Consider the following 125,520-nt stretch of genomic DNA (forward strand, 5'->3'; position numbering starts at 1 on the left):
TATGGGCAACTCACAAGGCAGCTCGGCCCTCCACAAACAGGCTCTCAGTATGGCCATCCCTTGGCAAGAGGCCTGGGGCTTTGCTGCATGATGAGAGTGTAAGGATTATGTCCTTATTACGTCACCAGCCTAAAAAGCGGGGGTGCCCTCCCATGGGCCTCTCTCTTCTCCGTATTTCCTCTGTACTTCCCCTCTGCTCGGTCTCTCGTCTGTCTGTCTGTCTCTCTTTCCCTTTCTCTTAATAAAGCTCTAAAAAGGTAACCATGGCTCGTGATTCTTTCGCCATCGCAGCATCCAGCGCTCTCTTCCGGTGCCCGACCGCCATGAGCGCTGCCACTTAACCCCTTCAGAGAGGCCCTGTGACTGTCGTCCGTTCACTCAGGGATTCCTGGATAGGAAGCTGGAGACCGACCGACGTACAAAGTAAAGCTGAGACGCTGCCTCCATGGTGGGTCCCGGACCAAGTCCCCTGTGACTAGACATGCTCTTTCCTTGTTAACTGAAGGACAAGGGGAGAGGACCCTCCCAGGCTGAGACACACGGGAGGTGGGTATGTGAGCTATGAAATACAAGTGGAAGGCAGAGGACACTTTTCAGGAATCCATTCTCCCTCCACTGTGTGGATGTCGGGACGGAAGGCAGATCGTCAAGTGTGGGGTAAGCCCTCTGGCGAGTCAGACCTTGAACTTCTGATCCTCCTGCCTCTGCCTCCCAGAGCTGGGATCACAGACATATGCTACTATAAGTTAGCTTGTAATTAGCTCTTTGATCTTCTGAAGGAAAACTTCATAGGCAGGGAGCCAGGGCTGCCCTGGAAAAAGCATGGGTTTGGGAGACAGAGGTAGATCATGGGACCTCCATGCTTGCCTCCCGCCCAGGTCTGCTGTGAAATGGGATGACCTTTGTAGGCCTCATCTTCCCTGGCTGTGACACAAAACTGTGGACCAAGGCCTGCTGTCAGGTCCTTTCCAGCACTAACACCACCAGGCCTGAGCAGCTCTTCACTCCCCAAGGCACAGCCTGGCTGCTTCTCTGAGCTCACACCCATCTTCTACTGTAAAGGTAAACTACCCTCCCACCCTTCCTGGTCCTGATTCTAGCCAGCCTGCAGCTGTCTAAGTGGGGTGTCTCTTCCCTCTTCTCCTGGCTGCCTGTCCCTTCAACCTTTAGTCTTCTCTTCCTCAAGGATCTAGCTACTAGTTATTTTTCCAGAAGTTTCTCTGTCCTGATCATTGGCTCTGCTGCTGATGTAGCCAAAGCCCCTCCCTCAGCTGACCTCCCCAGGTCCCTGGGTGTGGTCCTCTGGACACACCCCCCAGGCTCATCTCATTTCTATCACCTTCCTGCACATCCTTATCCCTGCTTCTGTGAGTGGTACTCCATCTTTCCTGGCCAGTGCCCTGGATCCAGAGGCTCCTAGCTCTGACTCAGGCCAGGAGGATCAGCTTAATTTAGGAGCGTCTTCCTGGCTTTCTCCTCTTTGCTCTACCACACCGCAGTTGCTCCTGATTTGGGTGTTGTACCTGAAAAGTCATCCCCAGACCCCAAATTGTCTAAATTTCCTTCTGTGTTAACTTCTACATATCTTCTATTTTCTTTTTTTTTTTTCTTGTTTTGAGACAGGGTCTCACTATGTAGCCCTGGCTGGCCTAGAACTCCCTATGTAGACAGGACTGCCCATCTCTGCCTCTCAAGTGCTGGGATCAAAGGAGTGTGCAACTACACCTGATTATTATTATTATTATTTTCTTTCCGGAGCTGAGGATTGAACCCAGGGCCTTGCACTTGCTAGGCAAGCACTCTACCACTGAGCTAAATCCCCAACCCTTGATTATTATTATTTTTAAAGAATTATTTATTTATTGTGTATACAGTGTTCTTTCTGCATATATGCCTGAATGCCAGAAGAGGGCACCAGATCTCATTACAGATGGTTGTGAGCCACCATGTGGTTGCTGGGAATTGAACTCAGGACCTCTGGAAGAGCCATTTCTCTAGAGAGACAGCTCAGTGGTTGAGAGCACTTACTGCTCTTGCAGAGAACCTGGATGCAGTTCCCAGCACCTCCATGGCAGCTCATAACCACCCTTAACTTCACTTCCAGGGGACCCAACTCTCTCTTCTGAGCAGTCGCCAGGTACATAAGTGGTATACATATATAATTTAGGTCTTTGTTTTTTTTAAAAGATCTTACGGTGGTGTAGTCCTGGCTGGTTTGGAAGTCTTTATGTAGACCAGGCTAGCTTCAGACTCACAAAAATTTGTCTGCCTTTGTCTCCCGAGTACTGGGATTAAAGGATATGTCCTACTATGCTCATCTTTGTTTTGAATTTTTTTTTTTCTTTTTGGTTTTTTGAGACAGGGTTTCTCTGTGTAGTTTTTGGTGCCTGTCCTGGATCTCGCTTTGTAGACCAGGTTGGCCTGGAACTCACAGAGATCCGCCTGGCTCTGCCTCCTGAGTGCTGGGATTAAAGGCGTGTGCCACCACTGTGAGATAGGGTTTTTTTGTGTAGTCCTGGCTTTCCTAGAACTCACTTTGTAGACTAAGCTGGCCTCAAACTCAGAGATCTGCCTGCCTCTGCTGGGACTAAAGACGTGCACCACCATGTCCAGCTTTTGTGTTGAATTTTTGAAACAGGGTCTCACTGTAGCCAGCTCATGCTGGCCTCCAGTTCACTATGTAGCTAAGGATGGCTTTGAACTCCTGGTCCTCCTGCGTCCACCTTCCCAGTGCTGGGATTACAAACATGTAATGCCCTGCTTTCTGCAATTCATTTTGAGTTTATTTTTGGAGGGTTTTGATTAATGCGGCTCATTTTATAATTGAAATTTTTAAAAAAATCATTACTATATTGGGTGGGAACGGGAGAAGATGGGCAGTTGCCCAGTGAGGGAGGGTCTCAAATGGAGAGACACGGAGACCAAAGGGACTTGCGGGGGATCTGAGGTGGCAAGAATCCTAAAAGACTCTAGGTCTGGAGGCCCAGCTGAGTATAGAAGTTGGAAACAAGGGGGTAGGGCAGAGAACATGGTTCTGGGCCCAGAGGAGAGGCCAGACTCAGCATAGAGAAGAGAGCCACAGACCCGGCTCTTCCCGTGACCACCAGCTGTTGGCAATCGCAGTTCAGACTGCGGTTGTGTGGCCAGGGGCTGGGAGGGTGGTGAGACACATTGTTAAAGAAGGTGAGGCCAGCAGACAGGACAAATATCCCTGTGCAAACAGATCTCTTTCCTGAATGTGGATTCCCGATAGTCCTTGGGGAGATACAGTAATTGGCCCATCAGCCAGAAGGAAGTGAATGTGGATTGGGGGATATCCACAATGGGCTGATTAGGTGTCAGGTGGGAGGGAGACGGCCCTTTGTCATGTAGAAGGAGCTAGGCCTGCTGCTCTCGAGGAAGGGGTGGGTGGACGTCTGGTGTGGGGTCAGACTGGACGAGGGAAGGTTGGTTATTCTGAAGCCGAATTTGCCACCCTGCAGGAGAGAGCAGGAGAATGGGGTGTGAGAGGGCACTGACCAGTGCTGACTGAGGGCCCAGCTCTGGGCCTGGGCTTGAGGTGGGTGTGTGGGGTGTGTGAGAGCTTTGACCCCGATAATAGGTCAGGTGCCAGATGAGTGTCAGGGCACAATATGGGGCCAGAGTTCACTGGGGCACCTCCAGGGGTAGAGGTCAGCTGGACAAGGCTCAGATCCAAAGGGGTTTCTGAGGCCAGGCAAACTAAGGTCCAGGAAGCACTCCTAGGCCGGAGCCCAGCAACCGAGGCTCCCTTCCTGGGCAGGGTCAGACACTTGGTCCCTGTTGGACAAAGACACCAAGGCCACCCCAAGCGCCTTGGAAAGTCCCAGCCCTAGCCCCACACCACGGAACTCTTAACCCTAGCCCAGAGCCTTGTGGGGTCTTCAGACCCACCCTGGGTGGGTTCACTGCTCTCCCAGAGCAGCTCAGCTTATTTGGGTCTCATTGGGCCAAGAAGGGAGGTGACTAGGTAGGAATCGGGGGCATGTTTCAAGCCATGTGGCCCCTTCCTCTTTCTGACAGGTTTGAATCCTGGATTTAGTCTTAGATGTTGTATGTGTGACCTGGGAGGAGCCTTGGGACCTCTCTCTGTCAGGTGAGGCAAAGGGGGTCAGGGTTCTGCAGAAAGGAACCAGAAGGAAGCTCAGAGATACCATTAAGGCCCCTGTCTCGCAGAGAAGGAAACTGAGGCACAGGCTGCTGACGAACACATCTGCGGTCCCTTAGGTAGAACTGACCCTCAGTGAAATGTCATTGGGGTGAGGAGAGGGTAAAGGAGATTGGAGGTAAGGACACTGCGGCGGTGGTCACCTCATCAACCCAGGCACCCGGATTCCTGTGCCTCAAAAGGCTCACAGTCATCAAGAAATATTTGTGTAATTGATTGAAGGGAAGGGGAGCGGGAAGAGACGTTTGTGAAGACCAGGGCGTCCAGGTTTTCCTGCAGAGAAAGAAGCCACCTTAAGTGATCTTTTCCTCCCTTAATACCTTTTAGTTGTGTGGGGGTAGGTTAGGAAGGTAAATAAGATGGTGATGATGATGATGATGATGATGATGATAATAAAGACAGTGTACAGGGGACGGAACCAGCACCTTGGACATTCTAGGCAAGTGCTCTTCACCACAGAGCTACATCTCAACCCCTGTAATTTCCTTACCCTTCCTTCCCCCCCAAGTCCTCTGTGAAAACAGGTGGAGTTTGGACATCTGAGACAAAAATCCCCCCTCCAAGTCCCCCCCCCCCCCCAGAGGTCTCTTGGCTAGCTGCAGCAGGCGGGTAAGGCTCTTAGCTCTGATCTCTTGGCTTCCTTCTTTGCATTGGTTCTGTGTTTCTTATTTAATAAGACGGTTGGTTACATCTATCTACATTGTGGACCCTAGAGAAGATGGAATCTGTAGCTTGCAGTGTTGAAGGAGGAAGGGGTCTGCCCTTCCATGTGTCATTTCGACTCCTGCACAGACTTTGGTGGCTGTGATACAGCTGCAAGCAGAGATGCAGTGTAGCATGCTCCCGCACACCTCTGCGCCCCTCCCCCCCTTGAGGGTTTCCTCTGATGGGAAGTGGTTTGCCTGCAGGTGCAGCTGAGGTGTGACTGAAACCCCATAGAGAGCAAACAAATCATAGTGAAACCAGGCTGTGTGCTTGATTCCTGGCTTTAGCTCCCCCTGTGTGTTTGGTAAATATGTAAAATAAAATGACTTCTCAACGACCTGTGCAGGGTTTCATGTAGTTCAGGCTGGCTTTGAACTTGCTTTGTAGTGGATCCAGAGTGCTGGGATTACCATACCCAGTTTATGCCATCTGGGGGACTGAGCCCAGGGTTTCCCTGAAGCACTCCACCAACTGTGCCATAGCTCAAGCCCCATGTCGATGGTTTCCCAACAGCATCCTTGTTGCCCGAGGGCGATGATGGCATTGAGCTGTATTTATTTCATTTTGCTCCAGTCTCTTCCAAGTTCCGAAATTTCATCTTTTTGCCTATGTAATATGGTGGGGTTAAGGGGGTGGGCAATGTCTTTTTTCCATCTAGGTTTTTTTGTTTGTTTGTTTTTGTTTTGTTGTTTTGTTTTGTTTTGGGGGAGACGACAAGATTTCTCTGTGTAGCGCTGGCTGTCCTGGAACTCTCTGGGATTATAGGCATGTGCCACCAGCGCCTGGCTCATTTAGATTTCTTTTTAAAGAACTGAAATAATATGTTTGGGTTACGTTTGCGTGTGTTTAACAGAACTTCCCCAGTGAGGTCTATCACAATGAAAAGCCAAGAGAAGGGCCAGGCACGGTGGTGCATGTTTGTGGTGCCAGCACTTGGAAGGTTGGCCCAAGAGGACTGCATTGAGTTCAAGGCTACTTTAGCTACATAGCAAGTACCAGACCAGCCTTAGAAGAAGGAAGAAAGTAACGGAGAAAAAAAAAAAAAAAGAAAGGAAAAAAGAAAACCCTCTGAAAGTATATCTTTAAAACAGAAAATGTCAGGCATGGCAGTGCATTCCTGTAATCTCAGTGCTTGAGAAACTGAACCAGAAAATTAGTTTAGGTTGGAGGCCAGCCTGGGCTACACGGTGAGACACAGTGAGTTCCAGGCCTATGTGAACTACAGAGTCAGACCCTGTCTCCAACATAACAAAACAAAACAAATAAACCAAAACCCCCAAACCAAGCAAACAAAAATTAAAAAACAAAACATCAACCAATCAAAGGGGGCGGGGATGAAACAGCAAAAACCATGGTGTGACCACACAGGGAACTGGGGAAACCCAAGCTATGAAGAAGCTCCTGGTGCCCCAGCCTGGGTGTCCTTCTATGGTGCAGCCTCCTGCCTCCTGCTGCTCCTCAGCCGGTGTGGCCCTAATGGAAGGCATGGGGCCCTGGAACCCGTGTGGCGGCTGCTCACTGCACCAGTGTGTCCTTTGTCCACGAGTGTTTTCACGTGGTCTGATGTGGATCTCCATATCTCTGTATGCTTGGGACGTGGACCCTGGCACTGGAGGTCTCAGCACACTCATGGGGCTGGGCACTGTGGGAAGCTCCCCAATGCTTGTAGGCACGAATCCAGGGGTTTGAGAGGCCCGGAGTATCCCTCTGCTCTGCTACGGCAGGGCTTCTTAAACGTTTCCTACCTGTGACCCTTGGGCCTAAGACATTTTTATGTGACCCCAGGTATATAGGGATATAAAATAGGTATATAGGGATAAAAAAAAATCAAACATTTGCTGATAGTAATCATAAAGATAGATGATGATTTTTTTTTTTTTTTTTTTTTTTGAAACAGGGTTTCTCTGTGTAGCTTTGGTGCCTGTCCTGGAACTTGCTCTGTAGACCAGGCTGGCCTTGAACTCACAGAGATCTGCCTGGCTCTGCCTTCTGAGTGCTGGAATTAAAGGCATGTGCCACCACGGGCTGACTTAAGGTGCTTATTTTAATACAATTCGTTGGTACACACATGTAATGTGTGTTAGATGAGTGAACTGTCATATGCTGATTATGCTTGTTGCAAGCAGGCTCCGGAGAGGAGGGCTCTCCAGTCCCAGACTCCTGTCCCTTGTCTGGGGACAGGCTGCTCCCCGACTTTGTAATGACGTGAAGGAAGAAGCAAAGTGGAGAGAAAATAAAACTGCCGCACCCTCGAGAACAAACTGCGCCTGGGCATTTGATACTGCAGGACAGAGAGCATCTTCAGTCTCCAGAGTAGATGGATATTTTGATTTTATAATCGTCAGCACTGAGCATGCAATGTCACACAAATATGTAGTACAAAATGGCAAAAGTTATTTTAGGGCCATTTCAGAAACTGTTGGGAATGTCTGGCTGGAGAAACGACTCTGGTTAAGATGCCTCGTGCTGTTCCCGAGGAGATGAATTCAGGTCCTGTTACACACATTTCGGGTTCATAACAGACTTGAACCAGACCTGAGGTCTTTCCAGCGGGTGTTGGAACCACGTGACGTGACAGACAGCATGGGTAGTGTACCCGCTCCTTGTTCAGAACCACGCAAGACAGATTCAAGACCTTAGATTCATTATGCACTTGGTTTTAAATTAATTTTTGTTCGTAGGACACCCAGAAACTTTTTTTTTTTGGTATATGAGATATGTTTATTTTTATTTATTTTTATTTTTTTGTTTTTTTCGAGACAGAGTTTTTCTGTGTAGTTTTGGTGCCTGTCCTGGATCTCGCTCTGTAGATCAAGCTGGTCTGGAACTCACAGAGATCCGCCTGGCTCTGCCTCCCAAGTGCTGGGATTAAAGGCATGTGTCACCACTGCCCCAGATATGTTTATTAAACGTGATCTTTAAAGACTTTGTAAGAGTTGGTTAGAAAAGCGAAGTGGAAGGGGACTCCTGGCTTTGTTCTTTACAACCGTACCGATGGATCCACAGGGTGCTTCGGGGGGTGGTACACAGCAAGGGCCTTTTAAAGGCAAAAACCACATCCTGGTGTCTCCCTCTGCAGCTGCAGACATGAAGGAGAAGAGGAGGCGAGGAACTTAACAGACCCTGCTACTGGAGGAGGGTCCGAAACACGGGCAATTCTGTCTTTTAGTGATCAGTCATTAGTTGGGTAGAGCGGGACTTGGAGTGAGGAGGACGCAAACTCCTTTACAGTACCAACGTGAGCCCAGGAGCCCGAGCCAGGTGAGGGTCAGTGGCGACAGAGAGGATGAACTTAAAATACACGTAGGTAATAAAACTTGAGTTGATTGGATACAGAAGTGGAGGTGAAACATCTTTGGTGTGGATAACTGGATGTTGGTGGTGTCACCGACTTTAATCTGCAGTTGCTAGCCCCTCTCTTCCATGCATCTCTTCAGACGCATTTCTAGTTGTCTTCCTGAATATTCATTATGTATTCAGTTGTGGTAAAATGTAGAGTCTACTGTTCCCTTTCTCAGCTGGTCCACAGGTCTTCAGACAACAAAACTCTGTTAACTTTCCGTTCCCACTGTCAGTATGGAATCCTCAACCACCATAAGATCTCCTCGCCGACTTGTTTCTGATTTCCCTTTTCTCAAAGTCAAGATCTAGATGTTAATTCTGATCTTTTTTAAAGAAACACCAATAGTTCTATAAATTATCTGCAGAATCCACCCCCAAACATCCAAGTAGAGAAAGACGGCTCTATTATCTACAGTTTCAGTCTATCTGTTCATCCTCACATGCTGTGCTTTTGTCTGCCATCACCACTTTTTTTTAACTGTTGCCAAAATTTCCCCAGTCCTGTGCCCCACATTAAATCATTCAATCTTATGTGGGGTTGCAAACTACAGTTTAAGAAGTTGGTGCACCCAGGTGGTGGTGGTGGTGGTGGTGGTGGTGGCGGTGGCGCACACCTTTAATCCCAGCACTCGGGAGGCAGAGGCAGGTGGATCTCTGTGAGTTCGAGGCCATCCTGATTTGCAAAGCAAGTTCCAGGACAGCCAGAGGTACACAGAGAAACCCTGTCTTGAAACATGCTCCGCCCCCCCCACTCCCGCAAATAAAAGAAGCCGTGTTTTCTAGGGCCATGTGCTCAGTTATCAGCAGCCCTGGACAGGGCTGGGTATCCTTAGGCAGGAAGTATATGGTGATAAGGACAAGGCTTTGGACTTGGAGAGCAGTGTGTAGGGAAGAGCAGGGCAGGGCAGGGATAGAATGCAGCCTTCTTGGGGCCCTGGAGGATCTTGATTATGAATGGCATTGGTGACTTTATAATTTCCACCCTAGGAGCTCTAAAAGCCTGAATTTATTGCCTAAAAAAGTTGTGCTCAATGATTGCAAATCCCCAAAGTGAGTAAATGTAGAAAAAGAAACCTTAAAAGCATAAATATCGGAAAAAGGAGAAAATGATGGTTATTAGTAATTGACTCCCTGACCTCCTGCAGGGGAATGTGTCTCTAAGGGTGTAGCCTCACTCTGCCTGGTTTTGAGTGATGGGTATTGAACTCCACGCTGTTTGTGTCCGGGTTCTGGTCCCTGTTCTGCTCTTGCAGCGGCCGACGCTACACAGCTCTGGTTTGTCTTCCCTGTCACAGAATAGTCCATGCAAAGACTTTACTGCATTTATTTTTCCTTTACCCTGCTGCCAGGTATTTTTGGTAGGTTGCTTCAGTTTATTCAGTTTGTTGGGGTTTTGGTGTTTGAACGGAACCCAGGCTCTCTTGCATGCCTGGAAAGCCCTGAGTCACAGCCAACCTGCTTAGACTCACGTACAACACCAGTCTAATAATCACCACGAGTAATGTGATTATATCAGTCTGAGTGCAACTGCTGGACCTTAGAACAATGTAGTTTCTTCAACTGCAGAATGAACTGCCCAGGTATTCTCTGCACTTTCTACTTTTACTACGGTATGAGAGTTCTCATAGGTCCAGGTATTCAGGAAATTGGCACAATTCAGTATCCATTCTTGATTTTTTTTCCCCACAAATTCTTATTGAGCTGAGACTGTATCTCAGTGATAGAGCATATTCTTAGCATACCCAAGGTCTTGGGTTCAGTCCCCCAAACCCAAACTAATAAATAACAAAACACCACACACACACACACACACACACACACACACACACACACACACACACACATCACTTTAAAAATTACTATGGATATTTCCTTAACATGAGAATGCATTTATCTCAACTATAAAGTTGATACTTGGTGGAGGAAATAGCAAAGGAGTCCTCTCAAAATCAGGAGCAGGACAGCGATATCCACTATCATTACTTAGCATCAATCTGGAGATAAGAGCTAATGAACCAAACAATAGAAAGAAAGGCCCTCAGCTGCGGAGTTCTTGCCAGCATGCAGGAGGCATGTCATTGGCAAGGGGCTGGGAAGGAGCTTAGCTGGTAGAGCACTTGCCTAGCATGCCTGAGGCCCCGAGTTCCATCCCCCAGCACCTCATAAAGCATGCATGTTTGGAGGGCAGAGGCAGGAAGGTGAGAAGTTCAAAGTCATCCTTGGCTACACAGTGAGTTTGAACCCAGCCTGTAAAACATGACACTGGAGACAGAGACAGAGACAGAGACAGAGAGAGACAGAAGCAGAGAGAGACAGAGGGAATATCGTTATATTATATTACATTTGTATCTAACAAAAAGCAATGAATTTAGAAATGTGAGTCACCTAAGTGTTGTTAAAAATGATAAGAGAATCCAGTAAGGGTTCGAACTCAGAAGGTAAAATAACCAACTTGCAGGGATACAGGCAACAGTAAGCAGGCCTGTGGAATAAAAGACCCTTTTTCCATAGCAGCAAGAATTATAAAGGACTGGGGTTTGATCTGACAGGTTACACATAGACACGTGCATATAATTAAAAATAAAACAATCTTAAAAAAAAAATCCACATTGTAGTATGTTGTTATAGTAGGACTTCCTGTCTGATCACGCTTGCTACATCAGAAAACAGAGACATGTCTAGCATGCAGGAGGCCCTGGATTCCATTCTCAGCACCGAAACAAACAAATAACCAAATAAGCTATGACTGTGTCTCAATTGCCACCCGACTCACAGCCACGATAAATAAGGTCTGATTGCAAAGAGGCCGAGGCTAAGTGTCAGGGTAAACAAGTCGACCTCCAGGACCTGTCGACCTAAGGCTGACTGCCTCCTGGGAGGGGATTCTGGGTGAGAGAGACTGTCTTCCGGACTGTTTAAAATATAAAACTGGGAACATGTCAACATGGAGAGGTGAAAATTTCTTATGGTCCCACCCCTAGACGTTGAACTACCCATAATTTATGACTTCGGGGAGAGGGAGAGTCAGCCTCTCCCACGGGTGGGTCCCTTATCGGTTGTCCACTGCAGAGTGGTCAGCCTTGAGAGCATGTACACACAACAAAAACAGGGTCAGCGGGCTGTATTTACATATGTTTGTGTGTGTGTGTGTGTGCGCGTGTGCGCGTGTATAACAAATAATCAAACCTGAAAGTGGTGGGAAGGGCGTAGGAGGGGCTTGAGGGAGGGAGGGCTTGAGGGAGGGAGGGGCCTGAGGAAAGGAGGGAGGAAAAGGGGAAAAAAGAAAAACGAAGGACAAACGTTGATGGTGGTGTGGTTGAAAGGGAACCCTTAACCCCTGCTGCTGGGCATGTAAACCAGTCCAATAACTGTGAAACTCAGTACGGACGGAGGCTTCTATACAAAAATAACAGGAAAATTTCCACAGGACTCCGTTAAAGCCTTCCTGGGTATTTGCCCAAAGAACCCCAACAGGCTGACACGTCACAGAGACACTTGCACTGATGTGCTTGTTGTAGCTCTAGTCACAACAGCGAGTTAGGGGACCAACCCCCATGTCTCAACACCGAGGAACGGAAAAGGAAAAGGTCGAGTGGATCGACGGCAGAGTTTTCCACAGGTGTGAAGAATGAAGTCGGGATGTTTTCAGGAAAATGGACGCAACTGGAGATAACCATACTAAAGGAATTAAATGAATCTCAGAAACACAGATATTGCATCTTATCTCTCATTTTGGCTCCTAGAGTGTACGTGGGTACAAAAAATTATCTATCTATCTATCTATCTATCGTGAAAGTAGAACCATCTAGGGTTCTAAGGAGGACCAATAGAAGAGAGAGGGAAAGGGGAGGGTACAAAGGGTACAAGGAGGAATGTGCTCAATATGAAGTATATACATGTGCAAAAGCTTTTAAAAATTAAAATATGGATCAGTGAGATGCCTCACAACCAGGGCCAACGTGGTGAGAGGAGGGAATCAACTCTTGAAAGTCGTTCTCTGATAGTTACATGCATACCATACTCTGTGCCTCCACCCCCAAGTAAATAAATAAAAACAACACAAACTGAAAAAACATATAGATTAGAAACACAGCTTGGGAAAAAATATAAAATTTAGAATGGAATATGGTGGCCCACACCTGTACTCTTAACCTGCTGTGGAGGCTGAGGCAGGAGATCACTTTAAATTCAGCAGTTGCAAGCGAGGCAATGGAACATAGTAAAACCCATCTCTTCAAATAAAATTGGGGCTGGACTGTAGCTCAGTCCAGAGCACATGCTTAGCATCCCTGAGGCCTCGGGGTCCAATCCCAGCACTGTGCAGAAACAAAACAAAAACCAACTCACCCAACAAAGCAGAACATACCCTCACCCATATCCCACCAAACTCCTAACTGAAAACCCTGTTAAACACCCCCCAAAGCAGAACATAACCTCACCCATATCCCACCAAACCCCTAACTGAAAACCCAGTTAAACCGCCCCCCCCAATATGTAAGGATGACTTTTAAAAACTAAAAATTGTATACTTTTGAAACACAGTGTGCAGATAATGATAGTAGAATCTTCAAGATGCGGAGAGCATTTGCAGGATATTTGTAAAAGGAGCAGGCAGGAGACAGGAAGAGCCTGCCTCTTCCTACATTCCCTTCCACAGGTTTGAATGTTGCTGAATTCTAATTATTTTCAAAAGAAAAATGTCAACTTACATTTTAGGAAGTTCACCACTCAAGAAACTTAACAGTGCAAGAGACGGTTGACATTTCTTGAGTACCTACTGTGTACCAAGAGACTAACTAGGAATTCTGTGGGCATCCTAATTAACTGGACTAATTTCTGGTGTAAGAAGTACCTTTCCCCCATTTCCCCAGAGGAGACTCACATCCTTGGAAGAGGGTCTAAGGTCTGCAGAGCCAGCTGGTGACTATGGCAGCATGTGAACTTCGGCAGGGCGGAGAAGGGACCGGTGGCCTGAAATGTTTGGTATCCCCTCTTTGACCTAGGAAGTTGAGGTGCTCTGGGAGAACTGGGAGGCCACCCAGGGCAGGTCTGGATGCCCCTCTGCACTGCCTCCCAGGGACCACACAGCCCCAGGCAGGGGTTAAGGAGCTCCATGATGTGCGGCCAGGCCACCTGTGGCACCTGGGCTGGCCTTGGTGTACTTGCCAAGCAAACACAAAATGTCTGTCCCTGCCCAGTGAGGGGACCCCAGACACCTGGAGCTCTCCTAGAAAGACTGTCCTGGACTCTCCTGAAAAGACTATCCTGGACTTTCGATTCCCTGACCTTAGAGGTCCTTGGGTCTGATGTTACTCCAGATGGTCTCTACTCTGAAGTCCTAAGATGATGTCCTGTTCCCATTGTGGTGTGATGTCCCAGCCCTCACCTGGCAGCCCAACCTCTGGAGTCAAATCATAAGAGCCAGAGAGTGGGGAGGGGACTGGGGGACACCAGGCTTCTCTCTGACCTCAGCCCTCATTCCCAGCGTGACTGGGCCACTGCCCTCCCCTGGGCCCTTAACACTGGCCTACAGTCAGGAAAGGCATTGTGTAGAGAGCAACCAGGCTTCATTCCAGGGGTCCCCTCTCCTGGAATGGGCCAAAGACCTGGTCTGGGGGCTGCTTTCCAATCTCCAGCCTGACCTGGGTCAGACCCAGGCAGGAGTGGTAGGGAAGACAGCTGCTCTTCTGCATGACAAAGGGTGGCCCTGCTGGAGAGCCGTGGAACACCACACCAAGTCTTGCAATCCACGATGGCTTTTCTCTTTAGCCCCCGACTGAGGTTGCCAGAATCCGCAAATAAAAGCTCTAGATACTGGTGTAATGCAAACCATAGGTAAACAGTGAATAATATATTAGTGTAATCATGTCCTGAATTCAGTCTCGGGTTTTACTTAGCAGTTCTACTCCTGGTGGGCGGCTCAATTTTATTTCTCTAGTACAAGTCTTTAACCAGCTCGCAAATCCACATCCAGGTGTCCGGCCGGTGTCTTGGAGGAGGCTTAGTAGACCGAGGAATATAGCCACACACACCTCGCGCCCCTACTCCAACCACACACATGGCATTGAGTCCTTCTAACTTTCTTCAAGTGCCTGGGGCAGACTTGGCAGAAGATAACTAGAGATATGGAAAGCACTGACTATTGTGGGCACTAATCTTTTTTTTTCTTTTTGGTTTCTCATGACAGGGTTTCTCTGTGTAGCCCCGGCTGTCCTGGAACTCGCTCTGTAGACCAGGCTGGCCTTGAACTCAGAGATCCACCTGTCTCTGTGTCCGGAGTGCTGGGATTAACGAACGGTGTGGGCCAGCACCACTCAGCAGTGGGCACTGATCTTTATGTTGCTCCTTCTCTGGGCCGCTATTCTCTTGGCTCAAAAATTGGGGGAGGGTGGACTTTCAACTTTAATTCCCATAGAGCAAGGGAAGGGGAGGATGGGGCTCCTTACTGGCCAGCCCCAGGCTTTGTGGCCAAGGAATCCTCCCCAAAGTGGGACATCCTGGCTCTTATCAGCCCCAGAAGTCTTTGGAACACCTGGCCAGGGGTACTGCGAGGCAAGTCGGTTGGAGAGCCCAGGTGTTGATTGGCATGTGGATCTTTCCAGAGTTTGGGAGCGGCAATGAACAAGATTATAGGTGCACATTCCAGACACTGGGAGCAGGCACCCAGCAGAGAATGGGCCCTCCGCATCTTCTCTGAGATCAGTCCCCCAGTCTGTGCTGGGCTTGTATTTAGGGCTTCACGAGTGCAGGGCGAGTGCTCTTACCACTGAGCTATTACTGCGTCCACCTTGAATATCTTAACTGGCCAGGCACCCTTCAGTCAATGTTGAGGCATATTGACAGACAGTGGTGGCCAGATGTTCTCAGTCCAGACAGGCCTTTGTGTCCTTTCTAGACAGCCCCTCCTCAGGGTTCAGGGGCTTGTTTCATGCTGAGCTCCCAGGAGGTCCCAGGGGTGTGACCTCCCTCCTTCTTGTTCCCCACCCCCCACCCAGGGCCAGCTATAAAGCCGGTCTGCCCCAGCCCTCAGTAGACTCAAGACCCTTTCGGGACACCTCAGGGACACACACATCCACAGCTCCTCCTCCTGGGCAGCACCATGCGGTCCCTGTGGCTCAGCTGGGCACTCTGGGCACTGTCCCTGCTCGGCCCCGGGGCAGCTCTGACTGGCGAGCAGGTCCTGGGCAGCTTACTGCGGCAGCTGCAGCTGACTGAGCCACCGGTCTTGGACAAGGCTGATGTGGAGGGGCTGGCCATCCCCTCCCACGTGAGGGCCCAGTACGTGGCTCAGCTGCAACGCAGCCACGCCAGCCGCTCCCGAGGGAAGAGGTTCAGCCAGAACTTTCGAGGTAAGCCTTCCCACGTCCCTCACCTCTAGGAAAGGCAGGCTCACCATGCTCTCCCACTTGTGATGTCAGTGGGCTCTTGCTTTGTGGGGGCTCAGAGTGGAAGTCATAGTCTGAGGGGGTTGCTAGAGGGTGTGCAGATCTGGGAGGGTGGCTGGGTCTGGGACCCGGCTGCACACTGAAGGACCCTTGGGGGAATAGGAAAAGGGGGAGCTGAACTTGCCGGGAAATTCAGGAGCAGAGAGAGGAGGGTGGAGGAAAACAGAGCCCCAGGAGAGGTCAAGGCCACATAGAACTTCTTGGAGTCACCACCTGGAATAGCGGCAGACTATGTCTTGCCATGGACAGAGAACAGTGACTGGGTCGAGGCAGTCCTGGGTAACAGAAAGTTTGGAAGAGTGAGAGAACAGACATCCGGCTGTCACGATAGCAAGGGCCAGCATGGTAGCATCGCCTCTTTCGGTCCTAGGGCACAGCCACACCCCCAAATTCACTCTTCTATGGTACCGAGGCCTGGAGACATAAGGATGCTGGTTCTGGGCAGGCAATAGAGATGACTGCTGAGGACAGGTGTAGCCGGCAGCTCAGGTGACGACCTTGCTGTCCTAGAGCCTCGGGTGTTAGGGAACAAACACATTGACTGATGCCATTTAGGAAGGTGACAAGTCCTTAACCTTTGCACTAGGGTTCAGTGGTCCTGATAAAGGTGTTCATAGGAGCCGGGCGGTGGTGGCGCACGCCTTTAATCCCAGCACTCGGGAGGCAGAGCCAGGCGGATCTCTGTGAGTTCGAGGCCAGCCTGGGCTACAGAGTGAGATCCAGGAAAGGCGCAAAGCTACGCAGAGAAACCCTGTCTCGAAAAACCAAAAAAAAAAAAAAAAAAAAAAAAAAAAAAAAAAAAAAAAAAAAAGGTGTTCATAGGCTCCCGTTCCTCTTTCATGGATGTGCCATTGAGCAGAAATCCTCACGAGAGAGTCTGCCCCTTAAGAAAGGCACAGTTCCACTAGTGACCTTGGATTTCCAGTCTCCAGCCTCTGCAGCCTGACTCTGTACTCCGCACCCATCTTCTCCGCAACCTTCCCCAAAGAACCCTGCGTTGCTGAGCCCTTGAACCCCGCCAGCCAGCTCCTTCCTTGCACAGGGTTCCAAAGCCACCACCAGGGGTGGAAGTGGATAATAAAAAAGACACAACCCTACCGATTGTTTCAACATTCAGGGCCTCATCGCAAAATTTACAAACCCTAGAAAGGGAGAGGCACCTCTTTTTTCCACGGTGTTCATGGGCTTCCGGCTCCCAGTTCTCCTGTGGATTAGAAAGGAATCTTGGCCTTGGGTCTTGCCGCTCTGGAGGTTATCTGGTGCCAATAGAGGCCCGACTGACTCTGTCCACGTTCACAGAGGTGGCAGGCAGGTTCCTGGTGTCCGAGACCTCCACACACTTGCTAGTGTTCGGCATGGAGCAGCGGCTGCCGCCCAATAGCGAGCTGGTGCAGGCCGTGCTGCGGCTGTTCCAGGAACCGGTCCCCAGAACTGCTCTCCGGAGGCAAAAGAGGCTGTCCCCCCACAGTGCCCGGGCTCGGGTCACCATTGAGTGGCTACGCTTCCGCGAGGACGGCTCCAACCGCACCGCCCTCATCGACTCTAGGTATGTTGGTTATAGCTAGCTCTCTCTCTCTCTCTCTCTCTCTCTCTCTCTCTCTCTCTCTCTCTGGGGGCGGGGTGGGGGGAGGGATTGGGGAGCTCGGATCGGCCTTGCTGGGGGAGGGGAGCAGCAGAGGACGGGATGATGGGGACAGGACGGGACCGGAGACTCCTCCTCCTGACTCGCCGCTGTGTCTCAGGCTCGTGTCCGTCTACGAGAGCGGCTGGAAGGCCTTCGACGTGACCGAGGCCGTGAACTTCTGGCAGCAGCTGAGCCGGCCGAGGCAGCCGCTGCTGCTGCAGGTGTCGGTGCAGAGGGAGCACCTGGGCCCGGGGACCTGGAGCGCACACAAGTTGGTCCGGTTTGCTGCGCAAGGGGCGCCGGGCAGCGAGGGACAGGGCGAGCCACAGCTGGAGCTGCACACGCTGGACCTCAAGGACTACGGGTAGGCGCTGGGGGCTAAACTGATAAGCGAAATCCAGAGACAAACGGGAAGTCTGACTTAACTGTGAAATGACCGAGTCAGAGTGTGTGAATGTTCAGAAAAGTCCCTCTGCCTGTTAGGAAGCCCCCAGTAAATGTTATTTATTTTAGTTCTAATCACCCCACATATATTTCCAGTTCAGTTGTTTCCTTTGCTGTGGTGCTAGGGTTGGAACCCAGGGAGGGCTTCACAATATACCTGTGCTCCCCCAGTGAGCCATACACTCAGCCCAATTCTTGAATACTGTGAGAGTTTGTTTGTTTGTTTGAGACAGGGTTTCTCTGTGTAGCCCTGGCTGTCCTGGAACTAGCGCTATAGACCAGGCTGGCCTTGAACTCGCAGAGATACGCCTGCCTCTGTCTCCCAAGTGCTGGGATCAAGGACCTGTGTCACTACCGCCCAGCCCAGTGGGGAGCTGGATCTTAACTCTCCCTCCCAGATGCCCTGATTTTAGGCTTCTCAGCTGACCTTTGCTGTCTCATCCCCACAGAGCTCAAGGCAATTGTGACCCGGAGGCACCTGTGACTGAAGGCACCCGATGCTGTCGCCAAGAGATGTACCTTGACCTGCAGGGGATGAAGTGGGCGGAGAACTGGATCCTCGAACCCCCAGGGTTCCTGACTTACGAGTGTGTGGGCAGTTGCCTGCAGCTCCCAGAGTCCCTGACCATCAAGTGGCCATTTCTGGGGCCACGGCAGTGCATTGCCTCAGAGATGACTTCCCTGCCCATGATTGTCAGCATCAAGGAGGGAGGCAGGACCAGGCCTCAGGTGGTCAGCCTGCCCAACATGAGGGTACAGAAGTGTAGCTGTGCCTCTGATGGGGCGCCCATACCCAGGACGCTGGAGCCTTAGGCACAGGAAGTGGCGTCCCCAAGGATGTGACTTCTATGTATATCTGAAGTGTTCTATTGTACCGGGAGAGATGGGGATTCTGAATCCCTGAGGGGGCTAATGCCTGTCTGTGCTCTTCAATGAGCTCTGCATTTGCTTCCTCTGGACCGGCCTCATCCCCTAGATTTTACCTTTAAGGAATGTGACTCACTGGCCACTAGGGGGCCCTACCTAGTCATCTCTGTTCTTCATATTGTTCACTGCACTATATGTTAAAGCACTTACATGTATAGTTACTGTAAGCTAAGGACAGAATTCCTAATTGTCACTGGATCTGGGCTGAGCCCCGGTCTTAACTTGGGACCTAAGAAACAAGTGTATCAAACACGCTCAGCCTAGGTAATATGGACTTTGCTAGATGTGAATAAAGTATGTTTTGTTCTGTAACTTTTGTTGTTGTTTTGTTTTTTGAGACAGGGGCAGAGGCAGGTGAATCTCTGAGTTCGAGGACAGCTTGTTTTACAGAGCCGGTTCTAGGACAGCCAAGGCTACACAGAGAAACTCTGTCTCAAAAAAAAAAAAAAATCAATGTCATTCATAATTCTAGAAGAACAGGGCTCATTCCTGTCAGACTGATACAGGGAGCATTACAGCATTGTCTGGAACATGGCAGGATACCACGTGTACAGAGACTTTGAAGAAATAAGCGATGCAGGGTCTCAGCCCAGGAAGGGACCTTTTAGTCTCCCCGTGAGTCTGCACAGCTGTTAGCTGAAAATTCCACAGTCTGTCTCCTAACACTTCTCACCTTGACTCAGTAAACAGGAGCGATCCCCAGCTTCCATAGTTGTGGTTTGAGGAACCAATGCTTTAATAATTACTTTACACACTGATTGGCACATCTGAGCTAGTCCAGCTCACACCCTGGGTTTGTTTATTTTGAGAGGGTCTCAATTTGGAGTTGCCTGTTTGTTTTTTTATTTTAGCGTTATTATTTCTTTGAGACAAAGTGTCATGCAGCTTAGGATGGTCTCCAACTCCATAGGCAGTCAAAGATGACCTTAAATATTTTAAAAATTAAATTGTGTGTGTGTGTGTGTGTGTGTGTGTGTGTGTGTGTGTGTGTGAGAGAGAGAGAGAGAGAGAGAGAGAGAGAGAGAGAGAGAGAGAGAGCCAGCATGTGCTGTGGAAGTCAGAGGGCATCTTTTGGGAGGTGGTTCCTTCAACAGTGGGTTCTGGGGGTTCAGACTCCGCTAGTCAGGATTTCATGGCAGAGACTTTGACCCCCAGAGCCATCCTCTTGGCCTAGACCTTGAACAGTGTTGTGGTTACAGGCTCGCACCACCATGGCTGGTTATATGGTGCTAGGCATCCAAAGCAGGCTTCATGCACACTACCCCAGCACTCTGCTAGCTTGAGCTACACCTCTCGCCTCCAGTTTCCTGCTTTCTTTATGTCAGCTCACACTCTGATCCATCGCATCACAGCCTTCTCTGGACGTTAAGACAGCTGTCACCTACTGAAGAGCAGCCGTAGGAAAGCCTTGCCTTCCGTTATCAAGCGCCCTAACCTGTTCTCTTCTTTGGTAGTGGTGCCACCGTCCATCCTCATAGGACTAGGGCTAGACCCCAGGACACAGGCCAGACAGGTGTTGGCATCATCAACAAAGGCAGGAACCGAGGGCTAAAGATGTGTGGAGCGGGAGCAGGGAGAAGGACAGACAGAATCCATCTGAGGAGCCAGGGGAATGAGCAGCGATCTAGAGAAGCCAGGTGGCAGCAGAGCAGGGGCATGGCCAGGCAGAGCTGGGGGAAGACCGGACACAACAGAGTTCTGGGAAATAACTGTTAGCTCGGCGCTGAAGGGAGAGACGATGGAAGTCTGAGGGAGGAAAGACGCCCTGTTTCAGATAGCCACTGGCTAGAATCGGGGATAGGGAGGTGGCGAGGATATTTTTATCTTTACAGTAGAAGATGAAAGCTCAGACATGGAAGTGAGGTCAGAGAAGAGGCAAAGCTGTGCCCTGGGGAACGAGGAGCTGCTCAGGCATGAAGCTGGCTGGTGCTGGCAAGGACTCCACAGCCAGCTTTGGTCCCACACTTTTCCTTGTGGAAACTGAGGCCTGCAAGGGGGTAGTTTGCAGCAGTGGTCCTGCCACAGGTCCATTCCCCTAGCACATCCATGGACGGTCCTGCCCCGGGTGAGGGGGCAAAGCAGGTAGGTGCAGAGCCTGCTGGTTCGCTGGAAACCTCCAAGTCCCAGCCAGAACACACCGGATGCTCAGCGTGTTTGGCTCCAGTTGGCAACGTTGGTGGCCTGGGCCGGAGCAATAAGGTGTGGTCCCAGGAAATGCTAGAAATGCTGTATTTTATTTAGGGCAGGACAGAGCTCTGGAACTTTCAAGGTCCCGGCTCCTTACCGCGGCGGGCCTCTCCGTGGCTACAGATGGCTGGGGGCAGGGTAGGTCTACAGTGCCCCGATGCTCTCCCGCACTGCGCCCCGGCTGGGCCAGCTTATGAAGTTCCTGGGGACATTCAACCCCACACAGAGCCGATCTCGAACGTTTGCAGATACTCTCCCGCGCCGCGACCATCCTAGGCTTGGCCCAGTGTCCTCTCCGTGGGGGATGTGCTGGGGCACAAAGGAAAGCAGTCTGGAGACGTCCTCTCCCGGCCTTGTGGGCGTTAGCCGGTCTGATCCCGCCCGCAGACCTCGGCGAGGACGGTCACGCGTAGACCAGGGCTAGGGAGCCACAGACGGGCTCACTGCCTGGCGCACGGTCTTGGCGGTCCAGCTGGCGCCGGCGCGGGCGAAAGAGTCCAAATTAGGTAAGGCGTGGACGCAGCTCTGCGCATGTGCAAGAGGCGCCGGAGTTTCACTTTGTAACTTTTAAGTGGTGGGAACGCTGCCCCGCCCCGCCAGGTACCGCCAGACCACTCCCCTCGGCGCGCGCCGCCGCCGCCGCCGCCGCCGCCGCCGCCGCCGCCGCCGCCGCAGGTAAAGTGGGAAGGGGACCCCAGCAGGGGGAGGTCGCGACCCGCCGCTCCCAGGACGCGCCGGCCGGGGTCCACACCCGGCAGTACGCCTCGGGTCGCCTTCTCTGGCGGCTGGCGGGGTGACAGTAGCCGGGCAGGTGGCTAGAGGGTGCCAATCAAACCCCGCGCCGCTGGGACTTCCTGACAGCCTTCCCTGGCTGCGTGGCCAGTACAAGTCCCTCCCTGTTCCTCCGCTGGCTTGGAGTTTGGCTGCCGGGTCCGATCTCCCCGCCTAACTCGGAGGGCAGCCTCGAAGCCCTCTCTAATTCCTTACGAGTCTAGACCCGGCTAGAGTACGGGCTTCGTACGGTCCTGGTGACCACTCCTGCCCTGGTAGCATCCGGGGGAGGAAACTTGGGGACTTGGGGGAGGGCGAGGGAGGGAGGCGCGGGGAAGAGCCCGGAGAGCTGTGACCGTAAAGAAACCACATCCGACAACTTATCCAGGGACCTGATAAGCCTGGCTACCTGAGACCTCGGGTGGGGTGGAGTTGCTGTCTTTCAACCCTAGGCAGGGACCAACAGCTTGTAGGGACTTTTGCAAAGGACCTGGGGACATAGTTTCTGTCCTGAAGCTCTACTCTGGTTGGGTCCCAGGGCCTGCCCTGTTGAGGGGTTTTTTGGGGGCTAGAAATGAGATGGTGTGATGCTGAGCATTTGCGTGTATGTATGTTCATTGAGTATGGGATGGTGACTACTGCTAAGCGTGGGCACCTAGGTAGGGCTTCTGAGTCCACAGTGACTAATTGCTTTTTTTTTTTTTTTTTTTAAGACACCCCCCTGCCCGCGCGCCCTCTTTCGTAGTGATGAGGTTGGACACAGGCCTTGTTGCACATTCTAGGCATGCACTTTGCTCTGAGCCGCACATTCCTAGCTCTTAGGGTCTAGTTTGGTTACTTCCACACCCCTAGAGGCGTCTCAGCTTGGACTGGCTGCCCCTCAATGGGTGCGCTCCCACCTGCCCTCTCAGAGCATGTTCCTTTGGGAAGGCAAGAAAGGGCTGGCTTATTGAGAGCCTCGGGAATGTTCCAGGAGCAGCCTCTGACTTTTCCCTCAGCTGGGGGTGGGGCGGGGTGGGGTCGGGGGTGGGAACTGGTTGCCCCTGGCTGGAAGAGCTGAAAGTCTGACACTATGGGCCTCAAAGGCATTTGATTTCCCCGATTGTAGCCCTTGGGGGACACTGAGGTACAGCAGCTGCCCTTGGAGTCTGCATGAGGCAGAACGGCTGGCCACTGGGAGGCTGGGTCTGAGCTCTGGCTCAGGTTATCCTCCCTGCTGGCTGAGCTAGCTCTCTTAGTTCTTTTTGTTTGTTTTATTTTTGAGTCAGAGTCTTGCTATGTAACCCTCGATGGCCTCAAACTCGCAGAGACCCACCTGCCTCTGCCTCCTGCACATTGGGATTAAATGGGTGTACCACCACACCCGCCCTCCCTTACCAAACTTGGTAAATTCTCTTGGCATGAGAAAAGTGACTTGGGAGTGTGACTGGGCTGTCACGGAAGGGGAGCCACAGGTACCCTCCTGGGGTCGAGGCCTCTCTGTTTCTCCAGGCCCCTGAAAGAGTGACTTTGGTGAGTCACCCTTCCCACCCCCACCACAGCGCCTCCCTCCCTCCCTCTCGGGACAATGTCCTTCTGTGAACATTTACGAGGATGTTTTTCCTTTTCTCTTTCCAAGCCTTCTTTGTTTGCTCTGTCTAGCTTCCCTTTCCCTGATTCTAGCCTTAGGGGGCCTTGGGGTGCTGCAGAAGCCCTCTGGGTCTGTATGAGGGTTTGGCTTGGGATGGATGCCACCTCTAGTCCACAGTGCCAGAAGTGGTAGAGAGGCCACCTGACTTTAGCAGGGCCTTGAGCCACCGGACAAGAGGCAGGAAGCTGGAGCCGCAGGTGCTGCTGGGTGAGGAGAGGGGGACGGGGCAGCAGAGAGGACCACTGGGAGCCAGAGGAGATCTTGCTCTGGGAGTTTAGGTGAAGAGCCAGGTAGGAGGAAACCCACTGGGCAAACCCAGAAAATGGGCACGTGGGATGAGAGACATTTAGGCAGGTCTGTGAGCAGGAGCAGGGTGCAGAAGGGTTTCTCTTCGGAATTCCTAAACTGGAAGAGGGTGGCTCCCTTGTGACTGATGTGGCACTGGGGTCATCTGTGTGGCCATGGGACAGTTTGTGAAGGTTGGTGTGGCAGGGACAAGTCAAAGTGGACAGCCTAGCCGGAAATTCGAAGTAGGCCAGAGGCCTGACTCACTGAAAATGGGAAACGAGGGGTGCTGATCCAACTGAGGACCTCCCCACTGCCCTTCCTCCCTCGGCAAGTGTGGCGACCGGAAGCCTTGCATCACCAGGCAGGGATGTTTTGAAGTACTGAGGTCCTGGAGATTTTTTTTTCCTTCGAAGCAGTCTTCCGTGGAGATTTCCATTAGTGCCAGGGGTGCCTGACGCCTCGGGAGGTGTCAGCCCTGAGCCTGGGGCCATGTCTGCTGGTCTCAGCTTTCTGTTGTAGCCCAGGCTGGCCTTAAAATCCCGACCCTCCTATTTCCTCCTGCGTGCTGGGCAGCAGGCCTTCTGAGACGGGTCCTTGCTCCTCTGGCTGAGGTTTAGAGGAGACAAAGCAGCTTCAAGGTGGAGATGGCATCCATGACTGTTCACAGCCACCACCCCAGGGCCATCCCACCATACCCACTCCTTCCTCCAGCCACTGCCAGTTCCTTCAGGAGGAGAAAGTGATCCACTCGCTTAGGCCTGGCTCCCACTTCCTATCTGGCATCCCCTCACTTCCTATCTGGCACATTGTACTGCGAGAATGTGTGTGTGTGTGTGTGTGTGTGTGTGTGTGTGTGTGTGTGTGTGTGTTCCCCAGCAGAGCGGTCCCAGGAGCCAGAATTGGGATTGGGCCCCTGCTCCCATGTCCTTCCCTCACTTCCTAGCACGCATATTGCATTGCACTGTCTGTGTGTTTGTTTGTGTGTGTGTGTGTGTGTGTGTGTGTGTGTGTGTGTGTCCCAGCACAGCAGTGTCAGAAGTCAGAATTGGGACCCTTCCCCCACCATGACCCAGAACACTTTTCAGCACTTTAGGTAGTTCAGACATCGGCTTCAGAGCTCTCCACCCCCTTTCTTGTCCCTAATACTTCGGTTTCTCTAGCAGATAGAAGAACCCGACTTTGAGAAAGTCCTCTGGGAATTGCAATTTCAGCAGATTTGGGGAGGTGGGAGCCCAAGGAGGAGGTGCTTTCTTATGACTCCCCACTCATAAATGATGTGAGGAGCGGGCCAGAACCTGGGCCCCGAAGCCCTCAGTCCTCAGTGCCAGGGGACAGACTCGAGAGATTTCCATTGGATGTGCCAGGGGTTCCAGGAGCCTCCAAGGCAGCACCCAGCCTGCAGCTGGGTCTGTCTGAAACACTGAACCTTCTGTTAGAGGGGAGGTGTCGACGGGAGAGGGCGGAGCTAGGGGCCTGCTTTGCCCCAGCCTCGCCCAGGAGAGGGCCTAGGCCTCTCCCCTCTGGCTGTCCCTCCTGCTTTTGCCTCTCTCAGGGAAGCACCCTGTGATGGCACTTAAAGAGCGAAGAAGAGTCAGGGTTCGAGGCTCAGTCCTGCTGCACCCAGCTTCTTGGTTTGGGAGATAGGTGGCTGTTAAGTTTCTGAGACTTGATTCCAGGTACAACCAGTCTTGGAGATCCCAGCTCTGACATTTTTTTTTTTTTTTTTTTTTTTTTTTGGTTTTTTGAGACAGGGTTTCTCTGTGTAGCTTTGCACCTTTCCTGGAACTCACTTGGTAGCCCAGGCTGGCCTCGAACTCACAGAGATCCCCCTGGCTCTGCCTCCCGAGTGCTGGGACATTCTTGAGGACAGCTGGAGAAGGCTCTTGTCCTTGGCTCAGACGACCAACAGTGTTCCTGGCTGTTCCCATCCCAGTTTGCTGGTGTCCGAGGTTTTCTCTTCCTAGCCTTTCTGGTCCTCTCTCCTGCTTGTTTCTGGTTGCCTTGAGGACTCTTGCAGGAGCTTTTTTCCCAGCAGTTCTTGAGGCTAGAGGAACTTCAGCACAGTGACAGCAGACCACCCCCTCTGACCACCCCATCCCTTTACCTCATTTACCCCCCTCGGGGCATCTGCTCACCGTGTCCCCAGGTGGGTCCTCTCGTCTGACCGTCTGGGCCATTCCCGTGAACGGAGCTGGTGTCTGTGAGCTCCACCAGGCCCTCTTCCGTGTGGTGTTCAGCTTTCCTGACGGTGCTGACTGGGAAAACTGGAAGCTCCCACCCTCATCTTCTGCTTTGTTCCCTAGGGAGAGAAGGCATGATGACCAGCTCCCCATTCCTGGATCCCTGGCCGTCCAAGGCGGTGTCCATCCGTGGGAACCTGGGCCTTGGGGACCACCCCAACGACTCCTACTGCTATAGCTCAGCCAAAAACAGCACTGTGCTTCAGGGGGTCACCTTCGGAGGCATCCCCACAGTCCTGCTCATAGATGTCGTCTGCTTTCTGGTAAGGTCCTCTCTCAGTCTAACCCCTGTTCTCTAGGACCATCTAGGGAGTGCGCGTGAGGTAGATGCATACACCCGTGCACGCTCTGGGGCCCTGGACATGTGTAGATAGACCCTGAGTTCTGGAAGCACTGTAATAATTCCTTCCTCGGAGGACTTGGGGCTCCTGTGGCAGCGTGATCATGATCCCGAGTGCAGAGACACTAGCCAGTCCGGTCTCTTCCTCCTGGCCCTCAGCGTGGGTGGCATGAGAGGTGTGAGGGTATGGACCAGGGTTGGAGCAGGCACAACTTCTCATGTGTGAGTGGGTACTTCCTGTCACCCTGGGGTGCCTGGGGCTTTCAAGAACCAGAAATAGATTCCTGGAGCTGACCTCAGGGGATGCGTGTCTCTTTCTTTAATGTGGGCCTCTGTTCACAAAGATTCCTCCAATTTGAAAGAGATGTTATTATCTTTGCAGTGACTCAACAGTAGTTGAGGTGTGTGTGTATGTGTGTGTGGGGTGTCTGTGTGTGTTTTGCTTTAGGGGGTGGAACCCAGGGCCTTGTGCATACTCCACAGGTACTTTCCTACTGAGCCCCATCCCAGCCTGATTAGTTTAGATTTATTGGCATTAACATGCACTGTCTTTACACTAACACCCCCAGAGCAGCGGCTCCCTTGACCCTAGCTTCTAAGAGCAGAGAGCATGGGGTATATGGGAGGGTGGAGTTCGTATCTTAGGTCTGTCCGGGACGGGTGGCTAAGCTGAGCTAGGAAAGGAAGGGAAGGGAGTCAGAGGACCCCAGTCCCTGCCAAGCGGGAGCAGAGGGTCCCACATCCACTTCTGACCCTAAACGTGACCACAGGAAGGCGTTTCTTCCTAATTTTGGTTCCTAGGACTAAGGTCTACATTGTTGCTCTTAAAATTTGCTACACTGTTGTTCATCGGGGCTGATAGGGGAAACTGCTGGTTACCACCTCGGCTTTCCCGAAAAAGGGCTCTCGACTACCAATGAGTGTTCTCAGCATCATCCGATTGGCAGAACAATTCTCCAAGCTTGTGGGACTTGGCCAAAAGGGAGGAGCAGGCTAGGTGTGGCAGTGTACTGAGAGGGGGTGGGTGGGGTCCTATGCCTTCAGGATAGGGAGAGCTAGGCTAAGGTGAGGCGCCTGGAGAGAACTAGGTAGAGCCCAGATGGGTTGGGTAGCTGTAGTGGGTAGCCATTCCAGCTTCGATCTGGAAGTTCCAACCCCCATTGAGGCCTTAATAATTTCACCAATAGGTAGCTGCTTGGGACGAAAGTCACTTTCATTTAGACTGTTCTGGGAGGAGTGATTTTTTTTTTCCTCTAAATTCCATGAGGGACAGGGTCTCATTATGTTGCTGAAGTGATCTCTGAGCACCTGGCCTCAAGCAATCCTCCTGCCTCAGCTACTCAAATAGATGGGATGACGGCTTATACAGCCACAATGGATTTTTGTTTTGTTTTGTTTGTTTGCTTGTTTGTTTTGTTTTTTTGTTTTTTCAAGACAGGGTTTCTCTGTGTAGCCCTGGCTGTCCTAGAACTCATTTTATAGACCAGACTGGCTTCAAACTCAGAGAGAGATCCACCTGCTTCTGCCTGGGATTAAAGGCGTGCACTACCACCCCCTGGCTATGAGTGTAGATTTTGATTGCAGGAATTTATGGGGTCAAGTGGGGGCCATGTGTAAGAAGACCTAGGTGTGGGAAGATATCCACACTGTGTGCACAGAGGCAAGGCAGTAGTGACAGACAGAGTGACCGAATGCTGAGGGACTTGTGTTTGTCCTCCAGTGTGACTCATCTGCCTGTCAAAACACATCACCCACTTCCGGACTTACCTTAAGAAAATCTTACAGAAACTCAGGGCTTATGGATTTCCCTTAAGGAAACAACATTCACCTTTAAAACCCCAGTTTCTAGTAGGGACTCTGCTCAGTGATAGAGCACTGATCTAGTATGTCTAAGGTGCAGGTTCCATCTCAGCACTAGATAAACACATAAATAAATCCAGTTTTGACCAGAGTGGGCAAGCCTGTGCTATTCCAGATGTTACTTTTCCACCTCTCTCTGAATCTCAAAGGAGCCTGTGTGGGTTGCGGGGAGAGGGGGCCAGGGTGGAACCAAATGGTCTGGGGAGGCAGGGAGCATCTCAGACATCTGGAGCTAATAGGCAGAGAGGGGCTGCTGGTGTCACATAGGCCTGTTGATCTGACCCAGCTCTTTGTGCTTGGGACAGCCTAGAGCGCCAAGGCATGACAGGGTTCACTGGATGCGCTTGCTGTGTGGGGCCTGCAAGCCTGCTTTTAGAAGAAACAAATGTGGCTGGGCGGTGGTGGCGCACGCCTTTAATCCCAGCACTCGGGAGGCAGAGGCAGGTGGATCTCTGTGAGTTCGAGACCAGCTTGTTCTACAGAGCAAGTTCCAGGACAGGTTCCAAAGCTACACAGAGAAACCCTGTCTTGAAAAACAACAACAAAACAAAGAAAGAAAGAAAGAAAGAAAGAAAGAAAGAAAGAAAGAAAGAAAGAAAGAAAGAAAGAAAGAAAGAAAGAGAGAAGGAGAAGAAGAAACAAATGCAAAGAATCTGACTCAAAATAAATTAAAATATAATTAAGAAAAATCAAGCCAGGTGCATTACCCTTAGTCCCAGCCACCACTGGCTGGGGCTGGAGGATCAGTTGAACTCAGGAGTTAGAGGCGAGCCTGGGCAATCCAGTGAGGGCGGTTTGGGTATGAAGTAGAGGGGAGAGCGTTTTTTTTCCAGTCTGGTGAGGTCAGACCTCACCTTCTGACTCGGGGTCTGCTGTGGCTGATGTGCTTGAGTAGGAAGACTTCGCTCAAGCCTGTGGCCATGTGACAGCCTTGGTGACATGGCCCAGGGGACGGAGGTTGTCCGGTGAGTGGAGGCAGGTGTCAGGCTGCTAAGCTGTGTGTTATTTCTGGGCTGGAGGGGTTCCTCTAGGCTGCCGAGTCCAGCTGTCCTCAGAACCTGGCCGGCCAGTGTTCTTGACTTGGTTTCTTTTCTCCTTTTAGATTTTAGTCCTGGTGTTTTCCATCATAAGGAGAAGATTCTGGGATTATGGCCGCATAGCTCTGGTATCAGAAGCAGGCAGGTAAAGAAAGCATTTCATTGAAAATGTGAGCGTATCACGCATCCCTCTGAGTGTGAGTTATGTGTGCATTGTGCATGTATGTGTGTATGTAGATGCATGTTTGCTTACATGTGTGTACATTGATATGTGTATATGTATGTATGTGTATTTTTGGGATGGGCTGGAGCCGGAAGCTGTATCTTTCCTTCTGCTGGCTACTGAAGACCCCCTTGAGGTCTTCCTGCTTAGAACTGTACTGAAGAAAACCTATGCTGGAGATCCACTCTCTCCTGGGGCTCTGGTTTCAGGCTGTGGAGGACCATCGTTGCCTTTCGGATTACTGCACCAGGGGAGGATGATGACATTTTCTTTCTCGCCTTGGACACGGCTCTCTGAGAGCATCGTATTGGAAGGGAGTTACTTTGCTCTGGGGTTGGCTTAGGGATCAAGAAGGGAGGCGGGTGTGGGGAAGCGGCCCTCCTTCTTTCTTGGTTAGGGCTCAAGTTGGACAAGCCTCTCAAACAAAGCACAGGCTCTCTGGCCAGACCTCAGGCTTTTCTGGTTCTACTCTGGGTGGGGACAGTTCTGTGCATCTTACTAAAGGTGAAGATGAATCCTAGAACTAGACTTTCCTGTTTGGTCTGGTTGCTGTGAACCTCGGGAACTTGTGTCGGATGAGGCAACATGTAGTGGATGGGAGGCATCAGATGCCCACTCCCAGGTCTATCTCGGTGGTCCATGGTCATTGCTTCAGCTCCTGAAATGTTGCAGTGGTAGCATGGGGAAGGAGAGTACATTTAGAGAGATGCTTCCTTCTCCCCCAGAAGAGGCCTTCAACAGCTCACTCAGCTTGGGCCTGAGCATGAGGTCCTACCTCAGCACACAGGAGAGGCTGTGGGAAGCATGGTTTACTTTATAACTGTGGAGGACATGTCCTTTCACACGAGTGCTATTCTCTTCCCTCTGTGTCACAGAACTGGGGAGGGCACCTCATTCTCAGACAAGGGGTCTTGGAGGACACTTTGAGACAAATATGTTTGGGTCTGAAATGCTGCGAGGGGGTGAGGTGAGCCAGCTCCTCTGTGGGCTCAGATAGCACATGACAATGTACTAATGTGATCTATTCTACACCTTGGCCAAGGCGCTGAGCTCCAGGTTCAGTGAGAGACTCTCAGATCATAAGATGAAGAGAGACTGAGGGGGATGCCAGGTGTTGACCCCTGGTCACCACAAGTGTGTGCATGTATAGTTGCACCTTAGTGAGTGTGTGCATATGTGTGCACACACAAACACACACACACACACACACACACACACACACACACACACACACACAGATGCCGCCACTGTATTTAACATGCCAGTCCATCCACTCTGAGTTGCACACTTGAGCATTTCTCATCGTTGACTTTAGAATTGGGATGCCTCTTTTATTGTTGTTATTATTATTATTATTATTATTATTATTATTATTATTTGGAGAAGATGTCTCCCATGCTCTGGCCTCACAGGTTGGTCTTCTTTGAACCTAGGATCTTCCGGCCTTAGCCGTCAAGTGAGTGCTGGGATAATTACAGGTGTGCACCATCATGCCCAACATGAGATTATCAGTTATAGCTTAACTGGTACCATTGTTTCTTTCTTAATGGTTCATTAAAAAAAACAACAACTATGCATCTGGCCACCACTGGTATCTTGGATTAGATAAAATATAGTGTGTATGCATGCAACATGTGTATTTTTTTTTTTGCAATTTTTACAATTTACAATTTTTATCTTATATGTATGGGTGTTTTGCATGCACACATGTCTGTGCACCACATGTGTGCTTGGTACCCACAGAGGACAGAAGGGGGTGTCCACAAGAGGGTGTTGGGTCCTCTGGAACTGGAGTTACAGATGGTTGTGAGCCCCATGTGGGTGCTGGGGACTGAACCCAGGTCCTCTGGAAGAGCAGTCAGTGTTCTAAACCACTGAGCCAGCTCTCCAGTCCTGTGTGTGGTTTGAAGTGGGCCCATTCCAACGATGAAGCCTTACGAGTATTCCTACTTTTCCTGAACTACTTCCTGGGGGGGAGGAGGGGTAATGTGTTCACCTGTCGCCCTCTGTTCCTATGGCCACTCGTTCTCAGGCGTCTTTTTCTGGAATGAAGCCTCTGTGGCTGTCATCCCAGTCATTTGGTAGGATAAAATACGGCATTCCAGATTGATCTGGATGTGTTAGGAAATGCACTGGAAACAGGTAACACTCTGAAGTTCCTTTGGGTGGACCAGCTCAGTGCTGAGGTTGGAGGGTGTACACACAGGTGTGGTTCCTTGATGACCCCCTAGCCCTGCTCTTCAGCCCATACAACACAGAGTTTTATGCCATATGGGTTTGTGGGCATTGCCTCCTCTTTTTTTTTTTTTTTTTTTGAAGCAGTTTATATTTGTGGCAACCACTGGGAGTCGGTAACTTTGATCCTGAACTCTAAGATTAGGAAGCAAAATACTGGAAATGTGTATTTAACCTTTCTGAATTTTAGAATTATTTATCTTTTTTTCCCTTTTTATGTCTCCAGTGAGGCCAGATTCCAGAGGTTGTCGTCGTCATCTTCTTCTTCCTCAGGGCAACAAGACTTTGAAAACGAACTGGTTGGTACCCGAGGATTGGTTGTTTTTGTGGCCCAAAGGGCAGAGGGTACAGCCTGGCGGTAATGATTGATGGAGGTCTGGGCAGTTGTACCCCTGGTTCAGTGACTAAGAGCAGCACTGTGGGCTGTGAGTGGTCGACGCTGGAGAAAGCGCCCCTCCACATGAGCAGAAACACGAGGGCTTAGAAGGACCTAGAAGGAGACAGTGTTGAAATGATCCCTCACTGCAAGGCTCCATTAACTGCAGGCAGAAAGGGCTGTGGATCCCCAGGGCTTTGCTGGCAACTTGTCGTGGTTACTCCTCTCTCACACTTACGGTTTCTGTGCAAGAGTTAATTATTGACTTGTCTGCTAGATTTTGAGCCAGATGTGGGCAGGAACCCTGCCCCCCTCCTCCAGCCTCGTCCCCAGCACTAGATATCTGGTAGGGTCTTAGTCATTGTTGAATGAATGGAGAGCAAATATTTGTCTTTCCCAGCAGGTAGCCACCCAGCTTTACAGAGTAGTAAGACACCAGCGATCACAGAATGTCCACATGCTTCTCTCCCTCTCCAGGGCCTGCTCGGGGGTACTTTCCAGCTCTCTAGACTTGTTCCTGTTTGTTGGTTTTTTTTTTTTCTGTCTCCACTCTTTTTGCCATCTGGAAATCATTTTACAGAAGTCCACATCCCCGTTCCCAGCTCTTGCTTGAAGTTTTGTGATTTGACCCTGGAGCTTATATAATGCCACCGATTGACAAAACTTGAGAGGTTCTTTTTTTTTTTTTAGCAAGGTTGTGGGTTTTGTTTTTGTTTTTGTTTTAATCCAGGCCCCCCACCCCCACCCCCACCTCATGGGATTGTGCCTTGCAAAGAATGAGAGCATAAGGGAGTAACTTACTGGGTGGGTGAAGGAAAATCCTGTTTTACACAGCAAGAAGTGGGGTGGTTATTTAATCTCAAAGATGTGATTGTATCTGCCTCCCAGAGACCTAGGTGTTGGGTACTAATACCTGTTCTCGGTCTCCAGGGATGCTGCCCTTGGCTGACTGCCATCTTCCGCCTGACGTGAGTAAGATGGGGTGTCTGCTGGGCGTGTGACTTGGTGTGGGGGTTTGGTCATTCAGGAGGAAGTCCCCGAGGGGTTTGACCCTGAAATGGTGTCTCTCATACTTTTCCGGCTCAGGGCCCAAACAGTGGAGAAGGGCCAGAACAAAAGTGAGTCAGGGCACAGGAAAGAAGGAGGTCTTTAGGGTGCATAGCTTACTGGCCCTCAGGGATCCCCACACTGTAGTTGGATTTCAAAGGTTCTTGAAGCTAGTGATAAGCTTTATTTAAAAATATTTCATGCTGGAGAGATGGCTCAGGGGTTAAGAGCACTGGCTGCTCTTCCAGAGGACCCGGGTTCAGTTCCAAGCATGCACATGGCCGCTCACAACTGTCTGTGACTCCAGTTCCAGGGGATCTGGTGCCCTCACACAGACGTGCATGCAGGCTTCTCCGCCTGACCTTGGGCACAACCTCCACCAAACTCCACCATTTACAACAGGGGCTCTCACATATGAGGTCGTTGGAATTGGCCCAGTGTCCTCCATAGTTTCTTATAGTCTTTATCAGTTCTAAGATGACTTTTTCTTCTATATTTCCATTTAGCAGAAACAGGGGATCTGCACTTATAGCCAGTGGTTGCTTAGCTGCCTGCACTTTCTTGTTTGTAGTGTGACAGGTGATGACATGTGTCTAACAAGGATGGCTGTGTAGACTTTGGGTGTGTAGACATCAACAGTGGCCGAGCGAAGACTCCCGCAGGCCCTGATGGCTGGCTCCTTCAAGCACAGGAGAAACCAGGCCTTTATCACCAAGTGTTTCTTAGATTTCTCTCCTTAAGTCCAGAGAGAGAGAGAGAGAGAGAGAGAGAGAGAGAGAGAGAGAGAGAGAGAGAGAGAGAGAGAGAGAGTGTCAGAGAGAGAGAGAGAGAGAGAAAATTTTGAACCAAATGAGGTGGCTGTATGGACATGGGATTGAGTCCAGGGCTTCATGCATAGTAGGCAAGAGTTCTGCTTCTGAGCTGTATCCCTAGCCCTTGTCTAAATGTATTTTATTTTCCCACTTTTTCATTCCAATACATATAAACCTGTCTAGCAGAGTTCCTATTTGTATCCAGTCAGTGTTAAATAGGAAGTAGAGTAATTCCTGCCTAAAGTAAGGCAAACTTTAATTAGCTTACATAATTATTATAAAAGAAAAGGATATTATAGAATTAATAAAATGTGTTGGTTTGGGGATATTGAGCTCCTCTCTCAGGGCCTCAGTTTTCCCACCTGAGTTCAGTGGCAGTTGTAGCTGAGGCTGCTGGGGGGAGGCAGGGTCACTGGGAGAAGCCAGAGAACTTCTTGAAGCAAGAGGGAGCAGGTGGGTGCGTGCATGGCTTGCTTAGAAGAGGAAGGTGTCTGTTGCAGATCTCATCCTGGAGTGAGACACTGAGCAAGCGTAAGACTCACTCCCTGAGCATCCTTGGGAGTTGGATGCGCTTTGTGTTCATGGCATCCTTGAGAGATGGCTCTGCTGGGTGGGTGAGGTTGGAAATGAGCGGTTTCTCTGAGCCCGTTCAGGTGTGGCTGTGCTGCACCTGTAGTAAGGTGCCTGGATGCAGAGCCCATGCTGCGCTGTGTAAATTCACTTTCTTCGTGCTTCTAGGCTTGCTTGCTTCTCTGGTTTTGCCACACAGGGCTTTCTTGGTCTCTGGAGCAGGACCCTTGGAACCCCTGCTGTGTGCAGACTATTCCGGGAAAGAGTAGCTGGGATGCCTGGTACTCCTCCCTCTATGGCAAGGAAATCTGGCTGTTGTGAGCCTGAGATTTTCCAACTGACTCAGGAATTCTTTGTGGGTAGGAAGGCAGATCAGGTCGTCTCTGGGGCCACAGCAGGGACGAAGGGAAGGAGTTGGGTGGGATGAGACATAAAATGTTCAAAACATGGCTCACCTTATTCTCCCAGCCCTTCCTGGGCTTGGGGGAGGGGAGAGAGGGTGAGGAAGGCCTGAGTACACTGCACTGCATTCCCAAAACGGCTTTCGTCAGCCATCTTGCTGTGGAAGCAGGTAGGGAAAGTTGTATCCACATGCCTCATCCATTATATATTGAGAGCGCAGATGTTTCTAGCAACAGAACACGGAGATGGCAGTTCCTCTGCTGAGAGCATGTGGCTGGGACTGAAGATGGCTCCGGAACTCATGTCAATAGCTTTGCCTTTACAAGTTGTGTGGTCCTTAAAGCTGTGCAGTTTTTCTGTGCCTCTGTGTCCACGCATCACAGTATCACAGTAGAGGGTGTGGGCTGAAACACTGTTCTTACAACCGTCGTGAGGACTGGATGAAAACTCCAGGCCTGGCCTGCCACTGCCGCCACCTGTTAAGAATGTCTCCACATGTGTGTCTTGGCCAGCGATGACCAGATCCTGGAGTGGTGTGGGGAGGATGCCATCCACTACCTGTCCTTCCAGAGGCACATCATCTTCCTGCTGGTGGTGATCAGCTTCTTGTCCCTATGCGTCATCTTGCCAGTCAACCTCTCAGGAGACTTGCTGGGTGAGACTCTTTCTCGGCCATTGTCTGTATTGGGATGGAGCAGGCCAGTGGCTCCAGGGAAGGGACTTGATTTGGTAGAGTAGACCCTGGGGGATGTGAGACAGTCTTAGAGTGACTTTGAGAAAAATTACCATCCCAATAAAGATCTAGAGGAGAATCCATCTAAACCTGGGTTGGGAGCTAGGGTCCCTTAAATATCAATTTTTGGTTCCATATAAGTAGGAAAAACAACCAACCAACCAACCAACCAACCAACCATCTAACCAACCAACCAACCAACCAACCAACCAACCAACCAACCACAAGTGCTATAGAATTGGAAGGTTTTAGCAGGTGTGTTTTGCTTGTTTTTTTGAGACAAGACCCTGCTGTGTAGTCCAGGCTAGCCTTCCCTCACCCTTCTGCGTGTTGGGATTGTAAGGATAGCCACCTCTCCCAGCTTCAGAATGTATCTTTCCATTTCCTGCCCTTATCCAAGTCTGGAGACCACTATTCATGGATCCAGAAGATGTCTGTGATACACTATGAAAGTCATTGTGGAATTATATCTCCCTAGCTTCCAAAATGCCATCCCAGATCCACTTGTGACGTTTAGTAGTTCTCAACCTTGAGAACCTTGAGTTGGTAACAACCAAGGATGCTTCTGGTTACCATCAAAGCATCTTTTAAAACAAACCTCAGTGCAAAATGAACTTAAATTCTGACTTTGCTGGCATGGTAAGCTGTAGCAGAGGTCCTGGTTGATGGAGCTTTAAATAGGTTGATGAATGATGCCATTGTCTTCCATGTCTAGGAAGACATGCCATGTCTAGGCATCTTGTGCTGTGCCTTCCTGAGCTGCAGAACTCTAAACCAAGATCAGTTAGGCTCCTTCCTGGGTTCTCATTGTGATCCCGGAACTAAGTGTCTGTTTCTCTGCAGATAAAGACCCCTACAGCTTTGGGAGGACAACAATAGCCAACCTGCAGACGAAGTGAGTGTGGAGCTTGTTGACCATGAAGAAGGCTGGTTTGGGAGCCTGGGGCAGGCTGGGAACACCGCAACACTGCTGTGCTGCTGGGCTGTGGTGTGAACACGGCCCAGGCAGCTTTTGTTTCCCAGGAGGCTTAGAGCCCCATGTCAGGACAGGGAAGCTGTGGTGTGGACATGTCTCAGGCAGCTTCAGTTTTGTAGGAGGCTTAGAGCCCAGCATAAGAATAGGGAACTCTCCAAAGTATCTACTCGCTGATGAGGGCCATTGGCCCACATGGCCTCTGCTGGAGGCAAAGCTGTTGACCCTTGACAAAGCACCCACTGAGGGTGATCCTGCCCTAGCCCTGCAACCTATTCCTTCTGCTGGGATGCCCAGCCCTGACAGCAGCTGATGTCTTCCTTAGCAATGACCTCCTTTGGCTGCACACCGTCTTCTCCGTCATCTACCTCTTCCTCACCGTGGGCTTCATGTGGCATCACACACGGTCCATCAGATACAAAGAGGAAAGCCTGGTGAGTGAGGCTGGGGCCTGGGACATGTTCCGGGAGGGTCTCAAGTGAGAGATGGAGGGGACGGCCCCCACGGTCTCCACAGAACCACATCAGACGTGAACCTGAGGTGAGCACTGGAATCTGATTTCCGTGTTTATGATCTCACGCGGCTTCACACTGCCACCATCACTGCCACCACCATCGTCTGTCACTGTTTTTTAAAAGAGGGTCTTGTGTAGCTCAGACTGACTTTGAGCCAGCTGTGTAGCCAAAGATGACCTTGAACTTATGATCATCTTGCCTCCACCTCCCAAGCGTTAGGAATACAGGCATGCGTCGGCATAACTTATTATTACTTAATTTATTGGTAAGCTGTAATTTGGACATTTTCCTTTATTTTCCCAGTTGCTATTTGATCCGTGGGGTCAGGGCTTGTAGCTACTGCTCTGAAGTAAAGAAGTACATTGAGGACTGAGCGTGAGCCCGTGGTGGAGGGCTTGGCTGCCATGTGTCAGGCGCTGGGTTTGATAACCTAGCACGGCAGAACAAAGTAACACGCCCTCTCCATTTCGGTTTCCTTTGTTCCTGTGATAAATACCATGACGCACAGCCACTTAGGGGAGGGGAAAGTTTATTTAACCATGTACTTCCAGAACACGGTCTGTCGTTGAGGGAAGTCTTGGCGGGAACTGAAACTGGGACCCTGGAAGAATACTGCCTCTGGCTCACTCCCAGGCTTAGGGCCTTCTACTTTCTTGTACAGTTCAGGACCACTTGCCTAGGGATGGTGCCCCCCATAGTAGGCTGGGTCCTCTGACGTCCATCATCTGTCACGACGGTCTCTTGTAGATACGGCCACAGACCAGTCTGCTCTGGGTGATTCCTCAACTGAGGTTCCCTCTTCCCAGGCGACTCTAGTTAGTATCAAATTGACAAAAATGAAACAAAAAACTAACCTTCCCTCCCCCAAGCCAGAGCAGTTTGGGTTAAGGACAGGCACCCCGCTGTGACTCCTTTGCTTTGTTGTGTGATCCCTTTGAGCCACTGTTCCTCTCTGGGCCCTTTCCCAGTCCCCTGCCCCGCAAAGGAGGCTCAGGAGTTGCGTTGGAAAAGGATGCAGCATAAGTAACACCCTGGGCCTCTTGAAGGCCGGGAGTGAGAAGCCTAGAACCTCGTATCTACCGGTTTCTTTTTTAGCTGAGAAGGAGGTGACACCTGCTGCCCCCTCCCCCCCTTACCCCGTGGCCTGTCTCTGACTTCCTTCCTGATACGCTCCCTCCCTGGCAGGTGAGACAGACCCTGTTCATCACAGGACTCCCCAGGGAAACAAGAAAGGAGACGGTGGAGAGCCACTTCCGGTAAGAGGAAGACCCTGTGAGCCACTCATGGTGAACAGGGACTGTCACTGGGCTGGCGCCTCCGAGGCCTGTGCTGTACAGACGGACACCCGCGTCGTCTTCTGTCTGAATACGCAGGGCTAATCCCACCCTGACGTAGGTATCAAGTGGCTTCCAGGTGTGGCCCGGCTGAGCCGTGCCAGCAGCCTGGCGGCTGGTGTGCACTGGGTAACTGTTGGGGGCTGGTGTGCACTCGGTGACTGTTGTTGGGGGCTGGTGTGCACTCGGTGACTGTTGTTGGGGGCTGGTGTGCACTCGGTGACTGTTGTTGGGGGCTGGTGTGCACTCGGTAACTGTTGTTGGGAGCTGGTGTGAACTGCTGATGTGCGCTCGGTAATGGTTGGCGTTAAGCCTCCGGGACCCAGGATCCAGGGTGCAGGCACAGCGTGCTCACACTGGAGACTGAGAGCCCAGCTCTCACAGATTGGTCTCCCAGACCCGGGGATGCTGGCAGGCTGTTGGGAGAGCCTCTGGCTGTCAAGGGCTCTGGGACAACCTCTGCAGCCATCGCTCCTGAGGGCAGAGCAGGCAATGCATGTGGCCACGGGAAAAGGCTCCGGTTCAATTCCTAGCCAAAAGAGCGGCTCCAGGGCTCCCTCTTCATCCTTGTCAGTTCTGCCGAATACCAGGGGTCAGCTACAGACTAACTTTGTGTAATTTGTGACAAAAACACGAGGTGAATCATGAGTAGAAACAGAACTGCAAGAGGAGAGTGAGAGTGATTTTCCGTTCTTGGAAAAACATTCCTCTAAGCTGCCTGCCGGGCTGTGTTTGGAAACAGTGAGTCCACTTCACGCACACACTTCATTAGAAAAACCAGTGTCCTCATTGCCCTGCAAACGCTGTATGACTCTGACTCGGGAAGCCTTCCCGGGGAAGGCTGTTGGAGTCACAGCCGCGGACTTGGGACTTGCTTTGCAGCAGGGCCACTTTCACCGGGAATCCCTTCCTCAAAGCCTCTTCCTTTCTCCTTTTTGTGGTTCTGATTATTCAATCTTCCTAGACAAAGCCTCTACCACTGAGCCACATCCCCAACCCTCCTCTGAGCTCTTGTTGGGGTCTGAAATGGTCCTACTGACCAACAGATTAGTTAGCTCCTCCGTGGGCTTGCCCTAAACTTAAGCGGGCTCTGCTCCCAGCACCCAGAATAGCAGCAGGTGGTGCCCGATATGGGCCCAGAGTCCTCAGGAGTCATTTGGACGGTGTTTTGTACATGGCGCAGGGCCATTTTGTGATAGCTATCGGCTGACCTTGGAGCTAGGCTGCCTGGATTCAGCTTCTGGCTCAGATATTCAGTCATTGTGTGACCCTGTGCACAAGAAGCCCTTACCCTTGGTGATGCAGGCATTTTGTTGACTGTTAATATGTATGTAGACATTTTCTAGCCTGAGGATTTTTTGCTGTTCTTAGACTCTCTAGAGGTCTGTTGCCTTCAAAAAGCTTATGGGCTGAGTAGGATTTCAGGGATAGCCTAAGGTAGATGATCAGCCTAGAACAGATGATCAATCTCTTTCCTTCAGTGGCTGGGGAGGATAATGGTGCTGGGGGTGGAACCCAGGGCCTTATGTATGCTAACACTCTACCACTGAGCCATACCTCGGTCCTGTTGTATCCATATTTCCCCATGATAAATTCCTACTAACCAAAAGCCGAGTGAGTATAAATTTGTCAGTTTAAGGCAATTACTTTCATATTATTGAAAAAAATACCTCTGGGGCTAGGGATGGAAAAAGTGATACAGTGTATGTTTAGCATTCACATGGCCATGGATTCATTCCCTGTCAACACACACTCTCACACCACACATACACACACACACACACACACACACACACACACACACACATACACACACACACACACATAGACACACACAGTTACACACAGACACACATAGATACACACACAGACACACACATAGATACACACATACACACACACAGACACACACATAGACACAGACCCACACACACACAGACACACAGAGACAGACAGACACAGATGCACAGACACACAGGCAGACACAGACAGACAGACAAGACACACACACAGGCACACATAGACACACAAATAGACACACACACAACACACACATAGACACACATACAGACAACAGACACAGACACACACACACTCACACACAGACACACATAGATACACACACATAGACACAGACACACACACAGACAGATGCACAGACACACAGACAGACAAGACACACACACACATACACCCCTCTTTGTATTAAACTTAAGGGGTTCCCTCTGGAAAATTAGGGACAATAGGCAGACAGCAGCAGTGTGACTCCAGTGTGTGTGTGTGTGGGGGGGCACGGGTAGTGGCGGCCATTTCTACGGGGATGATCTATTTCAATGGCCTTCTCTGCCCCCGCCCGCCTTGCTGGCCCGCTGCAGGGATGCGTATCCCACGTGTGAGGTGGTGGATGTCCAGCTGTGCTACAGCGTGGCTAAGCTGATGTACCTGTGCAGAGAGAGGTAAGGGAGGTGGGTGCCTGAGTCCAGCCGCAGCTTTCCCGCCCCTTGCCCCGAGATGCCCACCTGCGTCCTTGCTGGGACCCTTCAGCTGGCAAGGGGGAGGGTTGGCCTGCCCCTTTCTGGATCTCAAAGCTAAACTCCTAACCCTGCTGGTGACTAATTGTTGGCTGTGGCGTGGCACCAGGATGGTGAATCTGAGTTTGTGCCTCCCTCCTACCTTACAGGAAGAAGGCAGAGAAGAGCCTTGCCTATTACACAAGCCTGCAGGCCAAGACCGGCCGACCGACCCTCATCAACCCCAAGACTTGTGGCCAGTTCTGCTGCTGTGAAGTGCAGGGCTGCGAGCGGGTGAGACATTGCCACCTACCTGCCTGGAGCAGGGGACAGGCATGGGGACCCAGGTCACATCACCCAGGGACTGTGTCTTCTGGCAGGAAGACGCTATCTCTTACTACACCCGAATGAATGACAGACTGCTGGAGAGGATTACAGCCGAGGAGTCCCGGGTCCAGGACCAGCCCCTAGGAATGGCCTTTGTCACCTTCCGTGAGAAGTCCATGGCTACTTTGTGAGTATGCTCACGCGTGTCTCTTGTGTAGAGGCACGCTGCCCTCCCCTCTCAGGGGATTTCCCATCTCTGTTTGAGTGACAGCTGGTAGGGCTGGGTCCTTGCTGACCCCTGCCAGGCTGATGTGACCAGCCCCACTGTTGAGTGTCCCCCCCCCCAGCTGCTCCAGCCCTGCAGTCCACACCGATGTTTGTGTGCAGCACTCTGCCAGGTGGATTGGAACTCAGGACCCAGGGCCCTGCTCTGTCTGTCGACAAATGGACAGCTGGGGGGACACTGTGGAGCACTCTGGGCGTCCGTAGCTACAGGATCCTGGAGCTGCGAGCTTCTGAAGTTCTCTCGGGCCCGGGACCTTCCTGTCACCTCACCTTAGAGCACAGAGTGTGTGCGGGGTGCAGAAAGGATGCCAGGCCTGCAGTGGTTCATGTGCCTCAGGCGTGGTGGCTCTGGGGATGGTCTCTGGGGTGTCACCAAGGGCTCTGGCCTCAGACCGTGGGAAGAGGAGAGGTACTCGGAAGTAGCCAAAGCAGAGAGAAGCCTGAGATGGTGAGGGTGGGCCACGAGTCCTAGGAGGGAACTTCAAGTGTGTAATGTGACCTGATGCCATTCCTGGCCTGGCACAGAGTCAGCTTTATGCTCCAGGGTTACAAGGGGGCCTAGAGCGTGGCCCCTGGGAAGCGTGCTCTGGTAGGGCCACGCAAACAACACAGAAGCAGGCCAGACATCTGGGGATGCTAAAACCTACTGTGCTGGGCCTTGCAGGGCCATGATGAGGATGAATCAAAACCTTCTGCAGCGTGGCAGGCATGGCATTTCTTTTTGACTGTTTGAGATGGGGTCTTAAACAGTTCAGATTGGCTTGGAATTCATTACGTGGCCTAAGCTGGCCTTGTCTACTGTCTTAGTTAGGGTTTCTATTGCTGTGAAGAGACACCATGACCATAGCAACTCTTATAAAGGAAAGCCTATAATTAGGGCTGGCTTACAGTTTCAGAGGTTTAGTCCATTATCATCGTGGTGGGACATGGCAGCATGCAGGCAGACATGGTGCTGGAGAAGGAGCTGAGAGTTTTACATCTGTGATCCACAGGCAGCAGGAAGTGACAGTGAACCACACTAGGCCTGGCTTCAGCTTCTGAGACCTCAAAGCTAACTAACCCCCTAGTGATGCACTTCTTCAACAAAGCCACACCCACTTCAAGAAGGCCACACCTCCTAATAGTGCCACTCCCTATGGACCTCTGGGGACCATTTTTATTCAGACCACCACATTTACTCATGGTCCTCCTGCCTCAGCCTCTCCAGTGCTGGGACCACAGGTGTGCAGCCCAGCATGCTTGGGTCTTTCCTGGCACTAATTGATGGTGACAATATGGCAGGCATTCTGTGCTCGAACCCTCATTCTGTCTGCAGTTGTTGCCGTGGAGTACGTGACACACGGGTGAACCGCACCGTAATAGCCTCTGCATCTCTTGACAGCATCCTGAAAGACTTTAATGCCTGCAAGTGCCAGGGCCTTAGGTGTAAAGGTGAACCCCAGCCATCCTCCTATAGCAAAGAGCTCTGTGTCTCCAAGTGGATTGTCACCTTTGCCTCGTACCCTGAGGACGTCTGCTGGTGAGTTCCCAGACTGGGAAGGGTGGGAGAGAGAGACCTGGCTTCCTGCAGGGGTTACGGGGTGGAGAGATGGGGGATTGAGGGTGGGGGTGGGGGCTCCCTGCTTACCTGGAGCATAGATGTGGCCTGGCTTTTTTTTTTCCCTCCTTAAACAAATATTTATATATTGCCATGTGGTGGTGGTGGTGGTGGTGGTGGTGGTGGTGGTGGTGGTGGTGGTGGTGGTAGTGGTGGCACACATCTTTAATCCTAGCACTCAGGAGGCAGAGGCAGGCGGATCTCTGTGAGTTCAAGGCCAGACTGGTTTACAGAGTGAGATCCAGGGCAGCCAGGACTGTTACATAGAGAAACCCTATATAGAAAAACCAATAAATCAATCAATCAATAATTTATTGTTTTATTATTTTTTTGGTTGTTTTGAGATGGGGCTCTGGCTGTCCTGGAACTCACTGTGTATACCAGACTGGCCTTGAACTCAGAGAGACCCTCTTGTCTCTGATATTAAAGGTATGCACCAGTATACCCAGCTCTTTAACAAATATTTAAACACCTACTGTATGTGTAAGCGAATTAAAGAGATTCTGTTAAAAGGGTACCAAGGATTTATTAAGATATAAAATGGAGAGAAAATGCACTCATGGATACAGAACAAAGTAAACGGCCACCATGGTCCTCTGTTCTGCCCGTGTGTGTGTGTGTGTGTGTGTGTGTGTGTGTGTGTGTGTGTGTGTATGTGTATGTGAATGGAACCAGCAGTCTGATCTCTGACCACCACAAGCACACGCTCTCTCTGCACTCTTCTCAGTTTTATTTTATTTTATTTATTTATTTTTTGTTTGTTTTTTGCAAGACAGGGTTTCTCTGTATAACTTTGGAGCCTGTCCTGGATCTCACTTTGCAGACCAGGCTGCACTCGAACTCACTAAGATTTGCCTGGCTCTGCCTCCTGAGTGCTGGGATTAAAGGCGTGCACCACCACCGCAGTCACATACCCAGAGAAAACCACGCCTCTATCAAGCCAGATACCCCAAGGTCATTGGCAGAGCAAATTCCCACAACATTATATGCTAGATACCATTCTATTTTCATTGGTTTTATTATTTTAGTTTTTATGTACAGGGGTATTTTGCCTGCATGTATGTCTGTGTACCACATCGTGCCCACAAAGACCAGGAGAGGGTGTCATAGTCTCTGGAACTAGAGTTATAGATGGTTGTAAGCCTCCATGTTGGTGCTGAGAATTGAACCTGGATCCCCTGGAGCAGACTGCACACTTAATCATTGAGCCATCTTCCAGTTCCCATGGCCTTGCATTTAATGGCCAGCTACCCAGGTCACGTGACATTTAGGACCCACACTGAGGCTGGAGGCACCCTACCTAACATGCTGCCCCCTAGGCAGGGCTTTCTCGGTTGCTGGGTGGAGTCAATCTTGGATGCACATACCCTTCGCTTTTGAGCTCAGCCTCTGACAAGATCTTTCCTCTGGGTCATAGAGCATCCCAGAATTGAGGCTGTTTTTGTGGGGTGAGGAGTCAGGTCCAGCTGTGCCTATGCCTCCTGCCTGCCTCCTTGCCCCTCAGCCCGTGCCCTCCCCGGAAAGAATGCACTGTTAGTTACACCGGGGTGCGGCACTCTGAGAAGCGCTAGGCTGGAGTTCTGCCTGGACAGTGTTTGGCGTCTGTGACGTCACTGGTCGTTCCCATCACTACCGACAGCTGGTTCCCTCCTAGCTCCAGGACCTGAAACTCGGCCTCCTTGTGGCTGAAGGCCAGAGCAGAGAACTTGCTTTGCTCTTGAGGTCCAGAGGAGCCTCAGCCAGAGTCCTAGCCTGGCCTCCCTAAAGTTGCCCTGCCGTGCCTCAGCCCTGGGCACCGCGGGCCTTGTGGATGGCCTGTGCCTGGGAGGTTAAGCCTCTCGGCTGGTGTTGCCCTCTGCAGGAAGAACCTCTCCATCCAGGGTGTCCGCTGGTGGCTGCAGTGGCTGGGAGTCAACTTCACTCTGTTTGTGGTGCTGTTTTTCCTGACCACGCCCTCCATCATCCTGTCTACCATGGACAAGTTCAACGTCACCAAACCCATCCATGCGCTGAATGTGAGTGGTCAATATGCAGGAAGGAGGTGGTGGGGAGCAGTGAGACCTGGACATGGAGCTTGAAGGTTTGAAACAGGGGGGCATGTGACTCAGCTCCTGTGTGTGTGTGTGTGTGTGTGTGTGTGCGCGCGCGTGCGTGTGCGTGTGCGTGCGTGCGTGCGTGCGTGCGTGTGTGTGTGTGTGTGTGTGTGTGTAAGCCAGAGTAAGCCAGAGAAGGATGTTGGTTATCCTGCTTTATTACTTTGAGACAATCACTTATTGATCCTGGCACGAGTCTGGCAGCTAGAAGGCCCAGCGATCTTCCTGGCTCCACCACTTACAGTGCCGTGGGCAGAGGTGTGTGCAAGCCTGGCTTTTCACACAGACTGCTGGGGATTTGAACTCAGATCCTCAGCCTTGCACAGCAAATAGTCTTACCCAGTGGAGCCTTTCTAGCCCGTCTTTGCCCTTTTAAGCTTTAAGCAGGCATGGTGATGTTTATTATAGAGCCTTTATAGCAATGCAATTATAGTCACTTAATGGAATCATTCTAATGCTCAGCAGGGAAGACCTTCTGAGTTGAATGAAGTCTGTTTAGTCTGAAGGAAATGGGAAACATTTATGAAAAACTGCATAGTTATTTTGGTAAGCTTATAACAAAAACAGAATATACAGCTTGGCATGATGGCTCATACCTTTAATCCTAGCACTTGGGAGGGAGAGGAAGGAAGATTAATATAAGTTCAAGGCCAGACTGGTCTACTGAGTGAGACCCTGTTTCAAAAACAGGCCCAGAGACATGTCTCATGGCTGAGAGCACTTGCTGCCTTTCTAGAGGACACGGGTTCTGTTCCCAGAACCACACCAGGCAGCTTACAACTGCCTGTCACTCGGCCCTCCACATCAGCCTGAATGTGTTGTGCATAAACTCACACAGGCAAACATACATATAAAAATAAACAAGTCTTAAAAAAAAAGAACCCAACCAACCAATCAAACAAAACCCCCCAACACGCAATGTAGAATGCTTCTAAGCAATGTCTCCAGTGATGCTGATATATGAGGATGGAGAAGGGGCACAAGGCGTAAGGCACACGAAAGGAGCCTCTTTGGTTGGGGTGGCATTGTGAATGGCTTATTTTATGATTTAGTCCTGATTATCTTGCTTTAAAGCATTTTTGCTGTAGGCAATGAATGGTTTTCAAAACACCTCAGATAATCAGGCATGATGGATACCCAAGAGACTAAGATAGGTTGTATGCCGGATGTGGTAGTGCACATCTGTAATTCCAGAGCTTGGGAGAGGCCTTGGCACCCTGGTCTTGGCTTTTCCGTCACTAGCTGGTGAATCCTGAGTCTGAGTTTTTCATCCACTAGCTGGAATTGGTCACCTGTCATGTTATACCTATGATAGATAGAAGGAGCGCTGATCTGACTCCAAAGGTATTAAAAAACACCTCAGTATACACGAATGGTTTCCTTTAGACTGACAGCAGGTAAAATTCATTCTCTTGCCGATCTTTTGATGCAGGGCCAAGACCTGTTTTCTGAGAAATTTCTGCTGGTTAGAGTTCCCCTTTGTCTGTCTTCTAGAAACTACATTCTTGTTTAATCAGTTCTGATCCTAGTTTGGATTTCTCTAAGTAAGAATTTGAATTGTGGGTGTAGCTCAGTGGCATAACAAGAAAGCAGGCACAGAGCCCCTCATCCTCTCCCAAGTACCCCAAATAGATGAATACATGAAGTAAAGCAACCCTTTAAACACATGTGCATGCCTGGTGCTTGTGGAAGCCAGAAAAGGGTGTTGGATCCCACTAGAACTAAAGTTATAGATGGTTGTGAGCCACCATCTGGGTCCCGGGGAATTGAACCCATGTCCTCTGGAAGAGTAGCCAGTGTTCTTAACCACTGAGCCATCTCTCCAGCCCCTAACTTACTCTTACGTAATTCAACAACGTATTTTCAGAAACTGACCTTAATAAGTCCTTTCAACATGTTCAACTTAAGCTTTTGAATTTTTATGTATTTATTCTGAGGTCCTGGGAACTCACACAGACTAGGCAAACACTGGATACCGAGACACACCTCTAGATATCCCAGCTTAGTTTTCAAAGGGAATTTCCTCCTGTTTTTATGTTCCTGTAATCAGTGAAAATACATTCTCTAATGACAATAAGCTAGTCCAACCAGTATAAACAGGATTAGGAGCAGATACCATGAGGCTGTGGCAAGCTGCAGCTGGACAGTGGGGGCTGACGGGCAGACAGGCCGGCTGGAGAGGAGCCCTGGCCTCCAAGCTGCAGCCGTCAGCTCTCCGCTGGGGATGGAGAAGCTGGTCTCACCTGCCCATCATTGCAGTGGTCACGCCTTTCTGTAAAGGTCTGGGTAATCATGCAGTACAGTACTGTCTATTTGCCAGTGTTTGAGGACTGCCCACCCGTTACCCAACACAGTTTGGGTGTTGGAGGATGGCTAGGAGCACTTTGAGCTACCAGGTCCCCAGGGACCCCCAGTCCTCACTTGACCTGACGTGGTGGCCCTTGTTTTTTCAGAACCCTGTCATCAGCCAGTTTTTCCCCACGCTCCTGCTGTGGTCCTTCTCGGCGCTGCTCCCATCCATTGTCTACTATTCCACACTGCTGGAGTCTCACTGGACGAGGTGAGCAGAGCCTGAGACTGTTCTGGGGTGGATGCCTCTTACCCCACCCAGGGCAGCAGGCCCATCACTGGATCTTTCTCGACAACGTATAAACTTGTCTCTGTCCCCTGCAGGTCGGGGGAAAACCGGATCATGGTGTCAAAGGTCTATATATTCTTGATCTTCATGGTGCTGATCCTGCCCTCCCTCGGCCTGACTAGGTACACCCGCCCCCTGGGCAGCCCCCGTCAGAAGCAGGACCCAGTTCTTGCCATCTATTCTGGAACTATGGTAGTCCTGAAAAACAAAGAGATTGTGAGCAAAACTTACATAGGACTTCCCTTGTAGGGAGGGTCTATTCCTAGCTGTGTTCTTCTTGTGGAAGGAAGTGCCTGTTAAAACATGTGTGGTGAGTCACATGTAAGGGGCAGCGCAGGAAACCAATGTCTTAAGATTGGGGCTGCTTTGAGAGGGGAAGAAAATGAAAGTGTGTCGTAACTACATGGATCATGACGAAGAAAACCGGAGGGCAGAGCTCTCTCGACTGGTGTGAGTGAGACCCTGGGTTTCCTCTCCAGTGTTGAAACAAACAAACAAACAAACACACACACACACACACACACACACACACACACACACACACACACACACACAAACACCTCCCCCCCCCCCAATCCAAATGAATAAGAAACTCATGGAATTCATCTGCTTTCCAGCCTGGATTTCTTCTTCCGGTGGCTCTTTGACAAAACTTCCTCAGAGGGCTCCATCCGGTTGGAGTAAGTATCGGCTCAGTCGCCGCCATCCAGAGTGCAGCTCTAAAGAGCTCTGTCGGGGAGGGCGCTGCAGTGTGGTGTTAGGCTCCCGGACAGGCATCCTCCCCTGGAAATAACAGGCCTGGCAATCACACCGGCCCCCCCTGCATTCCTGGAACGTGCTGTGGGAGCCGACCTACTTTGTGTATGCATGCAGAAATGTGGTTGTCATTTAGGCCAAGGCTCAATTAGTGGCCAGCCACTTCCCTTGTTTGAGACTTATTTACAGACCACAGAGCCGCTGGGAGAAGGGGCAGCTGGGTTTTAGTGATGCCCCAGTCAGGGAAGGATACTAATTAAATGTAGTGACTGTGCAGCCTGTGGATTGTTTTGTCAGGAGAATGGAGTTCAGTTTGGGGCTGGTTATGTGTCCTCGTTACTACTGTAAGCCTATGGTCCACTCCCCTGATTTTGACAGCTGTTATTTAAAAATGGCTTCTATGCTAAATGCTTATGAGTCCTTTTCTTATTCAACCCTCACAAGAAGCTATGAGCGGGTGCTGAAGAGACAGTTTCGTGTGTAAAGTGCTTGTAGTCCAGGTACTAGGACACGGACAGGAGGATTCCAGGAGCTTATTGGCCATCTCCAGTCAGTGGGTGGGCTCTAGTTTCAGTGAGAGAGAGAGAGAGAGAGAGAGACAGGGTCTAAAAAAATAAGGTGGAGAGCCATAGAGGAAGATATCTCATGTACACACATACATTCCCCTACCACCTCCACACCCACGAGAGAGAGAGAGAGAGAGAGAGAGAGAGAGAGAGAGAGAGAGAGAGAGAGAGAGAGAGAGAGAGAGGTGGGGGGGGGGCGGGAGGGAAAGGGAGGTGAGAGGGATATGGATAGGGAGAGGGAGAAAGCTGTGAGGTAGATGTTATTCCTGTCTCCATTTTACAGACAATGGGGGTCAGAGATATTGAGTAAATCACACAAGGCTGTCTGGCTAGTTATTCAGCCTATTTCACCATACTTGGGGGCTTTCAATAGCCCCAAAGGCTCTAGATTGATTGGGAATGGTTGTGGGGAGGCTGACCCGAAAGGATGGGGCAGTTGTTCTTGCTGAGTTGACTGGTGACTCAGGAGCCGAGCGCTCTAGATAGACAAATACCTACCCAACTAGCTCTTGCCTTGACGGCCAGTGACTTCTGACTACCAAACCCAGCGGCCTGCTCTCTTCCTATTCTCTGTGACCTATGAGTCATACCTGACATATTGGCGGAGGCTCTTCCCGGAGTCAGTGTTCTCTCGTGACTCTGAACTCTGCTCCTGGGCTCCCTGTCCACAGCATCTCCTTTGCAACCTCTGTGGACTTCCTGCCAAGCTAGGCATTGGCTGCCTGCGGGCTCTGTCCTAGCCCTCCTCATCCGGACTCAGGCTTAGTTGCTATTTAACTGCTGAATTAAAATCTTTGCACACAGGGGCTAAAGGTATGGCTCACTGGGCTTCATCCAGCACCAAGAAGTTAAAGAAAAAATTAGATTCCACGGTATCCACACTGTTACGTCAGAGTCTTCTGTCTCCTTCCTCAGCCTCAGAGGGAGCCTCCGCTGGGCACTGGGGACCTTGCCTGCCCTAACCTACATCTGTTGTGCCCCCAGTTTTCCTCCTAACTCTCAAGTTGGTCTAGAAAAAGCCTCAGAGCTCCTCATGCCTTTCTCCTTCCTCCAACTCTGTATCCGGTCTGTCAGCAGATCCCCCGTTCCGTCTCCAAGAAAGATGTAGCATCAGACCCTGCCTCCTGATGGCCACCAGCACCTCCTCCAGGGCACCCCACAGCTGTGATAGTGTCCCCCAAACTCCCCCAAACTGTAGGATCCTTTCAGCCTCCTCACGGTCTGCCTCCCCCCCCCCCCCAACCCCGGCCTGTTTTCCAGGCCCACCTCCCCTCATACTGTTCTGGTGATGCCAAGTCCACAACTCTTCATCAATGGCATTATCCGGGGTCGCTTGGTGTCCAGGTGACCTGCTTCCTCAGTGGCCTTTATGATCAGCCCTCTAAGCTCATTCCCACCCAGCCAGACAGCCCCTCACTGCCTGTCATATAGTGTATGGCTGTGTTTGTTTGGGTTCCCAGAGAGTGTGCAAATGCAAAGGCCGCAGAGTCTGGGCCTTGGTTTGCTTTTTGTTTCGTTTTTTGTTGTTGTTGTTGAGATGAGACAGGTTTTCTCTGTAGCCTTGGCTGTCCTGGTACCTGGAACTTGCTCCATAAACCAGGCTGACCTTGAACTCACAGAGATCTGCCTGCCTCTGTCTCCCAAGTGCTGGGATTTTTGTTTGTTTGTTTTATTTTATTTTAAATTTTGAGGAAAGGTCTTGCTGTGTAGCTAGGAGGGTCTGGAATCATGATCCTCCTGCCTCTGCTGTCTCAGTGATGGGATTACAAGCATCATGGCTTGATTTTATTCTTAGCTTTCAGCATAGTAACTGCCACACAGATTGTCTCCACAAGTGTGTGCTGAATGAGGGAAGCAGGAAAAGTCCTCCCAGAGGTTCCCCCTTCTCCTTCCAGCTGGAAGGAAGCGCTGGGTTCCCAGCTCACAGGCCTGTGTCACTTTCTAGGTGCGTCTTCCTGCCAGACCAAGGTGCCTTCTTTGTGAACTACGTCATCGCCTCAGCCTTCATCGGCAGTGGCATGGAGCTGCTGCGGCTGCCCGGCCTCATCCTCTATACCTTCCGCATGATCATGGCCAAGACGGCCGCTGACCGCAGGAATGTTAAGCAGGTACTGCCTCGGATCCTCCTCAGTGCTCCCCGCCTGCGAGCCTCTCAGCTCTCTGGAATAAGTGCTGGGCCCAGTGACAAGAGCTGTTCAAGTCCAGGCCCAGGATCGCCTGTGCCTAGAACCTCTTTGGATCATGGCAAGTCTTTCTCTAGCTTCCATGCTGAATCATGGGCTGGAAGAAAGAGCTTGGGATTTTTTTTTTGGTCCAACTCGTCTGGCCACACACTGTATTACTTTTCTCATCCCCCCTTACAAAGTGCCTGACCGAGCAACTTCAGGAAGGAAGGATTTATTTTGGCCTCCAGTTTGAGGATACAGTCCATGGTGGTAGGAAGGAGTGGTGTGAGAATGTTTGTACCTGTGGGGTGGGAGTCTGAGACAGCCGCTCACGTTAGATCCTGTTAGGAAGCAGAGAGAGACCAGTGCTGGCGCTCAGCTTGCTGTCTCTTTCCCCTCTTTGCCCTCTTTCATTCAGTGGGGGACCGTAGCGCACAAAATGATGCCACACACCTTGGGTGGGCGTGGTCTTCTCGGTTAAACCTCCCTAGAAGTACTTACATAGAGAGCTGTGTCTCCTAGGTGATTCTGAATCCAGTCAAGTGGACATTTGAGGTTAATCATTGCACACCAAATACACAGCTAAAACCTACACATTCAATGGTTTAAACACCTGCTTAGCAAGAGAGAGATCTATGCCACCCATAGATCCCCTTGGGGGGGGGGTCTCTGTTTGGACTGATTCTTAGGAGCACCTCCGATGTCAAAGCTGTTTTCAGGCTATGGCACGTCTCCAGACCTCCTAAGTTGGATGGTGTGGGGGTTGCGGTTTCCCTGTGCCCTGGTGAGAAGAAGTAGGAGGCCAGCTGTCCTCTGTATTTTGGGATGGGCACCACTGATCTCATTTCAGGCCACCTGAACTAGGGTTGAGCTGATGACAGGGAGAATGCCCAGTCTGTGTGAAATCTCCGGATGGTGTATACTCCAGCTTGTATCTGTCCCAGGAGCTCATAGCCCTGGTGGACGGACACAATTCCAAGGGAACCCTGTGAGAACACACACACCATGCCTTGGAAGACCTGGCTGGAGAAGAGAAAGCCAAGGCTTGCAGAAGCACTCCTGACTATTTGTCCTTGCCAATCCCGTTGGACACCTCCCATCCCCCATGCTTGGAGTATATGGAAGGATGTTTCGGGGGCAGAACCAGGCTGAGAGCTCCTCAACCCTTTCTTCCCCTAGAACCAGGCCTTTGAATACGAGTTCGGAGCCATGTATGCGTGGACGTTGTGTGTCTTCACTGTCATCATGGCTTACAGCATCACTTGTCCCATTATCGTGCCATTTGGTAAGTGGCCCTGGCATCAGTCTCAGGGTTTGTGGACATCTGACTCTTTCATACCTGCTTGAGATGGCTACCGCTGGGTCATAGTGGATTCCCTGGCAGAGTGACTTGGAGTGACTGGAACCACAGCCTGTGACACAAAGTTTCATTTCCTTTCTAAATGATTGCGTCTGCTGGCCTCTCTCATCATGTCTGGTGTGAGTTTCTATTCTGGCCCACAGTGGTATCCTGTTTGATTTGTAAATGTATGCGTATGTATGTGTGCATGGGTGAGTATGGGTGTCCATGCACTTGGTATATAGGCCAAAATAGATATTGGATATCTTTTCTTTTCTTTCTCCTTCCTTCCTTCCTTCCTTCCTTCCTTCCTTCCTTCCTTCCTTCCTTCCTTCCTTCCTTCCTTCCTTCCTTCCTTCCTTCCTTCCTTCCTTCCATTTTCAAAGAGAAGTTCTCATTTTGTAGCCTTGGTTGGCCTAGAACTTACTATGTAGACTCGATTGGCCTCAGACTCCCAAAGATCTGCCCCCCCCCCCATGCCTCTGCCTCCTGTCCTGGGACTATGTGTCACTGTGCCTACCCTTGGATACTTTTCTCTATTACTTTCTACTGTGTTTTTTGGGACGGTCTCTGTGTAAACATAGAGCTCTCTCTAACTGGCTAGACTAGCTGTCTCTGGGGACCTACCTATCTCCACTTCCTCCCTTAGGGCAGTGGTTCCAGACGTGTCTCCCCCATGCCTGGCGTTTACATCTGTGCTGGGTCTGATCTCAGGACCTCAGGCTTGCAGCAGGCACCTTCAGGGACTGAGCAATCTCCCAGTCATGATTTTTATTATCATTATTTTTATCATCATCATCATCATCATCATCATCATCATCATCATGTAGCTCATATATTTTATAGAGACAAAGGCTTGCTATGTTGTAGCACAGATCAGCTTCAAACTCAGGACCCTCTGCGTCAGCCTCCCAAACACTGGGGTTACAGCTGTGCTGCCATGACTGGCTCTTTTTAATATAATTTAATTATTTAACTAATTAAGGGCTGGAGAGATGGCTCAGTGGTTAAGAGCACATATTGCTCTTGCGGAGGATCTGAGTTTGGTTCCCAGCACCCACATCAGGCAGCTCACAACTGCCTGAAAACTCCGGCCTCACAGAACTGACCTCTCTCACCCCCTTGGTCACATACACAAACATACGTAGTCACATAAATAGATAATAAGATTAAAATAATTCTTTCTTTCTTTTTTTTCTTTTCTTTTTTTTTTTCTTTTCTTTTTTTTTTTTTTTTTTTTTTTTTGGTTTTTCGAGACAGGGTTTCTCTGTGTAGCTTTGCGCCTTTCCTGGAGCTCACTTGGTAGCCCAGGATGGCCTCGAACTCACAGAGATCCGCCTGGCCCGCCTGGCTCTGCCTCCCGAGTGCTGGGATTAAAGGCGTGCGCCACCACCGCCCGGCTATTTATTTCTTGAGACTGGGTCTCACTATGTAGCTCTGGCTGTCCTGGAACTCACTATGTAGACCAGGCGGGTCTCGAACTCACAGAGATGCATCTGCCTTTGCCTCCCATGTGCTGGGATTTTGGCCCAGCAGGCTCTCTGGCTCACAGCCCCTCTTTTCAGGCCTCATCTACATCCTGCTCAAGCATCTGGTGGATCGGCACAACCTGTACTTCGCTTACCTCCCGGCCAAGCTGGAGAAGAGGATCCACTTTGCCGCTGTGAACCAGGCCTTGGCTGCTCCCATCCTCTGCCTCTTCTGGCTTTTCTTTTTCTCCTTCCTTCGCCTGGGTAAGGGGCATTCTGTGCTGTGCCCAGTGCCAGGGCCCTCGTTTTCCCACATGCCCACCCTCCAGCTGGGCCACTAACTGCTTTCACAGAGTACCAGTGTGGATGCTCCTGGGTGAGGGCTGGTTGGTATGGTGTTGACAACCTGGCTACTGAGCTAGGTTAGGTGTGACAGAGCTCTAGAAATCCCCACGGAGAAGACAGTTCCCGTACCAGTTCTGGGGGGACTGATTCAGAGGACATGAAACTCTCCAGTCACCCCCAGAGAGCCCTTATCCTGACTAGCCCCGGGCTCCAGAGGCTGGGGGGGTGTGAATCTGTCCCAGCAATCTCACTGTCAATGACCGCTTACTTGGTGTCCCGGTGTCCAAAATCTGACTAGGGATGATTCCAGCCATCACGTGGCTCCTATACCCTGTGTGCTCTTGGCTCTGAGGACACCATTCTGGATGTTGTGGAGGCTAGGGAGAAGTCACCCACAGTTTGAGCACCAGGCCTGGCCCCTTCCTCAACAGAGCAAGCAAGATAGGAAGTGCCCTGCCTCAAGGCTGCGCCTGTGTCCCCAGGTCTGAAGGCTCCCGCCACCCTGTTCACCTTCGTGGTGGTGCTGCTCACCATTCTGGCCTGCCTGCTCTACACCTGCTTTGGATGCTTCAAGCACCTGAGCCCCTGGAACTACAAGGTAGCCGGCTGTCTACCGGGCCTCGGCTCCCTCTTCTTCCTCCCTCCCCACGTGACCGCAGCAGCACCAGCCTCCTGCAGCTTTTCTTTGGAAGTGGGGGTGTGATGATGTGGCTTTCCCTCCCCTTTTCCGGGCCCCTGTCCCCCTCCCTCAGTGGAGCTGAGCTGGGAGCCTGGTGCCGGCTGGCTCCATTATTCTGCTGGTTACAAGCCTGTTTGTTTGGGGGACCTTAGAGAGACTGGGTCTGTCCCTCACTGTGTCTCTGCTGTTGTCCACAGACAGAAGAGTCAGCAAGTGACAGAGGAAGCGAAGCAGAGGCCCACGTGCCCTCATCATTCACAGTAAGCATCTGCGTTTCCACGCGGTAGCTGCCCTTTGTCACTCCGGTTGTAAGGTCCCAGCCAGAGAATCCCCAGGAGCGTGCTGGAGTAGTTCTAGCTGAACACAAAGCCCAGGTCAGTTGGCAGGCTGGTTTTGAGTCAATGTCAGTTGAAAGGACTCCCTAGTCAGTCAGGATGCTGCACCTGCACACCAGAAGCCGCCTTGGCCACTGAGGCTTACTCCGCCGGATAGATTCCCATCTTTCTCTGGACCACAGTGCCCCGCCCACTTGCCCTCACTCAGCCCTGCCCCCTGGAGAGTTGGGCCTTTAGTGCGGCTGTATCCCGAGGTCCTGTGGTTGGATGCAGCTTTGTCAGGTTATTCAAGTGTCTGTGTGAGGTCCCCTGACAGGTACGGGAGACCGCAGACTTACGTCTTTTTGAGTTTGGCAAATGCATAGGGCACCTGTTCTAGAAGGGGGCGCCAGGTTGGAAAAGCCCCTTCTTCTTCTTCTTCCTGCCTCTGCCCTCCAGGGTGCTACCTCAGGGTGGAGTGTGGCCCTTGGGCCCCAGGTGGTAGGGTGGTGGCTGCTGGCCATCTTAGTGGCTGTGAGGCTAGGACACTGGCTAGCCTCGTCAGTCTTAGTCTTTCCAGCAGCTACCTTCCTGGGGTAAAAGACTCCTCTTAAGGTCTGTCCTTGGACAAGCTCCTGATAAGTCGGTATTCAGGAGCATAATTACCCAGAGACACCTTTGGCCCTGCCAGCCAGCAAGCTGGCGATCCCTCATTTCCAGCCTGGGCCTGGGAGGATGCCTAGCTGTCAGACACATGTCTCCACAGACAGCCTGGTTCCCAAATAAACTGAGATGGTGACCCAGAGTACAGGAGCAGGAAGGAGTGTTTCCTCTGAGAACGAGAGGAAGTCACTTTGTTTCTTCACATGATCATGAGACCTGGGTTGGAAACTGCTTTCCATTTTGCTCTGGCTGCTGAGAAATGCTCAGTTGACTTATTTGGGATCCAGACGCTCCATGTGAATGCTATTTCTTGCTAATGTATCCACCCGTTGAGAGAAAGGGGTAGCGCAGGGCATGACCAGGACGTGGGACGTCAGACCTGCCACCATCTAAGATCTAACTCTTGAATTTGCCAACAGCCCTACGTGCCTCGGATTCTGAACGGCTTGGCCTCAGAGAGGACAGCCCTGTCCCCACAGCAGCAGCAGACCTATGGCGCCATCCGTAACATCAGTGGGACTCTTCCTGGGCAGCTTGTGGCTCAGAATCCCAGCGACAGTGTGGCCTGTGCCTACCAGGAATCCTGAGAGTGGGCAAGCTGCTGGTCTGGCAGGCTCTGGACACTCGGGAGGCCCGAGAGACAGAAGGGACTGGAACCCAGGCAGGCTCTTGAGTTCTTTCCTGTTTTAAAGCTCCTGTCTTGTGAGAAGAGGGAACCAGTGGGTCACGGGGGCTCGGGCCCTTGGCTGAGGGGATACGGTAGGGCTGCTGTCCCTTCGAGCCTTCTGTAGGCTGCTTTTCTGGTTCTAGTGTGGGGAGCACCTGCAGCCCCCCCTCGTGTGGTCACATGAGGATATGCACATTTATCCCCCCATCCACTCAGCGAGGGTACAGCTCTGTAGGGGGGGGATGATGTCCCCTAGTGGTTTGTAGCCAAGATCATGTGTTGGAATTTTGCCCTCAGGCTGATTGGAGTTGGAGACTATGGGTTGATGCGGAGTTGTGCCCAGGAAAGCCCTGGACACTGTTTAGCCTTCTGCAATGACCAGCAAGCCTGAGATGGAGCCCATGTGGGGTCCTAATGCTTCCTCAGCCCCTTCCAGGGACCAGTGGACAGCTGTAGGGACAAGGAAGTATCTTGTCCTTGCCTACAGCGGCAAGGCAGCAGGCTCCTGCCCACTGGCTAGATAGCCACCTCTGCACCTGCTGGGCCTCTGGGGTTTTGTATCATGTTGCCCAAGATTCCGTGACTGGGGTCACCCCGCAGTAGGCAGGGACACCGAGAACCATTAATAAAGTACCTGTTGGGCTGGGGGTAAGATCCCACCTCTCATGCGTCTTCCGGGTTAATGTGTGGCTGTTCATGTCCACGGAGGCTTCATCTAGCTTCTACCTGTTGTGTCTGCTCTGTCCAAGAAGGGAGGGGCATCGTCAAGGGTACCCTGGAATTATGGGAGGACAGAGGGGCAGGCACAGAGAGAAGAGGGTGTCCCCCCCATTTCTTCTGTCTTTGGTAGCTCTTTCTTCTTCCAGAGTGGGATCTGGGGTTGGGCCACAGGGGGCAGGGTGAGGCCGGATGCCCACAGGGAACAGAAGGGGTGTGGCAGGACACATCTGGGGATGTGGGGCTTGGCAGTCCAAGGTTGAGTGAAGGTGTGGGCCAGGGCAGAGCTGTGGTAAATCAGAAGCTAACCACTTGGGCCTGCCTGCCTCAATTCCTTACCACAGACAGGGTCCCTTACCACAGGGACCAGGCAGGATCTGCCGTCCCTCTTTTTCGGGTCTGGTGGCCCTTGACTATCAGGGCCTTTTCACGTGAGCTAGCCAGTCAGCCACACTGCCTTTTCTCCCTGGGCTTGAGCTTTGTGAGTGTCTGGATGGTGCCAGTACTACTCTGGGGGGTGCTTGGTCGAGGGTGGCACTGGCCAGTGACTATTTCCAGCTGCCTTCCCTGCCTTTGCCTTTGCCAGTCTGGACTGATTCACAGGGCCCAGTAGGCACCAAGCACAAGGGTAGAGGTGTGAGCTCACCTCTGGGAGGAGAGCCCTGTGTGGGTTGCTTTGGAGTAGAGGATGCCATTTGGTCCAGCTGTGCTTAGAAGCAAATCATTTGTCACCAAGGCTACCATGCTTAACACAGGTATATAGCACATCAGGAAAGATGCATAGGTGTCACAGACAGGTGCTGAGGTGAATTTTGCTCCAGAAAAACTTTATTAGGCATGCTATGACCTACAAGAGGGTCTTAAAGGGAAGGAGCCAGCCAGAGAGCCTCTGAGGATGTGGGGCAAAAGGGGGTTCTTCGCAAGTCGGGGAGGTCTCATGCCAGGAGATCTAGCTTACGTGCTAGGAGTGGGGGGCGGGGGGGCAAGAAGGCACTAGGTAAGAGTGAAATCATAATTCAGAGTTGCCTTGGGTCTTGGCAACAGGGGATTATAGGTCTATACTCGACCACAGCTGCAAGGTGGAGGAAGAGGCTTTGAGGACAACTCGGTTGTTAGTTCTCCGCCCCGGACTACTCCCTCCTCTGCAGGAAAGCATGGCTAGATCTTTCCAGAGCCGGGGTACCTGGTTCTTAAAGTGGCCATTTTTTTTTAAAAGATTTATTTATTTATTATGTATACAGTGTTCTGTCTGCATATACACCTGCAGGTCAGAAGAGGGCACAAGATCTCCTTATGGATGGTTGTGAACCACCATGTGGTTGCTGGGAATTGAACTCAGGACCTCTGGAAGAGCAGCCAGTGCTCTTATCCTCTGAGCCATCTCTCCAGCCCCGTGGCTGTGTGTTTTAAGGTCTGTAACCTAACATGAGGGTGGGAGAGGTGGAGGAGGTACCCAGGCTCCAGAGCCTGCAGGGCACAGAAACTTCCTTTAGAAAGAGGGCATCTCTCTTAAGAGAGACTGGGGAGACGCCAGGGCTGCTGCTGAGGCTGTAGATTGCTCCCTGAGGGCATCACTGCCTCTCTGCCAGGGACACGAACTTGCGGATGTCCTGGGCCAGAAGCTTGGGCTCTTCAAAGGCGGCAAAGTGGCCCCCACGCTCCATGTAGGAATAGGAGATGAGTTTGGGGTACTTGACCTTCACCCACTTTTCTGGAGCGTGCAGTAGCTCAGAAGGGAAGGCAGAATAGCCGGTGGGTACGAAGACCTTCATCCTGTGAGGAAGAGGAGGGATTGCTGTGGATTCAGGTTGTGGTCCTGCTCTCATGTCTCTAAAGCAGGACTAGAGCCTCAGGGCTGAGAGAGGCCATGTGGAACCTTAACGACAAGGACAAGTCAGCCATTCTACTAAGCCTCTGCTTCTCCTCCCTAAGGACCCTCTCTGCCTGGGAGGACCATGTGACAGGTCACGTGAGCCTCTAAGTGCCCACTTTGCCAGTCTTGATGTCACCTGAGGGTCTCCATGTGGACCTTGCAGATCCCAGTGCCTCTGTCCCAGCAGACCAGGATCCCGAGAACATCTGATGTCTTTCTTAACTTGCCATCACACCTTCTTTGGATTAAAGGCCAAGTGGTTCCCAGCCCGAGCCCCAGCCCCAGAGGCCCCTCTCCCTGCTCAGCCCGGCTTACCCCTCATGCCTATGGACCATGACGCCCTGGCCCATGTTCTCCTTGTAGAAGCGCTGCGAGGAGACAATGGTTCCTGTTGTCCAGTAGATCATGATGTTGGTCAGCAGATCTTCCAGGGAGTACTTCCTGGGAAAGAGCACAGGATGTCCAGGCTCGGTGCAAAGGCCCCTACCTATCTGGCCTTCCTCAAACGACTGGTGTCATTTTCTCCCACAGACTCAGGAATCAGTCAGCCATTCGTGGGTCAAGGGCCTGTCTCTAGATGGATAGCTGATGTAGAGTGCCGACCATGGCCGGCAGCAAGTGCTAAGTGCCCCCGCCGCCGCTTTCATTCATGAGTTCATCTCTGCCACCTGTCTCCATGGTAACACCACCCCCGTCTCCCCACCAGGCAGCACCCAGGTGCTCTGAGCCCAGAGGTGCACACCACAGCTCTTAGCTCCGACTTCCTCCTGGGCTTTCCAGGTCTCTGCTAGTACTACCTACCTCCAGTGACCATGCTCCCACCCCCAGTTTCTCAGAGTAATGAATTCTCCTCTCTTAGGAGCCCTAAGGGATTTGAAACTCCTGGCAGCAGGAAGAGGCTGGTCTCCGGGGTATTCCTCAGGAGCCCGCACGCAAGCTGGCTAGAGGCCAGGATCCAAGACTCAAGGGACTGCGATGCTGGTCTCAGCCATAATGCTAAAGAGCCCTGGGACTCGGGCGATGGTTTGCCATGCCTGTGTCTCAGTATTTTGCCCTCTGGTAAAAATAGAATGAGGACACTTGGAAGACATGTAGGGACATCAAAGTCAAGCGCAGTAGAAAACATGGGTCCCTTCCTTTGACAGCATGTCAATCAATGTGATGATTTGGATACGAGGTGCCCCACAAAGGGCTCGGAAACCGACCTGAGGTCGGGCTTTGGGGAAGTGATCCCGAGGGCTCTGACCTCATGAATAGACAACTTTATAGATGTCTTTCAAATTGGATAGCATTTAGGAGGTGGTAGAAATTGCAGGGGAGTCCGGCCCACAGCTCTGGGATTGGTCACTGCACAGGGAAAGAAAGGCATAGATAGACCCTGGGGACTGTGGGTCAGAGAAAATCCTGCACCAGGCTTAGGAACAAGACTTTATCCCTGTGCATGGTGCGTCTTCCAGAACTCTGGAGATGGGCTGGCTCCCCAGTCTTTCCCACAGCTCTCTTTTGATTGGCCCCCACAGAATCTAACCTACAGTCTAGTCTGTAGAGGCTCTGGCTGAGAGGCTTTGTCATTCTGCAATAAAGGTTGCTCATTGTCCTGGAGACTCCTTGGCTGTAGGGGGAACTACTGAGCTCTGAATTCTCTGTGACACTAACCTGTTGAACAAGACATTTGTCCTGTGGGTGCCTCTACCTCTCCATCCTCCACACAGGGTCCCCCGGTCACAGGTGGGGTGGCAGGATGTGTAGGACACCAAAGACAGAGGAGCTTGCTGGCCCTCTATAGAGGGTCTTGATCAGGGATGAATGGTAGGCAGGGAAAGGCAGAGCCTGGGGACCAGGTCCTTGCAGCAGGGCAGGGGTTGAGGGGCCTCACCTCTCCAGGCCTCCATCCTCCAGTTCACGGTATTCCTGGTTGGTCCAGGTGGAGAACTTTTCTAAGATGTAGGCAGCCAGGCCCACGGGCGAGTCGTTCAGAGCACAGCCTGGATGGGAAGAAGCAAGGGAGGCACTGAAGCCTGGCCCCAGGGAACATGACTCCAGGATGGAGGAATGGGGCTGGATCAGCGTTGTGCCAGGAAGAAGCCCTGTCTCCAGCACAGCCCTGCCATGAATCCCGCATCTGGAGCCCTTGTAACCTCATCTGGTAAATGGGTCCAATCCTCCCCATGATCTCATGGGGCTCATGATAAGGCAGTGTCTTTCAAACTGAAGGGCAGATCACTCTGGGGTTCTTGAGGTCCAAGAGAGAACACACACACACACACACACACACGCACGCACGCACGCACGCACGCACGCACGCACGCACGCACGCACGCACGCACGCACGCCTTATGTGGCACTGAGCCTTGAAGCCAGAGCTTCAGGTTTGCTAGGCAAGTGCTGTAGAACTCAGCCGTTCATCCACCTACAATGCTGTTTCTATAAAGATGAGAATTTGGGTCTATGTATCCTGATACTTAAAACGAGAACAGGAGAGATGGCTCAGTGGTTAAGGGCGCTCACTGCTCTTGCAGAGGACCTGGGTTCGGTTCCCAGCACCCATGTGGCAGCTCACAACTGCCTGTAGCCTAGTTTCAGGGGCATTGGATGCCCTTTTATGACCTCTGAGTCACACAGTGCATATAATACACTCAGGCACACACACACACATACACACACACACACACTCACACACACACACACTCACACACACACACACACACTCACACACACAAGAAAGAGAGAAAGAAAGGAAGGAAAGGAAAGGAAAAGGAAGATCTGAAAGTACATAAGAGGAAAATCAATTGTAAACATAGGCACATGGCTGAGATAAAACACATCCCATCGATCAAAACTGCAGGGCACTGGGGTGGAGCTCAGTGATACGATACCTGCTGAATATGCACGAGGCTCTTCTTCATTCATCCTTAGCATCAAAGCAACCAAACAAAAGCAAAATAATAGGCCGGGCGGTGGTGGCGCACGCCTTTAATCCCAGCACTTGGGAGGCAGAGCCAGGTGGATCTCTGTGAGTTCGAGGCCAGCCTGGGCTACCAAGTTAGCTCCAGGAAAGGCGCAAAGCTCCTGTCTCGAAAAACCAAAAAAAAAAAAAAAAAAAAAAAAAAAAAAAAAAAAGCAAAATAATAGACCCCAAACAAGCAAAACAGGCAAAAGCTCCAGACCAAACCAAAACACAGGGCTTCAATCATAGCGTAGGTGAGTATCTGGAATGTTGTGTTGCCATAGGACTGTGAGATGCTCAGAAATGGATCCAACAATTCTCAGGTGTTTTTAAGTGGACTAGGGGATCATCCAGAGGGCCCTTACCAGTCCTCCAATCCTTTAGGGCAGTGGTTCCCAACCTTGACCTTGACCCCTTAATACAGTTCCTCATGCTGTGGTGACCCCCAACCATAAAATTATTTTCGTTGCTACTTCATAACTGTAATTTTGCTACCATTACTAATCATAATATAATTTTCTTTTTTGGAGAGAGAGGTTTGCCAAAGGGGCCGCAACCCACAGGCTGAGAACTGCTGCTTTAAGGGGCCCATTTACCTTTGATATTGAGTCACTTCATGGCTCATTAAATTACAGAAAAGCCAGGGCGGTGCAAATGACTCTCGTCTTGTAGAGATGGACAAACACATCTTCCTAGTGATCTTTATCACTCTGTAAATGAGCTCTGCATTCATCAAAAAACTGGTTTGTAAGCCAGGCAGCAGGGGGTGCACACCTTTAATCCCAGCACTCGGGAGGCAGAGGCAGGTGGATCTCTGTGAGTTCGAGGCCAGCCTGGTCTACAGAGTGAGTTCCAGGACAGCCAGGGCTACCCAGAGACACCCTGTCTTGAAAAACCAAAAATGAAAGAAAGAAACCTGGTTTGTGCTCCTATCTGCCTTTGCGGCTGTCAACATTTTACTGGTTTCCCATGAACAAATGAGTGAAGTGTGCTGGGACCTGCTCACTTGATACTGGTTAGGAAACTTTGAGCTTTTCAGGTTCCAAAGCAAGCTGTCTATAGAACCCAGGACAGGAATGGAACTCCTTGGGGAGGACTGAAAACCAGGCTGGGGATGAGAAATCTAAGCCCCTCGAGCACACGATGAGGTAAGTTAGGGAGGTGTTTAGATTAGCCTGGGAATTTGGAAAGCGTGTGGAACCGTGGGAACTCGCCTCCATAGAGAATGCAGTCTCTGTTCTGGGGCCCTTCCTAGGGCCTTTCGGTCTGTGGGCAGCCTTCCTAGTTTCCCTCAGGTTTTGCTTCTCATGAGTATACTTACCCACGGTGTCTGGCTTGGTGGCCTGGATGTGTAGGTAGCCACTCTCCCTCATGATGCTATAGAAAGCCTTCTCCTTGAAGGGGTACAACAACTCAATATCCCTCTCAGTGTAGCCAAGAAATCTCCCGAAACGCCGGCCCAGGAGAGGGGTCAGGGTGTAGATATTTTTTGTAATGAAAGCTAGATTCAAGTGCAGGCCTTTCACGTGGCTGTGGGCAGAGAAATGGGCACAGGTGATTTTGGCTGCTATGAAGGACATGGAGAGGAGATGGAGGAGGAAGGGACAGGCCATGGAACTGAATAGCACAAGCCAGCCTCCTTCAGCACTCTGTTCCATCGGGAATCCATGGGCTTGGAGGTGAGAGACAGGAAAGGACAGTTTCTAGAGAGTTCTGGTCAGGGCTGTTTTGGAGTCTGCCAACCATGAAGGTCTATCAAGTGTGTCCAGCCTACAACGCGTGGACCACATGTGTACCAGGAAAGGTATGAATGCCACTCAGTGCACTGTGGTGACATTGGATTGTAGTGTTGGAATGTGGTGACATTGGATTGTAGTATTGGAATGTGGTGACATTGGATTGTAGTGTTGGAATGTGGTGACATTGGATTTTAGTGTTGGAAGGTTGGACATCCATGGATATCTCTTGTATCTCTGCTAACTCCTTTGCCCAGGTGCCTGGCCAAGGGTCACCACTCTTGTGTTATCCCAGGAGGAGGGTGTCAGTGTGTGTCATTCTCAGATATTGGTGGGAGGGGAACTCCCTATTCTGCACTGGGTCACCATGGAGGGCTTGGCTAGAGAGAGAGCTCCAAGTCTCCCCCCGAAGGGGCCTGGCATGTGTGTAGAGGCTGTACACACACAGATACCGGTGAGGCTGTACCATGCCTGTATGACTTCACCGACTCACTTGGGAACCATCTGGGCTATGTTGGTGCAGATGAGGGACCCCCAGTCCCCGCCTTGAATGTAGAATTTCTGGAAGCCCAGCCTCGACATCAGCTTGTAGAAGATCCTGGCAGTGGCCACCGTATTGAAACCTGAGTGTGAAGGGGACAGACAGGGGAGTCATGAGGATGCCTTTGGAGTACTCAGGTGCCCTCAAAGTGCCCCAGACCTGCCTCCCTCCAAGCTGAGGAAACAGAGGCCCACAGAAGGACAGAAGGAATCTTAGAGCTGCAAGCAGTGTCCCCTCACAGGGAAAGGTAGTGAGAAGTGCCCTTCTCAGGGTAGGGCATGATTCAATAGTTGCTACTCTGCCAGGCAAGGAAGGTATGTGCAGAGCTTGGCTAGCCACTGCAGGATGCAGGCCACACTGTACAGGGGCTTTAGTAGCCATGTTGGCCTAGAGCAGTGCATGGCTTATATGGAGCAGCCCCTGAGCAGTAAATAAATTTAAGAGTCTAGGCCTGAGCCTAGGCAGCCACATCTGTCCCCTTGACTCATGCCCTTAAAGAACTGGCCATGGAGAACCCAAAATGTCCCTCAGATTTTCTTTCCCAACTGTCTAGCCACCCTGCTTTATCTTAGAATGAGAACGTGGTGGCATCTTGGTCATATGAGGCACAGTCTGGGGGGTGCCCCCCCCCCCCCCGCACCCTGTACCTTTCTTGCTGGATGCCTCTGAGAAGCCATAGCCAGGAATGGAGGGACAGATGACTTCAAACACGTGCTCGTCACTCAGGCCGTGGGGCTTGGGGTCAGTCAGCAGCGGGATGATCTTGTAAAACTCATAGAAGGAGCCGGGCCAGCCATGCACCATCAGCAAGGGCTTTGGGGTGCGGCCTGAGGGCAGCTGGGGAGGCTTCACATGGATGAAGTGGATGTCCAGCCCTGGGGAGAGAGCAGTCAGGGTGAGGGAAGGAGGGTCCTGCTGCAGTGGAGGCTGAGGTCCTGGGGAATCTTGTTTCCCTGTGTGCCATTCCTGGGAGAGAATAAGTGCTGTGGCCTTGGTGTCCCCAAGGAACCCATGACAGTAATAACAAGTCTCACTGTTGGGTGCTTACAGTGTTCTCCGGCTATGAGCAAGTCCTCGCTGACCTCCCAGTCACACTAGAGTGTTCTCTCTGGAGGGCAGAGATGGGCTGGGAACATTGCCTGGCTTACAGCAGGACTCTATAAACACTTGTTCACTGAGAACACATCAGGGCTGGGAGAGGCCCGTATACCCAGCAACCAGGGGTAGCCTTCCACAGAGCACTGCTGTATGGTCATGTGAAGGGACCATCATCCGTGTGCTCATCTAACACACAGAAGAGTTCACTGGTAGATGCTAAAAGCAAATCACCATGTCATGTCTGTGGTGTGATCCAGTTTTTGCAAAAGTTGGCCTAAGATTAATCAGCGAACCAGGTACCAGAGCTTGAGGGAAAGAGGGACCTGGGAAGGTCCGTTATGAGGCAGGAGGATGGCGGCAAATATGATGCAGGAGCCTTATATTGGACCAAACTTACACTGGAGAACACAGAAAGGGAATCTAGCTGGAGACTTGTTGCACCTGGGGACTGAGGTCACCAAATAGCATTGTGGATGGTGCAGAGACCCACAAACCCAGGCCCAGCAGGACATCCTGGAAGCCCCAGGCCCAGCACAGGCTGCCAGTCCTGCTAGATCCCACAGGATTGTCTTAGTGGGCTGCTGTCCAAGGTGAACTCAAGGCTGGAACTGTCCTCTTGGAGCATTTGTACTCCAAGGGGGCTTTGCACTGTAACACTCTAGTAACTATGGTTACTAGGGAGACAGTGCGTCGAGGCTGAGCGCCCAAGCTTGCCACCCATGAAAGGGAAATACTGCTTAGTGCCATCCTGGGCATCGGCTGTCCTGCTTCCTCCTCCAGAGGCCACTTGCTCTAATGTCAGGCTCTGTGTATTTTGTCACAAGAGAATGTGAACTTGAAGTGTTTACACAGTGGCTCTGGTTTTCTTAGGTGTTTCCATATCTGATTGTCGTTAAGGTTTGTGATAGCTGCCAGGAATTGTTGACGTGACAGGGTGGAGGGTCGTCTAGGAGACAAGTCTCTGGGCAAACCTTTGAGGGGTTATCTAGATTAGGTTAATTAATGTGGGAAGACCTATGGTAAACGTGGGCAGTACCAGCCCACGGACTGGGTGACTGGACTGAATAAAAAGAAGAAAGCCAGCTGAGCACAGGAATTCATTGCTCTGTGCTTCCTGACTACAGACACACTGTGACCAGCTTCTTCATGCTCCTCCCAACCATGACGTTATCACGATGGCCAGCACCCTTCAACTGTTAGCTGAAATAAACCCTTCCTTTCTCAAGCTGGTGTGTGTGTATGTGTGCATGTGCATGTGTGTGTGTGTGTGTGTGTGTGTGTGTGTGCTTAGGCCAGGGGAGGACATCAGGAATCCTTCCCTAACATTCTGCCTTATTCCTCTTAAGAGAGGGTCTGCCACTGAACTTGGAACACATGTTCTTTTGCCTGGGCTGGGAGCTGCCAAGAATCTTCACCTTCTGATCCCACATTTCTGGGGTTACAGCTGTGATCTTTATTGCCAACATGGTTAGATTGGAGATCACTGAGGAGATGTGTGTGTGAGGGTGTTTCCATAGAGAGTTAAGAGAAGCGAGAAGACCCGCCCTGAATACTGGCAGCCTGGGGTGGTCAAAAGACTGACTATAATACAGAAGAAAGGAGTAAATGGGAAGACCACCTTCCTTTCTACTGCTTCCTGAGGACAGACAGATGGGGTATGACATCACCCCGCTGCTGCGGTGGATTCCCTAACCAGGAGCCAAAAGAAACCCAATGGTACTTAACTTGTCTTTGTCAGGCTTTATGTTAGAGCAACGAGGAAAATAAGGATTCAACAACTTTCAAGCACACCAGAAACCTTCCACTGACCCAGGGTGCTACCGCATGGTTGACTTGGGGCCACTCATCTCATGCAGGAAGGCTGCTCCCGTGACTCACACGCCCCCTCCGCCAGGCTGGCGTTCTGGAAACTCACCTTCAATCTTGGTCTTGAAGTGGGGGTACTGATTGAGGATCTCCACCTGCTTCCTCCAGTCAAACTCGTTTCTCCAGAAGGACACCACTTTCTTCAGGTAGTTGGAGTTGAAGCCATAGTGGAAGCGGCTGCCCTCCAAAGGCGGGGATGCCCGGAACCTGTCAATCCTCTGGTGTAAGTCCTGCAGGGAGGAAGCCAGGGTGGGTGGGCAGAGGCAGGGGAGAGCTTGTGTCCACAACTCAGCATGAACCCTTCAGCCATAGATGGGCACCACGGAGGGGTCACACAGGGCCCATGTGCATCAGTGGATCCCTGAGAGGCTGATGGTTCTTTCCTATGGACTTCAGGCCACACATGGTGGGTTCTCCCTTTTAGCTCCATCCCAGAACAATCCTTACTCTTTTCTTTCTTTCTTTCTTTCTTTCTTTCTTTCTTTCTTTCTTTCTTTCTTTCTTTCTTTCTTTCTTTCTTTCTTTCTTTCTTTCTTTCTTTCTTTCCTTCCTTCCTTCCTTCCTTCCTTCCTTCCTTCCTTCCTTCCTTCCTTCCTTCTTTCTTTCTTTCTTTCTTTCTTTCTTTCTTTCTTTTTTTTCTGAGACAGGTTTCTTTGTGTGGCCCTGGCTGTCCTGGAACTCACTCTGTAGACTAGACTGGCCTCAAACTCATAGAAATTTGCCCACCTCTGCTTCCTGAATGCTGGGATTAAAGGCATGCATCACCACTGCCCAGCTCCAATACTCACTTTTAATTCACCAAGCCTTCTGTAGAGTAGGGGTTGGTAAACTTTGTCAGGCTTTGCAAGATGCAAATCCTCCACTTTCTCCTAGCAGCAAAGGAGCTGCCACAGAGGACCCCCGAATGAACAGTGAGGCCATAGTCACAGATGACCCCCGAATGAACAGTGAGGCCATAGTCACAGATGACCCCCAATGAGCAGTGAGGCCATAGTCACAGATGACCCCCAATGAACAGTGAAGTCCTGGCCACAGATGATACTCGAATGAGCAGTGAGGTCATGGCTACAGATGACCCCCGAATGAGCAGTGAGGTCATGGCCACAGATGACCCCTGCAGGAGCAGTGAGATCATGGTCACAGATGACCCCTGCAGGAGTAGTGAGGTCATGGCCACAGATGACCCCTGCAGGAGTAGTGAGGTCATGGCCACAGATGACCCCTGCAGGAGCAGTGAGGTCATGGCCACAGATGGCCCCTGTAGGAGCAGTGAGGCCGTGTTCTATCAAACTTACATATATGACTGAAGCTCAAATGCTACACAATCATTGTATACCTCCAAGTATTAGCTTTCTTTTGGCTTTTGTCCACACCGATCTCAAGCTATAAAAGCCATTCTTGACAGTGGCCGGTGCAAGAAAAGGTCACAGGCTACATTTGGCCCGTGAGCCCAGAGGTGCCAACACTTGCTGACAGCTGAACGACTTACCCTAACCCAGTGAGATACAGTGGATTGTCTAGGAGACAGGTTCCAAGTGCCCTGGGTGTGAACTAGATACCAATCCAGCAACCCATCTGGGCATGCTCATTTCAGCTCACGGAAACAGTTCAGGTGCCACCATTTCCAGAGACATCCCCCATGCTCTGGCCTTTCCCAAACAGGTTTGCAGCCCTCAAAGCTTAGCTTCTGCCCTCAGCCTCCTGGTTCTCAGTCCCCTCCTCCTTGGAACTTTTGTCAGCGCGTCTGATGACATTGATTCTTCCTGATCCCTGGGTCTCCAGATCTTAACGACGTGCATTCCTTTCTCATCTACCGATGCTGAATGTGTGTGTGGAGCTGTGGGAGGGAAGTCGGGGAGGGGCCGTCTTCTCCCATGCATTCCATGGAGTGCTTGCACCCAGTAGGTAGTCAAGCACGGAGGGTGAAGAAAGGATGGGTAGGACCATGTCAGTCCCCCAAACCCCACGCCCTGCTCCATCCAGGCTCTTCAGGAGGCTCTTCCCTTTGCTCTCTGTCCCTACTGGTCTGCTTCTCTTGACTCTGGGGTTGTGAGTGGCCTTGGGATTGCAGATGATTTCTAACTGTTCTGCTTGTTCACACAATCTCCTGGGACCCCTGGCTGTACCATTTTCAGCTTCCTTTTTATCCTCTGTGAGCTGAGACAGCAAGCCCCATGGGCAGCATGATAAAGATCACGATGGGCCCAGGAGTACCCAACACACAGTGAGGACCCACCTAAGGCCGCCCCTGTGATCTCCATGTTGTTGCATTTTTTTGGGGGGGCATTGCCTTCTACATAGGATCTGGGGCATCTGCTTACTTTCCCCTTCAAACTGTCTCAAGCTCCATCCTTTCAGTTAGGCAAGGGGAAATGAATACAGCAGCCTCCTGTGACCTGTTGTGTATACAGACAGCTCCCTGGCAGTCCTCCTGATCCATCCTGGGCCTCAGGTTAAGGATGGGGACACACAGGAGGAAAGGCCCTGAAAAGCAGACAGCTTTCTTGGGAGCAATCTGTGTCTTGCTTGAGGAAGAAGGCTGGACAGATAAAGGGGGTCACCGAAGGGCTACCTTCCAGCTTTTGCTCCTGCCTGTAAAAGGGCGTCTCACCTTGATCTCCTCGTCTGAGGTCTCCACCTTGAAAGGCCGGATGCTCTCATCTTCCCTGGCGGAGGGCTTCGACCCGGGGCCCCACCATCCATCTTCAAGGGGCAAGGTTTCTTCCTTGTCCCGGGAGACAAATCGGTAGATGACAAGGCCCAGCACCGAAGCCAGGAGAAGTTCCAGCCACATGACTCCTGTGAGATTGAATGGAAAAAGAGAAACAACAAGCTTTAACCTTAATTAAACATGACCGAAAGGGGTTCACTATAGGCCTGCTTAGGGAGCATTAAGTTACACAGAAATAACTTACTGAAGGTCCCTGCCTCAGTGGGACTGGAGCATATCATCATAGGACAGACATGTCCTAGACAGTATAGAGAGTGCTAAGAACTCCTCATAGCTCTGACTTAGCTGGAACTTAGGTGTGCTGAAGCTGTGCTTTTAAAACTTGCTCCTCAGGGGCCTCTCCTCTCATCAGAAGAGCAAGCATTTGACAAACTGCCTTGATGAATGACCCCAAGAGCTGCTCAAGTCTTGTTTAAGGCAGCGGTAACCATGTTCCTCAGCCTCTGTGATCAGCTCAATCCCCCCCCCCCCAACATCCCCCCCCAACCGCAAAAAAATCATAGAGATAACCAAAGGCTTCAGTTTCTGTTTCTGTAACACTTGCCTAATTGCTCAAAAATGTAACTTGGTGTAGGAGCTTAAAGGCCACCTGTAGAAGAAAGTGTGTGTAACATTATAACATTACAGCATTCTGTGTACAATGTGACAAACTGGTTTGGAGGCTGAATTCCCTGAGCATTAGCAGGGCTCCGGATGCACACTTTAAAGAGTTTTTCCTTTTGTCTCTGAGTGCTGGTTGAATTTCTCATTGGGTGGGGTAAATTTCCATGACAAGACGAGGAGACCAGCAAGGGGAATGACGTGGCCAGGACTTGGTGCCAGGCAGGCCGGAGACTCCAGGTGCCAATGGGCTCCTGCCTGGCACCTCCCCCCGTCCCCCCGCCCCCTCCCCCCCCCACTCCTGGCTCTATTCGTGTTTGTCCCGAAAGAAAATGTCAATGACGACAGGATGAAAACCACGCTTCTTGTCTCAGCTGTGTTTTGCTTTTTACGAGAATCCCCGGGTTGCTGCTTGTTTGATGGCAGCCGTCACCCACACTGTCACACCCTAGGCTTGCACACAGCCACTGCTGCCTCACAGAGGTAGTTCTTTAAGGTGTCAGCACAGTGACTGTGCACTCCATCTCAGACCGAGGGCACTGTCCTAACCAATCACTATGGAGAGTTCCAGGAAAGGTGCAAAGCTACACAGAGAAACCCTGTCTCGAAAAACCAAAAAACAAACAAACAAACAAACAAAACAAACAAACAAAAACCCTCTGCCATGTGTCTTTAAGTTTTTTTTTTTTTTTTTTGTTTTTTTCCTGAGACAGAGTTTCTCTGTGTAGCTTTGGAGCCTGTTCTGGAACTCACTTTGTAGACCAGGGTGGCCTCGAACTCACAGAGATCTGCCTGCCTCTGCCCCCAAGTACTGGGATTAAAAGCGTGTGCCACCACCGCCCGGCTGGTTTGTTTGGTTTTAATTGCTGTGGCTGTGGCTACAGTTCACATTCTCAACCACACTAGGCCAGAACTCTTCCTCTCTCATTGAGCCCCACATTCCTTATTTGGCCTTTAAGAATATCCCCTTGTTCCAGCTACATCATAGTTTATGATTTATGTGTTCCTGGACAGGTAAACCCACCACACTCCCACTATGTCAAGAAAACCATGAACTATTCTGGGGAAATAGCGTGGCGACGTTGGCATGGCCCTGGATGGGTCCCTGGGGTGCATTCTGAGGCCTGGGACCTTAGAGGGAGTCTTTGGGTCCTGAAGCTGCTAGGGAGGCTCTCTGCACACCTAGACCCCGGGGAGAGGAGAGACTGTCACTGTGGATCTTACAGCAGGACTTGGGTCTGGGACTAGAGCTGACTGGGCTCCTTGCTCTGTGCTCTGTCTTTGTAGAGGGCCGTCCTTGAGGTAGGCAAAGGGGGGCAAGAGGTCAAAGGTTCTGGGAGATGGAGTCCAGGTGGTGATAATGGATTAGGAAGCTCGTCCTTGGCCACCCATATCATCTCTGTGTATTTCCAACAGCTGTATTGAAATAGAACGCACATGCCCTTCAAGTGTCTAATCCAGTTGGTTGGAGTGTACTCATGGCATGTGCAGTCACCCATGTGGTTCTTGGCTCTTGTATGTCTCACTCCATACATAGCTGGTTCTTCCATGTCCTACCCTCCCCTGGGCCCAATGCAACCAGTTCTCAAATTTAATAGGCTACTCATGGCCTATTAAAGCTCAGAAAATACGGTTATGTGTTAATCTGAATTTGTTTGGTTCTTGTGCATTTTTTTCCCCCTCAGAGAGGATCGAAAGAACTTAGTTTCTGCAAACTAGTAAGTCTCAGCCCAGACTGGGGTCTGGCTCCTCAGCTTCCCTTTTCCCAGGGAGCAGCCAGCATGGCTATGTTGGAAGAAGGTGGCTGGAACATGAACTGTGTCCTTGGGACAGTGGCGGGGAAGTTTCCTAAGACACCATGTATTCAGGACCAGCGGGAAGACAGAGCATGGAAGGGGACAAGATGGGTTCAGGGTCACTCTAGGCAGTGGAAGTCCAGGGAAGGAAAACATGCTGCCTGTGTGTCAGCCTCTCCCTGGGTGTTGTAGAGGCCCCGGGATACTCCTATTAAGAGTCCCTTAAAGCTGAGAATCGGGCCAGGGGGTGCCCTTCCTAAATACACTGGTGTGAGGACCAGCACTAGGGACTCTGCAGTACTGGGGCTGGGTACCGGGCATCTGCTTCCTGATGTGTGTGGGAACTCACACGTGGAAACTGGTTATGTTTCACAAGTGACCCTACCGACATTCCAGGCCCGTCATCAGCCTGGGAGTCATCTCTTTCTTCCTTCATAGCCATCCATCACCAGGCACTGCTGTCCCACAGATTCAGCCCCCTCCCTGGCCAGCTCCTCTCTGGTCAGACTCCCATTCCTACATCAGATACCGCTGTGGCTTTCAGGACTCACCCTGATGCCATTAGCTAGAACCGCAGGCACACTGAAGGCTCACTCCAGCCAGCTTTAGAAGCCACGCCCTGTGAACACAGACTTGAACTGCCCACACATTTCCCTCTTCAGGTCTGCATGGCTCAGAGTCTCTGTGACAATTTACAGAGTCTCAGAGTGCGAGAAGCAGGCTTTGCCCGTCCCCGCCAGAGGGCGCCATGGGCATGCGGGGAGTGGCCCATCCCCAGCCTGGCAGGCTGGAGGTTTCTTTTCCTCCCCCCCCAGTGCCTGTCCCCAGGACCCTTGTCCGTGATAATGGTCAGTCAGGCGGTGAGACCAGCATTCCCTGAATGAAAGAAGGCTGGAGATGGCCAATCCCCAGACAGGCCCCTGACTGAAGGGGATTAAGAAAAGAATGTTGAAAAAGAGAGAGAGAAAAAGAGAGAATGTTGCACAGGTTTCTTCTTTTTTTCCTTAAAAAAAACAAAACAAAACAAAACAAAAAACAACCCAAAGATACCTTCTCCCTGACAGAACTCTTACTCTCTGAGAAGGGGCACAATGTCCTCTGGTGCCCCCTGCATTGAAGGTAGGCTAGGTGCAGGGTCTGTGGGGGACACAGGGGGTCAGCCCCCTGGCAGGAGGGTAGGTGCGTGCGGTTCACCCAGCCTGAGGCTAAAGTCATAACAGGTCCAGTTACCAGCAGATGAGACTATGCCTGTCTAGGCTCCTGTGGCTTCCCTCGCACCCCGCCCCACAGCCGGCACCGACAATCACTGCTGTTTTGGACCCAGCTGAACAGGTCCTGGAAGCTAATGAGAACAAGTTTGCATGATGTCATCAGGAGAGCCACAAGGACGGGCAGCAGGACAGACGGCCGGCCTGTCTAAGGAACTTGACAACCAGCCCCCCCTACCTGAAGACAGCAGGGAGAGACCAAAACACCGCTGTGGCTTTCCTTGGGGACAGGAGCGTCTGCTTTCCTTTTCGGGGCAGGATTATCCCAGCATGCTCTGCTGTCCACCTGGGCTCTGTGCTGGCTCCTTGAGGCCCCTTCAAGCAGCAGACCTCTGGAGCTCTGCACACAGTAGCGTCCAGAGCCCCGGGAGAGGCCGGGCAGACTGAGCGTGAGTCCGCACCCACTCTCTCTTTGTACACTTGCACGGCCCCAATGACTCAGCAAATCTGCTGTGTGCACCAGCCAGTTACGCCTCTGGACTTCAGACAGCAAACTGAATGAACTTCAGTGACCCGGAGGCCAAGTGCCAAGAGATCGTCGCTGGACCTCCATCTAAAGGAAGGGAATGAAGGACACAGAGTGTTAGGATGGCCCGTGCCAACTTTGCCCAGCACTCTCCTTTTTTGGTGGAATTTTGGTTATATGTGGGGAAACTGCAACCTGAGAAACGTTATATTGAAATTTCAGAAATAGTTCATCATTTAAAACCGTGTGCCGCCCTGAGTGGCATGATAACAGCTCCCATTGTCCCAGTCTATCCCACCTGCTTCATAAGTCATGCCTTAGTCCACTGCATCAAAACTGTATGTGCTAGGTGTCCGTTAGCTACCTAGTAGCGATCGGTTGTCACATCGACTATTACAGTATGGCAGAGCTGTGTCCTGATTCCATTTAATAACAGTTCCAAAGCTCAGGTCCAGTGATACTGGCACCCCTGTACAGAATACAGAACACTGTTAACATTCAACTGGATTATTAGTTAATGTTGCTAATCTCTCACTGGACCTAGTTATGAACAGCTTTATCATGAGTGTGTATGCATGTGTACACATAGTATATTCTAATACGTTCTTCAGTTTTAGGCTGCCACGGGGTAAAGTTTCTTGGAAAGTATTTTCTTCCAATAAGCCCGAGTGAAGTTACAATGGAGAACAAAGTAACAGATCTAAAGTGAAATTTAAATTGTTCTTACACTCTAATTAAGATAAGCCAGTACTTTGCTCAAGGAAGAGACCTTGAGACTCAGGACCTCAGACTACAAGGCAGGTTTGACTATAGTGTGTTCGTTCCACATCTACCAACCTCCACTCCTTATTTTACAGCAGGTAGTAAACACTATTCTAGATTAGCCCAGAGTAGCAGCCGGCATTGACCTTCTGTAGGTCGGGTCTCCAGGATGTGATAGTAGACAGTGTGTACAGATTCATGAAGAAGACACACGTCACGGAACTGAATCTAGCCCAGGAAACAACAGCCAAAGCTGGCAGGTGGGATGGTGTCACGTTGCAATTCCACACTGCAGAGCAAAGCGATGACCTCAGGATGGGAGAAAGGTTTGGCTAGTGTTCCAGGCAACGGAAGATTAATACATAGAACACACAAAGAATAAAAAATAAAAAAACAAAAAAATCCAATTTATAAATGGGCCAATGCTTTGAGCAGACACATCTCAAAAGAGGAACAAATAGCCAATAAACAGAAAGGAAAATGCCCAATATACTTTGCTATTAAGGAATGCATTGCCATTCCAGTAAAAATGGCTGCTACCAAAATATCTAAAGGTAGCCAATTCAAGTGAGAATATGGAGGAAAAGGAATCTTTATATACTGTTGGTAGGAATGTGAATTAATGCAGCCACTATGGACATCAGTATAAAGGTTCCTTAAGAAACCAAAGTTAGAAAAAAAAAGAAAAAGAAAGAAAAGAAACCAAAGTTAGAGCCACCATAAGACCCATCCATAGCATTGGTAATAAACCTGAAGGAATATAAGTCAAAGCATCCTCTACACATCTATGTCAATTGCTACCTTATTCCAAGGCCAAGAGACCAGCATAGACACCCATAACAGATGAATGGATAAAGAAAATGAGGAGGTATGTGTACACAAAGGGGTTTTTACTAAGCTAGAAAGATGAATGACTTTGCAGGCAAATGGACAGAGGCTGAGGTCATCATGTTAAGCCAAAAGTCAGACGCAGAAAGACTTGTGTTTTAGTTGCTTTTCTGACGCTGTAATGAAACACCATGACCAAGCAACTTACAGAAGATTTATTTAGAGAGATAAGAGTTCATCATGGTGGGGGAGCATGGCTACAAGTGGGGGTCTGTGGCGGGAGCGGGGCACCCAGCCCTCACCTCTTAACCACAAGCGTGAAGCAGAGAGCCCAATTAGAAGTCGGGTGAGGCCTTAAGCACTCAAAACATGCCCTCAGGAACATATTTCTTCCAGCAAAGCCTCAGGTCCTAACCCTCCCCAGACAGTGCCACCAAATGAGAGTCCATTAAGTATTCAAATGCCGGAGATTATGGGGGTGATTTCTCACACAAACCCTCACAAGTATTACAGGTTTTCTTTCATATGAGAAAACTAGGGAGGAAAGAAAAAGGTGTCTTAAAAATAGAAGAGACAGTATTAGTGAAAGGCACCAGAAGAGGAAAGAAATGTGGGAGTGGCCAGCTGTGGCAGCACACACCTTCCATCCCAGCAGCCAGGAGGCAGAGGCAGGCAGGTCTCTGTGAGTTCGAGGCCAGCCTGGACTCCATAATGAGACTCAATTTAAAGAAAAGTGTGGGAGTAAGAAACTTGTAATGGTAGGTGAGATGACTAGTCAATTATCAACCTGATGAGCTCCAAAATCTCTTGATGGGTGAGCCTCAGGGCATGCCTGTGGGGGAGCATCCTGACTGGGTTAACTGAGGTGGGAGATCTGCTCACTGTGTGCAGAACCGTTCCCTGGGGTGGGATCAGGAATCACAGAGCACACTTCCATCTCTCTCAGCATCCTGACTGGGATCAATGTGACCTCACGCTCCTGCATCCGTGACTGTTCTGTCATAACAGACTATGGAACCATGAGCCAAAATCAATTCTCCCTTCCTTCAGTTGCTTTGCTACGGTATTTTAACAGGGCGACAGAAAAAGTAACTAGACAGTAGATAAGAGCAAAGAACCATAGAGACATGTATAGCAACGTCAATGAAGCTCATTAGAATTCCTGTCTGAAGAATGCTTCTCTGACTGTCAGGGCATCCATGTTGCCCAGCTCCCAGTCTGCTCTCCAGCAGCCATTTACGGTCTTAAGCCTCACACTACCTGTGGTGGTTTGAACTGAACTGGGCCCCATAACCTCATGGGGAGTGTGGCGCTGTTAGGAGGCATGGCTTTGTTGGAGTAGGTATGGCCTCGTTGGGAGGAAGTGTGTTACTGTGGATGTGGGCTCTGAGGTCTCATACAAGCTCAGGCCATCTGGAACACAGCCAGTGTTTCCGACCACTTCCTGTTGCCTGCAGGTCAAGATATAAGACTCTCAGCTCTGTCTCCAGCACCACCATGTCTGCCTGCACGCCACCATGTCCCACCATAATGACAATGGACTAAACCTCTGAAACTGTAAGCCAGCCTAATTAAATGTTTTCCTTCATAAAAGCTGCTGTGGTCATGGTGTCTCTTCACAGCAATAGAAACCCTGACTAAGGAATCTACCCTTAGGGGCAGCACAGCCTGCCAAGGGCCAGACCACTGGCCGGGAGGAGGCAGATTGCATTTTTCACCCCAAAGGAAAAGCTGATAAAAGCCAGGCCATGGATCAGGATGGATGCCAGTCAGAGCCAGGAAGGCGGCCTATCTGTATGGCTCTGCCCATAGGCCTGCCCTCCCATCCCACAAAGAGACTGAGGAGCACCTCCCCCAGGACAGTGGTGCCTTTATTTTTGCAATCTGTAGAAAATGGGGTCTCCACCAGCTGAGCCATTTCTCTGCCCAGGAGTTCTAGTTTTAACTTAGGGAACCTCTTACCAATTTCCTTAGTGGCTGCACCCCAGTTACATTCCCAGGAGCAGTGGATAGGCTGCTCCTCCTCACATCCTCACTGGCAGTGGCTGCCATATTTAGGACATTGCTTTTCCATGTATTTTTTGAGGTCATTTCCCTCTTTTGAGCTGTTCATTTGCCATCCATTGACTAGACGATTTTATTTTTGCGGGGGGGGGGGGGCTTGTCATTTTTGGAGCTCAGTATAGATCCTCGATATTACTCGAATCCTAAATGGTCTTATAATAAAAACCTGGAGCCAGATGTTGGGGTAAATACTGAAAGATCAGAGGAAACAAGCCACAGCCACTTCTCACCTCGCCAACTCCTCAGCTGAAAAGAGAAGATCCTGTCTCCACAAATCCTCAGACTGAATGCCTCTGAGTCCTCAGCCAAAAGGGCCTGTAGTTCCTGTCTCCTCCCACCTTATATTCCTTTCTCTGCCCAGCCATATCACTTCCTGTCTCAACCTTCCTAGTGCTGGGATTCAAGGCATGTGACTCTCAAATACTTGAATTAAAGATGTGTATCACCACTGCCTGGCTGTTTCTCTTTTATTTATTTATTTTTATTTTTATTTTTTAAAATTTATTTGTTATGTATACAGTGTTCTGCCTGCATGTGTCCCTGCAGGCCAGAAGAGGGAGCCAGATCTCATTACAGGTGGTTGTGAGCCACCATGTGGGTGCTGGGAATTGAACTCATGACCTGGCCGCAGATGACGTTAAAGAGCTATATTGACAAAAACATCAGTGCAGTCAGTGCTCTTAACCTCTGAGCCATCTCTCCAGGCCCTGTTTCTCTTTTAAACTGGATTAATCTCATGTAGTCCAGGGTGGCTTTGAACTCACAGAGATCCATCTGGCTCTGCTTCCGGAGTGCTGGGATCAAAGCTGTGGACCACCACTGCCCAGTCAGAGACTCAGGCCGTACATGAAGGTCTTTGATGCACTTTGAATGGATTTTTGCACAGGGTGAGCGACGTGGTCTAGTTTTCTTCTGCGCTTGAATATCCCGTTCTCTCATCCCCGTTTGCTGAGGCTTTCTGTCGAGGTGTTTTTGACACCAGGGGGAATCATCAGGGGCTGTCACTGCATAGGTCTATGTCTGGGTCCTCCACTGCAGTCCATTGGTCTGCATGTCTATGCTTGTGTTCTATCATGATGTTTTTGTCAATATAGTCTTTAACGTCATCTGCGGCCAGGTACTGTGGCATTTCCAGCACTGCCTTTTCTGCTTGGAACTGCTTTGGCTATTTGGGGCTTTTTGTGTTTCCATATAAATTTTGTGAGTTTTTTGAAGTCTTTTTTTTTATGATTTGTGAAATGTATTGTTGGAATTTTGATGGGTACTGAGTTCAATCTATAGATCACTTTCAGTAATATGGGCAATTTCACAATATTAACTCCACCTATTCATGAGCAGTGGAGACATTTCCATCTTTTAGTGCCTTCTATTTCTTCATTACAGTGTCTTAAAGTTTCTATTGTAGAGGCCTTTCATCTCCTTTGCTACCTTTAATCCTGTTTTATTTTTTATTAACTTTAAAATGTTGTTCTTTGATGTAGATGGTGCTTTGCCTGCATGTATGTCTGTGCACAGCATGCATCAATGGTGCCTGCAGAGGCCAGAACAGGGCACTGGATCTCCTGGAACTGGAGTTACGGATGGCTGAGTCGCCCTGTGGGTGTTGGGAATTTGAACCTCTGGAAGAGCAGCCAGTGCTCTTAGCTGCTGAGCCATCTCTTCAGCCCTGGTATTTTACTTTTAAAAGTTATTGTGAGTGGAGTCTGATTTCTTTCTCAACAAGTTTGTTACCGCCACATAGGAAAGCTTTACATGATGCTTTGGTATCCTGTTCGTTGCTGAGAGTGTTTATCAGCTAAGAGTGTTCAGTAGCATCTTTAATTTGTTTTTATATTAGATTTTTGCTCACATACATGCCTGTGTACCACACGTGTGCCAGCAGAAGGTGTCAGATTCCCAGGAACTAGAGTTATAGATGGTTGTGATCCCCATGTGGGTGTTGGAACCCAGGTCCTCTCAAAAAGCAGCCAGTGCTCTTAACCTCTGAGCCTTCTCTCCAGCTCCCTTTAGGGTCTTCTAAAGATAGGATCATGTATTCTAGAAATAGGTATAGATTGATCTTCTTTCAAATTTTTACCTTTTTTTTTTTTTTTTTTTTTTTAAAGAAATAAACCTTTAAGTGCAGAGCACTCACACGTCATTCTCAGTCTGTCCCGTGTGGCTTGTGTTCCCATGCATCCACACCATGTTAGCTTCTTGTCCCTTACTCACCAGTCTCAGTATGGTTAACCAGATCAGTGGTCAGTGCTTGGGGCCAGGTGCCATTATTTCACTTAACGATGGCCCTGGTGAGCAAGGGGAAATCATGTGGCATTCGGAATGCCAAAGAGGGACTTTGAAGCAATTCCCTCAAGTGAAACGTGAATGTTCTTGACATACGAGTATAGAAAAAGATATCAAGTGCTGAGACTCTTGGGGATCAAATCTTTGGCCCATAAACTTATGAAGAGGGAAGAAGAAATTTCTGTCATAGTCACCGTGGCTCAGAGTCACTGTGGCACCACACACCACGCCAGCTCCAGTCACAGTGTGCAGTAAGTGGTGGATTTACGGCTTTATGGCAGTTTCACGTAACTGTTGGGAATCTTGGGAGGCCTCCCCTGTAGATAAAGGGGAAGCCTTGTGGGGTGGATGCCCACCCCCTGGGCTGTAGTGCCCTCCTCGCTTGCCCTCTCTCAGACCCACTCACTGCCTGGAGAATTGGGTTTTCAGGGCAGCCATAACAGGAGGCTCTGTGGATGGGTGAGGTCCTCTGACAGCCACAAGGGGGCGGCAAACACACACGACTCTGAACTCAGCAACCGCAGGAGGCATCTGCTCCACAGGGGTAAGAGGCCAGGACCCCTTTCCTTCCTGGGTCTCCTCTCCTCTAGCCTCCAGATGTTGCCTCAGCGAGAGGCTGAGGCTCAGAGTCCCAGATAGCGGGGCAGTGAAGGCTGCTGCCCTCACAGTTGAAGACAGGAAAGCAGCCCTGGGCTTTGCAGTGGATACCTCCTTGAGGTCAGGGACTCTTCTTAGAATAGTCTGTCCTTGGACAAGTCCCTCATGAGAAGGTCCCCAGGGACCGTCATCACTCAAGGGCACCTGAGGCCCTGCCAACAGCAAGAGAATAGGCCAGGTGGGTGCTGGAGATCCCTCATTCCCAGCCTGTGTGGGGAGGAGGCGTAGCTGACCCACACCCATCTCCACAGACAGCCTGGCTTCCCAAATAAAGGTGGGAATTCTTGTATAATATTGGAGGAACCAGCCTCAATATTATACATCCCAGGTGCTCAGGAGAGAGATCTACTAATGGTGAGAACTATTTTCAGGAAATAGAATCTCAGCACACCGAGCTCTATAGTCCACTTGCTTTAATTCCTCTGGCATAACATCCTTTATACACAGTTCAGTTCTGTTCTCCTGTCTAGCTCCTTTCTTGCCTGATTTCTCTCTATATTTATCTACTGTCCCCTCTAGGTTCTATCTTAATTCCTTCATCTGGTTCTGTCCCTTCTAGGTTCTCATCTATCTAGTTCTTTCCCCTATCAGCTCCTCTCTCGTCTCCTTCTCTCTCATCTGGCTCTTCCTCATCTTGTTCTTCCCCATCTGGCTCTTCCTCATCTTCCATCTCGTTCCTCTAGTCCTCTCTTTTAGCCCTTCAATCTAGTTCTTCCTCATCTCAGTTCGTTCCTCTCAAGTTCTTACCCATCTAGTTCTTCCATTCTCTTTTCTCTTCTCCCCTGCCTCCTGGAAGTCTCGGTATATAAAGGGAGGGTCCGAGCTAAATCGTGTAAAGCTATTACTTAACGTCCACCTCTCCTAGGCGGTGTCTCCTTGTGGAATTTACCGTTAAGTCAGGAGACTTGCATGTGGGCTGTTATCATTGTTAGTCCACCTGGGACTAACAATGGGTGCCCACCTGGGTGGTGTTTCCTGTAGTCCTTGAAAGTGGCCAAGGGAGATATCTGATTCCAGAGAAAGCCTTTCCCTGAGGCTGTTCTCCAAATACCTGGAATGTGTATGTCCAGAGAGTGCTCAGTCTACACTGTTAGTCCTTCTTAGGGAAAAGTCAATTGGGAAAGCTATGAAGGCACACATGATTTTCATAACAGAATACAGCTGATAATAACAAGCCAAGTAACATCAAAAACTCCTTGGGATTTGGCTTCCTCTGGAGGAATTCCCTGATCCCTCCAGGTAGTGACTTTGCCATAACCAGATGAGTTCTTATGATATATTCCTGCGGCCCGCAGCAGGGAATCTCCCAGAACACAGTACCAGGAAGGTGTGTGTCCTCTGCGGATTGGGGAAACATCGCTGTTGCTATCCTGCAGGAGCCAGGCCTGATGTGGACTCCAGATGGGTTCCAGAGCCTCATTGCAGCCCCACTTAGGGACTCCCAGAGGGGAGGTGTGGGGACAGGGAAGGCTTCTGCTGTTGCTGATTGTAGCAGCCTCCTAGCAGATGTACCCCGCGACACCCCCAATCCCTACTGTTGTTCTGGGTTTCTGTATCTGTTACCTGGGACTCAGGCTGGATCAGGACAGAGGTTCTGGGTCATCACAGAGAAAGCACAGACAATGAGGGCTATGAATAAAGTTCCCCCTGGGCCCAGGGCTGAGACCCCACCTCAGTGTCTGTTCCTTCTAAGGTGGGAGAGGCAGTGCCATGGGGCTCACGGGAGGATATGAAGACAGAGCGGGAGTTGGAGAGTGGGGTGCCCAGGTTGAGTGTTGGGGTGTCCTCAGTCTGAAGCTGCAACCCGCAGAAGGTCAGGCAGTCCCTTGTGTTCCCTCACTTGGGGCTTGGAGCTGGGCTGCTGCTTTTGGCAAAGAGCATCCTCCCTGCTGTCCTCTGGGGAAGGCCAGAGGTACAGGATCATGATGGGGAGATCCTTCAGGGTAGAGAAGGAGGTCCTGCTCTGGCGGCACAGATCGAGGAAGCATGGGTGAGCCTTCCCTATACCTCAGCCAGAGGACCACTGGACCAACACAGCTTTGCAGACCTCTCTGGGCTCATCTGGAGGGCTGGCTGGGCCTGGGATACTCAGAGTTTCTCACAGACAATGGCCAGCCTCACAACTTCTGTTCCCAGTGGCCTGTGAGTGGCTCAAGATGGGAGCTAGCAGCCTCCTGGAGACTGCCTAATGCAGCACAGCCTTGACCCTTGGTGGCATCTAACTGCCTCTCTGCCTGCCCTAGTCAGCAGGGCCAGGTTCAGAGGGCCCAGCAGGACCCTCCGTGTTGGGGGCGGGGGCACCTGGCAACTCTCTTTTGGAAGGGAAGCCCCATGTGGGTGTCTAAGAAATACACGGCGTTTGGTCCAGACACTCTTAGAAATAAAACCATTTATCATCAAAGCAGTGTAGCTTAACACAGGTGTGTAGTGGGGTGACCCACGTGGGGGTGGTGAGAGGTGACTCTGTGAGCGGTTAAGTCAGGGCCCCCAGTGTGGTCAGGGGACAAAAACCAAACTTATTCTTTAGAAAGGGGTCATCTCCCCTGCGTGACTTGGGAGGGACCAGGGGCTGCAGCTAAAGCCGTGGTTGGTATCTCGGGTCATTACTGCAGTTCAACCAGGGACACGAACTTGCGGATGTCCTGGGCCAGAAGCTTGGGCTCTTCAAAGGCGGCAAAGTGGCCCCCACGCTCCATGTAGGAATAGGAGATGAGCTTGGGGTACTTGACCTTCACCCATTTTTCTGGAGCATGCATTATCTCGGAAGGGAAAGCGGAATAGCCGGTGGGCACGAAGACCTTCATCCTGTGAGGAAGAGGAGGGGGGGGATGAGGCTGAGGCGCTGTGTTCTTCTGTTTCCAGAGGAGACTGCTATGGCCTGGGGAGGACTCAGCGAGGTCATATGGAGCCCTAGTGACAAGGGGTTACACTACCCTTCCATTGTAGTCCCTACTTTTCACTCACTAAGGACCCTCTCTGCCTGGGAGGACCATGTGACAGGTCACGTGAGCCTCTAAGTGCCCACTTTGCCAGTCTTGATGTCACCTGAGGGTCTCCATGTGGACCTTGCAGATCCCAGTGCCTCTGTCCCAGCAGACCAGGATCCCGAGAACATCTGATGTCTTTCTTAACTTGCCATCACACCTTCTTTGGATTAAAGGCCAAGTGGTTCCCAGCCCGAGCCCCAGCCCCAGAGGCCCCTCTCCCTGCTCAGCCAGGCTTACATCTCATGCCTATGGACATTGATGCCCTGGCCCACGTTCTCCTTGTAGAAGCGCTGAGAGGAGACAATGGTTCCTGTTGTCCAGTAGATCATGATGTTGGTCAGCAGATCTTCCAGGGAGTACTTCCTGGGAAAGAGCACAGGATGTCCAGGCTCAGTGAAAGCCATGGCTGTCAGGAACAGAGGGCTGCCCCTTCAGGCTGAGAACATCGGGTAAGGTCTAGCTCTCACATGCTGGGAGCCCAGGGAAGGGTTGGTGAGTTATGGTTGCCACTCAAGGGTGTGACTTCCGCGACTCCAGTGATCCCTGGTAGCTGTCTGTCTTGTGGAAGGGCCTCTGTTTTGACCCTCTACTGCAGAATGCTGCCATCCCTTCTGTGACACTTGCTGACCTCAGAGATTCAGCCCTGTGGTCTTAGGAGTCTTAACTCTGACTAGCTATAGCCCCAAGTGGCCTCTGAACCCAGCTGACCGACCACACTCCATCCCAGTTGTTGACTCCTCCAAAGGCCCTTGGATGTGCCCTGATGGGTCACAAGTCTATCACAGTCCCACCTCCATGTTGCCCTTTTTGAGAATATCTTAGTCTGGCAGACGAGTCTGGGCCTGGTGTTTCCAGGTTTTTCTGCCCTAGAGTTGTGATCTGCCAGTGTTGGTCCCTGAATCACCCATTGGCCTCCTTGGCCACGCTGGCTTCTTCCTCCTCCTGCACTAGCCACACTATCTGGTCTCACGTTGCCCCTAGGCCCCTGCTCCCAGCTGCCCTTCCCACCACTCCATCTCCATTCTGCTCTACCCTCCACTCCATCCTTTCTCAGTCCTGCTTCCTGAAACTGCTCTTATTGCTAAGGTCTGTAGGAGTGGGGCTCTTATCTGACTCTGCCCTTTTAAAGTCTGTCTGTCCCATCCCTCTGTCCTTTACCTCCTCTGTAGTCAACAAGACTTCCTGGCATCCCTAGATGCCGCCACCCACATTTTCTGTGATATCTAACCAGATCACACGGGACTGTCTCTTCCTTATGATATTTTACCCAAGTTCTACCTCTGTGGATCCAGGCTCTGAATGGACACCCTCACTTGGGTGTCTCACAGTCTGCGCCTGAATGTGACCATGCCACAAACGAGCTTGGCATCAATGCTAAGCTCCTCTGGCACAGTGGTGTGTCAGAGGCACACACGAGTGCACTCTCACAACCCTGCCCCTTCCCATTGGTTTTTCATAGAGCTCACAGGCTAAATGGGTCCCATGAGAGAGGGTTCAGCTAAAAGGGTGTTTGCTACTTTGGGGACTTCCTGGCACACATATTTTGTCTCACCACCAACTGGGAGGCTGAACAAGTCACTGGACCTTTCTTGCCTCTCCCTCCCCCTCCCCTACACAGGACTCCATTGGCCATGGAGTAGGAGGTGCAGCAAGCCAAGGAATGAAGAAGCTTGGTAGCTTTCCCCATGGAGTGCTTGGAGACAGGTGGAACGGCAGGCCGAGAGAGGCAGAGAGCCTGGGGATCTGGTCTGAGGGCAGGGTGATGGGGCCTCACCTCTCCAGGCCTCCATCCTCCAGTTCACGGTATTCTGACTTGGTCCAGGTGGAGAACTTTTCTAAGATGTAGGCAGCCAGGCCCACGGGCGAGTCGTTCAGAGCACAGCCTGGATGGGATGGAGCAAGGGAGGCATTGAAGCCTGGCCCCAGGGAGTATGACTCCAGGACGGAGGTGTGTGGGTGCCACAGAGCAGCAGCAAGCCCCGCCACGCACCCCACTTCTGGAGCCCTGGCCTGAGCAGCCTCATAGAGCAAATAGAGGTCAACATTCCCATCATCTCATGGGATTCACAGACTACGTGGGCTGTATCTTGGTCAAAAATAGGACAGTTTGTTACAAATAAATATCGATGTACCCATGGGCTAAAATACTATCTCAGTCATTGAAATAGCAGGGACAGGGGAGATCAGTGGAGCAGCACATGCTTAGCACCCATGAGGCTCCAGGTGCCATGCCTAGCCTTAAACATCATGACTGGGATAACAGTATAGAACACATGCATCACAGCATAAATACCTCAGCTGGGATAGCATCATAGAACACATGCATCTCAGCATTATATACCGCAGCTGGGATAACAGTATAGAACACAGGCATCGCAGCATTAAATACTGCAGCTGGGATAACTATATAGAACACATGCATCACAGCATTAAATACCGCAGCTGGGATAACATCATAGAACACATGCATCACAGCATTAAATACCGCAGCTGGGATAACAGTATAGAACACATGCATCACAGCATTAAATACCACATCTGGGATAACTGTATAGAACACATGCATTGCAGCATTAAATACTGCAGCTGGGATAACTGTATAGAACACATGCATCGCAGCATTATATACCGCAGCTGGGATAACTGTATAGAACACATGCATCGCAGCATTAAATACCGCAGCTGGGATAACTGTATAGAACACATGCATCGCAGCATTATATACCGCAGCTGGGATAACTGTATAAAGCCTCACAAAAGTCATGTTGAGAAAAGGAGCAAGAATGCAAAGTCCATGCTGTGTGGTCCAGTCACCAGAAGGGGGAGTACAGGCAACAGCACCCTAGGACATTTCGGGGGGGGGGGGCGTTCAGGTCCTGAAAGAGGCCGTCACCTGTGTCTGGACACATGGGGATCTGCATTTACAACATGCATAAGGGACAATGTTGGCGAGCTCTTCTGGAGAGTACCACTGGCAGGCACGAGAGCTGGAGACTGACTTCTCTGCTTTGTTTGTTTGCTTGTTTGTTTGTTTTTTGCATTTTTTGCATTTCTAGTCAAACGATGAACATCTGCTTCACAACTGGGAAGGAAGTCTGACTTTATATAAAGTGCTGTTATGGTTAGGAGCTGTCCTTGGTGTGGGTATGGGATGTCAAGGGAACTGTGGGAGGCTCTGAGTGGACTTGGGGGACATTCAGAGGACACCTCACAGTCTTGGGTCAGCCAAGGCAGTGCTTGTCAAGCTGTGGAATGTGACCCTCTGGGGGGTTGAGTAACTCTTTCATAGGGGTCACAGGTCAGAGATCCTGCACAGCGGGTATTTACATCACCATTCATAACAGTAGCAAAATTACAGTTAGGAAGTAGCAACAAAAATACTTCTATGGTTGGGGGTCACCACAACATGAGGAACTGGATTAAGGGGTCACAGCATTGGGAGGGTTGAGAACCACTGTTTTAGGGGGTCCCACCTTCCCTTGTCTTTCAGCTACTTTACAGCTCTGTAAACGATAGAAACCAGGAAAACACAAATGATTCTGGTCTATCAAGAAGAAAGACATTTTTTTCCAATGGTCATTTTTCTTTTATACTGGGGAATTGGACCGGGGACTTAACGGTTTCAAGGCAAACACTCTCCCTCTCAGCTGCCTCCCCACGTGGTTACAATGTTTACTCTGGGATCGGGTCTCAGAGTCAGCCCCGCAGGCAGGCAGGACTTTTTGGATTGTCTAGCTGCAGCTTCCAGAGCGGCTGGGATTATAGGCCTGCATGGGTCACCTGGCCTGGCTACTTGTAGATGTTAATGAGTTCCGTATCCATTAGAAAACAAATCTGTATTCTAAATACCTTTGAACAAACTATGGTTTGTTTGATCATCTCATCGATGTCCTTATGAATTAAAAGTTTTAGTTTCTTTTTTTCTTCTTTCCTCCTTCTTCTCCTCTTCTCCTTTTTCTTTTTTTGAGACAAGAGTCTTGCTATGCAGCCTAGGATGGCTTGGAACTCACTGTGTAGACTAGGCCGGCCTAAAACTTGTGGGGTTCTCCTAGCCTCTGCCTCTCATATGGGATTATAGCTGTGCTGGGTGGCAGATCCCATATCGAGCATGTGTGATGCCCTGGGTTCAGTTCTCAGCACGGAAAACAGAGTCCTGTGTTCCTTATTGGGGCTTTCTTTCTGTGAGCTGTGCTCTCAGGGGCAGTGGGATTCCCTCTGTGGCTCTGCCCTGGTATACTTACCCACGGTGTCTGGCTTGGTGGCCTGGATGTGTAGGTAGCCACTCTCCCTCATGATGCTATAGAAAACCTTCTCCTTGAAGGGGTACAACAACTCAATATCCCTCTCAGTGTAGCCAAGAAATCTCCCAAAACGCCGGCCCAGGAGAGGGGTCAAGGTGTAAATACTTCTTGAGATGAAAGCCATGTTCAAGTGCAGGCCTTTCACGTGGCTGTGGGCAGAGGAATGGGCACAAGTAAGTCTACCTGCTATGAAGGACAGGTGTGAGAGGAGATGGGGGAGGAAGGGACAGGCCCAGAGAGGCAGCTTCCTTTGGCACCTGTCCCTTGGGGGTATCCACTGAGTTGGAGGTGAGTGGTTGGGGAGGAGGAAATTTTGCTAGAGTATTCTGGTCAGGGCTGTTGTTGATCTTGTCCCACATGGTCTAACACATACCTCACCCTCTGCTTCAGACAGCCACCCCAGTTACCCCAAGGAGAGGATGGGGTCAACACACCCTCTCCCACCTAATGAGGGGAGATCTCTTTCCTCTGCTCCAGGCTCATATGCATCTGGGCCTGTGGGGGCCTGGCTAAGGGGAGCTCCAATGTCTTGGACATTGCTGAAGAGGGCCTAGTGTGAACAGCCCTGTGTCCTGTGTAGAGGCTGTACACACACAGATACCGGTGAGGCTGTACCATGCCTGTATGACTTCACCGACTCACTTGGGAACCATCTGAGCCATGTTGGTGCAGATGAGGGACCCCCAGTCCCCGCCTTGAATGTAGAATTTCTGGAAGCCCAGCCGCGACATCAGCTTGTAGAAGATCCTGGCAGTGGCCACCGAATTGAACCCTGAGTGTGAAGGGGACAGACAGGGTGTTCTGTGCAGTCCGGAGAATGGTCTACCTACAGTGACTGTACTTTGGGCTCTGAATGAAGGAGTTTAGGTACAGCAACAGTAGCAGCAGGTAAAATAGCAAAACATCATCAAATCAGAAATTTACAACAGACTGGAGAGATGAGGGGAGGCACTTGCCTGAGAAAGCAAGCAATAAAGAGACCTTCTAAACATCCTGCAGAAACCAAAGAGGGAAACTGAGGCAGTCAACTAGCATTCCCAGGGGAGAGCTTTCTCTCCATGGATGAGCATCCCACTGTAGGCATTTTTATGCCGTGGAATAAACATAGCCATGCCTGTTGGAAATATCTGCCTTCTTGCTGTCTTCAAGGATACAATGTTTTTTTTAAATAATCTTAGCTGTTTGCTATGTTTGCCTCTTCCCATTACAGAGGCAGGGGCCAGCCTGACCCAGGACTGAGTGTCCTGAAGGACACTGAGATAAACACACTTGAGTCTGAACTAGGGCGTCAGGATAGGGATGTCGACATCTTTGTTTCCAGAGTCAGCTTCACCGCGAGCTCAAACAGCACAGGACAACTTTCCAGTACCGTGAGCCTTATACAGGGAGACATGGGTAGTGCTCAGGTGCCTGTGAAGTTCCCCAGACCTTTCTATCCCCAGCTGAGGAGAAAGTAGCTCACAGGAGACCGGAAGGAAGGAGCCTTGGTACCCTGAGGATGACCCAGACCACAGGGCACTGTGCCTGGTCCTGCCACCCTTGGGGCACTGTAGCCACCGAAAGGTTTGTGAGCCACACAGTGGCACAGGGCTCAGGGTGGTGATGCCCCTAGCAGGTGATGGTGAGAACAGAGCACAGTCTGGGAGGTACCACCCCCCGGCACCCTGTACCTTTCTTGCTGGATGCCTCTGAGAAGCCATAGCCAGGAATGGAGGGACAGATGACTTCAAACACGTGCTCGTCACTCAGGCCATGGGTCTTGGGGTCAGTCAGCAGCGGGATGATCTTGTAAAACTCATAGAAGGAGCCGGGCCAGCCATGCACCATCAGCAAGGGCTTTGGGGTGCGGCCTGAGGGCAGCTGGGGAGGCTTCACATGGATGAAGTGGATGTCCAGCCCTGGGGAGAGAGCAGACAGGGTGAGGGATGGAGGGTCCTGCTGTAGTGGAGGCTGAGGTCCTGGGGAATCTTGTTTCCCTGTGTGCCATTCCTGGGAGAGAATAAGTGCTGTGATACAACTAAGTATTTTAATTTTGTTCTTTTGATATATGTATTGGCTGAAGCATTTCTTATCATTTTCCAATTATAAAACCAAACTTTTTTTTTTTAGATTATTTTATTGTATGCTTATGAGTGTTTTGATTGAATGTATGTCTGTATACCACATAAATGCCTGGTGCTTGCAGAGTTCAAAAGAGGGGACTTGATCTCCTGGAACTGGGGTTACAGATGGTTGTGAGCTGCTGTGGAACAATCCTTTTCTTCAGTGTGAATATGTATTACTCTCATTGGTTAATAAAAGGCTGTCAAGCTGGTAGCTGGGCAGGAAGTTAGGCGGGAAAGCCAAACTGAGAATGATGGGAAGGAGGGCAGAGTCAGGAGAGATGCCAGCCAGCCACCAAGGAAGCAAGACATGCTAGAGGACAGGTAAAGCCATGAGCCATGTGACAATACATAGATTAATAGAAATGGTTTGATTTAAATGTAAGTGCTAGCTAGTAACAAGCCTGAGCTATTGGCCAAGCATTTATAATTCATATTCAGCCTCTGTGTGGTAATTTGGAAGTGGCTTCTGTGATGGGAAAACTCCATTTGCAGTGAGCCATCATGTGGGTGCAGGGAACGCTGGGCCCCTGCAAGAACAAGAAGTGCTCTTAACTGCTGAGCCTGTCTCTCCAGCCCAACACTAAACCTTTTAAGTTCTCAGAATTATTCATTAAAAATTTCATCCATTCACTCTGAGCCACGCCCCTCACCAGCGGCACTGGTCACTATGGCGATAAAAAACAGAGCAGTCCCTAGAACTTACACATCTGCCATCACCACACCATTCTACACAGTTTTAGCATCTCCCCAGTCCAGTTAGTCTGTTTCTGTCCGTTTCTGTTTCAGATACCTCACATAGGTGGAATCCTTTGTGACTGACACCTGTCCCTCAGGACAATATAAAAAACATCCTTAAGTTTTGTCCACGGTGTCACACTGCAGAGTTTTTTCCTTATCACTCTCCCAGGTTGACCCTCAACTTCCCATCCCCCTGCCTCTGCCTTTCAAGTGCTAGGATAATAGATGACCACACTGCTTCGTTTTCTCGCTCTGAAAGCTGTGTGACGTTGGCACGTACATCCGGTGCTGTGCCATCCAGGGCTTCTCGGCTTTAATCTGACCTCCTTCTCAGGATCCTTCCCAGGGCCTGACTTGTGTTCTCAGGCTTCCTTTAGTGTAGTCCGCATTTTCAAGAAACACTTCTAGAACATGTCTTCCTTTAACAACACTAAACAGCCGCGCCTGTTCTATTTGGGAATGTTGATTTTCCCACTTAGCAATATCTCCCAGGGTCTTTCTCTGTCGCTCAACTTACTGCTATCTTCAAGTTTATTTTTATGATTTTTGGCCTGAACGGCATGGTATGAAGCTATTTTTCATTCAAAGTTTAGTATCACATCATCTGATTTTAAAATTAGAACAAAGAAATACCCACCCACAGAGCTCTCCCTCATGTAATTCTGTTAGAGCAGAATTTGGATCTGGGATGGGAATACCCTGACAGGAATCCTCACCTTTATCTGCGTTCCCTTGTAACAGCTACATTATAAAAATTTAAAGTTATTATCATCATTATTAATTCTTATCAGTATTAAATATAGAGTCCAGTGTCTTGTACATGCTACCTGACTGGGCCACATTCCAGCCTGAGGACACTGTTAAAATCCTGTAGTGCCGAGGTGACCTCATGGGTCCATTTCCCATGGAAGGAAAGGCTTTGGTTGGGTCTCCTGTAGGACAACAGCCCACAAATCCATAGTGAGTGCAGGAAGGCAATACTGGGTATGGAGAGAAGCGGGGGAGTCATGAGGTTGGGGGTGTCACTGGCTGGGAGCCTAAGTTCCCTGGACAGTGCCGGGGGGCGGGGGCGGGGGCAGGTGTAGGGTAGAAGTCAGGTGAGGAGTCTGGGCGCCTGCCTGGGCTTGCACCACCACCTGCCAGCCTCAGGGGCAACTGTCTCCTCCCTGGACGGTCGAGTGAACTTACCCATCAGCCTCTGAAACCCTCAGACTCTTTGCAGTGGCCATGGCCACCCTATCAGGAGGCCAGGGGCAGAGGTGGGTCTGGTGGTTTATAGAGCAAGCAGAAATTTGGTAGGACAGGGAGCTCCACGGAGGGACAGTGAGGACCTGGACACACCACTGGGGGAGGTGTCTGAGTCTGAAGCACAGACACTGGGGACACAGAGGTCCCACATAGCACAGCACAAGGCAGGGGGTGGCAGGGTACAGGGTGAGCCACCCCAGACTGTGGGGCCCAGGAAAGGAGTGGAAGGGAAGACTTGCTGGGTATGAGGGCTGAAGCTGGTACGTGGCCCCGTAGGGCAGGACAGAGAACCATGATTCTAAGTTCAAGAGACAGAACCCATCCTGCCAGGGCCAGGCCTGGGAAAAGTGCACAGAACTGCTCAGGAGTGAACTCCAGGCTGGAACTGCCTTCTTGGAGTACCCCCCCCCACACACACCGTGACAGGGTTTCTCTGTGTAGCTTTGGTGCCTGTCCTGGATCTCACTCTGTAGACCAGGCTGGCCTTGAACTCACAGAGATCCGCCTGCCTCTGCCTCCCCAGTGCTGGGATTAAAGGAGTGCGCCACCACCGCCCGGCACCTTGGAGCTCTTGTACATGGAGGAAGCTTTGTGTTGTAACACAGTGACTGGGCGCGTCCAGAGGTCACCGGGGTGAAACTGTGTTCTGAGTTTGTCACCCAGAAAGAAAACAGCCCTTGGCACCTCCTGCCCCTGGACTCTGTCTCAGTCTTCATCCTTGGCCCACTGTCCCCCACACTTGGCTCGCTCCTACTTATCTTGGTGTGGTGGATCCTTTTCCAGGAAGCCCTTCCTCACAGTTGGAGGAAGCAGCTTTGGAACTTTCTTTCTTTCTGCCCCTAACCACGAACTGTGAGGCAGGAAGGCTGGACCCCTGTCCTTTCTAACTGGCCATTCCCCTCAAGCACAGTGCCTGGGCTAGAGAAGGACACTGTTCATATCTGCTGCATGGACACAGGAAAGTTGAGACAGCAGAGAGATCCACGTCTGAGCCCAAGAAGTGGCATCATTTGGCTTTAAACGACGACCTGTGGGGACTGGTTCATCAGTCTGAACAGAGGGGCCTTGGTAAAGCGGCTTGGATGCTCTTGGTAAAGTCACGGCAGGAGATGCCAGCATCCGGAGAACAGCATAGCAGCACTCATGAAGAGTGGAACTTGATCACACAGTAACTCCAAATCCACCTACAGCCCCAGCTATTTGGGAGGCTGAGGCAGGAGAATCATTTATGCTCCCAATTTCAGACCAGTCTGGACCATACAGTGAAACAGCATCCTGAAACCATGGGCAAAGGATTTGAACACACATTTCTTCAAAGATCTGAAAATGATTATCATGCAATGAAAAGATGCTTGATAGCCAGGCGGCGCACGCCTTTAATCCCAGCACTCGGGAGGCAGAGGCAGGCGGATCTCTGTGAGTTCGAGGCCAGCCTGGGCTACCAAGTGAGTCCCAGGAAAGGCACAAAGCTACATAGAGAAACCCTGTCTCGAAAAACCAAAAAAAAAAAAAAAAGATGCTTGATACCATTATTCATGGTGAATAACATGTCTGTATCACCACAGACAAAATTACAACACACACACACACACACACACACACACACACACACACACTGAAGATATCGATCCATATCCGTTAGCACGGCCACTGTCACAAATCCCAGGAATTAACAAGCCTGGGGGGAGGATGTGGAGAATTTGGACACCTGCGCACTCTGGCGGGAACGTAAAATGTTTCTGTTGCTAATGGAAACACCATGGCGGTTTCTCACAAAATTGACTACAGAGTTTCTATCTGATTCAGCGTTGCCATTTCTGGATGGCAGCACAAACAGTTCAAGAGTCGCTTTGCTTTGTTTTGTGCTTTGAAGCAGGCTCCTATGTAGACAGCCTGCTTTGACCCTGAACCCTTGATCCTCCTGCCCCACCTCTAAAGTGCTGGGATCACAGGGGCAGCACTGTGCTGGCCGTAAGCAGGGTCTTCAGGGGTGAGTGAACACTTGTGTTCTGTGTTATTCACAGCAGCAAAGGTGTCCTTGGGTGGATGAGTGGATAAAGAAAATGTCTCCTTCACACTATGGAATCTGTGGCCTTGAAAGGTAAGAAGAGGGCAGGATGTAGGGAAGAGCAGTAGACTTCCCGCCGAGCATCTTGAGGCACGGGTCCCACAGCAACAACAAAATTCTGACAGCTGCCCAGGAGATGAAGACAGAATAAGAAGCCAGGCACCAGTGGGAAAAGCCACTTGCGTGAGTCAATCATGTGAGTAATCTAGAGTACACGGATTCACAGAGACAGGAAGGTGGGCTGCCCAGGGCTGCAGTAGGGTGAGAAGTATGGGCTGGGGTGACCGGGCAGAGTTTCAGTGCGGGATGGTGGAAAACTTCTGGAAACATCCTGCCTAACAACAATCATCTTCATGCCATGGAACAATACACTTCTTGCCACTGAGCCACTGAACTGTGTACTTAATGTTATGTTACATGCATTTTACCACAATACAAATAAATGGGTTAAAAAATTAACAGCAGGGGTTAATTTTACTAAAGATTCCCTGCTTAATCAAGTGTTGCAAAATTTTGTTTTCTATTAAGGATCTATTAATTTAGACAAAATGATCCTGGAGTCACGCTTCCTGGAAATAGAGTTAACTTTGTGTCTTCATGGCTAGTCTGAGTGACAGTGTGGGAGGACCTGGTCATGAGGTTGAGGGCTATAGTTGGACAGGACAGTTTATCATAGGATTGACCATTGAGCATCCCATAGTTTGCCTAGGCCAAAACTCCAGCAGGAGCTGAGCAGATTCAGGCCATGCTCAGACCCCAGGCTTATAGACGCTGCTCAAGGATCTCTATATTGCTAACTGGACTTTGCAGGTCTCTGGTTGCAAAGTCAGTGTTCTGCCCTCATGTCTGGTTGTACACACTGATGGTTTGTTGACTCTTGGTATTATTTGTACATCATGGCAAGATGGTGAACCACAACATCTCAGTGACCTTCCACTGGATTCTGGGGTGCTACCACATGATTGACTTGGGGCCACTCACCTCACACAGGAAGGCTGCTCACACACCCCCTCCGCCAGGCTGGCGTTCTGGAAACTCACCTTCGATCTTGGTCTTGAAGTGGGGGTACTGATTGAGGATCTCCACCTGCTTCCTCCAGTCAAACTCATTTCTCCAGAAGGACACCACTTTCTTCAGGTAGTTGGAGTTGAAGCCATAGTGGAAGCGGCTGCCCTCCAAAGGCGGGGATGCCCGGAACCTGTCAATCCTCTGGTGTAAGTCCTGCAGGGAGGAAGCCAGGGTGGGTGGGCAGAGGCAGGGGAGAGCTTGTGTCCACAACTCAGCGTGAACCCTGCAGCCATAGATGGGCACCACGGAGGGGCCACACAGGGCCCATGTGCATCAGTGGATCCCTGAGAGGCTGATGGTTCTTCCCTGTGGACTCCAGATTCCCTTTCATCCCTTTGTTTTGGTGGAATGTGAGGTTCAGGGAGAGGACAGAAGGCTTTGCACAGGCCACACATGGTGGGTTCTCCCTTTTAGCTCCATCCCAGCCATCTTTTCATTTCTCAGGTGTGTGAACAATACTCTTAATACTCTAAGCCAGCTATAGGTTTGGAATTGGAAAGCTTTGTAAAGAGTCACATGGCAAGATTTTGGGCAAGATGCAAGCTCTCTATTCATTTCCTGAAGTGGAGGAGCTGCCACAGATGACCCCCACATGAGCAGTGAGGCTGTGTCCACACACGATCCCCACATGAGCAGTGAGGCTGTGTCTACACATGATCCCCACATGAGCAGTGAGTCTGTGTCCACACACGATCCCCACATGAGCAGTGAAGCTGTGTCCACACACGATCCCCACATGATCCCCACATGAGCAGTGAGGCTGTGTCCACACACGATCCACATGTGATCCCCATATGAGCAGTGAGGCTGTGTCCACACATGATCCCCACATGAGCAGTGAGGCTGTGTCCACACACAATCCCCATATGAGCAGTGAGTCTGTGTCCACACACGATCCCCACATGAGCAGTGAGGCCATGTCCACGCACGATCCCCACATGAGCAGTGAGGCCGTGTCCACACACGATCCCCACATGAGCAGTGAAGCTGTGCTCCAGTTAAACTTACACACAGGACTAAAACTCAAATCCATACAATCATTGCCTGACTTCAATTATTACTTTTTTTTTGTTTTTTTCCATACCCCTTACAGATGCAAAAGTTTCCTCACTGGGCAGTTAAAATACAAGTGGCAGGCTACACTTGGCCTTGGGCCATGGTGGGCCAGCCTTGCTGTACAGCAATGAATGATCCTAACTCAGACAGAAAGGACTGCCCAGGACACAGGGTCCAGATAGAGCGGATCCAGTTAAAAGTTCAACATTCCAGCGGAGGGACGTGCCTGTTGCCTCATGGAGTGGCTCAGGTGTCATTATTCCCAGAGGTTTTCATGTCCCTTGGCCTCCCCCAAACAGGTTTGGAAACCTTAGACTCCTTCCAAGGCCTGACTCAATTCAGGATGATCCTTGGAGCTCAGCTTCCGCCCTCAGCAGAAAGGGCCCAGCGTGTCCCACATAGGAACCTCAGCCCTCTTGGCTTTGGTCCAGTCAGTTCCTGGTCTCAATTTCTTCCTCCTGGGAACTTTTGTGACCTTTTGCTAGTTAATCGTTAATGACGTTAATCTCTCCTGATGTGTGGGTCACTGTATCTTTGGATGTACTCCCTTTTCATGGATGGAATCTAAATGCTGAGCTCTGTGAGGGAAGGGTGTCTGTTCTCCAAACACACTGCAGAGCACCTATCACAGTAGCTGCTTAAGGGCCACACGGTGAAGGAGAGGCCGGGCTGCGAAAGGTCTGCCCCCTGCGACCCTACTTGAGCCTGGCTCCTCCGGAAGACTTCCTTCTCTCTTCCCTCTACCCACCGGCCCTTCCTTTCTGACTCCAACTCTGGGTGGAAGGGCCAGGACCCTGAGACTGGAACCCACTGCAGTTGTTGGTTGCTTTTGCTCTTTTGGGGGGCCCACCACCCAGCTCCCAAATAAATCACACATGGAGGCTTATTCTTAATTACAAATATCCAGCCCTAGCTTGGCTTGTTTCTTGTCAGATTTTCTTAACTTTAAATTATCCCATCTGCCTTTTGCCTCTGGGCTTTTTCCTTTTCTTACTTCTGTAATCTTCCTCTCATTCTTACTCCATGGCTGGCTGTGTAGCTGGGTGGCTGGCCCCTGACATTCTTCTCCTCCTTCTCTCTTGTTCCTTGATCTTTTTCTCCTCCAGATTTCTCCTTCTATTTATACTCTCTCTGCCTGCCAGCCCCGCCTATCCTTCCTCCTGCCTCACTATTGGCTGTTCGGCTTTTTATTAGACCATCAGGTGTTTTAGACAGGCACAGTAACACAGCTTCACAGAGTTAAACAAATGCAACATGAACAAAAGCAACACATCTTGCAATACTATTCCACGACACACTGCCGTACCAACCATTCTCCGCTTCAGGGCCCACCTCTGAGGGCCGGAACAGCAGGTGACAATGGTCAGGCTTGGTATAAGGCTATGATGGGCCCAGGAGCGGTCCACACAGTGGGGGCCTGCCCAAGGCCGACCCTGTGGTCCCCACGCCACTCTATTTCCTGAGCACTACCTTCTCTCTGTAGTTGTGACTTCCACATCTGCCCTGGGCATCTGTTCGCTCTCTCTCTTAAACTCTGTACCTGCCGCAAGTGGGCACGAGGGGAGGGGGACAGAAGCTTTCTTTGGTCTCTGCTGCACACAGTGGTTCCATCAGCAGCCCTTCTGGGCCTTGTGTTGAGGAGGAAAAGTAACTAGAGAGATGGGGTTAGGAAGTAGGAAATGCCTTTTAGGAGTAAAAATGCACCTGCCCTCAGGGGGAAGAGTGGGCAGATAAAACCTCAAGACACTCCATTTCCAAAGCTCCTTCTTCAACCACGTTCCTGTTCAGGTTCAAGGAAACCACAGCCAGTCTGCCCCTTTGGTTTCTACCCAGGCTGGGAAAGGGCGTCTCACCTTGATCTCCTCGTCTGAGGTCTCCACCTTGAAAGGCCGGATGCTCTCATCTTCCCTGGCGGAGGGCTTCGACCCGGGGCCCCACCATCCATCTTCAAGGGGCAAGGTTTCTTCCTTGTCCCGGGAGATGAACCAGTAGATGACAAGGCCCAGCACCGAAGCCAGGAGAAGTTCCAGCCACATGACTCCTGGGTGACGAAGAGGGGACATCAGCAAGAGGAGCGACCTGGCCAGAACCTGGCGCCTGGCTCTCCAGAGACTCCAGTTACCCAAAAGGCTCTTCCCCGGTGCATCACCGAGTGCGATGCTAATCTTGGCTGTCGGCTTGTCTCAACACTGGAAGACGACAAGCCTCCGGGTGTGCCTGTGAGTGTTTCCAGAAGACATGAACTACTGAGCTGGGAAGACCCGCCCTGAGTTTGGTTGGGTCATTCCACGTGCGAGAGCCCCAGGCTGAACGAAAGGAGAGAGGGAGCTGACAGCCGCACCCTTCTCTCTCTGCTCCCTGACGGTGGCACAATGTGACCAGGGACCCGCTTCTGCCGGCACGTCTGCCCTGCCGCGATTGACCCTACCTTAGCACAGCCCAAACCAATTCTTCCTCCCGTAAGTTGCTTCTTCTCAGGTATTTTCTCACAACAACCAGTAAATAACTAATGTGTGACCCGCCACCGGCCATGCTCACGTTTATCCTGTGAGAGAGGTGAATGTCGCCAGAGTGAAAATGGCGCTTCTTGTGTCATCCCCATTAAAAAAAAAAAAAAAGCTCATGGGAAAAGAACTCTTCTGCATGACTGATGGTAGCTGTGGGAAAGGACTGTCATACCCCAAGCTTGCACGGTGGCCGCCACAGCCCCACACGGAAGTTCTTCTGCAAGGACAACAGTTTGGCCAGGGTCTCCCAGCTCATGAGGAAGCCCCTCTCCTTGTTAGGCACCGTGGCCGAGGTTACTGTTTCAAAGGAACTGATGTGGTGCATCTTTGTTTGAATTTATCTGTTGTTGTTGTTATTATTATTATTAATATTTTGGTCACTGGGGGACATAATCCCTGGTCTCAAGTATAATAGGCAAGGACTCTATCACTGTTGAACTGCCAGATCCATATTCCTTATTTTTGCCTTTTAAAAACTCCCTTTGTTTCAATCCTTCCTAATATGGGCGTAATTTACTATGACCTGTGTCTCCTCTTGTATCTATGAGCCTAGTCTTCAGTGGCTGAGACGTCTCTCCAGCCCTGACCTGTGTGTTCTCATTGCCTTATTCTGCTGTTCCTAAATTAATACTAATATTTGGAGAAACACTGCTTCTTGTTTGGTTTTAATGATGTCTGAGATGGAGTTTGGCTATGGTATCTAGGCTGGCCATGAACCCCCACCACCCTCTTGCCTCAGGCTTCCTAGTGCCCAGGATTACAGGTATGACTCATCATGTCTGGCCAGTAATTTTCTGCTTCAGGCCGACAGTGCTGAAGACGTATAAAAACGTATAAATGTTGGACAAACTCACTCATAACTCCAGTAAGCAGTGAGGACTGCCCACCTCCCTGGGAAGGGTGCATGGTGGCTTCAGCATAGTGCTGGCTGGAGGCTGAATGCAGCAAGGCCTGGGGCTTCTGAGGGGTCTTCTGCGCTCAAGGCTGCCCAGAAGGCTCTCTCTACACCCTGGTGTGTTCCGAGCGGATCCTGGGAGGAGGGTTCTCCATGGGGCACAAAGGGAAGCGAGAGGACAGAGGTCCTGGAGGACAGAGGTCCTGGGGGACAGAGGTCCTGGGGCACTGCACACAGCTGGGAGGACAATGTTAGGAAGCCCGCCTTCGGCTACACAGGGCGTCTCTGTGCATTTCCAATAGCTTTATTGAAATAGGATGGACATGCCCTGCAGTGTGCCCATTTCAAGGGTACAGCCCAACTGTTTGCAGTGTACTCACGGACATGTGCAGGCATCTGCACAGCTGACGTTAGGATATCGTCATCCCAACAAAGAGAAACCTTACACCCCGAGCCTGTCAGTTCCCTAGTCCCCAAGCCGTCCTGGGCCCCCGGTAACCTCGTCTCCAGTTTCTGTGGGCATGCGCTATTACATTTCAGAAAATCCAAGCTGTACATGCACACCCGTGAGTCCAAGTCTTTTGTCTTTTCTCTCAGGAGGAAGAAAAAAGAACTTGGTATCTGCAAACCAATATAGAAAGATCCCAGCCCAGCATGGTGGCCTGGCTTCTCAGCTTCCATCTTCCTAGGGCAGTGCCCAGCTTGGCACGAACATGAACCTATTCTTGGAGCAAGGGCAGAGGAGGTTTCACTGGACACACTATAGTCAGGACCGGTCTGGGACGACCGAATAGGATTGGAATCCCAAGGCAGGGGAAGCCCTTTGGAAACACACCCGTGCGCACTCCATCTGCTAATTTCAGACGGTTAGGTCTCCGTCAGGGTTCACTGAGGCCCCAGGTTTATTCCTGCTGAAAGCTGCCCCTTTAAGCTGAGAACTGGGCCACCGGGTGCCATTTCCAGAGATACCAGGCCACACAGAGGGCCAGCCTTGGGGCTTCCACAGAGAAGGAATCTCATGTGGAAACTGTTTCTGTCTGGCAGCAACCCCACTGATCTCCCCAGCCCACCTCCAGTCTCTGAGATACTGCTGCTTCTTACTTCACACCATCACCAGGAACTAGTGCCACACGGACATAGCCTCCTCCATGGCCATCCCTCCCTGACCAGAGATCTCATCACCCCACATCAGATACTGCCAGAGATCTCAAGAGAGGCAACCCAGCCTCCACCAAGAGAGTCAGCCTAGCCTCCACCAGCCGAAGTCACTGGGACGCTGAGACCCCAGCACAGCCATCCATGGAAGCCACGCACTGTGTACAGAGACCCCAGCTTCCACCCATCTCCCTCTTTGGGCTATAAAGGTCTGTGTGACTCAAAGTCTCCGTGAGGATGTTTCCTGAGAGTCTGGGTGCTAGAGAGCAAGCTTTACCCATCCTAGTGAGAGGATGCTGTGTGTGTGTGTGTGTGTGTGTGTGTGTGTGTGTGTGTGTGTGTGTGTGTATGTGTGTGTGTGTGTATTTCTGTGTGCTTGTATCTCAGCATGTGTGTGTTCCTCTCTCTGTCTCTGTCTCTGTCTCTGTCTCTGTCTCTCTCTCTCTCTCTCTGTCGGTGTGCATTCCACCATTCCATCTCCAGACCAAGGCTCATGTCTCTCAACCTGAGACTCCTTCAGCCCTTGTCCTCAGATCCCTGATCAGTCAGGTGGTGAGAACCACTTACATTAAAACAGGTTAAAGATGCCTGAAGTGGGGTCCCTCTGAATTCAGACAGAGACTTTGCATGGCCTCCCCCCTTTCATTTCCAGTGATGCTCTGTCCCTACCAGAAAGTTCTCTTCTTTGAGAAGACGGAATACTGTCACCTGTTACCCCAGAACCACTGAGAGAAGACCAGTTTTGTATGATGCATTCAGGAGAGCTGGAAGAGTCAGCGGGAAAGAGGATTGTCCCGCCCAGAGAACTTGACAATCAGCCTCCCTACCTCCTGACTGCCTGCCGCAGTGGAAGGCCGAGGACTCCTCTCCTGCTTTTCTTGGGGACTAAAGTGCCTGCCTTTTCCTTTTCTGGGCAGAATTATCCCAGTGTCCTCTGCTGTTTACCAGGGTTCAGTGCAGGCGCCTTGACTCCTCCGTGGTCACAGCTGTGGGACGGTGAGGGTGGCTGAGTGTGAGTCCCTACCCACCTGGCCTTTTTACGCTTGCACAGCCCCAGTGACTCAGCGGATCCCTGTGTGCACAGGGCAGATATGACTCTGGACTTTAGACAGCAAACAGAACCACGGTGACCCAACTAAAACAACGGAATCCAGGCGAGAAGGGCATGAGGATGACTTAGCCCAGGCTTGCCTCGGTCATCGCCCCTCAACAGGGCTTTGTTTACCCATGGGTGACTGCAGTCTGAAAATGTAGACAGGAATTTTAGAAATGACTCTTAGTTTAAAACTGTGTGCTGGGCTGGCAAGATGGTTCCACGAGTCAAGGCATTTGGTGCTAAACCTGATGGTCTAAGTTTTATCTTGATGGAAAGAACTGACTCTGAAAAGCTGTTCTCTTACCTCTACACATTCCCTCCCTCCCCCAAAGACCCCAAACAAACAAAAAAAAAAACCCAAAAGCTGTCAGAGTAAGTGGTGACATCTCCCGCTGTTCTGCTCCAGCCCACCCATGCTGTAAATTGTTCAATGTATCCATGACGTATACACTAGGCGTCCATTAGTTATACAGGAGCACCCACAGTTATCACAGAAATAATTCAAGTAGCCCTACTTCACTTAATAATGGCCCCAAAGCTTGGCTGTGGTGGTGCTGGAATGTTCCACAGTACAGTGCCATCAATGTGCCATTGAATCATTAGTCCTTGTCAAGCTCTCATTGGGCTTAATTGTAAGCCCTGCTTTATCATGAGCAAGGGAGTCTAGGAATGGGAGGTACGTTACAGGTTCCAGAATTGCCTTTGACTTAAGGCTTTCATGTAGTGGGGTGTCTTGGAAAGTATCGTCCTTCAAAAAGCTCAAGAATAGAGTGGTGTGTGTGTGTGTGTGTGTGTGCAAATCAACAGATCTAAAGAGTAATTTAAAGGCTCTGTCTCTTACATTCTAATCCAGGTAACAAGAATATTAGTATTATCCATTATTGAGGTAGTTTGAAAGAAAATGGCCCCCATAGGGAGTGGCACTATTAGGAGGTGTGGCCTTGTTGGAGTGAGTGTAGCCTTGTCGGAGGAAATGTGTCACCGTGGGGGTGGGCCTTGAGGTCTCCTTTGTTCAAGCTACCCCCAGTGTGACACAGAGGGCTTCTGCTGCCTGTGGCTCAAGCTGCAGAACCTCAGCTCCTTCTCCAGCACCACATCTGCCTGCAGGCTGCCATGCTTCCTGCCATGACCATAAGGGACTAAACCTCTGAACTGTAAGCCAGTCCCAATGTTCAATGTTTTCCTTTATAAGAGCTGCGGTGGTCTCGGTGTCTCTTCACAGTAATAGAAACCCTAACTACAACAATTATATAAAGCAGTAGTATACTGTGCTCAAGTGCTTTGGAGTCCTGGGCCTCAGACTACAAAGCAGGACTGGGGGCAATGTCTCAGTTCACCCCTGGCAAACTGCTATTTGTTACTTAATAGCAGGTAATAAAGGCACAGGAATACTGGAATCTCTGATTAGGCTCAAGGAGCCGCTTGCATTGCCCTTCTGCAGGTTGGGTATGATGCGTTCGCTAATAACAGTACAGGCAAACCCACTATTCATGAGCCCGGAGTAGAGAACATTCTAACCTCTTCAAAACACCATGGTTTCGGAATCTCGGGAAAGACTAGGCAACAAAACAAAAACAAAAAGCAATTTCCAGATTCCTTTCCATTATGCTGGCTCCCGAAACTGGAGGCTAATTTATCCTGCGCAAAGGTTTCATCTTTCCAGCAGGCTTTTTATTTGTCTTGTAACTCAATATTCCAACGAGAAAAGCACGGTGCCCCGAGAACTAGAAGAGGAAGCCTTTCTAAAAGAAAGCAGGGTATGGGTGTGGCTCTGTGCAGAAGTCCCTGGCACACGTGAGGAGAAGTGTTTGATGGCCAGTGGTACAAGTCAAAGGAAACTGTATTTTTCTCTCTCTCTCTTTTGGAGTCACGGTATTCTTCCCAAGGAAATGATTAGTTGTCTAGAAGATGTGTTTTTTTGGTTTGTTTGGTTTTGGTTTTGGTTTTTTGAGAAAGGGTTTCTTTGTGAATCAGCCCTGGCTGTCCTGGAACTGGCTTTGTCGACTAGGCTGGCCTTGTACTCACAGAGATCCCACCGCCTCTAGCTGCTGGGATTAAAGGCACGCTCCACCAGCTACTGGCAGAAGATCTGTTTTTAAAAAATAACAAAATATCGAGATCTGGATACATACGTTACAACATTGTAACGGAGGGACTGGGGAGATGGCTCAGCAGTTAAGAGCATCAGCTATTCTTTCAGAGACTGGGACTCCGTTCCCAGCACTCAGATCCGCCTGTAACTCTAGTTCCAGAGGACCTGGCATCTGCCCCAATTGCACACACAAAAGCTTACAGACATACACGCAGGCAAAACACCCAAGTGCGTAAAATTAAAAAACAGCAGCACAGTAACTGGAGGAGTGGTCATTTATTGGAAATTTGGTGAGCTATCAAGTCCTCATAAAAATAATTAAGGTTATAGGTAGTTTAATGTCAGGTGCTGGGATGTACCTCACCTTGGTGGCAGAGTGCTTGTCCAGCATATATGGTGCATCCCACCCTCAGTGCCACAGATTAAACACTGTATTTGTTAGCTTTTGTACCATTCAAATACTTTTTAAACAGACGCACATGCTATCTAGTAAATGTATATATATATATGTATGGCCTCGAACTCACAGAGATCCGCCTGCCTCTGCCTCCCGAGTGCTGGGATTAAAGGTGTGCGCCACCACTGCCCGGCGTAAATGTAAATTTTAATTTGCTACTTTTAAACCATGAGCAGCTCTGTCTGAGAATCTATTTCAACAGTGTCAGGTATCAGGTGGCTTCCTAGCACCAGAGTCTTGTACAACACACTCAAGCGGGTGTGACGAGGACTGGGGCACTGCTGTGCGGCTTCCTTCCATTTGGAAACCTACGTGCACCAATCTGGAGGCCAGCAGCCTGGTGCAAATGTAAACCCATGTAGATGAAGTTGGCAAGGTGGAGATAGGGTAAAGGTGGGCCAGGGAGACGGGGAGGAGGCTACGGGGGAACTGGTGTAAGGGGGGGCATCATTTACAGGCACATGACCCCACTGCTACCTCTGTAGATGACCGAGACATGTGTGTTTATTCTAGACTTCCTGTGAGTCTCATACCGTTATACCCGCCCAGCAGCTCACCTTCTCAGATGTCCCCCATTCTCCAACACATGTGGCACTGAACTGTCACCCCGTGCCCCGAGCTTTGTCTTCTTCTGGGGTTTCCACTCCCAGGCCACTAACCACTGGCCACTGTCAGGTTCTAGAACACAGATTCCCTGGCCACAACCTCTCTAAGCATAACCGTCAAGTCTGTCTCTGCCATCACACCCAGCCTGGGCATCTGCAGGCTACCCCAGGATGGCTGCAAGCCACCCCCCAATGACCCCCATCTACCAAATGTCTCTTATGCAACTCACTCATTCTCCCTGTGTGTCTGTCTATCTCTCTTACACACACACACACACACACACACACACACACACACACACACACACACAGCATCAAGGAACTTCCCATGACTCCAAGACAAAGCAAAACTGCTTAATGGGACCTTCAAGGCCTGTGTGGCCGGATGACCCACCGCCCCCTGTTGCCTGCACTGGAGTCACACACTCCAACCATCTTTGTTTAGTTCTTGTGCTCATCAGTCTCTGCTGTTCCAGGGCTCCGAGGGGGCTGCAGCTCTGGGGGGCGGGGGGCTGCTTACCACCACCTCCGCCACCTTCTTCACCTCTGTGTGTGATTAGCCCTGATGCCGTGGCATGTGCCTCTCGCTGTGAGCAAGCTTCTTCGGTTCCCTTCCGAACTCTCAGACCCTGGCACTTACTGGATGATTATTCAACACTGACGGAATGAAATGTAAAGTCCTCGGGATAACGTGGACAATAGAAGTTTTGAATGAAAAGGATTTTAAATTCTCCTGAAGCAATAGCATACGGCTTATTTCCCTGTCTAGTCTGGAGGGCTGAAGGATTGAGGATTATTCAAAGCGCGGAGAAAGACTAGAGTTAGTGTTGGTGTCAAAGGGTACTCACTGCAAGTCTCGGTGTTTGGGCCAGCCAACTGTCCCTGGAGGGAAGTCTGCCCTCTTTAACCCAGCAAGTGCCCACCCAGACATGCTCCCTAAAATCACCCTCGAGTACCAGTTGATAGTGACTCATCAGATCTGGTCTTTGCAAGGTACATCACAGGTCTGGGTACTTGGGGATTTTCCAGAACAAAGGCCAACAAAGTGCATAGCCTCGCCAGTGTTGGCAGCGGGCCCTGGGTCCGCCTGGGCATGAGGAGTGCTCCCTCGGAGAGGCTGTGCGAGGTTCCCTGGTGGTGACTTGGACTCCCGGAAGCTCCTCCTGGGGGTATCCACACTTTGCCTTGGGAAGATATGGGAAAATCATGCATCTGCTACCTTCAGATGTCAGGCCAGAGGGACAGTGGGGTGTGGCCTCCTCTTGGCCCTAGGCCTGACCAGCCCTACAACCCCATCTCCCTTCCTGGGGAGACAAAGGGGAGCACATGGTCTCTCCTGCATTCCAGTCAGCCTGCCACACAAGGGAGGGGTGCAGTGATTGACAGGCAGGGGCCCCCTCAGACCGTACAGAGGGCTAATCGCCAGCCTCTTCTCCCTCAGGGCCACTGTCTCTGTGCTTTGGGGGTTCGGCAGTGGTGCGTGCTCCATATTGGGCCCACCGCCTTGTTTCTCTCAGAGCGCAGCCTTGGAGCTGAGCTCAGGAAAGCAGTCAGAGTCAACCAGCAGGAGAGGTTAGAGTGAGGAGAGGAAGAAGGGAGGAGCCGAGGTGGTCAGGAAATCCACGATCTGGAAGTGTGCTCTGCTGAAGCACACCAGGGCCCAGGGCCAGCCCGGCTGGAGGCCAGGCCCCCAGTGCTGCCCCTGTACCCGAGGACAGGGACCACCCGTGTCCAGGCCTCAGTCTGACCACCGCCACAGAGGAGCTGGCTAGGGAGGGCTGGGAGCATACGTGTGGGTGGGCAGGCCCTGCATGCCTTTAGAGAGGGGGTGGACACTTCCAGTGTGGAAAAGCCACGTACGCTTATTGGTTCAACCCTGTGTGTATAAGCTTTAAACCTAAGGAGGCTGGAAAAATTAACCAGTTAATTAGCTAGGAATTACTATTTTATTTAGCCTCAGGCAAAGGTTCCATTGCAGATGTTTCTGAGATCTCATTAACTGTGACCTTGACTCCATTTTATGCATTCTCAAACAAACATACTCCATTAAATTTTTTTTGGGGGGGCGGGCAGGTGGATCTCTGAGTTTAAAGCCAGCCTGGACTACAGAGAGAGTGTTCCAGGACAGCCAGAGCTACACAAAGAAGACCACCACCACCACCACCACCACCACAACAACAACAACAACAACAACAACAACAACACCGTTTTCCAGTGCTGGGGTGGCTCCCAGGACCTCACTCACATAGACACACACCCTGTCACTAGGCTGCAGCCCAGCTGTTTTCAGATACTTCCCCCAATGCAGCCACACAGCCTTTGCAGTCCTGTAACCAGGACATTGTCAGCTCAGCGTGCTCAAGCTTGGGAGTTCCGTCAGAGCTCTCTTCCAGCTCCGGCTCTGCCAACTAAAACAGGAGCTGTCACCTTTTCCACTGGCCTAAATGTCTGGAGGAACACACCTCCCCTGCTTTAAGGAGGAGGTTTAACTCACGCCCGCTGTTCAGCTAGCATGGCAGACGCCCACGCTGGGGTAGCAGGAGGGGACCATCCCGCAGCATGCCATTACCTTCCCACCCCACCCCATCCCACCCGGGTTTTCCTCAGTGATTCTAACCTCCTGGTCTGGAAGCTTCCTCACTAGCAGGCACCAGAACTGCCTGGAGTCTGGGCCTTCTGAGCAGTCCAGTCCACCTTCCTGGCTGCTTGGGTGCAGCGTGAACTTCCTGCAGATCCCCCGAGACCTGGCCAGCCTCCCAGCACTGCTCAATGGGTGATTCTGAGGGACAAGCTGGTTGCCAGAGACAGGCAAGCTGCAAGAGGAGAAGCTTACCATTCTAAGTGGGCAGGGGAGACCAGCTCCCCTAAACTGCCCTGCCGTTCCCAGGCACTTAGGTCCAGAAACCTGGGGTCTGACTCCCTTATATTTTAAAAAGATCTAAGAAACAAACCGTCCAAGGAAAGTGGATTTGTTTACAACTTAGACATGGGAGGCGTCTACAGAAAGCCGTGAAACAAAGGTACAAGAGGTAAATTCACCAGTGAGTATATCAACGGACGACATGACCGCTCTATGGCATGCTTAAGGGGAAGGCTTTTATTGTAGATGTGAGGGAGAGAACAGCCAGAGGCATCTGGAAGGGTCCTGAGGACAGAAAGTAGTAGGTTGAACATGGCCAGCAGACTGGACCTGGCCATGGGAGAAGCAGGAGGAGGAGGAGAGAGAGAAAGAGAGAGAGAGGGGGAGGGAGGGAGGGAGGGAGGGAGGGAGAGAGAGAGAGAGAGAGAGAGAGACAGAGAGACAGAGAGACAGAGAGACAGAGAGACAGAGAGAGGTGTGGGGGTGGTGGTGGTGAGGGAGTGAGAGATGAAGACAGAGACCAAGAACACACATAGCCAAATAGCAGGGTTCTAAGGAAAATGAGCAGCCGGAGTGAGGGAAATCCGTGAGCAGCAGGCATGGGTGGTAGTGGAGGAGGTGAGAGGAGCTGGGTCCTGGCGATGCCGAGGGAGCCTGGAGACCCGAGTGGGCTTTGGCACGCTAACCGGCACCACAGACAGCCATCTGTCCCTTCTGCCAGTGATGAGGAAAGGGCTCTTTTGGTAGAGGGGAGCAGGCTTCCTAGGTTCCCGAGGAATGCCGGCGTTTGTCTAACGCCCAGAATTTGGGGAAATGGAGCTTCCTTTGGACCCGACAGTGAGACTAACTTACTTGTCTTTTCCCAGGCCCAAGGGAACCCAGGCCGCTTCTGCTCTCTGTTCTAGAGAGGAGTTTTAATTTCAAGTCTTCCCAGCTATAAAAAATGTGAACCGTAAAGAGCCTCCCATATTTCAAAGAGGAAAGAATCGGCTTATTTGGGGCCTGGCAGAGCTATTTGTCCCTAAGCCTATTCTTTTGATGTAAGTCCACTTAAGTAAAGAAAAAAAAAAATCAAGACAAAACCCAAATGAGATGGCCGTCTGGTAGCCCAGCTGCTGGGTCGGGGAGGGGTATAAGTATATTTCTCAATCTCTCTCACCAGGGCTTCAGCATGGGACTTCTGCTTCAGAAGCCAACCCTGTCTGCCAGGAAGGAGTTCGGGGCTTGGTTCTGGAGCTAACTTATTTCTGGCGCTACCTAAACGACAGCCTTCAAAACAGTCATGGTCACCCCTTCTGCAGGAGGTGACCACCCTCTGGTGGGGTGGCCAGAGGACAAGTCATTAGCTGTCTCAGGCCCAAATTCTGGGCATTAGACAAACGCCAGCATCCCTCAGGAACTTGGGAAGCCTGCTCCCCTCCAGCAAAGGAGCCCTTTCCTCATCACTGGAAGAAGGGATGAATGGCTGTCTGTGATGCCGATTAGCGTGCCAACGCCCACTCTGGTCACTAGGCTCGCACAGTGTCCCCTGCACCTGCTAAATAGTTCAGAGTCCATGCTGGCATCCTGGCTCTTCTCACCCCTGCCCTACACTAAATGTCTCCAGCTCGTGGGCTTCCCTCCCCGGAGCTACTCATGGTCTTTACAACCCTGCAATTTCCGCAATGTGAGCTTGCTCGCTCTCTCTCTCTCTCTCTCTCTCTCTCTCTCTCTCTCTCTCTCTCTCTCTTTCTCTCCCTCTCTCTCTCTCTCTCTTTCTCTCCCCCCCTCTCCCCCCCCCTCCCCTCTCTCTTTCCCTCTCTTGGTCTCACACTCAGTCTCCCACTCTCTTGGTTCTCATTATCTTCCTTTCTCCCTCAACCCCCTCTCTTTCCTCTCATGGCCAAGTCCAGTCGTCTGGCTGGCCGTGTTCACTTTGTGACTTTCTCTCTCTGCTCTGGACTCTTCAGGATGCCTCTGGCTGTACGCTCCCTCACATCTACACTGAAAACCTTCTACTCAGCCATACCCTGGAGCAGCCATGTCCTCTGCTTACAGGCCGACCTTCACCTGTGGCTCTCTGATGCCCCACGGAGGCAGTGGGACCTCATGCCCGCGGCTGTGGTATCCCACGGCCTTCCCAGGTCATAGTGCAAACCGGAGCCACGCGAAAGGCAGCCAGGTGTGTTCATGGCAGGAATGTTCACCCGCAATCTAGAGGGGTTCGGAGAGAGCCCGGACTGTGACACGGAGGTAGTACTTGAGATGATAGAAAGACAGGGAACATAAAGGGAATGTGAAGAGATAAAGGAGCCCCTCACCCCTGGGATCTGGTTAAGTCTCTTGCAAAGAATTTTCAAACGGCCCGTGAGGGACTATAATCCTTTGAGAAAACCTCACAAACAAGACTGAACCATGCTTAACAGTCAAAATCTGCCTCCTCTTCCTTGTGACATACAGTAAGAATTACTTCGACCTTTTTTGACCTGCCTTAAAAAAACCAATACTCCTTTCTTACCAACAAACAGGTGTACGATGAACCTCATAAACCACTTTGTAATCTCAGTTGTTAAATAAAAATTTAGATAAAAATAGATATGCTAAAACATACCTTTGAACAGGGAGACTTCAAAAGTCACCAAAGAAACTAGGTAGGACCTGTCTCTTGAAAGGGTACTCACACACAGATGGGCACCACTGTTTACTCTGGATGGGCACCACTGTTTACTCTGAGATGGGCACCACTGTTTACTCTGAGATGGGCACCACTGTTTACTATGGCATCTTCCTCTAGGCATGGCACAGCCATCCTATCACCACCAAGGAGGAGAGATAACCCTGGCCCCTTTGTGACAAGGGAGAAGACAGTGACAGCTGGGCCTAGGGTAAGGGAGATCTTAATACGCCCTAGAAGGGCTTCACCCACCCACCACTACTCTTGCTCCCAGCTATGTGTGGTCTTAGGCTGGGCTCGGGTAGGGCTACCAGAATATACAGGAGGTAGGTGACTGCAGTTTACCAGCAGTTATGACGAGCTTTTGAGGAGCTGTCATTCATGACGGGATGGGACGTATCGGTGACGCAAACTATCTTCGAGTCACCCATGCTGCTGTGAAGAGCCCCTCATCAACGTTCCTGTGAGGCTAATCAAGTCACCGGCCATCAAACTGTTCTTCTGTGGAATCTGCGGAATTGTTTCTTTGGTTCGTCACTGGTACCTATCTGAGATGAGTGGACACTTGTTCACCTGTCTCCAGAGAAAGTCACACAAGTGACCTTTTCTTAAGTCAGTCATATTCTCTCTCTCTCTCTCTCTCTCTCTCTCTCTCTCTCTCTCTCTCTCTCCCCTTTAAGTCTATATTAAAATCTTTTTCTTCACAAGCTCCAGCTCTGCTTCCTACTGACTAACCCCTGAGCACCCGAGGTCCAGATCCTGGCTGCTCCTGGCTGCTCCTGGCTGCTCCTGCCTGGAGGTTTACAGGGAAAGCCTCAGGCTGCGCAGCCACAGTGCTGAGCTGTGTCCTGGATGCTGCTGACAGCCGGACTCTCCCATCATCACCTCATGTACTACTCTAACCCAAGAAGTAAAGCGGGTGTCCCCCTGTTTGAAAGAGCACTTAAAGTTCAGAGAGGATGTTTGCTCCCGATAATCTAACCACTCAGTGCCAAAGAGACATCCACATTGTGCCACTGCTCACCAGCCTCTCAAATGCTAAAGACAGCAGACTCCTTCTTACTCAGCAACAAGGCTTCTTGCTTGTTGGTTGGTCAAACTAGAGAATTTTCTGTTAAACCTTTTTTTTTTTTTTTAAAGATGTATTTATTACATATATAGTGTTCTGCCTGCATGTATCCCTGCAGACCAGAAGAGGGCACCAGATCTCATTACAGATGGTTGTGAGCCACCATGTGGGTTGCTGGGATTTGAACTCAGGACCTCTGGAAGAACAGCCAGTGCTTCTAACCTCTGAGCCATATCTCTAGCCCGTAAAGCCTTTTTAATAACACAGCTGGAACAACATTTTCCCCCCTAAGTGAGCTCCCCAGGCCTTGGAAGAGTGCACAGGGTGTGGCTTTGCTATGGCTCCACAGGAAAGTGGGGGTGACCGGCTGGCAGCAAAGGGAAGGCAGGCATTGGGCCAGGAGTGAAGATCCACCCCCGGCCTGTGATGGTGGGAAGGAACATGCAGTCCACTCTGAGAGGAAAAACAGCTGCCCTCTGGGGAGAAAGCAAGAACTGTGATTTCCCTCACGATAAACCCTGGGAGCAGGGCAAGCGCTCCTTCGAACTACTTTGTGCAGTTGATTATCTAACAGGATGGGGACCCAGTCTCCCCCACTTCCCTGGGCACCACCATGCAGGAGAAGGTTCTTAGCAGAGGTTGGCTCCCTCTTGGGGGCCTTTTCCCAGTATTATCAGCATAGCCCACTGGAGACTCCAGCACATCACTGGCTTGGCCTGAAGACCACCTGCAGGGGACCCCAGAAGGCCAGTGGGACTGAGTAGCAGCCCTCTTGTCTCTAAGGTGTCCTTGACCTCTTTTGCCTCCCATCTCTACAACCAGGCTGTGTTCCCACGCTTTCCGGTCTCAGAACAAGAGTTAAAGAATTGAATTTGGGCAGCTTCTGCCCTTCACATTATTGAGCCTGGGCCAGAATACCAGTGGGGTGGGGGTGGGGGAGGAGGAGGCACCAGGTAGGTAGGGACTATGCCTGGGCATGCCAGCACCTCTGTGATGGGAGGACAAATGCTGCTCATAGTAACAGGGGCTTTTTGTGGGTACCACCTGTGTACTAGTTGGACACTAGGCAGAAAATGGGCGCCCCAGGGGTCTGGTGGAGGTGCACACTTTCCTAACTTTCACTAAAAATTCTTCCCTCTGCTCACCCTCATGTACTTCCCACCTCAGGACCTCTGAGGCAGCCAGTGTGATCAAGGCACACCAAGAGGCAGGCGCAGTCACACGGGACAACCTGGGGATCACAGATGGTGCTCAAGTTCGCACAGCTGACCTTCTGAGCAGTTGAGAGTCTAGGGGACAACCTTGTGTTCTTGGAACCTGGGGCAGCAGAAAGCTTGGGGCCCTCTCTCTGACACTGGTCACTCCCCTCAGACTGCAAATAAGGACATGAAAGCCATCGACACAAGGCATCCACTCCTGCCTCAGGACCCTTGGCGGGGTCTTTCCTCACTCTGGTGCAGCTGGACACAGAGTGGCTCCCTAACTCTTCAGGAGTGTTAAAATGTTGCCTCGGTGAGGCCTTCTTCACTTCCCATTCAACAACATTCCCTTTTCTCTTTTTATTGCTTTCTATTTTTCCACAGCACACATCATCTTCCAATAAACGTTAAATTTTACAAATATGTACTCCTTTGTTTTATGGTGCTGGTCCTTGAATTTTGCTTGTTGTCTGTCCTAAAAAGCATGTCCCGCCGGGCGGTGGTGGCGCACGCCTTTAATCCCAGCACTCGGGAGGCAGAGCCAGGCGGATCTCTGTGAGTTCGAGGCCAGCCTGGGCTACCAAGTGAGTCCCAGGAAAGGCGCAAAGCTACACAGAGAAACCCTGTCTCGAAAAAAAACCAAAAAAAAAAAAAAAAAAAAAAAGCATGTCCCATGCAAACACATTCCCTGCCATCCCCAGGGTGTAGGGCAGTATCTGAACAGCCAGTCTGTTTCCCTAAGCACAGCCCCATTGGTGACACTTCTTCAGGGACACAGTAAGTCATCACGCGGCCCTCCTCGTGTGGGCATTTGGGACTGGAAACTGCTGAACACGCCCATGTTTTGTTTTGTTTTGTTTTCCCCCTTAGTCCTCTGCTACGTCAGACCAAGCACAGCCAGTGAAAGGCGCCACTCGAGGAAGGAAACTACTGTCACACTAACAATGTTAGCCTCTGGGGCACTGAGCCTTTAAAAAAAAAAAAAAAAAAAGGACCACACCGAATTCAGAGGCAGAGAAGCAAGCAAAACACACCCCTTGCCCCCCACCCCAAAGTCTAACTCAACAGTCCTGGCCAGCAGCCGCAGAACGCTAGCGAAGGTCCTCGTCCTAGGGTGACGTGCGCGCGTGGGCACCGGATGCCTCCACCTCCCGCCCGATCCCACCCACCCAGCGCGGGCAGGGCGACCCTGGCTTTGGGCCGCCTAAAGTTTAAACAGCGAGAGGTACAGAGTGGAGAAGTGAAGAGTTCCTGCAGGGCTTGCGTCCTGGCCACCAGGGTCGGGGCCGGTGCCCGGGCAAGCCTCGAGCTGGGAGCCGAAGGGACAAACCTGCACCTGTCGGGGAGGGAGCCCAGGGAGCGGCGCTGGCAGGCCCAGCACCCACCCCTGGCTTCAGAAGCGCACCCAGACTGCCCAGGGATGGGGAAGGGGGCGTCGGATGCCGGACTTGGAGGCAGGCCGACTGCACGCCGGGCATCAGCCTTGGGATAGGCGGAAGCGCATTTAACTGCAGGAGCTACACGCAGCCCTGGCAACTCCCAGGCTGGGGGGCCGCCGCTGTCCCCGGAGCTTACGGTTAGGGTCTCGCTCACGCTCCAGCGGCCGCAGGTGTCCCTCCACTCCCCAACTCCTCTTGCAAGTCTGCCTGGCTCGGGGCGGCGGGGACCTGAGCAGCGGGGACGCCAGCTGCCCGTTAGCCCCGCCCCCACTAGCCCCACCCCTCTCTTGGCTCCACCCCCCGAGTTGCCTAGGGGGCCAAGGCTAGCCAAGCACCTAGAAAAGGTTTCACCTAGTCTGGCAGTCTAAACACAAAAGCCCGAGCTGGCCTGGTATTACAGCCTTTCTGGAGCCTTTCTAGCGAGTCGTTGGAATTATTTTAAAAGGTGAATTGGTAAGTGAACGAAGTTTAAAAGCAAAACCAAGGTCTAAGGACAAGCTTGGGGGTAGGATGCTTGTCTCGCTTGGAGAAGGCCCTGGGGTTCATTCTCAGAACCACAAATAAAATGCAAGTAAATAAAATAGAGAATGAAGTGTGGATATAAACACGAAAAAACATGTTTGTCTTTAAGCACACAACACCGTGAGGTGTGCTAGTCTGAAGGCCAGGAGGCGTGGAGGCCAAGCAAAGGCCAGCACCGTGTGTGTGTGTGGGGGTGGGGTGGGGGGGTGGGGGGTTGGGGGGGTGGGATGGTGGGGATGGTGGGGGGGGTGCTGGAGGATGGGTGGGGGGGAGGGTGGTGGGTGGTGGTGGGGAAGCAGGGCCGGCCATGCAGAAAGGTCAACCACAGTTCCTGGCACCCTTGGGGCTGGGCTGCCCATACCCCTGCTGCCCTCCCAAGACTGGCCAGGTACACCACTGTGAGGGCCCAGCCGGGCCTGCTGGGGGTTCAAGTTTATCACCCTGCACACATTTGAGGGTAGAGTTCTTAATTTTCACCTCTCACCCTTGGCTCCAGCCTTCTGAGCTGCTCATCAGGGCCCAAGCCTTTCCCATTCTAACTGAGGGGCAGTTTCTAGTGAACATAGTCAACTTATTCCCGCCTCTGTGGAACCCTGGGTAGTATGTTGCCAATCTTCTACCCAAATATGGAATTTCCTGGTGCTTCAGCTCAACAGCCTCCCACACAGAACATAACCTCTCCCACACCTGCGGTCCTCCTCCAAAGGGTGCAAGTCCAGGCAAGTTCCCCGGCCTCCTTCTAAATTGCTCCCACAGGAATTCTGTCTCCTGCCATTCACCAAAGCAGGCAAATCTATTATTTCTAATACAATGAGGATGGAAACATTCTAACTCACTGGGCAGTAGTGGAGCACGCCTTTAATCTTAGCACTTGGGAGGCAGAGGCAGGAGGATCTCTGTGAGTTCGAGGCCAGCCTGGGCTACAGAGTGAGTTCCAGGTCAGCCAGGGGCTACACAGGGAAACTCTGTCTTTAAAAATTGAGAAGTAAAAGATTCCAGCAGTAGCTGCAGTTGACGGACGTCCCACTTGCCTTAATTAGGGTTCCTATTGCTATGATCAACACCATGAGCAAAGGCAGCTTGTGGGGAAAGGGCCTGGTTTCACCTCATAACTCTTTGATCACACTCCATTGCCGAAGGCTGTCAGGGTGGGAACTCAAGGCAAGAACCTGGAGGCAGGAACTGAAACAGAGGTCACTGTCGACGGCTTGCTCAGCCTGCTTTCTTAGGGACCCTGTGCCCAGAGGCGGCATCACTCCTGGTGGACTGGGCCCTCCCACCTCAGTAACTCATTAATAAAATGTTCCCCAGACTTGCCTCCAGGCCAATCTTAGGGAGGCGTTTTTTTCTCGACTGTGGCTCCCTCTTCTTAGGCAACTCTAGCTTGTGTCAATTTGACAAAGCAAAGCAAAACAAAACCCAATGAGGACATCACTGAACCCGCAGTGTTGGATAGACTTGGGGCTGGGTGTGGCTCTGTAATAGAACACTTCCTTGGCCAGCGGAAGGCCCTAGATCGGATCCTCAGCATGGTCAAAATGAATGACTAAAGACACAGAGTATATGTGATGATATGTGGACTACATCTGAATAAAGCTACTGTTGAAAAACAAATAAGACCTTGACTCCCCCTTGTCTGCTACCCATCGGCCACGAGCTCTAATATGGTGTAAGAGGTTTCAAAGTTTAGTTTACATGAAGGCAATCAATAAACACATGAGACAGAGTTCATCAGAGCAAGGGGAAATTCAGTCCGATTTTTCTGTGCTTTTGTTCAAAAGCCGTCACAAAGTTCAGTGAGTGAAGGAATGGATACAGTGTCATAGCTAGAATATATTATATTAAAAAAGAAAGAAAGAAAGAGAGAGAGAAAGAAAAAGGCTGTTTCTTGGCATGTGCTTTAGCGTACCCATGTCCCTCAGTCTCAATCTTCAACACCCTCCCTTTCATGTGGTGGAGGCGTGGTTGCCATGCAGGTGGTGTTGGGAGACATGGAGCCTGGGTAAGGGGTGGGGCCTAGTGAGAGGTTGGCAGGTCATGCCCCTGAAGGGAATCATGGGACCCCAAACTCCTTCCACTCCCAGCGCCCCAATTCCCTGGCGATGAGTTGAGCATTCTTTCTCCAGTATGTGCTCCTGATGTGACATGTTGCCACAGGCCCCATGCAGGGCCAACAAATCTCAGACTTCTAAAGTTCCAAGTCAGGACAAACCTGGTTTCTTTATAAGCTGATTATTTCAAGACCTTGTGAGTGGAAGGGAGAGCTGACGCACACACAGTCAGGTCCAGAAGAAACTTGGGACAGAGGGCTATCTCTGGTATCCATTAGCGGACTGAAGTGCATGCTGGCCTCCAGGCTCCCTCAGTATCACAAGTACCTGTTACAGAGTCCATGCTGACACCCTGGCTCTTCTCAGTTCCTCTCACCCCACCCTACCCTAAACTTCTCCAGGTCATGGGCTTCCCTCCTCCAGCCGCTCATTCCCTTATAACTCTATTTCGGTCGTGTGCTCTCTTGGTCCCCTCTCTCCTGGTCCCCTCTCTCCTGGTTCTCTTGGTCCCCTTTCTCCTGGCCCTCCTGGTCCTCCTGGTCCCCTCTCTCCTGGTCTTCTTGGTCCCCTCTCTCCTGGTCCCCTCTCTCCTGGTCCTCTTGGTCCCCTCTCTCCTGGTCCCCTCTCTCCTGGTCCTCTTGGTCCCCTCTCTCCTGGTCCCCTCTCTCCTGGTCCTCTTGGTCCCCTCTCTCCTGGTCCTCTTGGTCCCCTCTCTCCTGGTCCCCTCTCTCCTGGTCCCCTCTCTCCTGGTCCTCTTGGTTCCCTCTCTCCTGGTCCCCTCTCTCCTGGTCCCCTCTCTCCTGGTCCCCTCTCTCTTGGTCCTCTTGGTTCCCTCTCTCCTGGTCCCCTCTCTCCTGTTAGGCTCTTCCCCGCCTCCCTCTCTTCTCACGGCCAAGTCCAGTCTGCTGGCCATGTTCGGCTTACTGCTTTCTCTCTCTATTCTGGACTCTTCCAGATGCCTCTGGTTGTACTGCCCCTCATATCTACAGCAAAAACCTTCTGCTTAACCTTGCCTTGGAGCAGTCATGTCTTCAGTTCATACATGTGGTGCCGAAACAGACAGATTTGAACAACATGTGGGTGACAATTTGGATAAAAATTGCAGAACCGTTCCTGATTCTTCCCATTCCCAAAAGAAAACCAGGCCAGTATGGCTCAGAGGTGGAGGTGTTGGCTTGAATTCCAGATGCTTTGGAAGTGGAGGCAGGGAGATCACAAGTTCAAGGCCAGCCTGAGTAAAATAAGATTCCATCTTTAGAAAGAAACACACACACACACACACACACACACACACACACACACACACACACACAGAGAGAGAGAGAGAGAGAGAGAGAGAGAGAGAGGTTTTGTATGTCGAAATGTGCAATATAAATCTAATCACGGCCGGGCGGTGGTGGCGCACGCCTTTAATCCCAGCACTCGGGAGGCAGAGGCAGGCGGATCTCTGTGAGTTCGAGGCCAGCCTGGTCTACCAAGTGAGTTCCAGGAGAGGCGCAAAGCTACACAAGAGAAACCCTGTCTCAAAAAACCAAAAAAAAAAAAAAATAAATAAATAAATAAATAAATAAATAAATCTAATCACATTCTGGAGCTAGGCATGGTGGCATGTTCTGCAATCCCAGCATGTGGGAAGCTCAGGTCTCAGGGGACAGTGAGCTTGGGACCAGCATGGGCTGTTTAGCTAGACCCTGTCTCAAAAAGCAAAGCCAAGCAAACAAATTTAAAGTTTTTATTTAAAAATCTGTGTCCAGTGTTTCACCTGCGTGTTTCCAAGTGCACTACGTGCATGCAGTGACCGCAGAGGCCAGGAGAGGGAGTTGGGTGCCCCGGAACTGGAGTTACAGATGTTTGTGTGTTTCTGAATCACCTGGCTGGTAGTGGGAAGAGAACTCTGGTCCTCTGTAACAGCAGCCAGTGCTCTTCCCTGTAGAGCCGTCTCTTTGAACAATCACATTCTAAACCCCACAAACCCCAGACACATCCAGTCTGCTGTGCTGTTTCCATGTTTCCAGCAACCGATGGAAGAGTCTATCACTCATAAAAGAAGTATAAAATGCCATTTATATGTGAAACAGCCGTGAAAAGACTTCATTTCCCAATTGCATAGTGGACAAAACAAGATTTTATTCCATATTCTGCCCATGATAGTGTTTCATAACAGATTAGAAACACTGATAAATACAGAATGCATCTTTCTCCTCTTAAGCCAGACATTAAAAGATCGACAAGACTGTGAAATAATGCCACCCTCTCCCTATAAGTTAATATAATAACCTTCAACATATGCTAATCAGAAAAGTGCTTTAGCCAGTGTATGGAATCCCTACGATGGAATCCCAGCACTCGGGAGGCAAAGGTAGGCGGATCTTCATGAGTTCAAGGCCTGCCTGGTCTACACAGTGAGTTCCAGGACAACCAGAGCTACTTAGAAAGACCCTGTCTCAAAAATACAAAAAGAAAAGGAAAAAGTGTCTTAGTGGTCTTAATTAGTTTTAAATACGTAAAGGGACGGACTAGAACCTCTCTATGGAGTGTAGCGTGCACTCATGTACCCCAGGACGCTAATGAACCATTAGACTAAAGAAGCAGGGCAGAGCCTTTCCTGCGTGCTTCCTTGTATCCATTTCTTTCTCGTCCTCTCCTTTTTAAAGAGAGAGTCTTAAGATCAGGTTGGCCTCCGAGTTGCAACACTCTTGCCTCAGTCTCCTGAGGACTGGGATCCCAGGTGTGCGGCACCATGCATGGCTTTCTGTACGTTTCTATCAATGTGTGTTAATTTTGCATTACAATGGGTTTCACTGTGACATTTTCAATCATATATAAAAAGGACTTTGATTATAATTATCCCATTATCCATACCTGGCTCCCCTTCCATTGGTCCCCTTCTTGGCCCCTAACAGTAACAATAACCCTTCCTTCGCGGCTCTTTCTCTCTCCGTCCACAAGTGAAGGCACACACACCATACTTGTTCATCTTAACTTGTTTAATGTGATGGTTTCCGTTCCCATTTTTTTTTGCAAATGACACAGTTTCATTCTTTATGGCTACACAATTCCTCCCACATCAGCCAAAAGAGAGCTACCTTCCGCTAAGTGATCAGACCATACCACCTCCATCCGGGGACCAGACCCTGCATTTATTTTGGAGTTGAGCCTGAAGTAGAAGTAGTCAAGAGAGACTACTTCCTGTGTGGCTAAGGATGGAGATTGCTTGCCCATCCTGGCCCTTTCAATAGCCAGGAGTGGCCAATGGGAAGGCAAAGGCCGTGGTGCTGGTGCAGAAACCTGTTAGAATCAAGGAACCAGCTCCAGCAGCAGGGGAGAATGTGGTCTTTCTCTTCCTTAGGTCTGGCTGGGTTAAGTAGCCTGAGCCATTCCCACCATGATGGTCGAGATGCACATCAGCATCCGAGGATGAGAAGGCTGAATGGCTCACTGAGAACAACTGTGGGTTATAGAGATAGGGTAAAGACTCACATCCATGCTGTGTACGCAATATTCCTATTTTGAGAAGACAGCAGTTAAAGTGATAAACTGGAATTTACTTGGAACAGATGATGGCAGACCTTCCCACCCTCTGGAAAAGGGTTTCCTGGCAGAATGCTAAAACTTGAGCGTCTTGTAGACTTACAAAAGCATCTGAAAGAGTGGTAAAAATAGCAGTTAAGGAGTTTAAATGAAGACACCCTGAGTAAGTGGGAAAAGGTGCTCCCAGGAGCTGTAAGGCTGATGAATGAAAATCCAAGGGCCAAAGCAACCTTCTCAAGAGTTATTGGCCAGGGGAGGATCACGAAACCCCCAAACACAAAGGCTTCTGCACTGCAGTTGATTGCGTGCCCAAAGTAGAGGTTAAGAACTTTGCTGAAGACAACTCACTCTTTCATTGCAGAACAAGGAAAAATTCTAAGACTGACCTGGAAGCCTCCTCCAGGAAAGCACTAGTGCAGGCTACTGGGAAGGCTGGTCACTAACGGTCCTGCTCCGTTTGGATGCTGTGTGCTGCAGCATCCACATTCCAGGCAGAATGCGTCTATGGAGTAGGACAAGAGTGCTGACACTGTTATGGCTGCAATGACTACTTTCTGAGTGGATTAAGGTCCACTTTACAGGAAGGAATTTACATCTGATTCTGTAAGTCGGGGCAAAGGCCTTGTTGGGAAGGTCATAGGCCCAGATACAGAGGCCACTATTACTGCTTTGTTAAGTAAGTAGATGTGATGTGGCTGTTTAATTCCCTTTTAGACATTTGCATTCAATCTGTAATGGAGAGAAACTCCTTTTATTTATTTATTTATTTATTTATTTATTTATTTATTTATTTATTTTTATAGCGGGAAGTGTATTAGAGACACCCATAACCAGTCAAGCTTTTAAGAACAGATGTGGCATAGTGGCTGAATATTTAGCCATGGATGGAAGAAAATAATCAGATATCTATACCATTCCTTCCAGCTCAGGAAACATCACGGAAGAAGGCATGGGAAGTGTGTAAGAGACAGAGGAAGGGAAGGAAGGTTGTGAAACTATTTCCTCGGAAAGATTCCACCATTCAGGGAGGCTCATTAAAACTCAGGAAGTCAACAGAGCTCATCAAGCTCGGGAAATAACTCAAGTCTCAGAAAGTTCCTAAAACTTACAGGATTTACAAGGCCCTACTACAAGCTTGTATAAGTAATAGCAACTGCTCTGGAAAGAGAGTTTCTGATGTACTAAGCTGTCTGTAAATTGTGCAGGGATGCAGCTACAAGGATTCAGTTTTCACAAGATATCACCCATGCTGGGGTAGGCTTTCTGGTGAGGCAACTGCTGTTGATTCACCCATACTCCTGCTAGTAACCCCAGTACAGCTGCTGGCTCAGTGAGCTAAGCTTGGATGGAATTGTTTTCTCGTTCCACCATTAGTGCTCTTTCTTGTTGCACAGAGATGTTTGTTCATGTCTCCCTGGGAAAAGTCATACAACATTTGCGTTTCTTGAGTAAGTCCCCTATCATTAAGCCTAATGTTCTTGAGATACCAGAATATGGATGTTTGTTATTGTATTAATATTCAATCATATGGAGAAACTATATAAGAACCTGGTAATCCTGTCACTTACTGATCTATATTGTAAGATTTAGGTATGGATGAATAAATCTGCCACCCAGTCATGAGCAAATCTTTGCCTGATTATGCATTCATTTTTCTGGGGAAAGTACCTGGGAGAAGGATTCACTTAAATAGCAAACGTCAAACTGTTTTCCATGATTGTAACAGTTTACACTCTCATCGAGAATGTCTGAGGCAGGAATGGAGAGACGGCTCAGCAGTTAAGAGCAGTGGTTGCTCTTCTAGAAGACTCAGGTTTGATTCCCAGCACTGACGTGGTGGCTCACAATTGTCTGTAACTCCAGGTCCAGGAAGTCCAATGCCCTGTTCTGGTCTCTGTGGGTGCCATGCTCACAAGTGCTGCACATACATACGTCTAGGCCAAACACCCAGCACATTAAACAAAAAAAGTGTCTGAGCAGTTCCCTGGCATTCTCAACTAACAATATTGTGAAGCTTTTGTCTCCCTTCACAAGAAGCTCTCTAGAAACTCAGCATGTTTGGTTGAGGTGTTCTGGATTCTAGATACTGGCAGTTGTCACCTTCTAGTTAAATCTCTGCCTCCTTGGGGTGTTGGTTTGTGGCCTATTTTCAGCTAGCTGCCCTGGGGATTGGAAAACCTGTCACACTTTAGTCTCCCAGCATCAGCAGCTGTGACTCAACCCGTGGACCGCCTGGGAGGTAGGAGTGTGGAAGGAGTCGTAGACAGAACTCATGCTCAAGCTCTTGATGCTGGGCCAGCCAGCCATGTCTGCCACAGGCCACCTTCAGCTCTGCTGGTATGGTTGTTGCTGGAGCTGGAACCTAGGGTCTCCCAAGAACATGTTGCTATTGCTGGGCTACACTTGGAGTTCCTGGGGTAGGTTCTGAGGCAGTCCTAGAAGTTATTTCTGACCCCTAAGAATCTCTCTTTGCTGCAGCTTCCCTTGGCTCTCTCTGGTAATCCAACAGTGTATGGTTTAGCCTGTTGCTTTCAAGGAGCTACCAGCCTCCTTGTAGCTGCTAACCATCAATGTTAGCTGTTTTCACCTGCACTGTGAGCCTTGAACTTCCCTACAATCTGTTCTACAGAGAGTCCATTCTTCTGGGAGAGTTCTGTGTGGTGATATTTGTTCCCCAAAATATTGTGCACCCTAATAAACTTATCTGGGGTCAGAGAACAGAACAGTCACTAGATAAACATAGAGGCCAGAAAATGGTGGCACTCACGCCTTTAATCCTAGCATTGCAAAGGCAGAGATCCGTCTGGATCTCTGTGAGTTCAAAGCCACGCTGGAAACAGCTAGGCTTGGTAACAAGAGCCTTTAATCCCAGGAAGTGATACCAGAAAGGTATATAAGGCATGAAAACCAGGAACTAGAAGCTTTTGGCTGGTTAAACTTTTAGGCTTTTGAGCAGCACAGTTCAGCTGAGAGGCATCCAGTCTGAGGAAACAGGATTAGCTGAGGAACTGGCAAGGTGAGATGGCTGTGGCTTACTCTGCTTCTCTGATCTCCCAGCATTCACCCTAATAACTGGCTCCAGGTTTGATTTTATTAATAAGAACTGTTGAGATACTTGCTACAGTTCTGGGACTCTGTTTCCTTGTTATCTGCCTCTCTCCATTAGAAAAGTCCCAAGTCACTGTCCATCTCCGAGAGGTTTGCTTCCCTTTTAAGAACCCCCGTGCTTTCCAGGCTGGGTGTGAGACCGGCTTGGATGCTCTGCTCTTCTGCTCTTCTCATTTCTCCTTTCCACTGTAGAACAATCATTCTACCATCAAAGAGGGTGAAATCGGCAGCCTACCCACCCGCTGTAGAGCCTTCACCACGTCCGGCATGGGAAGGTGAGCGGAGCCCTTGGCCGCTTGCCCCCGCTCTCCCTCTCCCGGAATCTGGCCGCTCCAGTATGGGGCAGGTGAAAGGGGATGAGAAAAACTGCTGACCTGTCCCTCAGGGAGATGCTGTAGCCCTAGGCTGGGAACCGGGACATAGAAAGCCGTATGCTCTGGCACATCTGCTGGCCGATGCTGCAGGAGTGGTCCTGAGCTGGGCCTGAAGGGAGGCAGAGCAGGCCACGGTTCAGGTGCTGAAGGCGTCGCTGCCCTCATGTGGTTCATGTTTTCTTGGGTAAAATATTTGTGTGCTTTATGTCCCTACTTCTGGAGATACTAGACAGTTGTCAAGTTTTGTAAGATTTGTAGCAGACTTTACTGCTTCCCTGGACCTGCCATTACTCACACCTCCACTCTGGAAGCCAGTTTCTGAAACTGGATCTTCTCGTGCCTTTGGGTCACATGCACAAAAGGGGAACTTTTTTTTCCCCACACCTTCCAGGCTTGTTGGTCCTCAGAACCATTCCTCTGGGTTTTCTTGTCTGTGTTACAGAACTGTGGGCCCTGCAGGTGGTTTCCAGGCTCCCCCCCCACCCCTGGGAAAGCCGGCCTCTTCTCCCCTCCCTTCTCCACCTCAGGCCTGCTGCGGTTTGGGCTCCAGGTCCTGCCGGACAGGACCCGGGTTGCTCTGCTGTCACTGGGTGTTGTGGTGCTGAGGTCCTCCTGTCTCCTGCCCGAGGAGGAGGCCTTCCAACCGAGGGACAGTGTCCTCCCTGTACCCTACCTGTCTCTCCCCTCCTGTCGTCTGATGGATTCGTCTCAGTGGTTCTTGATATTTCTACTTCCCCACATATTTTAAAAATCATATTGTCAGATTACACAAACCCCATTGGAAGTTTGGGAAGAATGCACTCAATACACAGGTCAGCTGTGTGAGCAGAGACAGCTGATTGGCATTTCAGTCAATGAACACTGTCTATGAAATGATTTTTTGGGTCTCTCATGTCATTAATAAAATATTAACGTTGGAGAGATGGCTCAGCTGTTAGGAGCACTGGCTGTTCTTCCAGAGGACCACATGGTAGCCTACCATTGTCTGCGACTCCAGTTCCAGGTGATGACACTCTCTTCTGGCCTTCGCAGGCACCAGACACACAGATGTTGTGCTTCTTCTTCTTCTTCTTCTTCTTCTTCTTCTTCTTCTTCTTCTTCTTCTTCTTCTTCTTCTTCCTTACTTCTATTAAAATGTATCACTGGGGGCTGGAGAGATGGCTCAGTAGTTAAGAGCACTGGTTGCTCTTCCAGAGGACCCGGGTTCATTTCCCAGAACCCACAAGGCAGCTCACTGAACATAACTCCAGTCCCAGGGACCTGATGCCCCCTGGACACTGTATATGTGTGGTGCACATACATTCAAGCAAACACTCATACACATAAGATAAAAATAAATAAATCTCCAAATTTAAAAATCATCATTGCCTTGGAAAATTAACATATGTGAGTTGCCCATACATATATGCAGGAAAACCCCTTATATACATAAAACAGTAAAATA

General features: G+C 50.6%; 4 protein-coding genes across 12 annotated transcripts; 2 read left to right on the forward strand and 2 right to left on the reverse strand.

Moving 5' to 3' along the window:
* The first annotated feature begins 15,301 nt into the window (after positions 1–15,301).
* On the forward strand, positions 15,302–18,665 carry LOC102903676 (left-right determination factor 1). The gene is made up of 4 exons (XM_006974181.4): positions 15,302–15,582; positions 16,978–17,224; positions 17,421–17,666; positions 18,196–18,665. Exons 1-4 carry the CDS (start codon positions 15,333–15,335, stop codon positions 18,557–18,559), a joined length of 1,107 nt encoding a protein of 368 aa, XP_006974243.1. The 5' UTR covers positions 15,302–15,332; the 3' UTR covers positions 18,560–18,665.
* Positions 18,666–20,400: 1,735 nt separating this feature from the next.
* Positions 20,401–57,342, forward strand: Tmem63a (transmembrane protein 63A). 5 transcript variants are annotated; one of them, XM_076548093.1, is made up of 23 exons: positions 20,401–20,755; positions 25,853–26,052; positions 29,092–29,171; positions 31,711–31,783; positions 32,791–32,828; positions 35,204–35,346; positions 36,268–36,319; positions 36,723–36,831; positions 38,098–38,168; positions 40,622–40,702; positions 40,927–41,050; positions 41,137–41,270; positions 42,750–42,887; positions 44,827–44,980; positions 47,512–47,618; positions 47,732–47,818; positions 48,314–48,376; positions 50,964–51,126; positions 52,363–52,468; positions 54,088–54,255; positions 54,819–54,934; positions 55,213–55,275; positions 56,412–57,342. In XM_076548093.1, exons 2-23 carry the CDS (start codon positions 25,864–25,866, stop codon positions 56,577–56,579), a joined length of 2,427 nt encoding a protein of 808 aa, XP_076404208.1. In that variant the 5' UTR covers positions 20,401–20,755; positions 25,853–25,863; the 3' UTR covers positions 56,580–57,342. The 5 variants fall into 5 exon arrangements, with proteins under 5 accessions (XP_076404208.1, XP_006974242.2, XP_076404210.1 ...); XM_006974180.4 differs by lacking the exon at positions 20,401–20,755 and adding an exon at positions 21,083–21,366; XM_015992990.3 differs by lacking the exon at positions 20,401–20,755 and adding an exon at positions 21,413–21,535.
* Positions 57,343–58,177: 835 nt separating this feature from the next.
* On the reverse strand, positions 58,178–114,717 carry LOC102902768 (epoxide hydrolase 1-like). Of its 3 annotated transcripts, none has more exons than XM_076548097.1 (9): positions 114,627–114,717; positions 70,049–70,236; positions 67,487–67,667; positions 65,121–65,348; positions 64,426–64,555; positions 63,518–63,726; positions 61,126–61,234; positions 59,565–59,690; positions 58,178–59,149 (listed from the first exon to the last, which is right to left on the reverse strand). In XM_076548097.1, the coding sequence occupies exons 2-9, from the start codon at positions 70,229–70,231 to the stop codon at positions 58,948–58,950; spliced, it is 1,368 nt and encodes a 455-aa protein (XP_076404212.1). In that variant the 5' UTR covers positions 70,232–70,236; positions 114,627–114,717; the 3' UTR covers positions 58,178–58,947. The 3 variants fall into 3 exon arrangements, with proteins under 3 accessions (XP_076404212.1, XP_076404211.1, XP_042114660.2); XM_076548096.1 differs by lacking the exon at positions 114,627–114,717 and adding an exon at positions 101,848–101,944; XM_042258726.2 differs by lacking the exon at positions 114,627–114,717 and adding an exon at positions 74,011–74,264.
* On the reverse strand, positions 83,267–114,755 carry LOC102903068 (epoxide hydrolase 1). Of its 3 annotated transcripts, none has more exons than XM_006974179.4 (9): positions 114,627–114,755; positions 98,317–98,504; positions 95,380–95,560; positions 89,851–90,078; positions 88,823–88,952; positions 88,121–88,329; positions 85,654–85,762; positions 84,117–84,242; positions 83,267–83,697 (listed from the first exon to the last, which is right to left on the reverse strand). In XM_006974179.4, the coding sequence occupies exons 2-9, from the start codon at positions 98,497–98,499 to the stop codon at positions 83,496–83,498; spliced, it is 1,368 nt and encodes a 455-aa protein (XP_006974241.3). In that variant the 5' UTR covers positions 98,500–98,504; positions 114,627–114,755; the 3' UTR covers positions 83,267–83,495. The 3 variants fall into 3 exon arrangements, with proteins under 3 accessions (XP_006974241.3, XP_042114659.2, XP_015848473.3); XM_042258725.2 differs by lacking the exon at positions 114,627–114,755 and adding an exon at positions 101,966–102,091; XM_015992987.3 differs by lacking the exon at positions 114,627–114,755 and adding an exon at positions 101,848–101,988.
* Between the last annotated feature and the right edge of the window lie 10,765 nt (positions 114,756–125,520).

The sequence above is a fragment of the Peromyscus maniculatus genome, chromosome 11 (assembly GCF_049852395.1).
Source record: "Peromyscus maniculatus bairdii isolate BWxNUB_F1_BW_parent chromosome 11, HU_Pman_BW_mat_3.1, whole genome shotgun sequence".
NCBI lineage: Eukaryota > Metazoa > Chordata > Mammalia > Rodentia > Cricetidae > Peromyscus > Peromyscus maniculatus.

Excerpts from the sequence above, each read along its gene's own strand:
- LOC102903676 (XM_006974181.4), top strand. The coding sequence starts at position 15,333 with ATGCGGTCCCTGTGGCTCAGCTGGGCACTCTGGGCACTGTCCCTGCTC. Across the intron at positions 15,583-16,977 it reads GTTCAGCCAGAACTTTCGAG|AGGTGGCAGGCAGGTTCCTG; the intron begins GTAAGCCTTCCC and ends CCACGTTCACAG. Across the intron at positions 17,667-18,195 it reads CTGGACCTCAAGGACTACGG|AGCTCAAGGCAATTGTGACC; the intron begins GTAGGCGCTGGG and ends TCATCCCCACAG.
- LOC102903068 (XM_006974179.4), bottom strand. The coding sequence starts at position 98,499 with ATGTGGCTGGAACTTCTCCTGGCTTCGGTGCTGGGCCTTGTCATCTAC. Across the intron at positions 90,079-95,379 it reads CTTCAAGACCAAGATCGAAG|GGCTGGACATCCACTTCATC; the intron begins GTGAGTTTCCAG and ends CTCTCTCCCCAG. Across the intron at positions 83,698-84,116 it reads AATGTCCATAGGCATGAGAT|GATGAAGGTCTTCGTGCCCA; the intron begins GTAAGCCTGGCT and ends TCTTCCTCACAG.
- Tmem63a (XM_076548093.1), top strand. The coding sequence starts at position 25,864 with ATGATGACCAGCTCCCCATTCCTGGATCCCTGGCCGTCCAAGGCGGTG. Across the intron at positions 40,703-40,926 it reads ATGTACCTGTGCAGAGAGAG|GAAGAAGGCAGAGAAGAGCC; the intron begins GTAAGGGAGGTG and ends CCTACCTTACAG. Across the intron at positions 41,051-41,136 it reads AAGTGCAGGGCTGCGAGCGG|GAAGACGCTATCTCTTACTA; the intron begins GTGAGACATTGC and ends GTCTTCTGGCAG.
- LOC102902768 (XM_076548097.1), bottom strand. The coding sequence starts at position 70,231 with ATGTGGCTGGAACTTCTCCTGGCTTCGGTGCTGGGCCTTGTCATCTAC. Across the intron at positions 67,668-70,048 it reads CCTCAGACGAGGAGATCAAG|GACTTACACCAGAGGATTGA; the intron begins GTGAGACGCCCT and ends TCCTCCCTGCAG. Across the intron at positions 59,150-59,564 it reads ATGGTCCATAGGCATGAGGG|GATGAAGGTCTTCGTACCCA; the intron begins GTAAGCCGGGCT and ends TCTTCCTCACAG.